Source organism: Callithrix jacchus, chromosome 6 (genome assembly GCF_049354715.1).
Source record: "Callithrix jacchus isolate 240 chromosome 6, calJac240_pri, whole genome shotgun sequence".
Classification (NCBI taxonomy): Eukaryota; Metazoa; Chordata; class Mammalia; order Primates; family Cebidae; genus Callithrix; species Callithrix jacchus.
In genome coordinates, this window is record NC_133507.1 from 35,387,073 (window position 1) to 35,531,251 (window position 144,179).

Sequence of the window (144,179 nt, forward strand, 5' to 3'; positions counted from 1 at the left end):
AACTGCTGCACCGGCCACAAGAGTCACGCTGGCGACCCGTGGGGCTCCTCCACTAGAAATCTGCTGGTCCGTGAGTAACAAAAATTCATCTGAAAGTGTGGCGTCCTCTCGTACTCTGAGCTTTCACTGGGAGCTACAATCCTGAGCTGTTAGAGATCAGCCATCTTGGATCTCTTCCAGGTGGGTGGCTTTGCCAGCTCAGGCTGAGGTAACAAAATGCCACAGTCTGGTAGTTTAAACAACATTTATTATCTCCCACTTCTGAAGGCTGTAAGTCTGCAATCAAGGTACTGGCCTGCTCATCCGTGCTCTGTTGGGGGCCCTCTTTCTGGCTTGCAGATGGCTGACTCCTCATTGCACCCTCACATGAAAGAGAAAAAGTGAGAGAGAGACAGAGAAAGGGAGAGTGAAAGAAGGTGAGAAAGAACTCTCTGGAGCCTCCCCTTAGAAGAGCACTGATCCATCACAAAGGCCCTAGCCTCATGACCTGATATAACCCTAATACCTACCAAAGGCCCATCTCCAGCTAGTGTCACCTTGGGGCTGAGAGCTTCAACATAAGAATTTTGTGAGGAGTGCAAACACTTAGTCCATAACATTTCACTGTGGTCCTCCAAACCCATGTTCTTCTCACAGGTAAACACATTCATACCATCCCAGCAGCCCCAAAGCTTTAAACTCATGCCAGCATGAGCTCTGAAGCCTAGTCCCAGAGCCTCATCCACACAACTCCAAAGTCAAGGGTGCATATGGTTCAAGGCACAATTCATCCTCAGGCAAAATTCCTGGCCAGCTGTGAACCTGCGAAGCCAAAAAAGTTATGTGCTTCCAAAATCTAAAGGTGGGGCAGGCACAGGACAGACATTTCCATTCCAAGGGAGGAGTGGGAAAGAAGAAAAGGCCAACAGATCTTAGGGCTCTGCGATAGTCCGATGTAACTCTGGTCCTGTCCCCCAGCCCTCCAGGCTAAAAACAAAAGTGAAATGACTGAAGTTAAAAAATACAAATAGAAGAGACCCCTTTTGAGAAAGTTAGTGATTGAGGGTGTGGAGCATTAGGTTGTTTGTCCTTCTCTATCGACGTTGTTCCTGTCCTAGCCAACATCTGCACATTAAAAGTCACCAATGACATCAATTTATACACCAGAAAAAGGAAACTAGGCCTATCCACAGAGGTGTGCAAGCGCCGCAGAGGGGGTCACGGACTGCTTCCTGGAGCATCGCTGTATAAATGCAGACCCACTCAGGAAGCCGCAGGGCATTTGGTGAGGCAGGGAGAAGAAAGGTGTAGGAAGACGTTCTCAACCCCATGTTCACAGAAGGCTCTGTGCCATTTCTGTTAGAACTGTGCTTCTCTGTATTATTCATTGCCATGACTAACCACACGTGGGGCTCACTGAAGACTGGGACTGTGTGTTAGTCACCCCCAGAACCACATAGCTCTGAGTTAGGAGATGCCATTAGCATACTCTGTAAGGAAAAGAAGACCAGCAAAGTTAAGACGTAGTTCAAGGTCACACAGATAATATAAGAGGCTCAGTCACATTTTTCTTAGTCCAAAGCCAGAGACTTCTAACATATACCTCCTAGTATATCTGCATCCTGTGAAAATGGGTGTATTGTCACTGGATTTGGGAAATGTGGTTTCCCTTAGGGCTTTAAGAGGGTTGGCACAAAAAAGACTCAAACAAGTCTGACAGGGGGTAGGGAGGCTAGGGGAGGGATGGCAGGGGGTGGGGGGATTGGGGAGGGGTAACATTAGAAGAAATACCTAATGCAGGTGACAGGGGGATGGATGCAGCAAACCACCATGGCATCTGTGTACCTCTGTAACAATCCTGCAAGAGCTGCACATGTACCCCAGAACTTAAAGAAGAAGAAGAATAACTAAAAAGAAACTGAAAAAAAAGAAGCCTTTACCTTTGTTTAATCCAGAACTGCTCAACCCGAAGTGACCGAGACTTTTAACACATCAAATATCCTTGAAAGACCCTGAAGCAAGCAAGATCCTGCTGCCTCCCCTCCCCCAGCCTCCCCAGTACGAGGCTGTTTCTCTGGCCCTCCCCCACCTCCCCAGTACAAGGCTGTTTCTCTGGCCAGGAGTCTGAGAAAAGCAACCTAAGCACCACTGAGTCACAGTCAAGCAGCCCAGAGCAGGTCCCAGGCTTTAAAGCAGTGGCTCAGGACACCACCAGCCACCACATGCAGGTGTTCACATCTAAACTAAAATCAATTAAAATTAAATTAAATTAAAACTCCTTTATCGCCCCAGACACATTGCAAGTTTACAAAAGCCAAATGCAGCCCATAGTTCCTGACAAAGGTTCTCTCCTGGATGAAACTCTACTCCAGCTCCCTGAGCTCTTTTTCAGCGGGGCCTGACTTTCAGATCCCCGCATCCATCCCGGCATTGTCCAATTTTAGCAGGAATCCTGCTAGGTCCATCTAGCTAGAATCCCCCCCTCCAACTGCTAATCATCTGAGCGCCCTCTCTGTCTAATCTGGCACCTCATCCCCTCTCTCCATCTTCTGGCTGATGCCTGATCGCCAGCCTATCTTCACCAAGAGTCTTACTAGGTTGGTTTGACCAGAATCCTCCTTATTCCTGATGTTTGCAACTAGTCATTTTCCACCCACAGGCCCTCCCCTGCTGTCTCTGGCTATACATTATGTTCCCTTTCCGTTTTCAGAGCTGAGCCCAGTCTCTCCTCGCCCTCACTGAGAAGCCCCATCACCAAAGTCCCTGCACCTAGATAGACAATGACTTCCCCTGAATAAAGTTGGCCTGACTGCTTTAACAAGCAGACCTGAGTGATTTTTTCCTTAACAATACTGGAGCGGACAGCTGAGATGTAGGACATTCCCATGATGGCTTAGCTTCCTATTGGACAAGCCAGTAAAGAAAGCAAAGACCTCTTGGCAGAATCAGCCCCACTGACCTGAAGCTATTAGGATTCTTGGCTCTGTCCTCTTTGGCCGTCTGTAGCCATGGGAGGGGCTTAAACACTGGCTTATTTTCCCAGCAGAAAATGGGATTATTGTTTGCATCCTCTCACCTCTTGCCCATAATGGGAATAAGATATGGTAACCTATGCAGAAGAAATTTAGAGCCATATAATCTCTTTCTGACCAAAACTCAAGATTATGATTATGTTCCTCCAGACACTATGCTTCCTCCATATTTAGAAACATAAATATTCAGATATCTATACAATCCCTTTTGAATGAAGGCCTACATTTATTTATATGTAATGACTTTAAAAATCCTACTTTGTTTACTGGCTCCATTATCACAATGATGCTGTTACAGCTATCTGGCCTACCATGGCCAAGAAAACATTCCTAAGGCATCAGTTTTCCCATTCCCACCCCTGTTCAACAGCCACCAGTGGCTCCCTACTGCATATAATTCCCACTCCTCCTCGCTCGGCCCATCCACAGCGAGGCCCCTCCCACGCCTCTACTCCACTCCCCACTCTCACCTCACACTGCTCCCATCCACCAGCCTCTTCAGAAGCTAGCCCTGTGGGGCACAGAGTTGTAGCTGTCTGTCAGCTGTAGCTGTCTACACCAGCGAGCAAGAACCAGGACCTCAGCCAGGGACGGGAAACTAAGGCCGCATTCCCACCCCTGTGCCTTTGCTCACAGCCCTTCTGCTGTCGACTCACATCTCATCCACGTGACACCATCCAAATGCCTAAGGCTGCACAGACAGTGAATCTGGGAGCTGGAATGTCTGAAGGCAGGAAGACTGTGTTGTCTTGGACTCTTTCTGCAGAGTGTCTTATATAATGCATAATGTGCCTGGGCACCAGCCTTTCCCTCTGCCAGGGATATACATGTCCTCCTAAATCTGCGCTTCATGTCACCCTCAGATCACTACCCGAAGGCTCCCTTTGATCATGATCTCTTCTTGAATGTCCTGTGTCAGTGAATTCTCCTGTCCTCCTGGATAAGCCCCAGATCCCGGGCCCAGCATTCAAGGGTCTTTGCGATGTCTCCTCAGGACCACCTCCTCCACTTCTACAGCAAGGCGAGGGACTGACTCATGGTCCTCTGATGGTCTACCTGCAGCTTCTAGGTCTGCATTGGCTTTCTTCTCTACCCAGAGTGAAAACCAAACTCCTTGTTCCTAAAGCCCATGTGGCTGGGTCAGGCTGGGCTGCTCACCAGCCCTTAGCTATGAGGCTACAGCCATACAGACCCCTTTGTCCTGACTGCACTAAGCTGGGTTCGACCTCAGAGCTTTGGCACTTCCTGCCCAGTTCCTCCGTTTACAGAACTCAGCCATGCTGCACTGACACCAGGCATCACGGCTCGACATCATTTATTTACAGTTCTATTTGTTCATTGAGTGTACGTCAGTGCCAAGTAAGACTTACAAGAGAGCTGGGCCGGGCCATAGTGATGTTTGTGTATCTCCAGGATGTGGACAGAGGTAGACACCAGTGGGTGTGTAATAAAGACGTGTGCAATAAGCACGTAGGGCTGCCTAAAAAGAAGCACTGCTCATTGTTGATTTCATGCATTCCTGGGTGCATGGTGCCCAAGCCTCCTGTGCTTACACCAGCTATGGCTATCATCACACCACTTTTTTACTTGTGGCCCTCAGACCATGCCCCTATTAAGGGTTAGGGAATGCCATGCCTTGGTCACACTTGTTCCCGTCAACTGCACAGTGCCTGATACAGAAGAGGCACACAATCATCGGAAAGCATGTGCACGAACAGTGAAAACACCAACAGCACAATCGAGTGATGAAAAAGAGACATACTTCTGGCATGGATGAGGAGGGGAAAAAGAGATTAATACATCTAAACAATAAAAGTATAAAACATAATGTAATTATATATTGTGACTATTTAAAAAAATGGAAGTATTAGCGAACAAAGCAAATTCTATAAACGATGCACACTGCATGACTCCCTTTACCTCAAGTTCAGAAATAGGCAAAATTGATCGATAATTAGTCAGGATGTCCATGAACTTGGAAAGTGCTTCCCCTCCAGAGGGCGTTGCACAGGAACTTCTGTGATGCTGAGCGTGTTAGACTTCTCCGTCTGGGTCCTGGCCATCGAGGATTAACCCTGTGAAAATTCATCAATTTCTATATTTATTATATCTCAATAAAAATAAAATAAAATTAAGGTAAGGTAAAAAAGTTTTCAGATTAACAAAATTGAAAGACTATATTCCCAACATGCCTACACGAAGGTGCTCTACAGGCAGAAGAATAATGTCCCAAGGTGGAAGCTGTGTATTGATGACCTTTTCTGCATAGCAAAGGTAACATCTCAGTGACTTGCAACTGCAAATATTTATTACACATCAGCAGTGATGGAATTTGATGACATAGCCCTTAGCACAACATACTGTCTTCCAGAAGGGGTAAAAAGTAAAACAAGGGATTGGCTTATAAGTTTGTGGGGACTGCTTGGCCTGGGAAAAACCCACAGGGAAGGAAATCACAAAGCAAGCACGTGGCATGTCTGAGGCTCTCATCCACAGCTGATGTGTCTTCCTTCTCCTGGGGAAACCTCAGTCCTGCTTTTAAAGCCTTCCAACAGATTTCATCCAAGCTGCCCGGATTATTCAGCACAGCCTCTCTTACTTACTGTCAACTGATCAGGGCTTTAACTGCATTTGCAAAATTATTTCACAGCAACCATTAGATTAGTGTTTGTCTGAATAACTGGGCAACCTAGACAAGGTGGCACGTGACTAAAGCCTACAAAAGGACCAAATAAATAAAGAACTATTCATGGATTGAAAGATACAAACAGCAATTTTCCTCAAATATAGATCCAATAAAATTTTCATCAATCTACTTGCAAGATTTTTGGAGAACCATAAGTTGATTCTGAAATGTATGTGGAACTTAAAAGGCCAAGAATAGCTAAGACAATCTTGAAAAAGAACAAATGGGAGGGCCTCTAGATAGCCAGACTAGCAGTAAAGCTATAAGAAATAATACAGTAAAGTATCCATAGATTAACAGACTGATTAAACAGAACAGAATCAAGGATAGACTGACACACGATAACCCGTGTATGACAAAGGTGTCAAGTTTGTTGATGTATAATAAAGAATCCCGGGAAAATGATAAAATGTCAATAAATTGTGATAGATCAATTAGATATTTATGCTCCTACTTTACATGATACACAGATATGTCTAAATGTACAACACAAATAATAACACCACTCTCAAATATAACTAAAGAAAATAGTTTCATGACTTTTGGGTATGCAAAGAATTTTTAAATATATTTCAAAAGTATTAATCATAATGAAAAAGACTGAGAAAAATTGATTTCACTAAGACTACGAAATTTGAGTAATCAAAAGAAACCAGTAAGAGTAAAAACTCAAGTCACAAAACAGAAGATATTTTCAACACATATAACAAAATGACCTATACACAGGATATGCAAAGAATTCTTACACTTTTGAAAAGACAGGTAAACCCACCCAAATGGGCAATAAACTTAAGTAAACAATTCTCTAAAAAGAATGAGATAAAAGCTATAAAGAACATGAAAAGTGCTCAATATCATTTATTCTCAAATAAAACCATCCTGAAATAGCAATGCACACCTACGAGACAGGCTACAATTAGCATAATCTACTAATATCAGAATGAATGGGTTCGCTCTTGTTGCCATGTCTTTTTTTTTTTTTTTTTTTTTTTTGAGCATAATCTCTGCTCACTACAACCTCTGCCTCCTGGGTTCAAGTGATTCTCTTGCTTCAGCCTCCCACGTAGCTGGGATTACAGGCGCACAACACTTCGCCAGTCTAACTTTTATATTTTTGGTAGAGATAGGGATTCACCATGTTGGCCAGGCTGGTCTCGAACTCCTGACCTCAGGTGGTCCACCTGCCTTGGCCTCCCAAAGTGCTGAGATTACAGGTGTGAGCCACCACACCTGGCCTTGTTGCTGGTGTCTTTTTTGGAATCTTTATAGAATAGAGTAGAAACTGGTCAGGAAGGCAAAGTTGGCCTTCAACACTGCTTAGGTCTGTCTTGTTCTTCCCTAAAACTGCAGGACCATGGTCACAGTTAGTGGCAAACTGCTAAATTTGAGAATACCCCACACTCTGACATATGTTTTTCTGTAAGTTGTGATGAAATCTCCTCTTCAGTTTAGGCTTCCACTGTAGAAGAAGAAGAAGACACCCTCAGGCCATGCAGCTTCGGGGGAGGTTGGACTGGCTGGCCGCAGCTCCTGCCTCTTGCTTTTGGACCCACTTGTTTTGCTTTTGGGCTGTATTTGGAAAGACAAATGCACATATTTAAAAATTAAACAGTTAAATAAAATTGTAAAATAGAGTCTGTCAATCAAGAGTTCAGAAAGAAGCTGTAGTTCAATTTTTGAAATATCTCCACAGCAGACACACACATACACCCAATTTAGATACTGTGTGTATTGTGAACATGCTTACTGAAACTGTTATAAGAATTTTCAGTTGTCATAAAATGCTTTCAGTAGAATCTGTGCCAAATCGATCCTCACAGAGAAAGATCTGAGCTAAAGGCTTGCATTTGAAATTGGTGGACCCAGCTTCAAAACCTGGCCTGCCACTTGATAATCTCGTGCTCCTGCCTCAGTTTCCTCTGTTATAAAAGAGAACAATAAACACAGGTGTCAACTTCATGAAGTATGTGAGGATAGAATTAGCTGATGCAGGTGCAATCTTCATGATCATTCAGCCCATTGCTGTGGTGTCCATTGCCCCAATGCACAAGTTTCTAATGTCATTGTCCTGTTCCCTTGGACACACTTACCTCATTTTCTGAGGAGGACAGAGAGAGCATGATGGTACAAGTTCCGAAGACCAGGCTGCTCTCTCCTCTAGCATTAGTGAAAGTGCTTCTACGTCACTGTACAAGTGGAGTGGGGACTCTCAGGGTGTCCTGATGCATACACAGCGATGCTAGGAGTCATCTAGCATGAACGGAGAAGGAGAAAATAGAAGTGAGACATTTCCAAACATATTTTTTTCCAGTGGAAGCAATTATAAAGCCTGGCTGACAGCCATTGACTAGAGGCGGCAGATCTTCTCTGCTCAATTCTATTATAAATGTTGTAAATCTAACCCAAATGGAGATGTACCAGTGATTGTCTAGCAGGAAAATTGTCCATTCACTTTCTGTGACTCCTTTTGTCACCGGGGTGGTGAGGAGTGGTCTGTTGCCTGCAGAGGGTCCCATGTGGCACAGCAGGTGAAGGAAGGAACCGCTGCGAGTCCTGTGGGTGGTGCAATCACTCCACAGGTGTGGAATGTCCTGGCAGTCATTCGGTGAAGCAGTTTGTGTGGCTCCGTGGTGTGCTGTGGGGAAACTGGTAGCTGCCTCTGGGAGCTTGGACAATGAATCATGATTTTCCATGGGCCTGCTTTACTGTCCTTTAGGGCCCTGCTCTCCACTGTGCACTGTCGTGTTGTAGGAGTCCTTTACAGTTCATTAGATAGCTCTGACAGCAAGTCCTATATGGTGCTGCCTATGGCCCAGGTGCCTTCTCTCTTGGGGATGCAACAGAGAGCAGAGATAAACGAACCTGAGGAAGGCTCTGCAACTGGCCACATGGAGGCCCTGGTGGCAGGCGGGAGGAGGGATGGTAGCAATATGAGGCCCAAATTCCACTGGGCAAGGCTTTGAATAAAGCCAAATAAGTCTGCGAATGAAATATGCTGAGTGCACGCAATGGACCCTCCAAGACCCCTGAGAACAGCCCTTCCCTTTCCCCACAGCCATTTTCCCTTCCCTTGAGGCATCTCATTCTGCCACCCTGGCAGTCCATCAGTGGATCTACTGTGTGCCCAGCCAGGGTCTGGGAACTTCGAGGTCCTTCCCAGGTCATTTAGTAGTGGTGAAATATAATGTTTTGGCAAGGTTGTCAGGATGGAGATAACTACTATTACATCTGATTTCCCACCCTATACACCATGTATGACTACAGATATTTCGTTGCAAGTGTGACCCAATGACATGGTCACGGAGGCCCTGGGGGTGCCCTGGTAAATGACTTAAGGAGAGGATTTTATGCTATATAGGGGACAGATCTGGTAAATGAAAGGCACTGGGGAGGGTAGGGCATGAAAAGCCTGGAGAATCATTCAAATGGAAGACAGAGCTATGGCTGGTGTTGAATTTTACTCACCTGAATACTCTTGAGGAGGTGATGGTAAGGAGAGTTTGTATTTGCTTTTGTTTAAATATTGAGTCTCTTGAATGTTTTCTGTGCAAAAGGACACTGCAGCTGCTGAGAGAAGCAACTCCCTTGGTTGCATCCAGGGAGGGAGCGTTTAGGGTCATCTCTGAGGTCACAGGACCAGCCTGGGCTGGAGATCACCTCTTGCTGGGAGTTGAGGAGCTTCTGGAATGAGCAGGTACCTAAAATGGCAGGGGTGTCGGGGAAAAGGTAGGAAAGAAACCGCAGAGCTGAGAGGGGCTGTGTTCCCATGGGCAGAACCCCCTGGTAAGGGCCCCCCGGGAGCAGCAGGTACCTCATGCAACAACAGCAAAGAGGAAGGAGCCCTGCCTGAGGTGCAGAGAGGATCCTGCAGGCCCCGAAAGAAGGTCACATGCTTCCACACCGAGAGACCCAATGTCGGGATGGTGGCAGGATGGTGGATACAGTAGAATCCACACCTTGCCATGCACTGAGCATGGGAAGGACAGTCAGGACCACTGGCCTCTGTTCTTCCTCCCTCTGTGAGATGGTGGGGAGCCCATTCCCCACCCTCAGCCTAGCCACTCAAGGCCAGAGCCAGGCATTCAGCCTGCACTCAGTGGAGGGGAAGGAAGATTTCAGAACACTGGGCTCTAAGAGGAACATGATTGAAGTTTTAAAGAACTAACTAATTGAGATTCTTATCAATAGACCAGGACCAGGAAGTCCCAGAAGCTTGATATACCATTAGGGGCTTACTTCCAATGAGAAAAGGGGATTTTAATATGCAATCCTGAAAAACAGTAATACCACTCTCTATGTACGAGCCAGAGATGGCACTCTTGACTGCACCAGTGACATCTCTTCCCAAGTTTTCTCCCCAGCTGGATTTTAATCTTTCTGAAGGCAAGGATAATGTCTGTTTCATCTCTCAGCCACTTGCAGAAGTGTTCACAGAACATGGTTCTGCAGAGATCACAGGCCCTGCTTTATCTCACTTCGTGTGTCCTCCACGTGACCGTGGATTCGTCAAAAGCAGAGGCTGTTTTTGCCTGCTCTATGTCCCCAGCTTCGCAGATGGGATCTAGAACAGAGTAGGCATTCTATTAGTTCTAGCTGTAGAAATTACAAAATGCCAGCTTGGGAGGCTGAACAATGGTCTCCCAAATCCCTAATCTATGGAACCTGGGACTACGTTAATTTACGTGGCGAAGGGATTTTGTAGATGTGAGACTCTTGTGTTAAGAGCCTTGAGGCAGGCTGGGCATGGTGGCTCAAGCCTGTAATCCCAGCACTTTGGGAGGCTGAGGCGCGCAGATCACAAGGGGAAGATATCAAGACCATCCTAGCCAACAAGGTGAAACTCCATCTCTACTAAAAATACAAAAATTAGCTGAGTGTAGTGGCGCACTCCTGTAGTTCCAGCTACCCAGGAGGTTGAGGCAGGAGAATTGCTGAGGCGGAGGTTGCAGTGAGCCGAGATTGTGCCACGACACTTCAGCCTGACACCTGACGACAGAGTAAGACTCTGTCTCAAAAAGAAAAAAAAAAAAAACCTTGAGGCAGAGAGTTTTCCTGGATTATCTAAGTGTGCCCAACATGATCACAAAGGTCTCATAAGGGAAAAAAAGAGTCAAAATTTAGAAAAAGGAGAGATGAGTGCAGAAGAGAGGTTGGATGATGTACCTTGAAGATGGAAGAAGGGGCCACAAGCCAGGGAATGCCTGTAGCTCTGGTAGCTGAAAAATGCAAGAAAACAAATTCTCTCCTGGAGTCTCCAGAAGAAATGGGGTCCTGCCAACGCCATGATTTTAGACTTCTGGCCTCCAGAACTGTAAGACAATAAATCTGTGTCATTTTCAGCCACTAAGTTTGTGGCAAATTGTTACAACAGTAATAGAAAGCTAATACCCCAACAGACCACCACAGACATTGCATACTAAAGGCTCCGAATAGGAATTTCTTGGCACATCCTGGACTTTCTCTGTTGTGCAGCCCCTTAAATGGCAAATAAGAAATAAGAACCCACCCAGTTCCAAGCTCTGTCATTACCACACTTATATTCCATGAAGACTCTAGCATATGAACTCTCTGGATGTCTATTTTCTCACTTAAATGTCTATGATATTCTCTTTATAGCTTTGTCACACTGTTGTCTTTCCTCACGTCTCTGAGGATAGCATTGACAGTTTCTTTTTCCTTCTCTCTGTGTTTATTTCCTCTCAATGTGTTTCCTGTCTGCTTTGATCTCTGTCACATTACAGGCTCCATCGGATGTCTGACCACCCTTGGTTTTCTGCTAATGTTTAAGAAAAGTGCACTGAAAACTGCCAGAAGCTCTGGGCACTGCAGGGTTCTCAACCGTGATGCTGCTCATGCTTTGGAAGCCAGACAGCAGGGGAGAATTTTCAAGCATTGATTTTGCTGCATCCTATAGGGTTTTGTATGTTGTGATTTCATTTTTGTTGATCTCCAAATGTTTTCTAATTTCCATTGTGAATTCTTCTTTGACTCATTGGTCGTTTCAGGGTAGATTGCCTAATTTCTACATATTTGTGAATTTCTTCTCATTTTCTTCCAGTGGTGATTTCTAATCGAATTCCATGGTATTAGAAAACACACCCTGTATACTTTACATATCTGTATTTTTTTTTCAGTTTTTTTAATTGCATTTTAGGTTTTGGGGTACATGTGAGGAACATGCAAGACAGTTGCATAGGTACACACGTGGCAGTGTGATTTGCTGCCTTCCCCCCCTTCACCTGTATCTGGCATTTCTCCCCATGCTATCTCTCCCCAACTCCCCACCCCCCACTGTCCCTCCTCTATTCCCCCCAACAGACCCTAGTGTGTGCTGCTCCCCTCCCTGTGTTCATGTGATCTCATTGTTCAACACCCACCTATGAGTGAGAACCTGGAGAACATCATTCTCAGCAAACTGATACATATCTGTATTTTTTTTAATGGAGGCTTGTTTATGGCCTAGCATATAGTGTATCCCGGATCATGTTCCGTGTGCACTGGAGAGGGTATACTTTGCTCTTGTTGGACAACGCCCTGTAGATGTCTGCTGGTTCTCAGCCATTCCAGCCACTGTTGCCTGATCGGTCTTCTTCCTAGTCATACGACCTATTATCAAAAATGTCAAGCTGTCTAAACATTTCTTCAATTCTGTGAGTTTTCACTTCATGTATTTTGAGCTCTGAAGTTACATGCATATATGCTTATAAGTGTTACATCTTTCTTATAGATTGATCTTTAGTCATCAGGAAATGTTCTTTATAACTAGTAACTTTTAAAATTATCTTTCTTTCTCATGTTGGGATACACACTGCAACTTTCTTGTGGTTGCTATTTACGTGGTATATATTTTTGTATATAAAGTATGTCTCCTGTAGAATAAAGCTGAACCTTGTTTTATTATACACCCTGAAAACCTGTGTCTCTCACTTTCATTGTTTATTCACACTTTATTATTATTGACATGGATTTACATTAGCCATGGTTTCAACATGTCTCATGTTATTTTTTTCTCTCCTCCTCCTTTACTGCTTTATTTTGATGAAGTCATTATTTTCTAGTGTGACATTTTAATAATCACATATTTTAGTTATTATTTTAGCAATCACTATAAGGCTTAATATTTATATTGTATCTTACTTTATCAAAATCCGTATTATATTTCCACTAAATACTAGTGTAATATAGCAATTTTACCTCTATATAGCTCCATTCCCTTGCCCTCCTGTTTTGTACTATTATTATTATACATTCCACATCTGTATATGTTGCAAACTCACCTGTACATTGTTGTAATAATTGCTTTATGTAACCCTATGTCTTTTAAAGACTTTGAGAAAGGAGAGTGAGCATATATTTATAGAGTTTGTTACATTATGCATCTTACTTAACATTTCTGATTCTTTTAGTTTCTTCCTGTGGATTCAAGTTACCATCTGGTGTCCTTTCCTTACTCCAACAGAGCTCTGTCCCCACCCACCTCCTTTGGACTGTTATTTTTAATTATATGACATTTACATAAGCCATACACCCAATAATAAACTGATTATAATGATTATTATCACGTTATACTATCATAAAATAGTATTACTTTTGCAATTACCTTTTAATTCAATTAGAAGGAAACAAATTTGCAACTATACTTTTTAAATAATTATATAATTACCTTTATCAGTACTCTTTGTTTCCTTGTTATATGTGGTTTCAAAATACTATCTGGTCCCCCTTGTTTTCAGACTGAGGAACTCCTTCAGTATCTCTTCTAAGGCACATCTGCTCACAATGTATTCCATCAGCTTTTACCAGGAAATGCAGGAATTAGGCCTTCATTAGATTTTTGTATTTTCATTGTATAGAAATCTGGCTGACATTTTAATCTTATTTTCAGCACTTTGGGTATGTTATCCCATTGCCTTCTGGCCTCCATAGTTCTGATGAAAAGTCAGCCTATAGTGTAACTGGGGTTCTCTTGCTTGTTCACGAGGAGTCATTTTTCTCTTACTGCTTTAAAAATGTTCTCATTATCTTTGGTTTTCTACATGATGACTATAATGTATCTCTGTACAGATCTCTTTGTACCTATTGTACCAGGAGTTTGCTGAATTTTTGGATGTGTGGGTTAAAATATTTCACCAAAGTAGGGACGTTATCAACCAGTATTTCTTCAAATACTGTCTCTGCCTCTTTATTGCTGTTTTCTCCTCTGGCACTCCCATTACATCTTAAAGCTCCCCTACATTTCTGAAGCCTATTCGTTTTTCTTAATTTTTTTTCTCTCTGTTTTTTAGATTGCATCATCTCTGTCTTCAAGTTCATTGATTCTTTTTTTTTTTTTTTTTTTTTTTTTGAGACGGACTTTCGCTCTTGTTACCCAGGCTGGAGTGCAATGGCGTGATCTCGGCTCACCGCAACCTTCACCTCCTGGGTTCAGCCAATTCTCCTGCCTCAGCCTCCTGAGTAGCTGGGATTACAGGCACGTGCCACCATGCCCAGCTAATTTTTTGTATTTTTAGTAGAGACGGGGTTTCACCATGTTGACCGGGATGGTCTCGATCTCTTGACTTCGTGATCCACCCGCCTCGGCTTCCCAAAGTGCTGGGATTACAGGCGTGAGCCACTGCGCCCGGCCCAAGTTCATTAATTCTTTATTTGCCAGTGCAAATCTACTACTAAGCCCCTCTAGTGATGTTTTCATGTTACATATTGCACTTTTCAACCACAGAATTTTTGTTTGGTTCTTTTCAAAATATAATTTCTACTTTCTTATTGTATTTTTTTATGAGACATTGTCATTAAAATTTCCTTAAATTGTTTAGATATGATTGGTTTAATTCTTTTAACATATTTATATCGGCTACATTGAACTCTTCGTTTGCTAAATCCAACATCTGGAGCCCTTCAAAAGCAGTTTCTATTCTCTGCATTTTTTTCCTGCTGACATATGGGTCATACTTGCTCTTTCTTTGAATGTCTATAGGTTTGTGATGAAAACTGGACATTTTAGACATTATAGTAACTCTGGACACTGATCACTCACTTTTCTAAGGTAGATGTTGATATATGTTTGGTCATTAATTTTTCATGTCGCGACACTGATGAACTAACAATGTAGTATCTATTTCTCCTGCAGTGTGCAACTTCTGATGTCTCTGCTCAGATTTTTTTTTTTAATTATTGTCTGTTAGTCTGGCAACCTAGGGTTGTTCTTGGTCAGAGGTTGTACTTAAGTCCCTTCAGAAAGATACATTTTTACCCTTCACCATTGGATGTGTGTATATAGCCTGTAGGCTAATATCGCAGTTCCAGAAGTTTACATATTTGTTCGTTTTTGTACAGCATTTATCCAGAAACTAATTAACTAGATTATTTTTTCCCTAACCATGCCTGAGAGGGTGACTCTTTGGGCATGCATATGGTCTTCCAAGCTGAGGGATGACTGCAACACAGGCGTACATGATGATAATGTGGGTTAAATTCCAGACCTCTGCAATAAAGCATATTATAATAAAGTGAGTCATATGAATTTTTGATTTCCCAGTGCATGTAAAACTTATGTGCATACTAGGACCTATTACATGTGCATTGCATTCTGCCTAAAAATGTACATATCTTAATTTTAAAAATACTTTATTGCTAAAATAAAAGTGCTAATGATCATCTGAGCCTTCTGTGAGTCATAACCTTTTTATTGGTGAAGGATCTTGCCTCGATGTTGATGGCTGCTAACTGATCAGGGTGTTGGTTGCTGAAGATTGGGGTGGCTGGGCAATTTCTTAAAATAAGATAATAATAAAGTTTGTTAAAATAAGAACATAATAAGTCAATAATGAACTGACTCTTTCTTTCATGAAATACTTCTCTGCAGCACGAGATCCTGTTTTCTAGCATCTTACCCACAATAGAACTATTTTCAAAATAGAAGTCAATCTTCCCAAACCCTGCCACTGCTTTACCAGCTAAGTTTATGTAATATCCTAAATCCTTTGTTTTCATTCAACAATGTTCACAACATTTTTGCCAGGAGTGGATTCTTTCTCAAAAAACCACTTTCTTTGCTCATTCATAAGAAGCAACTCCTCATGGGTTCAAGTTTTATAATGAAATTGCAGGAATTCAGTCACATCTTCAGGCTCTACTTTAATCTGGTCCTCTTGCTATTTCCAGCACATCTGTAGTTACATTCTCCACTGAAGTTTTAAACCCCTCAAATTCATCCATGAGACTTGGAGTCAATTTCTTCTAGAGTCTTGTTAATGTTGCTATTTTTTGCCTCTGCCCATGAGCCATGGATAGCCTTAATGACATCTACAATGTGAATTATTTCAAGAAGGTTTTCAACTTACTTTGCACAGATCCAAGATAAATCATGCTCTACAGTGGTTATAGCATTGTAAAGTTGATTTTTTGAGTAATAAGACTTAAATGTCAAAATTACTCCTTGATCTGCAGGCTGCAGAATGAATGTTGTGTTAGCAGATATGAAAATGACGCTAGTTTCCTTTTACATCAGAGCTCTTGGTGACTAGGTGCATTGTCAACGAGCAGGGAAAAAGTTGAAAGTAATATTTTTTCTGAGCAGTAGATCTCAATGGCAGGCTTAAAATATTCAGTAAACCATGCTGTAAACAGATATGCTGTCATTCAGGCTTTATTTTTTCTTTTATAGATCACAGGCACAGCAAATTTAACATAATTCTTAAGAGTCCTTCAGACTTTCAGACTGCAAAATGATGATTGGCTTCAACTTAAAATTGCCAGCTGAATTAGTCTCTTACAAGAGCATGAACCTGTCCTTCAATTGCTCACTCTTCTCCTTACTGCCACCTTGTGAAGAAGGTGCCCACTTCCCCTTTATCTTCCACCATGATTATAAGTTTCCTGAGGCCTCCCCAGCCATGCTGAACTGAGAGTCATTTAAACCACTTTCCTTTATAAATTACCAGCCTTGGACAGTTCTTGATAGCAGTATGAAAGTGGACTAATACAGTAAATCCCTGGTTTTAGTGAGTCAGGGAGATGGATTTGAGACTGAGCTTCCTTGACACAGAGCTCCCTCTCCTTGGCTGCAGCACCTGATTAAAGCCTTCTTTCTTGGCAGTACTCGACATCTCAGTGATTGGCTTTTAGTGTGGCGAGCAGCAGGACCTAGACTGAACCTCTGGTGTTTCGATAACAAGAACAAACACTGGGAGTGTGAGCCCCTGGTCTTCTTGTCTTGCTGCTCCCAGCATGGAACCTCTGCCTCATGAGGGGTGACGTGGGGCAGGGGATCAGGGTCCTCATGTTCTCAGCCTGCCACACCTGGGATAGAACTCCCACCCTATGAATAGAAGCTTGGCAGGGAGGGAGCCAGTGTCTGCCCAGAAGAGATCTTCTGCAACAGAGGGCAGAGGCAAAGAGAAGCACTGGCAGCCTGCTCTTCCTGCAGTAATGACACAGTCCCAGCTGGAGATGGACAGAGAAGAAGCCCCGACTATTCATTGCATCCAGCGAACTGTAGTCCCCAGGGCAGCTTTCATGAGAGCTGAGAGGGCTGTAGGGAGAGGGGCTGATGGCTTGAATTCCACACATTCTGGTCACCGTTACCAATATAGTAAATATTGTTTAATGAATATTTCTTCATTTGCTCTATGTCCTTAGAACGGTTTCCACAGACTTTTTTTAAAAAATCATTTTCTCCAGTGAAATCACTGCTTTACTGTTGAGAGTTCGACTGCACTCTTCACTCTTCCCATCTGGAACCCCATTACAACAGATGAATGGATAAAGAAAACATGGTGTGTGGACCCAGTGGAATACCATGCAGCATGCAGCCTCAGAGAAGAAGGAAAGCCTGTCACTCACTACGATATGGATGGATCAGGAGGACATCATGCAAGTAAAATCAGCCAGTTACAGGGCAGCAAATATTGCATGCTTTCACTCACACATGGAATCTAAAAAAAAAGATACTATAGAAGCAGAGAGTAAAATAGTGGTTACCAGACAGAAGAAAGGGGAGGAGAAGGGGAGGATGAGGAGAGCTTAATCAGCTCAGCTCTGGCTCCAGGAATCCCCGCTGCAGTGCCCGAGGGGGCCAAGGGGCGATTGCCTGTGGGTGTTTGTGTGTGGCAGCTAGGGGTCTGCTCATGGGGCATGTGCAGGTCCTTTGTGAGGAATACAGGGGCTGGGTGGCTGGGTGACCTAAACCTAGCCATGTTTAGGTCATTCCTTACCTAAGTCCATGTTTGGCCAAGACTGGGGAGGACGGAGGAAGCTTGTGTTGCTGGTGTCTTACCTCAGACAATGTTCATCAAGGCCACCCTGCAAGTTCTTGTTTCCCAAATGTCTTCAACTGTAAGGACTGCCATAGCAAACCCCATGGACAGGGAGGCTTCTTCTTAAACAACACAAACCCTGCCTCACAGTTCTGGAGGCTGGAAGTCCAGAATCAAGGTGTCGGCAGAGCTGCACCCCCTGAGACCTCCCTCCTGATTTACAGTGGCTGTCTTCTCTCATGTCTTGACGTGGTCTTCCCTCTGTGCCTGTCCACGCCGTCACCTCCTCTCTTATAATGACACCAGCAAGCACCTCTTGAAAGACCCTATCTCCAAACAGTCGCATTCTGAGCTCCTGGGTGTTGGTGCTTTAACATATGGATGTTGGGAGAACAAAACTCAGCCCATAACGCTAACTTTGCAGATAACCCGAAGCCCTGAGAAGTTGCCACTTGTGAGCCTCCCACTAGTGAGTGGGGCCTGCCCGTCTTGCAACTGCCTCACCTGCCTCCATCCCAATCCTTACCTGGGGGCTCCATGGAAACAGCTGCACCGTTCAGCCCTGATGTAGCCCCAAATCTCTCACTGCACAGAGCATTTTCATGTCCAGGCAGGGCCTCCTTCTTCTGATCCCAGGTCAGTACTGCAGCCTACCTGTCCTGTCCTCTCCTGTACTGTCCTGTCCTGTCCTGTCCTGTCCTGTCCTCTCCTCTCATCTCCTCTCCTCTCCTCTCCTCTCCTCTCCTCTCCTCTCCTCTCCTCTCCTCTCCTCTCCTCTCTCTCTTTCTCTCTTCTCTCTCTCTCCCCTAACCTGTCAACCCTTCTTTTCCTCTGTCTCATTTCTTTTCTGTCTTACTTGGTAACGATGAATGTCCTTCCAGCTCCCAGAACAGTCACCTAGCATGACACAGACCTTCCCACAATGTCCTTAAGAGGTTGACACCGAAGCACTGAGACAGCCTCACAGACAGGTGCATCTGCCTGCACCAGCCCTACAGCAAGACCAGCAACTGGAGGCCTTTGGGCTGATTGCAACTCTGCATTAGCCACCCCACAAAGAACAGACCTCAAGAATATTTACAAAAGGAGTTCCAAATTTAAGCTAGGCACATCCAGACCTAATGAGAGTGCATGGCAAGAATGCTCATTACGTTAAGACATACAGCTATGCGTGCACTACCGTTATCATTACCACCAAGGTGTGTGCATGACAGGCTGCAGCAGCCAGGTGTGCTGTGGTTCACACAGGCATCAGTGTTGCTTTTCTGTCTTTTTCTTCAAAAACGAGTATCGGGAAGGAAGAGCAGAAAATGAATTATCTTCTAACACATATAACGTTTTTGCAAGTTGATGGTTTACATCCCCAGACATGCCCTTCCTAGCACGCAAGGTGAGGCTGGATGCCTGCCTGGGATTGCCGCCTAAAACCTGCTTCTCAGAGCCTGAGATAAAGACAGAAGCTCTTTTTGAACAGGCCGCTCCATGGGGAATAGGCGGTCCAGTTGGTATTGTGAAGACTTAATGAGTATATTCTGAGCGACTCTCTTGCAATTATTTCCCAGTGATGTATGACAAGTTGCTGTTTGCACAGGCATTTCATTAATTTGCCCTTCATTAGCTATGTAATTTTCTAATGATCCCATCCTTGTGGCATCCTGCCCCAGCGACACTGGCTCCCTGATGAATCCTTAGGGACGGCAGGGCATCCAGCCCTTCTTAGGGGACAGCTATTCACGGCCAGGCCCAGTGTCCCCTCCCACAGCTTTTTACTTCTGCTTCAAAGTGCAGCAATCTCATATTGATACAGGAATAATAACTGCATATAAAGTGGCACATCTATCAGAAGGGCAGGAATGTGAAATGAGTAAAGCTATTCATTGTGTACAATTGTCCCGGAGTAATAAGGCTGCTTATCACTGTCTTTCTTTCCTCCACGCTGGTGCAGACACATCACTGTTGGCATGTCCACTGGGCGGGTCCTGTCCCTGACAATAACTAGAGTGAGAGCATGGTGGGTGGGGCTGGGGCCGCAGGGGACCAGAGTCAGGGTGGGGTCAAGGGAGCTGCAGAGGGAGCAGAGGGCTGGCTGGGAATCCCTCCACCCTGGGGAGTATGTATTTCTGGCCCTGTTGCTTGCTGTGTCACTTCGCATGGGTCACTCTGCATCAAAGTGCTCATCTTTGAAATGGAGATGATGGTGACACACTTCACAAGACACTCAGGAGATTCAATGATGTGATTCTGGAAGGTGCTTGAGGCAGAGCAGAGACTCCCAGGAATGAGTGGTCTCCCAATCATGAAGCAGAAAAAAAACTTAATTCAGCCCCTGAAAGCAAGGAGCTGATGGGGTGGTAACTGCAGCAAGCCTCTTAGAAGCTGAAAAATCAATAAAAGCCTTAAGAACAACAACACCTGGCCAGGCACAGTGGCTCACGCTACCATCTCAGCACTTTGGGGGGCCAAGGCAGGTGGATCACCTGGGGTCAGGAGTTTGAAACCAGCCCGACCAACACGGCAAAACCCCATCTCTACTAAAAATACAAAACTTAGCCAGGTGTGGTGGTGGACACCCGTAATCCTAGCTGCTTGGGAGGCTGAGGCAGGAGAATTACTTGAACCCAGGAGGCAGAGATTGCAGTGAGCTGAGATCACACCACTGTGCAGCCTGGGTAACAAGAGTGAAACTCTGTCTAAAAAAAAAGAATAACAACTAAAAAAATGAGGAAATTCCTCAAAAGAGAGGAAACCACTTCAGCGCTGGCTGCGGCACCTTCCCACCTTCACCTGTGCGTGTGTGACTATGACTGTAAGAGCCCCCTGGAGCAGCAGGCCTAAGGATGGGGAATCTGTGGTGGCTTCGGCAGTTGTGGACTCCTGCCTTCACCAAGGTCCAACAGTGACTGGCCATGGTCTGGGAATGACCCAATAGCATGCATGAGGCTCACTCAACTGAGCTCAGGACTCACTTCCTGCATCCCCCACTGCCTTCTAGACTGACTTGTGGGAAGAGGCAGGACTCAGATCAGAGCCCAGGTCTCAGTATGGTCCCCACCTAGCTGCAGGACAGATGTGTGCGGGCAGTTGCAAACTGCTGTGGTGACTGGGACAGCAAGCGTAGGAACGAGGTGGTGTAAAAACACTTGGCCAGAAGGGTCAGTGTCTCACTTTGTTCTTGCATTGCTATATGGGTAGAAAGTAAATTAGTTCAACCATTGTGGAAGACAGTGTGGCAATTCCTCAAAAACCTGGAACCAGAAATACCATTTGACACAGCAATCCATTACTGGATATACACCCAATGGAATATAAATCATTCTATTATCAAGATACATGCATGCTTATATTCACTGCAGCACTATTCACAACAGCAAAAACATGGAATCAATCCAAATCAATGATAGACTGGATAAAGAAAATGTGATACATGTACACAATGGAATACTATGCAGCCACAAAAAGGAGCAAGGTCACGTCTTTGCAGAACATGGATGGATCTGGAAGCCATTAACCTCAGCTAACTAACACAGGAACAGAAAAACATCAAATGTCTCACTTATAAGTGGGAGCTGCCCAATGAGAACCACATGGACACAGGGAGGGGAGCAACACACACCAGAGCCTGTCAGGTGTTATGTTGATGTTAATGTATTAGCTATCATTAATGCTAGTGTATTTTATAATACACTAGCAATTATAATACACCAAGGCAATTCTTCCAATGCAGCCCCGAGAGGCCAAATGATTGGACACCCCTGTGCTAAGCCATTCATGAAGGATCCACCCCTGTGATTCATCACCTCCCACCAGGCCCCCTCCAACAGTGAGGATAACAATTGAACATGAGATTTGAACACAAATCCAAACCATATCAGTCAGCTTCCCAGAGGTCACTCAGAGGCCCCAGTGGGAGCTGGGGACAGAGGGTACAAGAGGCGGTTGCATGTGGATGCACAGAAGACCCCGCTCTGAGAGCACAGGCATGGTTTGAGCCAGGACGGGGAGGAAGATGGGGCAGGAGAGGACAGGAGGCCAAATCAGAGACCCAGAATACCAGGAGCAGTAGGGATTCTTCCTGAAGCAGCAAACTTCCTCTCCTTTCTTCTTCCATAGTTTTGTTTAGGAAATATTTCAAACAAGCAAAAAGCAGAGTACCTAATATGCCAAGCAAGTGTTGATATGCTTGTCACATGTACTCGTGTTTTGTTTTACAAATAAAACATTTCCAATTTTGTGGTAACATCTTTTGCATCCCATCGGGTTCCATATGTGCCCTCCTCCCTCTTCCCTGGGGTAATCAGCCTTCTGGAGTCAGTGTTTTGATAGTTGTACCTCATGTATATGAATTCATAGGCAGCATACAGTATTTTTCTGAGTGCTTATAAAATTCACAAAAAGAAGGCTTACTATAATTTTCTGCACCAAGCTTCTTTCCCTCAGCTTCATTTTACAAGATTAGTCATGTGAATCTAGATCATACATTTAAATCTGTACAACACTTAATTGTATGAACATATCAACGTATTTGTTTCTCACTGATGAGCATTTAAGATTCATTTTGTTTTTTGTTTCTTAATTGCAAGCATACTTGCAATGAGCCTCTTGGACATGCCTCCTTCTGTACACCAGCAAAAGCACCTGGGGGACACTTTATCCCAGGTACCATGGCCGGCGAGTGGCAGTGCTCAGACCTGACTCCATCCATCGAACTCAGAAGGCATGCAGAACACGACCGCACACCAGGACGCTGATGTTCTGGCTCCAGCTACTGTGAGCAGTTCACACATTTATCAATGCTACAGGGTGGTGGGAATGATGGTTATAGAACAGAATCAGAACATTATGAACAGGGACACACATAGAAATCATAACAGACTAACATCAGGAGCTGCAAGGATGGAAGCTGAGTAGAATGAGTGAGGGGCTCTGTCCTCTTTCATGGCAGGAGCCAGATCGAAACTGTCTCAGCTCAAAACAGATAAAAGCATGACTCACAACCACTTAACATTCCCACAGCCTCTTTTCTTATTGTTAGATATGTTATATAATAATAATATTTCTTGTACTGAAGAAAAATGTATTTGAATACCTATTCATTTTAACTCCACTTTTCTGTTAAATTCAAGTGAAACTAAATATACTAGTTATTATCTTTATATAAAAAATGCATTTAGAGTGTAGTTCCCTACTTTTTAAAGAGTCTCCATTAGTTATCTTTACATCCATCTCACCTTCCATCTGTATTTCTCATAAAAAGAAATCCGATGTGATATTTGCCTACATTAAGGGTAGTTATTTCTACGTTGTGGGCTTTGAGGTAAATTATTTTACCAATTTTTGTGCTTTTGTGCATTAGTCAGTTTCTTCGTAATAAGTATAATGGTGTTGAGGGAAACAGGAAAATAATGTTTATTTAAAGGGAGTGAGTAAAAACGCTAACAGTCAACAGTGGTTGGTGAGGATGTACGGAAGATGTGCAAATGTTTCTTTTTTGTATTTTTTTGTACTGGTAATAGTTACAGCCCTCTTTGCACACGCCCCCCCTTTATTCCACACGTGCAGGTGAGCAGGTACCACAAGGCATGTGCAGGAGCACATGTGCTGTCCTTCGCTGACATGTCTCTCTAAAGTCCTTGCTCTTCTACAGCCACATCCAGTTCACCTGGGTCACCACCTCCAGCCTTCACAGCTCAGCCACCCCCTCAGCCTCCGGATCTGGTGTGGCATACAGAGAAACAGCAAAGGCTACTTTCTCAGAGCTCATAATAACAAGGGAGGTGGCCATGGTCACTTGTGCTTGGCAGAGACTCCAAGGCAGGAAGAAGAGTGGGACGCTTCATAATATGGAAAAAGCAAGGCTTGCTGTGTGCTTGACAGAGGCTTGCAGCCTGGCACCCTATGGGATCAGTCAGGGTATACCTCTAACTCTCTCTCTGGTTGACCCTAATTTGGAAAACGAGCAAAGTTAGGGCAGTTGTCAGTTATTAATTAAATCCTGACCAACCTGAGTCAATGTGGTTTGGCATCCTGGACAGGCTGCTGTGAGCTGTGGGTCGAAGCTCTAGGATTGCCTGACTTGGCTGTGGTTGCTTTATGCATTCAGCCTCTCCCTGAGATGAGTGACCAGCTTTCTGTACATTCCCTGGGTTTGCCTCCATGCTAAGGCAGTACCAGAGGAGCCAAGGTTAACCCAGATGTTCACTGACAGAAAGTTCCCCCAAGGATCATATGCCCAGGCACATTTCCACAGTCCAGGGGCTCTGTGTGTGCAGGTGCAGAGGAAAAGCTGATAGCACATCTGCCCAGGAGAGAGTCACAGAGGTAAACAGTAAGGACAATCCACTATGAGACAGGCTTCAGGAATATGTTTAAATATTGAACAGGGCCAGGTGTGGAGGTAGGGCCAGGCAGCTTAACAGAGCATTAGGAAACAGGTGGAGGCTTCTCAGGAGTGGCACCATAGGCCACGTGTTGAAGGAGAAGGAGCATGCTAGGTGGGCCTCTGGGCTCCTGGAGCAGGCCAGGAACCAGGAATGGCTTGGAGGAGGGAAGGAACATGGTGAGGCTGGCATTCAGGTGAGGGCACACGCTGCAGTGCAGAGAGTGAGTGGAGGGACCTTCTGGAGGTGGAGGTCAGTTGGAGGGAGGGATGGGTGAGAAGAAGAACTGGCGAAAATCAGGAGGCTGAGGCAGTGAGAGGCAGACAGCAGTGAGGTTTGAAAGTAGAACCAGGACGACTTGGGGACAGGTCACACAGTATGTATCGTGGGATCGCCAAGGACCTAGGATGTCCCAGGTGGGCCCACACCAGGAGCAATTGCCCAAGTCCAGGGCTCATGTCCCATAAGCAGGTAAAGTCACTTGTCTCAGGTTCAGTGGCCAGCAAGTGGCAATGCTCAGACCTGATCCCGCCCACCTGACTCAGCAACATGCAGACATCAATCGCACACGAGGACCTTGAGGACGCTCTGGTCCAGGCTAAGGTGAGCACACTGAGACTGACTCTGGAGTTCCAGCCAAATCCCTTTTCAGAATAACAGGCAGTCCACACGGCTGGCCCAAATAGCACATGGAACCACTTTCTCTCCATTCAGCCGGTGTCGTTCTCTCAGTCTACTCGGCATGCCTGGGTAAGGTGCCCCAGAACTGAGCACAGAGGTCAGCAAATGGGCATTGCCCTCTCTGGGGCTAAGTTAGCAACAGATGCTCCCCGGCCCACAGGGGAAGGAATGGGACTCTTCATGTTGCTTTTTCACAGGCTGCTGGTCCCTGTTTTGCCAATTTGGCTGCACAGCTTTGCAAGGTTCATGCTTCATAAAAGATCACTATATGTTGGTGCAAGTTCTGAAGGTTTTGCATAATCTAACTAATTTAAATCTCCTGACAACCCAGCTGTGGTAGGATGTGCTCTGCAGAGATGACCACTACATTGCTGTCCACTCTATAGATCTTCTTAGCATGAGACTTTAATATTCCCTAATCAAAGGGTGACCGCATGGTCAATAGAATATGGTGAAAGTTACACTATGGTACTCCTGAGTGTGGTCCATAAAAGATGACACAACTTCCACTTTGCTGGAAGCATCCTTCTTGAAGCCTGTAGCTACCACATAAGCAGCCCAGCAGCCCTGAGGCTTCCATGCTGTGAGGAAGCCCAACTACCCCCACTGGAGAGAAAATAGAAGGAAGCCTGAGTTTGCTTGGGAAGAGAGATGCCCAGCCCCACTGTGCTGCTCCACCTACCCACCCTCAGTTTCCACCACTGTCACATTTCAGCCACTGTCACGTTTCAGTCATTGTCTGGCCATAGCACCAGGAGAGACTCTGAGCTAGAGCTGTCCAGAGGAGCCCTTCCTGAACTGATGACCCACAGAAACAGTGAGAGAGAATAACATGACACAGCTGTTTTTAACCACTAAATTTGGTGATTTATTAGGCAACAATAAACAACCAAATGCAGGTACATTTATCATACCCTGTTTAATCAATGAAGAGACTGAGGTACAGAAAAATTAAATAACTCCCCAAAGGTAACACAGCTAGTTAGTGGTAGGCCTGGAATTTTAATGTCTGCTTGCAGAATTCCTGCTCCTAACCAACTTCCTGTACTGCTGATTGCAAAGACCAGACAGGAGGCAAGAAGTCCTGCAAGCCAGATGGGCTTGTGTTGGTACCTGACTCACACTCAGCCACCTCCCCTTCATTACCAAACCCCGAGCTTCAGAGACCTCTGTGCTGTGAAGCATGTAGGGTCAGCATTGGGGTCTTTCTATTGTCCTACACACTTATTTTGCTTATTGAATGTTTTCCTTTCCTTAAGCTGAAGTGGCTGTTTCCTGAAGGATAAAAGAAGACCAAAATCTGTTCAGTAAAATGCATGATCACGTTGCATTTCCTAAACAGAGTCAATAAAAATCAACACCACATTAAACTAGGATAATCACAGAGGGAGGAGGTCCTTTTTGTCATCAGGGTCATTCATTCCCCAGGGAAAGATAAGGGTAGAGCTGAGGGAAAACCAAAAGTTTCAGCCTAAATTCATATACAAAATGGAAGCATCACCTTCTGGCTGGTTCCAGCTAAAGGGAAGGGACTTGTCTTGTCACAGGCCCAGCAGCATGGCTCACACCCAGCCTCAGGGATGTGTGTGAGCAGCAGAATGCGCAGTGATGGCAGCACCTGTCTTACTTCCCCTTTCTACCACCAATGATCAACCACTGTGGAAGTCCCCACGCTCTACTGCGAAGTTGTCTTAGAATTTTTTTAAAAAGCGTTGCTTACAAAATTAATTTTTTTTCTTGGATATGTACAATGAAAAGGAAAAATGTTTATGATCAGCTCTGTGTCTTGAAAAAATGAATCTCAAAGAAGATCCATTGTGTGCACATCGGTGAGTGTGGGGAAGGGATACAGGGGAAAGATCAGGAAAGGCGGGAGGGGCTGGGGCAGCTCTGTCTGGCAGGACAGAGTATAAGGAGAATCTCAGAGACACAGCTGACCTGGGACTTGTGGGTTGCAAGAATGTAATTTATTTTTTCTTTGCACACTGCAAGATTTCTCTTCCTCTAGCTTCTTTAGAAAGAATATTACTGCTGCTGGAGTTGGAGTCAGTTTTATGTGGCTGCATTGTTTTGTCAAGGTCAGTGATAGATACAATAAAGAGCTGGCTCAGACCGCATGGTGGGTTTGGGGAAAGAGAGGCTGCCCACGGAATCAGTCATCTCTGCTCACAGTGATACACCAATGAATCATTTGTATTGATGGCAACACATCTCACCTCAGTGACTTGTTTATCTAGATCATCCCTCATCTTCATTTGGAAATGTTATGAATATGTCACTGCTTAACACTTAATGGTAAAATCATTTTTCATGCTGAAATAATTTTGTATGTAACACAATGCTATTAAAGTTTGTGATAATACTATAGAAAGTAGCAACGGTCATAGTGACTAAGAATGTCCTCACTTGGAAACTGTTGCTTTTTGAGAGGTATAGTGTCCCCCAGAAGAACTGTGCTGAATTTTTTTTTAACTTTTTTTAATTGTATTTTAGATTCTGGGATACATGTGCTGCTCATGCAGGATTGTTGCGTAGGTACATACATGGCAATGTGGTTTGCTGCCTCCATCCCCCGTCACCTATATCTTGTTCTTCTCCCCATGTTATCCCTCCCCGACTCCCCACCCCCCTGCTGTCCCTCCCCTAGATACCCCCCACAGACCTCAGTGTGTGATGCTCCCCTCCCTGTGTCCATGTGTTCTCATTGTTCAACACCCACCTATGAGTGAGAATATGTGGTGTTTGATTTTTTGTTCTTGTGTCACTTTGCTGAGAATGATGGTTTCCAGATTCATTCATGTCCCTACAAAGAACACAAACTCCTCGTTTTTTATGGCTGCATAGAATTCTGTGCTGAATATTTTAATTTAATTTCTATGTAAGGAAAATGCTTCCATTGCAGAAATGCTGTAACAACTGGTAGAAGCCAACAGAAAATATTTTAGGTCATCACCAAGTAGGTAAATAGCACACACAAATTCAAGGATAAGAGCCAGCACTTAGTGGAAGACCAGCAGATGAAAACGAAGAAGCTGGGGATGGTCCAGTGGGGCAGCACGACAGCCCTCCTGCTTGAGTTGCATCAGGATCTCCCAGAGGGGCGTCAAGACAAGGCTGCAGTCTCTACCTTGGAGTGGCCCACTGAGTCTTTCTGGGTTGGGATCCAGCTACTTGTGTTTCCATCAGGCTTTACTGTTGGGCCGGGGACCTCCCCTAGAAACCACTGAGCAATGTGATAGAAAGCACACTCTGAGTCTGCTGCTGGTCAGTCCTGGGTTCAAATTCTTTCACTACAGTTTACTTGCAGGTCACCTCCATGGGATTTAAATTATCTGATTATCCTCTTTTCTTCCTTATTGAATCAAAAACAGTAGCAAGATAACTGTGGGGATTAAACAAGGTTATATAAATGACAGGTGAGGAGCATCAGTGTAGGAATTTAATAAATAGTAATGAATTTGCTCAATCCTCTCTGGAAATCTTGTCCTAAGTATTAAACATTACCTTTTTAGGGGGCTGTGAAAGAAAATACAAGTCTCTTGACATTAGATACTTTATTTTTTTAAAGAATCATTTGCATGCTTATTGCATACCAGACTTTGGACTAGTTGCTAAGATTTGTCTTGTTATATAATCACTCTACTAACTAAGCAATAAGATTACATTTTGAACAGCTCTTGCTTGGAATAAGGCTAAATGAGCTAAGCATTAGCATGGAGAATCTCCACGAGCAGGAAGGGAGCCAGCAGTGCACAGGCACCTGCCTCTGCAGCTGCCAGGTCCCGCCTCCTGGGCTGTAAAATGGGGTGATTGGAGCTGTTTGCTGATCAGTGCTCTTGAAACACAAGTACAGGACAGGTCCAATGTAGATCTGCATGCACTTGCCAGATTCTGTCATAGGAGAAGTTCAGATTTCTCCACTTATAAATCATCTGAACTCGGAGATAAACACTTCCTCCAGTGTGTTAAAAAAACGATTGTTTCTAGGCAGACATTGGACAAACTGTTTTGCTCAAAGAGTACAATTTTGCTGATGAAAACACATTGAGATAAAGGTGATAGTGAGGTGGCTCACGCCTGTAATCCCAGCACTTCGGAAGGCCGAGGCGGGAGGATCACTTGAGATTAGGAGTTTGAGACCGTCCTGGCCAACACGGTGAAACCCCATCTCTACTAAAAATACAAAACTTAGCTGGGCATGGTGGTGGGCACCCGTAATCCCATCTACTCTGGAGGCTGAGGCAGGAGAATTGCTCGAACCCAGGAGGTGGAGGTTGCAGTGGGCCAAGATATTGCCACTGTACTCTAGCCTGGGCAACAGAGTGAGACTCTGTCTCAAAAAAAAAAATGGTCATAGTGCAGATGCAGTTAGTACTTGAGTCTAGCCCCATCACTGTCTCTGGAGTGACTTTGGGAAAGAGGCTTGCCTTGTCTTCTCAAAAAAAGAAAAGTGGAAATCATATTCAATTTGCAAGACAATGGTAAGTACAAGAAAAATTTGTATTCAAGGATTTTCATGCATTCAGTAATTTTTGACAGCTATTTCTGAGATGGTTGTGGCTGCGGTATTTAAGAAATATGTGTACTCCTTAATTTCAATGGTGTGTGTGTGTGTGTGTGTGTGCACATGCATAAAGCTCAGACTTCATTCTTTTATGTTATTCTTAATTCCAGGGTCTCCATCCACTTTTTTTCCCAACTCTGCTTAACAATGAGTAGTCTAAAAAACTAAAAATAAAATTATTCTATCAGATGACTTTTATTGGACAAGGCAAGAGACATACAGTCCCCCTATATAACCAGATCGGATATTTAACAATAAGTAGATTTTAGTGGTAAAGTGAATCTGAAGAACTGACTGTCCTTTTTCCCCTCCTTCCATTTCCACCTCCTGGTTAGCCCCCTCACTTATGTCTCACTTGCACATCAAGTCAGCTTGAACACTTGCCCAGCATTACAGAGAGTACATGGTGTATACAGACTATGTGGGGTCAGGGGGTGTGTTGTATAGATGCATGTGGTGGTACAGGGTGTGTGTTGTGCTTGTCAGATGCCATCTCACAAAGTAGCACAGGAATTAAACCAGAGCTTCAACACTTATACATTTTCCCATTGCTTTTGAACAGTCTTTTGAGGTAATGATCACCCTTTTCACTATACTCTGTTACACGGTGTAAATTGCCAAAGGTTGCATAGCATGGCAGGGCTGTTCTCCAGAAGCAGGCACTGAGAGTTAGGAGTGTGAGATTGGGGTAGAAGACATTAACACCTGGGAATGAAACAAAGGTGAGCAATCAGGATCAGGCAGGAGAGCCTTACCTGTCCATGACGTCTGACATCCTCAGCCAATCCAGTGGGAGCTCCAGAGCAAAGCCTGCCCGGTAGAAGGGTCCTGTATTTGCTGGAAATGGCCACACTCAGGTGCCTAAGCCAGCCTTGGTCATTGCTGGAGCTGCCCAGGAGGAGCAGCCTCAGCTCTGAAGCTGAGATGGGGCCCTAAAGTTTCTAACAGCTGGGGGCTGTCACCTCTTAGCAGCTGAACAGAGTCCTTTCTGGCAGTTGTACTGCCATACCACTAGGGGTTATGGTGCAGGCGCCTGGACCCTGGTCTGTTTGACTCAAAACCAGTGCTCATTTCATCACCTCACCCAAGCTATTTGCTGTCCAAGACAGCTGCAGAGATGGGCGTGGCTATACACCATGGACACCTGGGATCTCAGAATGTAGGAGGAAGACCATAAACACCCTTCAGGGTGTTCAGCATCATCACTTAGTGCTGTCTGTCACCTGATACTTCACCTTTCCCCGTGTTTGGAGGACGTGCAGCTTGGCTGAAACCACCTTCTCCAGCCCAACCTTCACCAGAGCTTGGATTGCTGGTGACAAAAATTTTCCCAGGTATTTCTAAAAACAAATAGTTTAATGGCACTGTTATATCACCCTTGACTAGAAACCTAGTGGTAAGGAAGGAAAGGGTGTGATTTGGGAACCAAAACATCAGTAGAAAACTCTTAAATTTGCAGTATCCTTTTCATTTGTTTTTAAATGACAATTTCTAAGATTACTTTTTCTGATATTGGTATTACTTTTGGTCGATCAACCTTTTTTTTCTCCCCCCCCTTTATTTTGCCACTTCTTTGGATGGATTAGAATAAAAGCATGCAGGTTCATGCATGGCGAATAAAGCAGCAAATAACTGTAGACACATGCAGGCACTCCAGAGGAATCCCTCTCAAGAGAAGGGCAGACGCCAAACTCAAAGTATGGTCACAGATCTCTTACACGAATTCCTGTTTCTGCTCTGTTAGGCAAATAGGCTGGGTCACTCCCATCCTTACTATCAGAAAAACCAGGATTCACTGAAAATCAGCAACTTTCTTAGCTCTATCAGAGAACTAAAGTTGCAGGGCAAACAGTCATCCCCAAATCTGGAGAGTCAGGCACCCCCAGTGAGGCAGAGCTGGGGTCTGCTTGCCTGGGTGTGGCAGAACTGCTGTAGCCACACCTGGTGGAAGCACTCAAATGATAATTTTGACAAGCTACTGGAGGCCAAGTGCCAGCTAGCCTGAGACTGAGAAACCTAAGGGTGGCAATCTTAGGGAATCCCAGACTTTTGTGGACTTCACTTAGAGGAAATGCCCCAGATTATTATTATTATTATTATTATTCTTGAGACAGAGTCTCACTCTGTCACCCAGGCTGGAGTACAATGGCACCAACTTGGCTCACTACAATCCCTACTTTTGGAATTCAAGCAATTCTCCTGCCTCAGCCTCCTGAGTAGCTGGGATTGCAGGTGCCCACCACCACACCTGATTAATATTTTATATTTTTAGTAAAGATGTGGTTTCACCATGTTTGCCAGGCTGGTCTCAAACTCCTGACCTCAGGTGATCCACCTACCTTGGCCTCCCAAAGTGCTAGGGTTACAGGGCCTGGCCTGGAAAAGCCCCAGATTCTTAGGGTGAAGATCTAGAAAAATTCCCCAAAGGCTAAAGCAGAGGGGAATAATGAGCAAGCATTGTGAACTAAGATCAAAACTAATTTCTCCATAGCAAAGATTACCTTCCAGGGGTGAGGATTTGCCAGAGATTAATCCCAGGTGGGGAAGGGATTTGTTTTCACTCCAGCCCCACATTTCAGTAATAAGGTCAGGGCTTCAAGGAAAAAGAGAAAAGCTGAGATGAATGAGGAGATTGTAGAACGCCATGCCTAACCCACACCTTACTACTACATCAAGAAGGCTCCAATATAACATAATAGTAGTCAATTAAAATGAAAAGACTGGGTTCAAGCTATTCTCATGCCTCAGCATGAGATTGGGATAAGGGGGATTAAATCACAATAAAGATTGGGATAAATCTCTGGCAAATACCTGCCCCTGGAGGGTCAACCTTTGCTATGGAGAAGTTTCTGAGCTTAATTCACAATGTGTGCTCATCTCATGCCCTCTGCCACAGTCTTAGGGGAAATCTTTCTAGATCTTCACCATAAGAATCGGGCATTTCCTAGAAGTGAAGTTCATAAAATTCTAGGCTACCCTAAGATCGCGGCCCTTAGGCATTTCTCAGTCTCAGAGGGGCTGAGGGTGCAGTGGAGATTGTGCCACTGCACTCCAGCCTGTCTCATTAAATCAATCAATCAATCAATAAAATGAGAAGACTTACAAGACATGCAGTCTCTGAAAAAAAAGAACATTGAGAAGCCCCAATTCAAGTGAAGACAAAACAAGAACATAAAAGGAATTTGAAGCTCCTGGTATGTATAGACACAGCAAACACTGAGCACAGCCCAACTACTGAAGAGACTACACAGACCAACTACTAAGCCACCCCAAAGGTTGGTGGTTGGTCATTTCTTACCACAGAATTCGAAATGGTTGGGTTTTAACAAAAAATTGCTAGGCATGCCAAAAGCCAAGAGAAAACATAGCTTTGAGAGACAAAACAACATTAGACTCAAACTTAGGTATGACAGACATCATGTAGGAATTATTAGACATGAAATTTAAAAGAAAATTTGTTAAGGCCTCTATGTGAAAAAGTAGATAACACACAAAACAGAATAATAAAAGCAAAAATAGTAACTATAATAAAAATAAAATATAACAAGTCATTCAGGAAATGTGGGACAATATCAAAAGGAGTAACATATGAAGAATTAGTTCATGAGAAAAAGAAGAATGAAAGAATAGAGCAAAATAACATAATGGTTGAGAACCATCCAAAATCATAAACACCAAATCATAGGTCCAAGAAGATGAGAGAACACCAAGCTGGATAAATATGGCCTTCCCATTGAACACATGTAGACATACCATATCAAAACTACAGAAACCCAACACAAAGAGAGAAGAAGTCCAGTGGAGAAAGGTACACATAGAGGAAAGAAGTAAGAATGAATTACAGTGGGTGTCTCATTAGAAACTACCACAAGCAAGAAGAGAGTGGAGTGAAATATATAAAGTATAGAAAGAAAAAGATCAATCTAGAATTTCACATTGTTTCAAATATGAAAGAGAAATAAAGATGTTCTCAGACAGCTGGTTGCGGTGGCTTAAGCCTGTAATCCCAGCACTTTGGGAGGCCGAGGCGGGTGGATCACCAGGTCAAGAGATCAAGACCATCCTGGTCAACATGGTGAAACCCCGTCTCTACTAAAAATACAAAAAATTAGCTGGGCACGGTGGTGCACTCCTGTAATCCCAGCTACTCAGGAGGCTGAGGCAGGAGAATTGCCTGAACCCAGGAGGTGGAGGTTGCAGTGAGCTGAGATTGCGCCATTGCACTCCATCCTGGGATACAAGAGCAAAACTCCGTCTCAAAAAAAAAAAAAAAAAAAAAAAAAAAAGATGTTCTCAAACAAGCAAAACCTGAGGGAATTCATCACTAGAAAACCAGTTCTACAAGAAGTATTGAAACAAATTATTCAGACAGAAGATAACCATATATTTAAGACACTTGGTTCTAATAAAGAAAAGAAGTGCATCAGAGCATAAATAAATGAATCTAAAATATTTTATTTTCTAATATTTTTGGTATGGGATCTCACTCTGTCACACAGGCTGGAGTACAGTGATCCTATCATGACTCACTGCAGCTCTGACTTCCTGAGCTCAAGCAATCCTCCTGTTTCAGCCTCCTGAGTATCTGGAAACACAGGCATGTGTCATCATCGTGCTTGGCTAATCTTTTTTACTTTATGTAGAAATGGGGCCTCATGTTTTTCAGGTTAGTCTCAAACTTCTTGGCTCCAGTAATCCTCTCACCTCCCAAAGTGCTGAGATTACAAATGTGAGCCGCCATGCCTAGCCTCTAATTCTTAGAGACTTCTAATTGATATGAAAGGTAACTGTCTAGATCAATAATAGTAACAATATAATGTGTAATTATAGCATATGGGCAAGTGAAGTGAATGACAGCAATATCTCAAAGAGTGAGAGGATGGAATTAGTAATGCTCCTTTACAAGGTGTCTGGATTACATATGAAGTGAGTGAGTATTATCTGAAAGATGCAGAAAAAGCAATCGGCAAAACTCAGCATCCTTACATGAAAAAAACTGTAAACAAATTAGGTATAGAAAAAATGTTCCTCAACACAATAAAGGCCATCTATGATAAGCTTGCAGCTAACATCATACTGGATGGTAAAAATTGACAACTTTTCCTCTAAGCTTGGAAACAAGACGAGGGTACCCACATTCACCTGTTTTACTTAACATAGTACTGAAAGTCTCAGCCAGAGAAATTAAGTAAGAAAAAGAAATAAACGTCATCCAAATAGGAAAGAAAAAAGTAAAATTGTCTCTATTTGCTGACAACATGATATTACATGTAGAAAAATCCTAAATACTCCACCAAAAAACTGCTAGAACTGACAAACCTTTTAGTGAGACTGCAGAAAACAAAATCACATACAAAAATCAGTACTTTTTGTATACACTAACAACAAACTATCTGAAAAATTTAAGAAAATAATCCTACTTACAATAGCATTTAAAAAAAAAAAACAAATAAAATGTTTAGGTATAAATTTAACCAAAGAGGAGGTGTAAGATACATATACTGAAAACTGTAAAGCATTGATGAAATAAATTGAAGATGACACAACTAATAAAACAATGCACCACGCTCATGGCTTGGAAGAATTGATATTGTTAAAATTACCATACAACCCAAAGCTATCTACAGATTCAATACAATTCCTTTCAAAATTCCAATGACATTTTTTCCAGAAATAGAAGAAGCAATCCTAAAATTTACATGGAGCCACAGCAGACCTCAGATAGCCAGAGGAATCTTAAACAAAAAGAACAAAGCTATAAGGGTAACACTATTTGTCTTCAAAATGTATTATAAAACTATACTAATCAAAACAGCATTGTATTGTCATGAAACCAGAGACATCAACCAATAAAACAAGAAAGCCCAGAAATAAACCCAGGTATTTATGAACAACTGAATTTGGACAAAGCTGCTCCAAACTGTCTAATAAATGAAAACTGAGTATTCACTTGCAGAAGAATGAAATCAGATTATCTCTCACCATATACAAAAATTAACTCAAACTGGACTAAAGACTTATATGTAAAACCTGAAACTGTGAAACTACTAGTAGCAAATGGGGAAAGCATCGGTATGAGTAATTATTTTTTTAGATATTAACCTTAAAAACACAGGCAACAGAAGCAAACATAGACAAATGGTATTGCGTCAAACTAAAAATCTTCTGCACAGCAAAGGAAGTGGTTAACAGAGTGAAGTGAGAACCAACAGATTGGGAGAAAATATCTGTAAATCATGCATCTGATAATGATCTGATATCCAAAATACATAAAGAACTGAAACAATTCAATAGCAAAAAAAAAAAAAAATCTAAAATTTGACCTTTCTCGAAAAGACATACAAATGGCCAACATATATTTTTTAAATGTTCAATATTACTAATCATCAGGGAAATGCAAGTTAAAACTACAGATATATCACCTCCCAATGTTAGAATGGCTGTTATTGAAAAGATTAAAGAGATGTGTTGGTGAAAATGTATGCTGTTGATGGTAATGTAAATTAGTACAGCCATTTTTTCAAAGTAGTATGGAGTCCCTCAAAAAACTAAAAATAAAGTTACCAAAAGTGATCCAGCAATCCAACTGTTGCATATACATCAACGGGAATTGAATCAGTGTATTAAGGAGATATCTGCGCTGCCATATTTATTGCAGCACTCCTCACAACAGACAAGATACAGAAACATCTTGGAAGGATCGAAGATGGCTGATCGCTAACAGCTCAGGATTGTAGCTCCCAGTAAAAGCACAGAGAATGAGAGGACGCCACACTTTCAGACAAATTTTTGTCGCTCACGGACCAGAAGATTCCCAGTGGAGGAGCCCCACAGGTCGCCAGCACGACTCTTGCAGCTGGTGCAGCGGTTTTGTCAGCACCTCAGTGAGGCAGCTCTGCATGCAGAGTAAACGAGACTGGTTCCCCTTCCGAATGATGTTTCGAGTTCCAGGAAGGCAGAGCCGCCTATTACGGACTCAAGAAGGAAGCCAGACCAGAGATTCCTGGGCAGAAGAGCACCATCAGTCTTATCACTGCTGTTTTGGCTAGCGCAGTGGGTTGCTCGGATTCCAGCACTGGGAATCAATAAATTGGACGTCCACTCAGAAACCTAATTAGAAAGGCAGTAATTGTAAAGATGACAGATGGATAAATTTATAACAAAGGGAAGAAACCAGCCTAAAAAGGCTGAGAATACCCCAAATCAGAACCCCTCTTCCTCTACAGGGGATTACAGTTCCTCATCAGCAACAGAACAAGTGCTGATGGAGAAGGACTGTGTTCCATTAACAGAAGTAGGCTTCAGAAGGTGGATGATAAGAAACTTCTGGGAGTTAAAAGAACTTGTTCTAACCCAATGTAAAGAAACTAAGAACTTTGAAAAAAGGTGTGATGAAATGCTAACAAAAATAGACAATATAGAGAGGAATATAAATGAACTAACGGAGTTGAAAAACACAAGAACTTAGCAAAATATGCACAAGTTTGAATAGCCGAATTGATGAAGCAGAAGAAAGGATATCAGAGGTCAAAGACCAACTTAATGAAATAAAACGAGAAGACAAGACTAGAGAAAAAAGGATAAAAAGGAATGAGCAAAGTCTCCAAGAAATATGGGACTATGTAAAAAGACCTAATTTACGTTTGATAGGTGTACCTGAATGTGACGGAGACAATGAATCCAAGCTGGAAAATACCCTTCAGGATATTATTCAGGAAAGCTTTCCCAATCTAGCAAAACAGGACAATATTCAACCCCTGGTAATACAGAGAACACCACAAAGATATTCCTCCAGAAGAGCAACCCCAAGGCACATAATCGTTAGATTCACCAGGGTTGAAACAAAGGAGAAAATACTAAGGGCAGTCAGAGAGAAAAGTCAGGTTACCCACAAAAGGAAGCCTTTTAGACTTACAGCAGATCTCTCAGCAGAAACCCTACAAGCCAGAAGAGAGTGGGGGCCAATATTCAACATCCTTAAAGAACAGAACTTTCAGCCCAGAATTTCATATCCTGCCAAACTAAGCTTCACAATTGAAGGAAAAATAAAATCTTTTATGAACAAGCAAGTACTCAGAGATTTTATTACCACCAGGCCTGCTTTACAAGAGCTTCTGAAAGAAGCATTACACATAGAAAGGAACAACGAGTATTAGCCTTTCTAAAAATATAGCAAAAAGTACAGAGCATCAACATAAAGAAGAATGTACATCAATGAATGGATAAAATAGCCAGTTGACATCAAATGGCAGTAACCCCAAATTTAAGTTGACTAAATCCCCCAATCAAAAGATACAGCCAAAACCCAATGGTATGCTACATCCAGACCCATTTCATATCCAGAGATACACAAAGACTCAAAAAAGGGATGGAGAAAGATTTACCAACCAAATGGAGAGCAGAAATAAATAAATAAATAAATAAATAAATAAATAAATAAATAAATAAATAAATAAAAGTAGGAGTTGCAATTCTCGCATCTGATAAAATAGATTTCAAAGCAACAAAGATATAGTGGTAAAAGGATCAATGCAACAATAAGAGCTAACGATTCTAACACCCAGATACATAAGACCCATAAAGAGATTTAGACTCAAGGAGACAGAAAATTAATAAGGACATCCAGGACTTGAACTCAGATCTGGAACAAGTAAACTTAATAAATATTTATAGAGCTCTCCACTTTAAATACACAAAATATACATTCTCCACTTTAAATACACAAAATATTGATCAGCCATTATTAATACCCATTTTTAGAATAAAACAATATTCCCGTTCTCTCTCCCTCTAAAAAAAAAAGAAGATACAGAAACAATTTACATGCCCATCAATGGATGAATTGATAAAGAAAATGTGTTATATGTACACAATGGAATACAATTCAGTCTTTACAAAGAAGAAAATTCTGTGATTTCTAACAATATGGATGAACCTGGAAGACATGATATTGAGTGCAATAAGCCAGGCACAGAAAGACAAATATTCCATGATTTTACTTACATGTGGAATCTAAAAAGCCAAGTTCATAGGAGTAGCAGTAGAAGGGTAGTTTCCAGAGGCTGGGGTAGGATGGAGGGCAGTGGACAAAGAAAGAGAAATGTTAGTCAAAAGGTACAAGGGTTCACAAGCAATAAGTTCTAGTAATCTACTGCACAGCATGGTGACTCTAGTTAATAATAACATATTGGAGCTTTCAAAATTGCCAAAATATAGATTTTAAATGTTCTCTCCATGAAGAAATGGTAAGTGTGTGAGGAGATGGTATGTTAACTAGCTTGATTTAATCATTCCACAATGTATACATATATCATAACATGACAATGTACTCCATAAATGTATACAATGATTTTCCAATTAAAAATAAAATAATTTTAAAAGTGAACTTTGCTTAGTTAAAAATGTGTATTGTGAACTCTGCAACAACCACTGATTTTTCAACTGATGCTTGACAAGGTAAGAGAAGAAATAAAACAGACTTATAAAAATGATTACTCAAAATCATAATACAGCACAACAATAATGTAATAATTTTAAATATATATTACCTAAAATATAAAACGCATCAAAATACATGAGGTAAAACCAATAGAACAAAAGGGGACACAGATAATTTGATTCCAACAATGAGAGAGTTTAACACCTTTCTTTCAGTAATTGATAAATGATACTGACAGAAAATCAGTAATGATATAGTTGAACTGCACAGCACCATCAATCAACTGGATCTAATTGACATTTATAGTATACTTCACCCAACAATGGCAGAACACACCTTTTTGTCAAGATAAAATGGAATATTCACCAGGATCTGGGCCATAAAGCACACCTTAACAAATTTAAAAGAACTAAAATAATGCAAAAGATGTTCTCTGATCACAGTGGAATTAAGCCAGAAATTGATAATAGAAAGATAACTGGAAAATCCCCAAATATTTGAAAATTAGGCACATTTCTAAGTAACACATAGTAAAAGTTCTCAAAAAACGTAAATGCATTTGGAAGTAAAACAAAAAAACAACTCATTCAAAATTTAATGGGTGGAGTGGAAGAAGTATTTGTAAGGAAATTTGTAGAAATAAATACATGTATTTGAAATGAAGCATAACCTGAAGTTAATAACCTAAGCTTCTGCCTTAGGAAATTAGAGAAACAGGTATAATTTAAAACTAATGTAGACAGAAAAAAGAAATAAACATTAGAACAGAAGTCAATTAAGTTGAAAATGGGATAAGTGCAGAAAAAATTTTTAATTGATTCTTTAAATATATCAATAAAAGTGATAAGCCTCCTCTCAGGCAAACCACAAAAGAAAAAAGAAGTGCAATTGACAATCTTAGAAATGAAAATATATTGTCACTACTGATCACATGAACAGTAAAAAAAAAAAAGAGAGAGAAGAATGGGAAATCTATTGGTAACCCTGTTCTCTCAAATTTTGTAATTTACATAAAAAATTATCTGGGCAGAGCCCAATGGCTTATGCCTGTAATCCCAATACTTTCAGAGGCTGAGGCAGGTGGATCACAAAATGAGGAGATCAAGACTATCCTGGCCAACATGGCGAAACCCTGTCTCTACTAAGAATACAAAATTATCCAGGCATGGCAATGCATGCCTCTAGTCCCAGCTACTCAAGAGGCTGAGTCAGGAGAATTGCTTGAACCCAGGAGGTGGAGGCTGCAGTGAGCCAATATCACACCACTGCCCTCTAGCCTGGGGGACAGAGCAAGACTCCATCTCAAAACAAAACAAAACAAAAACAATTATTTGAAAGACAGAGGCTGGGAGTGGTGGCTCATGCCTATAATCCCAGCATTTTGGAAGGCCGAGGCAGGCAGATCACGAGGTCATGAGATCGAGACCAGCCTGGCCAACATGGTGTAACCCCGTCTCTACTGAAAAAAAAAAAAAAAAAAGACGCAGACAACCAAAACTCACATAAGAAAACACAAATCATCCCTATATCTATGAGAGAATTAAATTAATAATCATTGTCTGAAAAGATGGTTTCACTGGTGAATTCTTCCAGACATTTAAGAAAGAGATAATATCAACTCTCCACAGTCACTTTTAATGAATAGAAAAGAGAAGATTTCCTATTTATTCTATGAGGAAGGTGTTACTCTAAAAATTAATATCACATTGTATACAAGAAAAGAAAACCACAGACCAATTTCACGTGGACATAGGTATAAAAACCCTCAACAAAATATGAGCAAATTAAAAACAACAGTGTAAAAAAGAAGTATACTCCACAGCTAAGTGGGACTTGTTACAGGAATGCAAGCCTAATTCAACACTCAAAAGTAAATCAATGCAATCTAACATATCAATAAGCTTAAAGAAGAAAAATCCTACAATTAGATTAATTGACAAAAAACTGACAAAACTCAACACCCAATTTTGCTAAAACTTTTAGCAAAGCAGACATATAGTTGAGCTTATTCAAATTAAAAAAAACTCACAAAAAACTTCTATAGCTAATATTGTGGTTAATTATGAAAACATACATTTTCTCCTAAGGAAAGAACAATGTAAGTGTCATCTGTCACCACTACTATTCACCATGATACTGAAAATCCTGTCTAGCAGAGTAAGAGGAGAAAAAGAAAAGATACACAAGATAGATACCTTGAAAGAAAACATAGACAAGAAAGATACACAAATTGAGAAGAAAAAGTCTAACTGTCATTATTTGTGGATGATATGATTGTTTTACATGGGAAACCACCAGAAGTCTATAAAAACAAAACAGAAGAAATCAACAATAAAAAAGCCCTTTTGGTACTAATAAATGAGTATAGTAAGATCAAAGAATACAAGGCCATCATAAAAAGAGTCAATTGCTATTCTATTAACTCCATATTTGTGGTTTTCACATCCACAGATTCAACCATCTGTGGATCTAAAATATTTGAGAAAAAATTAAAACGCAAATATCAACAAAGACTAATAAAACAAAATACAATATCACAACTATGCAATTATATTAGGTATTATAATTTCCCCAATAATTTGAAATATAGAGGACAATATGTAGATTATATGCAAACACTATGCCATTTTACACAACAGATTTGAGCATCAACAGATTTTAATATCTGTGAGAGTCCTGGAATCCCTGCTGATAATGAAGGATAACAATTGGAATTTGAAATTAAAAAAATATATATTAGCACTTTTAAAAATGAAGTACGGAGAGAGGACTCAAGATGGCGCTGTGAGAACAACCCAGGATTGGAGCTCTCCTTGAATCCGCAGAGAGGTGAGTCAGAGCTGCATTTCCAGACTGATCTTAGTTGCCCACAGAATGGGGAAACTCCCAAGTATAAAGGAGACGCGGGACGCCAGGCAGTACCTCTGCCTGGTGAAGCCAGCACCCGAGGTGGCGGCAGCCGGCCCCACCCAGCACTCCCCACAGGGTGCACTTGTCCTGGTGCCCTGTTGAACCAGCAACCTGAGACTTGAAAGGGCTGGACTCGAGACTGAAAGAGACTTGGACAGTGGGCCAGCCCAGGGGATTGCAGGGACAGAGTGTTTGGGGTACCCAGTGGGATGAACAAAACCAAGATTTCAAACTATCCCCTTGCAGATGGTCTGAGACACTCTGTGGGGAAGGGGCGTCCACCATTACCGAGGCAACCCGCCACAACTGAGATACACGCCCACTGCTAACGCAGCCTGCCATTGCCAAGGCAACCTGCTACAATGAAGAGACTCTGCCGAAGGGTGTGGTGGAGACCACAGCAGAACAGCAGAGCCTGCAGGAACAGGGTGAACCACACAACAGAAGGGCGGAGCCTCGACAGGCAAACAGTGGCTACTCTGCCTCCTAGCTGGGCAGGACACCTCAACGGACATCAAAAAATAAAGCCCGAACCCTCCAACACAGAGCATTTGAGAAAAATAGGGTTTTTTTAATGATCTCTGTTGCAGCAGAATCAAACATAGCAGCCTAACAGCCCTGAATGAACAACAGAGATCAAAGCTCAGCAATTGAGCTCCTATAAAGTAAAGACTGTCTCCTCAAGCAGCTCCCTGACCCCTCTATATCCAAAAGATTGACATTTGGCAGGCATCATCCTGGGACAAAGATAGCAGAAAAAGAAACTGGTAGCATCCCTCTCTGTGCCACAGCTGCTAGAGGTGCACCCCAGACAAGCAGGGCCTGGAGTGGACCTCAGTACTTGTACAGCGAAGGGGCTAGACTGGTAGAAGGAAAACCAAGTAACAGAAATACTTCATCATCAACAATCTGGGTGTCCACTCAGAGACCCAATCGAAAAGTCAGCAACTATGCAGACGACAAGCGGATAAATCCACAAAGATGGGAAGAAAGCAGCGAAAAAAGGAGGAAAACACCCAAAACCAGAACACCTCGCCTCCTAGAAAGGACCAAAACTCCTCACCAGCAAGGGAGCAAAGCTGGACGGAGAATGACTGTGATGAAATGATGGAATTAGACTTCAGAAGGTGGATAATGAGAAACTTTGTGAGCTAAAAGAACATGTATTAAATCAATGAAAAGAAACTAAGGAACTTGAAAAAAGATATGAGGAAATAATAACAAGAATGGATAACTTAGAGAGGAATATGAATGAATTAAAGGAGCTGAAAAACACAATATGAGAACTTCGCAAAGCATGCACAAGTTTCAATAGCCGAATTGACCAAGCAGAAGAAAGAATATCTGAAGTCGAAGACCAACTCAATGAAATAAAACGAGAAACCAAGATTAGAGAAAAAAGCGCAAAAAGGAATGAACAAAGTCTCCAAGAAATGTGGGACTATGTGAAAAGACCTAACCTACGTTTGATAGGTGTACCAGAAGGGGATGAAGAGAATGAATCCAAGCTGGAAAATACTCTTCAGGACATCATCCAGGAAAACTTCCCCCACCTAGCAAGACAAGCCAACACTCAAATGCAGGAAATACAGAGAACACCACAAAGATATTCTGCAAGAAGAGCAACCCCAAGGCACATAATCGTCAGATTCAACAAGATTGAAATAAAGGAGAAAATACTAAGGGCAGCCAGAGAGAAAGGTTGAGTTACCCACAAAGGGAAGCCCATCAGACTCACAGCAGATCTCTCGGCAGAAACACTACAAGCCAGAAGAGAGTGGGGGCCAATATTCAACATTCTTAAAGAAAAGAACTTTCAACCCAGAATTTCATATCCAGCCAAACTGAGCTTCAGAAGTGAAGGAAAAATAAAATCCTTTGCGAACAAGCAAGCACTCAGAGATTTTGTCACCACCAGGCCTGCTGTACAAGAGCTCCTAAAAGAGGCACTACACATAGAAAGGAACAACCAGTACCAGCCATTCCAAAATCACACTAAATGCTAGAGAGCATCAACATAATGAAGAATCTACAACAACTAACAGGCAAAACAGCCACTTAGCATCAAAATGGCAGTATCAAATTCACACATAACAATAATAACCCTAAATGTAAATGGACTAAATGCACCAATCAAAAGACACAGACTGGCAAATTGGATAAAAAGCCAAAACCCATCAGTGTGCTGTATCCAGGAAACCCATCTCACATGCAAGGATACACAAAGGCTCAAAATAAAGGGATGGAGGAAGATTTACCAAGCAAATGGAGAGCAAAAAAAAGCAGGAGTTGCAATTCTCATCTCTGATAAAATAGACTTTAAAGCAACAAAGATCAAAAGAGACAAAGAAGGACATTACATAATGGTAAAAGGATCGATACAACAAGAAGAGCTAACGAACCTGAACATATATGGACCCAATGCAGGAGCACCCAGATCCATAAGGCAAGTTCTTAATGACTTATAGAGACTTACACTCCCACACAATTATAGTGGGAGACTTTAACACTCCACTGTCAATATTAGACAGATCAACCAGACAGAAAATCAACAAGGATATCCAGGGCTTGAACTCAGACCTGGAGCAAGCAAACCTGATAGACATTTACAGAATTCTCCACCCCAAATCCACAAAATACACATTCTTCTCAGCACCACATCACACCTACTCAAAAATTGACCACATAATTGGAAGTAAAGCACTGCTCAACAAATGCAAAACAACTGAAATCATAACAAACAGCCTCTCAGACCATAGTGCAATCAAGTTAGAACTCAGAATACAGAAACCAACCCAGAACCGCACAGCTTCATGGAAACTGAACAACTGGCTCTTGAATGATGACTGGGTAAACAATGAAATGAAGACAGAAATAAAGAAGTTCTTCAAAACCAATGAGAACGAAGACACAACATGCCAGAACCTCTGGGACACATTTAAAGCAGTCTCTAGAGGAAAGTATATAGCAATAAGTGCCCATATGAGGAGAATGGAGAGATCCAAAATTGACACCCTATCGTCAAAATTGAAAGAGCTAGAGGAGCAAGATCAAAAAAACTCAAAACCCAGCAGAAGACAAGAAATTACTAAGATCAGAGCTGAATGAAAGAGATTGAGACACGAAAAACCCTTCAAAAAATCAATAAATACAAGAGCTGGTTTTTTAAAAAGATCAACCAAATAGACAGACCACTAGCTAGATTGATTAAAAAGAAAAGAGAGAACAACCAAATAGATGCAATATAAAATGATAAAGGGGAAATCACCACAGATTCCACAGAAATTCAAACCATCATCAGAGAATATTAGAAACAACTCTATGCACATAAACTAGTAAAACTGGAAGAAATGGATAAATTCCTGGACTCCTGTGTCCTCCCAAGCCTAAACCAGGAGGAAGCTGAAACTATGAATAGACCAATAACAAGGGCAGAAGTTGAGGCAGCAATTAAGAGCCTACCGCACAAAAAAAAGCTCAGGTCCAGACGGATTCACAGCCGAATTCTACCAGACACACAAAGAGGAGCTGGTACCATTCCTTCTGAAACTATTTCAAATAATCCAAAAAGAGGGAATCCTTCCCAAATCATTTTACGAGACCAACATCATTCTGATACCAAAACCCGGCAGAGACCCAACAAGAAAAGAAAACTTCAGGCCAATATCCATGATGAACATAGATGCAAAAATCTTCAATAAAATGCTGGCAAGCCGATTGCAACAGCAAATCAAAAAGCTTATTCATCATGATCAAGTAGGATTCATCCCGGGGATGCAAGGCTGGTTCAACATACGCAAGTCTATCAACGTAATTCACCACATAAACAGAACCAAAAACAAAAACCACATGATTATCTCAATTGACGCAGAGAAGGCATTTGATAAAATTCAACAGCCCTTTATGCTAAAAACCCTCAATAAACTCGGTATCGATGGAACGTATCTCAAAGTGATAAAAGCTATTTATGACAAACCAACATCCAATATCATACTGAATGGGCAAAAACTGGAAGCAGTCCCTTTGAAATCCGGCACTAGACAAGGATGCCCTCTTTCACAATTCTTATTCAATATAGTACTGGAAGTTCTAGCCATAGCAATCAGGCAAGAAAAAGAAATAAAGGGTATTCAATTAGGACAGGTGGAAGCCAAATTGTCTCTATTTGCAGACGACATGATAGTATTCCTAGAACACCCCATCGCCTCTGCCCAAAAACTCCTGAAACTGATAAGCAACTTCAGCAAAGTCTCAGGATATAAAATCAATGTGCAAAAATCACAAGCATTCGTCTACACCAATAACACACTTAAAGAAAGCCAAATCAAGAACGAACTGCCATTCACAATTGCTACAAAAAGAATAAAATACCTTGGAATACAACTCACAAGGAACATAAGGGACCTCTTCAAGGAGAACTACAAACCACTCCTCAACGAAATCAGAAAGGACACAAACAGATGGAGAAACATTCCATGTTCATGGTTAGGAAGAATTAATATCATGAAAATGGCTATACTGCCCAAAGTAATTTACAGAATCAATGCTATCCCCATCAAGCTACCATTGACTTTCTTCACAGAACTGGAAAAAACCACCATGAACTTCATATGGAACCAAAAGAGAGCCCGCATAGCCAAGTCAATTCTAAGCAAAAAGAACACAGCGGGGGGCATCACACTACCGGATTTCAAACTATACTACAAGGCTACAGTAATCAAAACAGCATGGTACTGGTACCAAAACAGTGATATAGACCAATGGAACAAAACAGAGGCACCGGAGGCAACACAACATATCTACAACTATACAATCTTTGATTAAACCTGACAAAAACAAGCAATGGGGAAAGGATTCCCTGTTTAACAAATGGTGTTGGGAAAACTGGCTAGCCATGTGCAGAAAGCAGAAACTGGACCCCTTCCTGACAGCTCACACTAAAATTAACTCCAGATGGATTAAAGACTTAAACATAAGACCTGGCACGATAGAAACCCTAGAAGGAAATCTAGGCAAAACTATCCAGGACATAGGAGTAGGCAAGGACTTTATGAACAAAACACCAAATGCATTGGCAACAAAAGCCAAAATAGACAAATGGGACCCAATAAAACTTTACAGCTTCTGCACGGCAAAAGAAACAGTCACTAGAGTGGATTGGCAACCAACATAATGGGAAAAAATTTTTGCAGTTTACCCATCTGACAAAGGGCTGATATCCAGAATTTACAAAGAACTCAAACAGATTTACTGGAAAAAAACAAACAAGTCCATTCAAAAGTGGGCAAAGGATATGAACAGACACTTTACAAAAGCAGACATATATGAGGCCAACAATCATATGAAAAAATGCTCATCGTCACTGGTCATCAGAGAGATGCAAATCAAAACCACATTGAGATACCATCTCACGCCAGTTAGAATGGCGATCATTAAAAAATCTGGAGACAACAGATGCTGGAGAGGATGTGGAGAAAAAGGAACACTTTTACACTGCTAGTGGGAGTGTAAATTAGTTCAATCATTGTGGAAGACAGTGTGGCGATTCCTCAAGGCCTTAGAAATAGAAATTCCATTTGACTCAGCAATCCCATTACTGGGTATATATCCAAAAGACTATAAATCGTTCTACTATAAGGACACATGTACACGAATGTTCATTGCAGCACTGTATACAATAGCAAAGACCTGGAATCAACCAAAATGCCCATTGATAATAGACTGGATTGGAAAAATGTGGCACATATACACCATGGAATATTATGCAGCAATCAGAAATGATGAGTTTGTGTCGTTTGTAGGGACATGGATGAATCTGGAGAACGTCATCCTCAGCAAACTGACACAAGAACAGAAAATGAAACACCGCATATTCTCACTCATAGGCGGGTGATGAAAAATGAGAACACATGGACACAGAAAGGGGATTACTAAACACTGGGGTCTATTGGGGGGAAAAGGGGAGGGCCAGTGGAAGGGGGAGGTGGGGAGGGATAGCCTGGGGAGAAATGCCAAATGTGGGTGAAGGGGAGAAGGAAAGAAAAGCACACTGCCATGTGTGTTCCTACGCAACTGTCTTGCATGCTCTGCTCATGTACCCCAAAACCTAAAATCCAATAAAAAATTAAAAAAAAAAAAAAGAAAATGCAGGCTAAAACAGTAAGCAATTATCACTACATACTTAATAGAATGTCTAAAATTTTTTGAAACACTGACAGTACCAATTGCCGAATGTGATAAGGAAGAACAGAAACTGTCATTCATTGCTGATTGGAATGCAAAATAGTAGCTACACTGGAAAAATGAATAATTCTAGATGTAAATCTTATATGAAATTAACATAAAAAACGTTATAAAACATTGTAAAATGCAAAACTGTGAAGCTCTGACAGATTCTCACAATGCTAAACATACTTTCATTATTAGTTTACTATGGTTTGTAAAACAAATGATTACATATTTAATAACTTAAAAACATAAATTTATCATTTTATAGTTCTGAAGGACAGAAGTACAAAGTGTATTTCTGTGGGCTAAAGTCAACATGTTGGGACGGCTACACTTTCTCTGGAATCTAGGGGAAAATCAATTTCCTTGTCTTTTCAAGTTTCCAAAGCAACGTTCCTGCATTCCTTGGCTCTTACCTCTTTCCCTTCCTTCATCTTGACTCCTTCATCTCCAAAGCCAGCAGGGTGCATGTTCAAACCTCTCAATGCTTTGGTCACATCATCTACACTACAGTCAATTCTGCCTCTATCTTCCCTTTGTAAGGACACTTGTGATTACATTGAAAGACCACCCAGATAATTCAAGATAATCTCTCCATTTCAAGATTCATAACTTTATCACATCTTAAAAATTCATTTTTTCACATATGGTAACATTTACCACTACCAAGGATTAGGACCCAAATATCTCTCTGGGCCTATTCAGCCTACCACAGTATACAATTCAGTAATTGTGCACCTACATGCTTACCCAATTGATTTGAAAACTAAGTCCACATAACATCCTGCAGGTGAATATTTCCAGCAGCTATATTCATAATCTCCAAACCTGGAAAAAGCGAATATTCAATAAGAGAGTAGATAAACAAATGGTGGTATGTTCATAAAACATAATACTTTTCATTAATAAAAGGAATGAGCTATCAAGTCATAAAAATGGATAAATCTAAATTCATATTTATACATAACAGAAGTCAGCTTAAAAAGGCTGCATATGGCCAGCCGCAGTGGCTCAAGCCTGTAATCCCAGCACTTTGGGAGGCCAAGGCAGGTGGATCGTGAGGTCAAGAGATCGAGACCATTCTGGTCAACATGGTGAAACCCCATCTCTACTAAAAATACAAAAAATTAGCTAGGTATCGTGGTGCGTGCCTGTAATCCCAGCTACTCAGGAAGCTGAGGCAGGAGAATTGCCTGAACCCAGGAGGCAGAGGTTGCGGTGAGCCAAGATTACACCACTGCACTCCAGCCTGGGTAACAACAGTGAAACTCCGTCTCAAAAAAAAAAAAAAAAAAAAAAAAAAAAAGCTGCATACTACATGATTCCATTTATTGGCATAATGGAAAATACAAAACTACAGAGAAGTTAAAGTGATCTGTCATTGTCACAGTTTCAGAAGGAACAGTATTCAATAGGAGATTACCAGGATATTTTTATTAGGGTAATAAAACTATTTTGTGTAACACTGTAATGATAGATATACAATACTAAACAGTTTTAAAACTCTGTATCATTTTGCAACTGAAAGTATGAACAATTGTGTATGCAAATTTTTTAATATCAGGTGGTTGGCACACTTCAGAAAGGAATACAGAAGGTGACAACATAATTCTATTACAGTAATAGAAATAAATGCCTATTACTGAAGGGAATGTGAGAAAAGTAATCTAAGTAACTTTGGAAATATGTAGAATCTTTAAAGACAAATAGAACTGTATAAGAGTAATACAATTGATAATGTAGCTTTATATGGGGTATGATTAAGCAATTCTGCAACTACTATACATGTATACTAAAATTGAAAAATTAAGTTAATGTAATGCAGATGGTGGGAGCCAAGTTTCTCACTGTTGGAATGGGAGATTACAGATAAGCAGATGGAGAAGTCTAGAGTAATCGATGTGGTAATGAATTGGAGTGGAGCTGGATACATCAGTGTGAAAAAATGTTCATTTTTATATAGACACAGATGTAAAAAAGATGTTTATTGATATATATATGTATATGAGTCGGACACACATGCATATATTACCTTGCTCTATCAGCTGAGAAAGCCTAGAAGCAATGACACAACAGGAACAATGAGCACACTGAGTGCTCAAATTTTGGTTTCTAATACCACTGTTCAATTAAAAAAATAAAATGAATCCTTGGATAAATGACTGATTCTAGGACTGGGTCAGGAAATATATATTTGAGTCTGTACTTTTCAGAAAGTAAGGAAGTACTCTAACAAATCACAAAGGTAGGAGTATGTCAAAGGGTCATAGAAGCCAACAGAAAGCACTTCCAATGGCCAAAGCTAAAACAAGTTGAGAAAAAAATAAACAAGGTAGTATTAGAGTATAACTGATAGCATAGCATAAATGTACATGAGTTCATACTGACATACATAAATAATTGAATTAATAAATAAAAAGGAGTGTGGACAAATCTCCCAAGCATAATTTCAAAGGACTTATGGAAGTACTATGCCTTCAGGTAGTGGGGAATAGCTTCCCACTCCTCATGTGCAGACTGTGCATAGTGACTTCTTTCCAATGAGTATGGTATTGAAAAGGGGAAAAAAGAATAACATCACAACCTTTCCTTAGTCGGGTGATCAAGATGAACTTCAGCAGTGATAAGTCACACTGACATTGTTTACCCTTGATATGATGTGATAAAAATTGAACTTTATATCTGTGATCTTCCTCCTAAAGACTCATAATTCCAACTTATTTATGAGAAAAACATGAGACAAATGCCAGTTGACCAGTCCATAACCTATACTCTAAAAGTTCTCACTGTCATCAAAAACAAGGAAAGTCTGAGGACCTAAAATCCAAGATGTGCCAAGGTGACTTGGTGACTACATGAAATGTGTTATCCTGCAGAAGATCCTGTGATAGTAAAGCAAAAACAAAGAATTTTGAATAAATGTGGACTTTAGTTATAAAAATTTAGCATACAAATATTAATAAGAGGGAAAATGGTCTAGGATACATGGGAACTCTAATTTACCTTATAATTTTATGGAAATAAAAATCCATTATGAAGTAGTTTATATAGTAAGTTTTTTTAAGTAGCCCAATTTTTAATTTTCTGAGCATCACAGGTAACTCTGGGCTATTCCTGTTAAATTTGGGATAATTACTTTTCCTGAAAATAGCATGTTGGAATCCATCTTTCTACAATTTCCCAGTTGGATCTCCCAGCTGCTGTGAACTTTATCTCTGCAATGAATAACTGCATTCAGCAATCTTTCCTCTCTATGGAAGATCAAACCAGCCCCAGAATCTAATTAAAAGTCTCCATACAAGGGACTCAGCAGAAATTGAGGCCAGGAGTATTTCATCATTCTCTGTCCAGGGTGACCATACAGGGAATAACATATTATCCTTGAAAATAAAAGCTTACTTCTGCAGTTGGCTTTTAAAATACAGGCTGCTGTACAACATGTATGTATCAAGAGGTTTTATTAAAGGTTGTGGTTTTGTTTTCTGGTAAATACTATAAAAACATTAAGCATACATTCTTTTTAAATAAAACCAAGTGAAAATATTCATATACTCTTTAATCATAATTATACATTGAAGAAGAAAGAAAGGAAAATATGTTTGCCCAATTATCCATATGCAGTTTTACAATTAAAGAATTAAACTGTGCTAAAAAATTCAAGTTTGCAATGACAGAATTCAGAAATACTACATTAAATAAAGGAAATAAAGTGAATGGGATTATGCTTTGGTTCAGGTACTTGCAGAAACTACTGGTTCTACTCCATTAGCTTCAGAACATGGTAATATATTTGTGTGGAAACTAACGCCCACAATTGTTCCCAAAATTATAACAATAATTGATTTGGCTTTGGGTATTAGCATAATAGAACAATAAATATCCTGAAAATTTAATTCTACATACATTTAGAAATGTTAGAGAACTATTTAATAAATGTTACATTAAATGCAGAATTTAGCTTGCACAAAACAATGTGAATCCTCAGAGTCTAGGAGAAAGAAGATGAAACAGACCAACAAACGCCAGAGCTAATGCAGCAAATACCCTAGAGAAGGGATAAACTAGTGAGATCACCAGTCTTTGCAACCCAAGAACTGAGATTTAGAACCTTCTTGAAGGTAGTAGACTTCATATTGGAGGAGCATTAGATAGGGAATTGAAACTGAGACAATTATCTAAATATATCTGTATCTTTAGTAAATTATCAAATTTATAATAATTAGCTAACAGCATAAGGCAATTACAAAAACAAACAAACAAAACCAAACTCACAAACTTAGCTCATTTCACCTGATCTCGGGGTAGGTAATAAGAGAAATGCCCCCTAAAATACATAATATAAGCTAGTTTACACTTGAAATTACATTTGGATTTACTACTGGATGGTACTGTGATGGTTAATTTTACGTGTCAACTTCACTGGGTGCAGGGTGCCGAGATATTCGGTCAAACATTACTCTATGTGTTTCTGTGAGGGTAATTTTGGGTGAGATTAACATTTATATCAGAAGACTGAGTGAAAAAGGTTGCCTTTCATAGTGTTGGTGGGCCTTACTCAATCAGTTTAAGACCTGAATAGAACAAAAGGCTGACCTTTTTCTAAGTAAGACAGAATTCTCCTGCATGTTCACCTTTGTTTGACACATTGGCTCTTCCTGCCTGACGGCCTTCAAACTGGGTCATGATCATCTCCCAATTCTACAGCAGCTTCCAGCCTTTGGACTCAAGCTGGAACATCAATTTTGCAGATTTTGGACTTGCCAGTTTCTATGTGACCTGATATGGTTTGGGTCTGTGTCCCCACCCAAATCTCATGTTGAACTGTAATTCTCAATGGTGGGTGAAGGATCTAGTGGGAAGTGATTGGATCATGGGGGCATATTTCTGTTCTGCCCCCTTGCTGTTCTTATGATGGTGAGTGAGTTCTCACAAGATCTGGTTGCTTAAAAATGTGTAGCACTACCCTGTTTCCTCGCTCTCTCTCCTACTTTGCCATATGAAGACTGTGCTTGCTTCTCCTTCACCTTCCACCATGACTGTAAGTTTCCTGAGGCTTTCTAGCCATGCCTCTATACAGCCTGTGGAACTGTGATTCAATGAAACTTCTTTTCTCCATAAACTATCCAGTCTCAGGTGTGTCTTTATAGCAGTGTAAGAATGGACTAGTACATGACCCAACATTCAACTCCTTATAATAAATTATATGCGTATATATACACACACAGAAATAGACATATATATGTATATATATGTTTATATATAACCAGTAGGATATATATATGTGTGTGTGTGTGTGTGTGTGTGTGTGTATTTGTGTGCATGTGTGTATGAGAGAGTTTACTACTCACAAATTCTAGTCAAAACAACCTAAATTATGGAATTTAATAAGATGAAAATTTATTTTGAAAAAAAATAGTATAATAAAAAGTCAGTAAAGAAACTGATAAATAGCTGAGTAAATCTAAATAATAATTGACTTTATAAAATTACAGTGACAACCACAGTGATGCTTAATTTGAGAGATTTTAAATGAGGAGAAAATAATATACTACACATGTATGATAAGAGGGGGTAATAATTAAGCACTTTAAATCCTTGCATTATTTGAGAGAAATAATATAATCCAAGACAGCATGAATATTTTCCTCAACATTCAGAGAAAAGATAATGGCCAATCTAGTTTTATACACACCTAAGTTATTATTATTATAAGAAACCATCTTTGCAGGCTGGAACTGCAATTGAAAAAAATAAAACAGTTGCTATTACCAATACAACATGTCCAACTTTGAATGATATTATCAAACATGGTAAACTGCAAGTGTGTTGGAGTTTCTAGATGCTGCTCTTAGTCTCAGTGATTTACCAGAAGGGCTACAGGACTCAGAAAAGCTATTATAGTTGTGGTTATAGTTTAACACTTAGAGAGAATACAGATGAACATCAACCAAAAAAAAAAAAAAAAAAAGACACATGGTGTGCAATGATGTGTGGCAACACAGGCAATGTTTTGTCAGCCAGGAAAGCTCGTCCAAACATGGATGTTCAGGGTTCTTATTGGGAGTCAAGCATGCACGTATGCAGTTTCTACATGACTTACTGAGGATACCCAGACTCCAATCTCCCAGAGCAAAAACATGTATTCACCATAAAATGCACATTACCATAAACTATCTGATCAAACTGGAGCCACATAGTCCTATACTTCCAGCATTCAACATTCTTATGAGCCAGAATATTCCCAGGGCTCAAAGCACATTTCCCAGGAGCCAGTCAAGTGCCAATACTGAATCTAGCCTTTTCTGGGAATGTGTAAGATTTGAAACAACATAACCTGATAAATTAATCCTTTCCTGTACAGCAAGAAAAAAAAGTAGAACAAAGCTAAAGAAACAAAACAAGCCCCAGAACCATAACTCACATATGAAACAATTGTTGGAATTACCAGGTAGTGAATTTAAAATAACTGGAATGAACACATTAAAAGCCCTAATTTAAATAAGAGACATGGTGCAAAAACAGATGGTTTATTCAAGAAGAGAGATAAAAAATTTAAGAATCAAATGGAAATGCTAGAAATCAAAAGCACTGTGGCATAAGAAAAGAATGTTTTTGATAATGTCATCAAGCAATTAGACAAGACAGAGAAAATAATCAGCAAGCATGAAGAAGAGTCAATTAAAACTTACAAAATCAACAGGCAAATAACAATGAGAAAAGAAAAAAGAAAGAGAAGAAAAGGAGGAAGGATAACAGAAATAGGGAGAGAGGAAGAAACATTCAGAACTGTTGGATAATTTTGAAAGTTGTAATCTACAAATAATTGGAAGACTGGAAGAAAAAGAAATAGAAACCAGAAAAGAAACACTAAAGTAATAATGGGTGAGACGTTTACAAAATTAATAAAAGATTCCCAACCAGATTCAGGGTGATCCAAAAACATGAAATAGAATAACTGCGAAAATTACACTAAGACTTATTTCAAACTTCAGAAAAACAAGACCAAGAAAAAATTCTGAAAGAAGCTCAAGGTGGCAAGAAGCCTTATATATATAAGAACAAGAAAAGGAATTGCAGTGGGATTTGCTTCAAACATCACGCAAGAAAGCATAGAATGAAGTAAAATATTTACAAATTTTCTTATTGCATTTTAGGTTTGGGAATACATGTGAAGAACATGCAAGATAGTTGCATAGGTACACAAGTGGTAGCGTGAGTTGCTGCCTTCCTCCCCTTCACCTGTATCTGGCATTTCTCCCCATGCTATCTCTCCCCAACTCCCCCCCGCACTGTCCCTCCCCTATTTCCCCCAATAGACCCCAGTGTGTAGTGCTCCCCTCCCTGTGTCCATGTGTCCTCATTGTTCATCACCCGCCTATGAGTGAGAACATGTGGTATTTCATTTTCTGTTCTTGTGTCAGCTTGCTGAGAATGATGTTCTCCAAGTTCATCCATGTCCCTACAAAGGACCTGAACTTATCGTTTTTGATTGCTACATAACATTCCATGGTGTATATGTGCCACATTTTCCCAGTCCATTCTATCATCGATGGGCATTTGGGTTGGTTCCAGGTCTTTGCTATTGTAAACTGTACTGCAATGAATATTCATGTGCATGTGTCCTTATAGTAGAACGATTTATAGTCCTTTGGATATATACCCAGTAATGGGATTGCTGGGTCAAATGGAATTTCTATTTCTAGGTCCTTGAGGAATCGCCACACTGTCTTCCACAATGGTTGAACTAATTTACACTCCCACCAACAGTGTAAAAGTGTTCCTATTTCTCCACATCCTTTCCAGCATCCGCTGCCTCCAGATTTTTTAATGATCACCATTGTAACTGGCGTGAGATGGTATCTCAATGTAGTTGTGATTTGCATTTCTCTAATGACCAATGATGATGAGCATTTTTTCATATGTTTGTTGGCCTCATGTATGTCTGCTTTTGTAAAGTGTCTGTTCATATTCTTTGCCCATTTTTAAATGGGCTTGCTTGTTTTTTTCTTGTAAATCTGTTTTAGTTCTTTGTAAATTCTGGATATCAGCCCTTCGTCAGATGTGTAAACTGCAAAGATTTTTTTTCTTATTCTGTTGGTTGCCAATTCACTCCAATGACTGTTTCTTTTGCCATGCAGAAGCTGTGGAGTTTGATTAGGTCCCATTTGTCTATTTTGGCTTTTGTTGCCAATGCTTTTGGTGTTTTGGTCATGAAGTCCTTGCCTACTCCTATGTCCTGAATGGTTTTGCCTAGATTTTCTTCTAGGGTTTTTATGGTGCCAGGTCTTATGTTTAAGTCTTTAATCCATCTGGAGTTAATTTTAGTTTAAGGTGTTAGGAAGGGGTCTAGTTTCCTCTTTCTGCACATGGCTAGCCAGTTTTCCCAACACCATTTGTTAAACAGGGAATCCTTTCCCTATTGCTTGTTTTTGTCAGGTTTATCAAAGATTGTATGGTTGTAGATATGTTGTGTTGCCTCTGATGCCTCTGTTCTGTTCCATTGGTCTATATCTCTGTTTTGGTACCAGTACCATGCTGTTTTGATTACTGTAGCCTTGTAGTATAGTTTGAAGTTTGGTTGTGTGATGCCTCCCACTGTGTTCTTTTTACTTAGAATTGACTTGGCTATGCGGGCTCTCTTTTGGTTCCATATGAATTTTAAGGTGGTTTTTTTCCCGTTCTGTGAAGAAGGTCATTGGTAGCTTGATGGGGATAGCGTTGATTCTGTAAATTACTTTGGGCAGTATGGCCATTTATTGATTCTTTCTAACCATGAACATGGAATGTTTCTCCATCTGTTTGTGTCCTCTCTGATTTCGTTGAGCAGTGGTTTGTAGTTTTCCTTGAAGAGGTCCCTTACGTTCCTTGTGAGTTGTATTCCAAGGTATTTTATTCTTTTTGTAGCAATTGTGAATGGCAGTTCGTTCTTGATTTGGCTCTCTTTCAGTCTGTTATTGGTGTATAGGAATGCTTGTGATTTTTGCATATTGATTTTGTATCCTGAGACTTTGCTGAAGTTGCTTATCAGTTTCAGGAGTTTTTGGGCTGAGACTATGGAGTCTTCTAGATATACTATCATGTCGTCTCCAAATAGAGTCAATTTGGCTTCCTCCTTTCCTATTTGAATACCCTTTATTTCTTGTTCTTGCCTGATTGCTCTGTGGTCTGAGAGACTATTTGCTATAATTTTCATTCTTTTGCATTTGCTGAGGAGTGCTTTACTTCCAATTATGTGGTCAGTTTTAGAGTAGGTGTGATGTGGTGCTGAGAAGAATGCATATTCTGTGGATTTGGGGTAGAGAGTTTGGTAAAAGTCTGTCAGGTTTGCTTGTTCCAGGTCTGAGTTCAGGTCCTGGATATCCTTGTTGATTTTCTGTCTGGTTGATCTGTCTAATATTGACAGTGGAGTGTTAAAGTCTCCCACTATTATTGTTTGGGAGTCTGAGTCTCTTTGTAAGTCATTAAGAACTTGCCTTATGTATCTGGGTGCTCCTGCATTCTGTCTGTATATATTTAGGATTATTAGTTCTTCTTCTTGTATCGATCCTTTTACCCTTATGTAATGTCCTTCTTTGTCTCTTTTGATCTTTGTTGCTTTAATGTCTATTTTATCAGAGATGAGAATTGCAACTCCTGCTTTCTTTTGCTCTCCATTTGCTTGGTAAATCTTCCTCCATCCCTTTATTTTGAGCCTTTGTGTATCCTTGCATGTGAGATGGGTTTTCTGGATACAGCACACTGATGGGTTTTGGATTTTTATCCAATTTGCCAGTCTGTGTCTTCTGACTGGTGCATTTAGTCCATTTACATTTAGGGTTAGTATTGTTATGTGTGAATTTGATACTGCCATTTTGATGCTAGCTGGCTGTTTTGCCCATTAGTTGATGTAGATTCTTCATTATGTTGATGCTCTTAGCAATTAGTGTGATTTTGGAATGGCTGGTACTGGTTGTTCCTTTCTATGTGTAGTGCCTCTTTTAGGAGCTCTTGTAAAGCAGGCCTGGTGGTAACAAAAATCTCTGAGTGCTTGCTTGTTCACAAAGAATTTTATTTTTCCTTCACTTCTGAAGCTCAGTTTGGCTGGATATGAAATTCTGGGTTGAAAGTTCTTTTCTTTAAGAATGTTGAATATTGGCCTTACTCTCTTCTGGCTTGTAGTGTTTCTGCCAAGAGATCTGCTGTGAGTCTGATGGGCTTCCCTTTGTGGGTAACCCGACCTTTCTTTCTGGCTGCCCTTGTCAGTTTCTCCTTCATTTCAACCCTGGTGAATCTGACGATTATGTGCCTTGGGGTTGCTCTTCTTGAGGAATATCTTTGTGGTGTTCTCTGTATTTCCTGGACTTGAATATTGGCCGGCCTCACTAGGTTAGGGACATATTTTTTAAAAACAAGCAAATCTAAGATTTTTCATATAGAAAAAAAATCCTTCAAATGTAAATAAGAGAGGAACATCAGAAAAAAATGACAAAGTGTGAAATCATGGATTACCATTCCTCCTCAGAAACACCATATATCTGGCAAAAAAAAAAAATACATATCAACCTTATCAGAACTGTGGATGAAATTTAAAAATATACAGCATCCAGGTGAATGCTTAATAAGGAGAAACTCCACTCTAAACTGGTAAAAGAGCTGTGAGGTCTTTTAACTTACCCTTGTTCTACACCCACACTGATATGATGTTGGTCCTGCCTTCCTGGTGTTAGTGCCTGTTTCCAGCAGAAGTTCCAGAAGAAGCAAAATTACAGCTATTCCCAAGAAGTTGCATTAGTCTGTTTTGACCTGCCTGGAAGTTCCCTGAAGAATTTAGACAAGGGTCTTGCCTTTTATTTCCTTTTTTCTTTTTTTCCTAGTTCAAAAGCTTCTGAAAGTAGAGAAGTGGCTATGAAGAGGGCATTACTTAAAAACAATAAAATGTAAATATTCAAGTCCCTGCTAAATGAGAGAAGAAAATAAAATAAAAACCACTTGGGGCAAACAATAGGCCCACACTGAATGCCTGAATGAAAAGCTGGAGTAAAATAAATTAGAAAAAAAAGGGTTTTGAGTTCCCACATATTTCAAAGACTGTAAACCAGGACAAAACACACATGCTGGAAAGAGCATGAGATATTATCTTTGGCTACTCCTAGGCTCAATGGAGACAAAAATAAAACATAGGGCAGAGGTATTAATAAGCATTGAAAGAGTGCCCTGGCACAGAGACAGTCTCTTGTTGTTGGCTTCAGATGTTTAGTAAAATCTGACAAAACACTAACTGAACACTAAGCTAAAGGAACAAAGACTACACATGACACAGTCTTCACAAAAGTGGTTTAGAAAATCTACTAAGTAAATAGTGGTAGCCCATGGTAAGCATGGGAATTCACTGTAAGTGGGACCATCTTATTTTCAGAGTTACCATGTCAAAATATTCAAAAAGTTCAATTGTGGAAAAAAATTATGAAGCATGCAAAAAAGTAATAAAGTATGGCATTTTAACTGAATTAAAAAGGAATAAAAACTGCCTCAAAAAGCATATTGGTTAAATGTAGTATACAAATATTTTAAATCAACTGTCTTAAATACACTAAAATAGTTAAAGAAAACCATAGCCAAAGAGCTAAAGAAAATCAGGAGAGCAATGTGTGAACAAACAGAGATAAAGGGACAAGAATAAAAATATAGAGACTATAAAAAGGGAATGGAACAAAATAGAATCTTTGGTGCTAAAAAGTATGAAAAGCTCACTGGAGTGTTTACCATCAGATTTAAGCAGGCAGAAGAAAAAAAAATCAGTAAACTTAAAGATAAACCAAGTAATATCATCCAGCCTGAGGAGCAGAAATTTTTTAAAAGAAAAAAAAGCCCACACACAAAACATAACCTAAGACTTGTGGGACACCATTGAGTACCAACATACACATAATGAAAGTGTTCAGAAAAAAAGAGGAGAAAGCGGGCATGAAGAAATAGTGGCCAAAAACTTTCCAAAACTTTATATAAGACATAAAACTACACATTCAAGAAACTTATCTAACTCCAAGTAGGATAAGCCCAAAGACATCAACACTAAGGCACATTTTAATCAAGCTTTCAAAAGCCAAAGACAAGAATTTTGAAAGCAGCAAAAGTAAATGACTCATCACAGTAAGTGATCTTCAAGTAGATTAACAGCTAAATTGTCATCAACTCCGAAGTAAAGAAACATTGTAATAATATATTTAAACTACTAAAAGAAAAAAAAAACCTGTCAGCCAAGAATTCTAGATATAGAAAAACTATCTTTCAGAATGGAGAAATTTTCTACTCATGTATGCCAGAACTTAAAATAAAATGTGTAAAAATAGAGAAATTAAAACATTCCCAGATAAACAAAGCTGGAGGAATTTATTGCTAATAGACTGCCATAAGAAATGCTAAAGGAAATCCTTCAGACCAAAATGTAAAAAGATTAGACTAAAACAGAACTATGACGACATCAAGAGCACTGGCAAAAGTAACTACATAGTAAATTAGAGCCAGCATCATTGCATCTTTGGTTTGTAATTCCTTTTTTCCTCTTTGATTGAAAGGGCAAATACAAAAGCAATAAATCTGTAACATATAAAAGTGTAGTTTGTGAAAATAAAAACAAAAAGAGAGATTGAAGATGATGTATAGAGCCATGTATCTGTATACTAAGAAAGCCAAGTTGGTATTTCTTTGAACTAGCTTGTGTGAATTTAAGATATTAATTGTAATCTTGAAGATAGCCATTAAGAAAATAACGTTCAAAGTTTACAGAAAAGAAATTAGAAAGCAATGATGACAGGGCACTAAAAAAAATCATAAGTATCAAAGAAAGCAATACTTGAGAAATAAATAAGATATAAAACTATAGAATATAAATGGCAAAATATCAGAAATAATTTCTTTCTTATCAGTAATTTCTTTAAATATAAGTGAAATAAACTGCCAATTAATGATCAGAGATTGACAGTATGTCTAAAATAACATGATATACCTATATGTTGCCTATAAGAATCTCACTTTCAAAGATGCAACTAGGCTAAATGTAAAATGAAAGAAATTTCGTGAAAATAGTAACCCAAAAAAAGTGGGAATTACAGTATCAGAAAAAAATTGACTTTGATTAAAAAATTATTACAAAAGTTAAATGGCTTTAGACAATAAAGGAGATATAACAATTATAAACATATACACAGCTAACAACAGACTCTCAATATATCTCAACAAAATATTGACAAAAAGAGAGAAATAGTGTTCAATCAGAGTTGGAGACTCCAATGCCCCACTTTAAAAAGAGGTAGAACTAGACAAAAGATGAGTAAGGAATAGAGGATTTTAATGACACTACAAGCCAATTAGACCAACAAACATACAGAACATTCCACCTAACAATAAAATTACACATTATTCTCATGTGAACATGAAGTATTCTACAGGATAGAACATATTTTAGGTCACAAAACAAGTTTCAATTAATTTAAAAGGCCTGAAATCATACAAACTACCTTTCAAACCCATATAGAATTGAACTAGAAATCAATAACAGAATAATAAATAAAAAGTCACAAATGTGTAGAAATTAAAGAATACACTCTCAAATAACCGAGAGGTTAAAAAGAAATCAAAATGACAATTAGAAAATACATTGAGACAAAATGAAAATGAAAACACAACACTCATAGGAAGCAGTGAAAGCAGTGCTCATAGGAAATGTATTGCTGTAAATGCCTACATTTAAAGAAAAGAAAGTTACATTCTAATGCAGTAGAAGAAGAACAAGAAGCTAACATTAAAGCTAGCAGAAGAAACAAAATAATAAAGATGACAAAATAGGAAATAGAAAATCAATAGAGAAAACAAAAAAATCAGTTTTTTAAAACATTAACAAAATTGACAAATCTTAACCTAGGCTAGTCTGATTTAAAAAAAAAGAAACAAAGACTCAAATTACTAAGATAAAAATAAAAATGTGCTTATTACCATGGATCCTATAGAAGTAAAATGCGTTTTAAAGAATATTATTAAAAATTATATGCCACCAAATTAGATAACCTAGATATAATGAACAAATTTCTTGAAACAAAAAACTACTACAAATTGACTAAAGATTAAAAAGGATATTCGAAAAGACATAAGACGAGATTAGGCCAGTAATAAAAACTTTACAACCAACAAGGCCCAGAACCAGATAACTGCACTGATTAATTCTACCAGTAAATGAAAATGACCTAATAACAACGTTTTTCAAACTCTTGCAAAAAATAGAAGAGTAGAGAATACTTCCTAACTCATTCTATGTGACCAGAATTACCATGATATCAAAGACAAATAAATACATAACAAGTAAAATGAAAACAAAAACTAAACAAAGCAAAAAGCTAGAGATTATTATTCCTATGAATATATAGGTCAAAGCCTCAACAAAATACTGGCAAAACAAATACAACACTATGTGAAAGGGATTTCATACCATAACCAAGTGAATTATTCTGGAAATGAAAGGTTTAATGTATGATGATCTATCAATGTAACACGTAGTATTACCAGAATAAAGGGATAAAGCCACATCATAACCTTCATGTGAGAAATACAACACCCTATTATAATAAAAACACTCAAAAACTAATGAAAGATTAAAAAAAGAAAACACTTAACTAAACCTTATTCCCAAAGGTGAAAGGCTAAATCCTTTTCCTTAAGGTCAGGAGCATGATATGAACACCTCCTTTTGCTACCTCTATTCCACATTGCTTTAGATATTCTAGGCAGAGTAATCAGGTAAGAAAAGGAAATAACAGGCCTTTAAATGGAAAGAAAAGGAGTAAAACTAACACTGTGTGTAGATAATACGATCTTATATGTAGAAAATCCTAACAAATACACCCCAAAACTTATTAATATTAACAAGTGAATTCAGCAAAGTTGTGAGATCAACACACGAAACTGAGCTTTATTTCTGTATACTAGCAATAAACAACATGAAAAGGAAATTTAAAAAGTAATTTTATTTATAATGTTATTTAAAGGGATAGAACACTTAAGAATTGCTTTAGCCCTCCTTAGAAGAACAGTACACTTTAAATCACTGAAACAAATAAATAGAGACATCTTATAATAATAAATGGTAAGAATCAACATTTCTAAGATGTCAGTACTCCCCGAAACAATATAATGATTCAGTGCAGTCCTATTCCAAATATGAGTGGCCTTCACGAAGAGTGAAAGAGCTAATACTAAAAATATGTATGGAATTTCAACAGACCACAAGTATCCAAAACAATATTTTTTAAAAAGTTGGAGTATTCTTAGTTCCCAATTTTAAATTTACAACAAAGCTAGAGTTGTCAATTAAATATGATACTAGGACAATTATATACATATAGGTCAATGGAATAGAATTAAGAGTTCATAAGTAAACCCATTTATGAGTAAATACATTTATGAGTAAATACATTTATGAGTAAATACATTTATAAGTAAATACATTTAAGGCCAATATTTATAATTTACCACAACACACACACAAAGACAGCATGTAGAAATGATGAAGATACATTTAAGGACAAATAAAGAAACAAAAGAAAAGGAAAAGTCAAGGTAACAGTTGTAAGAAGTACAGAAAATTAAGGAGACAGTTACATATGAAATAATGAGTCTTCCCTGTGATAACAGAGGAGACTTTCTTAAGTTGAAAAATGGGGAAAGTGCCCATAAACATTCCAACAATATGGTTCTTCTGTTAATAAGTCACTCGGGATGAGCCAAATCATTCAATAACTAATACAAAAACAGAAATGCTTACTACTCATGAAGATAGAATAAAAAACTCAGAGCTTATTAGAACCAGAATAAAGCTAGAAAATGCGGTTACAAATCAGAGTAAACAGAAAAAAATCAGAACAAACAACATATCTTTAAATGAGTAAATGCAGTCAAGAAAAAAATATTTTAAAAATTTTAAGAAATCTTAGAGAATAAATGATTAGAAAACAGGAAAATGTTCATTGGAAATTTGCATAATTTAGAAAATACATTTTTAAAAGACAAAATTATTTCAGAAATTGAAACTGAATACACTAAAATCAAAATACAATTGACACCACCAAATTAACATAAAAGCATATAAATGAAATACAAAAATGCTTACAGAATTCAAAAGAAATAATGAAAAGAATTCTATCAGAAGTGTTAAATATAGAAGACAAGCAAACAATGTCAAACATATGTGTCCTTGCAGGCCCAGACATCAAAACAAAGTAAGATAAAAGATCAAATACTAAAAAACTATGAATCAAAAACCTACCTTAAAAGTGTGGGAAAGGGTACTAATCTAAGTAACTTTGGAAATGAATATAGTATGTAAGACTAAAAGTAAAAGTAACTGCACATATGCAATGTGGGCTATACATTCGGACTTATATCAAAGACTATAGTACAGCAAGGAGGTAATTTAACTTTACAGTGAATAAATCTAACAAGCACTGCCTCAACTCAGACATTAAGACATATGGGAGAACTTTCTCAACTTCATAAAAAACAACAACAAAATTCTACAGCTGATGTTATGCTTAATCGTGAGAAAATAATGCTTTTCTACTAAGATCAGGAATAAGGCACGGGTATTTTATTTATTTATTTTTGTTTATTTTTGTTTATTTATTATTATACTTTAAGTTCTGCGATACATGTGCAGAACATGCAGGTTTGTTACATAGGTACGCACATGCCATGGTGGTTTGTTGCACCCATCAACCCATCATCTACAATAAGTATTTCTCTTAATACTATCCCTCCCTTGGCCACCCCACCCACAGAAAGGCCCTTGTGTGTGATGTTCCCTTCCCTGTGTCCATGTGTTCTCATTGTTCAACTCCCACTTATGAGTGAGAACATGCAGTGTTTGGTTTTCTGTTCTTGTGCTGGTTTGCTGAGAATGATGGTTTCCAGATTCACCCATATCCCTGCAAAGAACACAAACTCACCCTTTTTATGGCTGCATAGTATTCCATGGTGTATATGTGTCATATTTTCTTTATCTTTATCCAGTCTATCATTGATGGGCATTTGAGTTGGTTCCAAGTCTTTGCTAATTGTGAACAGTGACACAATAAACATACGTGTACGTGTGTCTTTATAGTAGAATGATTTATAATCCATTGGGTATATACCCGGTAATGGAATTGCTGAGTCAAATGGTATTTCCAGTTCTAGCTCCTTGAGGAATTGTGACACTGTCTTCACAATAGCTGAGCTAATATACACCCCACCAACAGTGTAAAGGCTTTTCTATTTCTATCATTGATGAGCATTTGGGTTGGTTCCAAATCTTTGTTATTGTGAACAGTGCCACAATAAACATACATGTGCATGTTTCTTTATAGTAGAACGACGTATAATCTTTTGTGTATTATGCCCAGTAATGGGATTGCTGGATCAAACAGTATTTCTAGTTCTAGATCCTCGAGGAATCACCATACTGTCTTCCACAATGCTTGAACTAATTTACACTCCCACCAACAGTGTAAAAGCATTCCAATTTCTCCACATCCTGTCCAGCATCTGTTGTTTCCTGACTTTTTAATAATTGCCATTGTAACTGGCATGAGATTGTGTCTCAATGTGGTTTTGATTTGCATTTCTCTAATGACCACTGATGATGAATTTTTTTTCACGTTTGTTGGCCACATACATGTCTTCTTTTGAGAAGTGTCTGTTCACATCCTTCACCCACTTTTTGATGGTTGTTTGTTTGTTTTGTTGTAAATTTGTTTTAATTTCCTTGTAGATTCTGGATATTAGCCCTTTTTCAGATGGATAGATTGCAAAAATTTTCTCCCATTCTGTAGGTTGCCCGTTCAACTCTGATGATAGTTTCTTTTGCTGTGTGGGAGTTCTTAAGTTTAATGAGATTCCATTTGTCAATTTTGACTTTTGTTGCCATTGCTTTTGGTGTTTTGGTTATGAAGTCTTTGCCTATGCCTATGTCCTGAATGGTATTGCCTAGGTTTTCTTCTAGGGTTTTTATGATTTTAGGCCTTATGTTCAGGTCTTTAATCCATCTTGAGTTAATTTTTGAATAAGGTATAAAGAAGGGATACAGTTTCAGCTTTCTGTATATGGCTAGCCAGTTTTACCAACACCATTTATTACATTGGAAATCCTTTTCCCATTGCTTATTTTTGTTAGGATTGTCAATGATCAGATGGTTGTAGAAGTGTGGCATTATTTCTGAGGCCTGTGTTCTGTTCCTTTGGACTATATATCTGTTTTGATACCAGTACCATGCTGTTCTTGTTAGTGTAGATTTGTAGTATACTGTGAAGTCAAGTAGTGTGATGCCTCCAGCTTTGTTCTTTTTGCTTAGGATTGTCTTGGCTATGCAGGTTCTTTTTTGGTTCCATATGAAATTTAAAGTAGTTTTTTACAAGTCTGTGAAGAAAGTCAATGGTAGCGTGATGGGGATAGCATTGACTCTATAATTACTTTGGGCAGTATGGCTATTTTCACAATATTGAGTCTTTCTAACCATGAGCATGGAATGTTTTTCCATTTGTTTGTGTCCTCTCTTGTTTCCTTGAGCAGTGGTTTGTAGTTCTCTTTGAGGAGGTTCTTCACATCCCTTGTAAGTTGTATTCCTAGGTATTTTATTCTCTTTGTAGCAATTATGAACAGGAGTTCACTCATGATTTGGCTCTATGTTTGTCTGTTATTGGTGTATAGGAATGCTTGTGGTTTTTGCACACTGGTTTTGTATTTTGAGACTGCTGAAGTTGCTTATCAGCTTAAGGAGACTTTGGACTAAGACTATGGGGTTTTCTAAATATACAATCATGTCATCTGCAAAGTGAGACAATTTGACTTTCTTGTTTCCTAATTGAATATCCTTTATTTCTTTCTCTTGCCTAATTGACCTGGCCAGAACTTCCAGTACTATGTTGAATAGGAGTGGTGAGAGAGGACATCCCTGTCTTGTGCCAGGTTTCAAAGGAAATGTTTTTGCCCATTCAGTATGATATTGGCTATGGACTTGTCATAAATAACTATTATTATTTTGAGAATACATTCCATCTATACCTAGTTTATTGAGTTTTTAGCATAAAGGGCTGTTGAATTTTTTTCAAAGGGCTTTTCTCTGTCTATTGAGATAATCGTGTGGTTTTTGTCATTGGTTCTGTTAATGTGATAGATTACATTTATTGGTTTGTGTATGTTGAACCGGCATTGCATCCCAGGAATGAAGGTGACTTGATCATTGTGGATAAGCTTTTTGATGTGCTGCTGGATTCGGTTTGCCACTATTTTACATCAGGGGTATTGCCCTGAAATTTGCTTTTTTGTTGTTGTTGTGTCTCTGCTGGGTTTCGGCATCAGGATGATATTGGCCTCATAAAATGAGTTAGAGAGGAGTTCCTCTATTTTTATTATTTGGAACAGTTTCAGAATGAATGGTACCAGCTCCTCTTTGTACCTCTGGTAGAATTTGATTGTAAATCCATCTGGTCCTGGAGTTTTCTTTTTTTCCTATTCAGGGATTCAACTTCTTCCTCTTTCAGTCTTGGGATGGTGTATGTTTCCAGGAATTCATCCATTTCTTCTAGATTTTCTAGTTTATTTGCGTAGAAGTGTTCATAGTATTCTCTGGTGGCAGTTTGTATTTCTGTGGGCTGTGGTGATATCCCCTTTATCATTTTTTATTGCATCTATTTGATTCTTCTCTCTTTTGTTCTTTATTAGTCTGGTAAGTGGTCTATCTATTTTGTTGATCTTTTCAAAAAACTGCCTCCTGATTTCACTGATTTTTTTGAAGGGTTTTTTGTGTCTCTATCTCCTTCAGTTCTGCTCTGATTTATTTCCTGTCTTCTACTAGCTTTTGAATTTCTTTGCTATTGCTTCTCTAGTTCTTATAATTGTGGTGTTAGGGTGTCAATTTTAGATATTTTCTGTTTTTTGATGTGGGCATTTAGTGCTAAAAATTTTCTTATACACATTGCTTTAAATGTGTCCCAGATATTCTGGTATGTTGTGTCTTCATTCTCATTGGTTTCAAAGAAGTTATTTATTTTTGCCTTAATTTTGTTATTTACCCAGTAGTCATTAAGGAGCAGGTTGCTCAGTTTCCATGCAGTTGTGTGGTTTTGAGTGAGCTTCTTAATCCTGAGTTCTAATTTGATTGCACTGTGGTCTGAGAGACTGCTTGTTATGATGCAGTTTCTTCAGACTGTGGATGGTTTTTACAATTTGATATGTTTTTGCAGTGGCTGGTATTAATTTTTCTTTTCATATCTAGTGCTTCCTTCAGGAGCTCTTATAGGCAGGCCTGGTAGTGACAAAATCTCTCAGCATTTGCTTGTCTGTAAAGGATTTTATTTCTCCTTCACTTATGAAGCTTAGTTTGCATGGATATGGAATTCTGGGGTGAAAATTCTTCTTTTTTTAAGAATGTTGAACTTTGGCCCCCACGCTCTTCTGGCTTGTAGGGTTTCTGCCAAGAGCTTAGTTGTGAGTCTGATGGGCTCTTTTTTTGTGGGAACCCGACCTTTCTCTCTGGCTGCCCTTGCCATCTTTTCCTTCATTTCAACCTTGATGAATCTGACAATTATGTGTCTTGATCTTCCTGAAAAGCATCTTTGTGGTGTTCTCTGTATTTCCTGAATTTGAATGTGGGCCTGTCTTGCTAGATTGGGGAAGTTCTCCTGGATAACCTCCTAAAGAGTATTTTACAACTTGCTTCCATTCTCTGCGTCACTGTCAGGTACACCAATCAAAGGTATGCTTGGTCTTTCCACATAGTCCCACATTTCTTGGAGGCTTTGTTTATTACTTTTCATTCTTTTTTCTATAACCTTGTCTTCACACTTTATTTCACTGAGTTGATCTTCAATCTCTGATATCCTTTCTTCTGCTTGATCATTTGACTACTAATACTTGTGTATGCTTCACAAAGTTCTCATGATGTGTCTTTCGGCTCCATCAGGTCATTTATGTTTTTCTCCAAATGGTTATTCTAGTTAGCAATTCCTCTATTCTTTTTTCAAGGTTCTTAGCTTCCTTACATTAGGTTAGAAGATGCTCCTTTAGCTTGGAGGAGTTTGTTATTACCCATCTTCTGAGGCCTACTTCTGTCAATTTGTGAAACTCATTCTCCATCCAGTTTTGTTCCCTTACTGGTGAGGAGTTGTGATCCTCTGAAGGAAAAGAGGCATTCTGGTCTTCTGAAATATTCAGCCTCTTTGTTCCACTTTTTTCTCTTCTTCATGGATTAATGTACCTTTTGTTTTTGACAGGTGACCTTCAGATGGGGTTTTTGTGTGACCATTCTTTTTGTTGATGTTGATGCTATTCCTTTCTGTTTGTTAGTTTTCCTCCTAACAGTCAGGTCCCTCTGCTGCAGTTCCACTGGAACTTGCTGGAAGTCCACTCCAGACCCTGTTTGTTTGGGTATCACCAGTGGAGTCTGCAGAACAGTAAAGATTGTTGCCTGTTCCTTCCTCTGGAAGCTTCCTCCCAGAGGGGCACCTGCCAGATGACAGACAGAGCTCTCCTGTACAAGGCTTCTCTCAACCCCTGCTGGGAGATGTCTCCAAATCAGGAGGCATGAGGGTCAGGTACCCATTTGAGGAGGCAGTCCATCCCGTAGCAGAGCTCAAGCACTGTGCTTGGAAATCTGCTGCTCTCTTCAGAGCTGGCAGGCAGGAGTGTTTAAGTCTGCTGAAGCTGTGCCCACAGCCACCCCTTCCCCCAAGTGCTCTGTCCCAGGGAGAGGGGAGTTTTATCTATAAACCCCTGACTAGAGCTGCTGCCTTCTTTTCAGAGATGCTCCACCCAGACAGGAGGAATCTAGAGAGGCAGTGTGGCTACAGTGGCTTTGTCAAGCTATGGTGGGATCCACCCAGTTCAAACTTTCCAGCTGCTCTGCTTACACTGTGAGGGGGAAAGTACCTACTCAAGCCTCAGTAATGGCAGATACTCCTCCCCCCACCAAGCTCAAGTATCCCAGGTCGACTTCTGGCTACTGTGCTGGCAGTGAGAATTTCAAGCCAGTAGATCTTAACTTGCTGGGCTCTGTGGGGTTAGGATCTGCTGAGAAAGACCACTTGGCTCCCTGACTTCAGCCTCATTTCCAGGGGAGTGAACAGTTCTGTCTCACTGGCATTTCAGGGGCCACTGGGGTATATTTATAAAAAAGAAAAAGAAAAAACTCCTGCAGCTAGCTCAGTGTCTGCCCAAGTGACCCCCAGTTTTGTGCTTGAAACCCATGGCCCTGGTGGTATAGGCACCCGAGGCAATTTTCTGGTCTACAGGTTGTGAAAACTATGGGAAAAGCATAGTATCTGGGCCAGAATGCACCACTCTTCATGGCACAGTCCCTCATGGCTTGCCTTGGCTAGGGGAGGGAGTTCCTTGACCCCTTCTGCTTCCTGTGTGAGGTGATGCCCCGCCCTGCTTCTGCTCACCCTTCATAGGCTGCACCCACTGAATAACCAGTCCCAGTGAGATGAGCTGGATACCTTAGTTGGAAGTGCAGAAATCATCCACTTTCTTCTTTGATCTCACTGGCCTTGTTGCCGTCCACCCAGGTATTCTTTCTTAACACTGCAATAACATACTGAAAGCTCTAGCTATTCAAAAAAATGAAATAAAAATCTACACATTGGAAATATATAAATAAAATTTATTTATTCTCAAATGACCTGATTGTCTATGTAGAAGTTTCTGAAGAATCAACAAAAAATCTTTAAACTGTAAGTACCATTCTGCAGCAAAGCTGCAGAATACAAGCTAAATATTTTAAAAATTGCTTTTGTTTACACCAGCAATGAAAGAAATTGAAAAAAAATCATTTACACTTGCAACAAAATAATTTAAATGCTTATTAAAAGTCAAACAAAATATGTGCAGGGTCTATAGGCAGAACATGAAAAAGCATTAATGAAAGAAATAAAGAAGGTCTACATGAATAAATACATGGAGAAATATTCTATGCTTTTAAATCTCAATATTGTTAATACAACACTTCTTTCCAAATCGATCTATATATTCAATACAATCCCAGTCAAAATTCCTTTAAGTTTTCTTTTGTTTTAAATTGAAATAAATTCATGCAACATAAAATTAACCATTTTAGAGTGTACAACTCAGTGCCACTTAGTATATTCGCAATATTGGGCAACCATCACCACATTCTATCTCCAAAACATTTTTCATCTTCCCACATCGAAACTCCAGAACATTTTCATCATCCCCAAAGAAGATCCTTACTTCTTAAGCAGTTAATTCCCATTTTTTCCCCATTCCCCCCAGCCACTGGTAACCACTAATGTTTTCTGTATCTATGGATTTACCTTTCTAGATATTGTGAATAAATTGATCACATAATATGTGACCTTTTGTGTCTGATATTTTTCAATTGCTTTAAAGTGCTTGAGATTCTTTCACATTGTAATATGTATTAGTCTTTAATTTTTTATTATGGATTAATAATATTTTATTGTATTGATCAACCAAATTTTGTTCATCTACTCATCCACTGATGCACATTTTGGTTATCTCCATCTTTTGATTGTTGTGAAAAGTGCTGCTATAAACATTTGTGTACAAGAATTTGTTTGAATATCCATTTACAGTTCTTTCTGGTCTATTTCTATGAGTGAAATTCCTGGATCATACAGTATTTCTGTTGAATTATTTTTAAGGAACTGCCAAATTGTTTTCCATGTCAGGTAAACCACTGTTTGCTCTTTCTAGCATTCTATAAGAATTTCAATTATTCCACATCCTTGCCAATTGTTGTTTTTTAGAATTATTATTATAGTTACCCTAGTAATAATATAATAATATATTAATGTGAACTGACATCTCATTTTGCTTTTGATTTACATTTTCTTAAAGACTAATAACATTCAGCATCTTTTCAAATTTTTTTTGTCTATTTGTGTATTTTTGAAGAAATGTCTATTCAAGTTTTTGTCCAGATTTCTTTTCTGGGAGGGGTGGATATTTGCGTTATTGTTTTTGAGTTCTATGAGTTCTTTGTATATACTGGATAGTGAATCATCATGTTGTAGATTTTCTTTTCTGTTTCTTGATAGTGTCATTTTATAGCTACAGTTTTTTATTTTAATTAAATTCAGTTTATCTATTTTTGCTTCTATTGCTCTTGCTTTTGGTGTCATATTTAGAAATCCTTTACCAAATCTAAGGTCAAGAATAATTAATTTTATGTTTTCTTCCAGGAGTTTTATAACTTAGCCCTTATGTTTGTTCTACTTTGAATTAATTTATATATGGTATGAAATAGTAGTCCAATTCATTTTACTGAATGTGGATATAAAGTTGTCCCACCATAGTTTGTTCAAGATGCTATTCTTTCACCATTAAATGATCTTGGCACACTTATTGAAAATCAATTGGCCATTAATATAAGGGTTTCTTTTGGGGCTCTCAGTTCTATTTCACTGGTCTATATGTCTAGTTGTGTTACAGTATTAAACCTTTTAGGTTGCTTTAGCTTTATACTATGTTTTGAAATCATGAATTATTACTCCTCCAACTTTGTTCTTTTTTTTCTTTTTGCAAAGATTGTTTTGGCTAGTGGGATTCCTTGCAATTCTATATGCAAGCAACCTTTTTTGTAAATATCGGCAATCAAATTTTAAAGTACATGGGAAGGCAAAAGACCTAGAGCAATTAACACAATCCTGAAGAATAATAATGCTGGAGGACTCAACTATTTGATATTGAGACTACAGGAATCAAGACAGTGTGATATTGATAAAAGAAGGTGCATATAGATTAAGAGAACAAATGCAAAAGAAAATGATGAAACCATATGCAGACCTTAGAATGTCTGTAAACATTAGCTTAAACTGCATCATAGACCTAAATGTAAAACTCAAAAACTAGAAAACTTCTAGAAGAAAACAGGAGAAATCTGAGTTCCCTTGGGTTGGATGGAGGGTCTTTACATGCAACAATAAAACAACGATGCTTGAAAGAAAAAAGAGTGATAAGTATAATTTTATTAAAGTTAAAAGCTTCACTCTGTGAAAACAATACTAAGATGATAAAATAGCAAGTTACAGACTGGGGAAAAATGTGACACACACATATTGGATAAAGTACTTGTATTCAAAACACACAAAACTCTCGAAGCTCAACAATTAAAAAAAAACAGAAGCGGGGAGGACTCAAGATGGCGCTGTGAGAACAACCCAGGATTGGAGCTCTCTTTGAGTCTGCGGAGAGGTGAGTTGGAGCTGCATTTCCAGACTGATCTTTTTTGCCCACAGAACGGGGAGATTCCCAAGTATAGGGGAGACGTTGGATGCCTGGAAGTGCCTCTGCCTTGTGAAGCCGGCAGTCGGGGTGGTGGTGGCCGGCCCTGCTCATCGCTCCCCACAGGGCATGCTTGTCCGGGTGCCCTGTTGAGCTGGCAACCTGAGACTTGAAAGGGCTGGACTTGAGACTGAGTGAGACTTGGACAGTGGGCCCGCCCAGGGGATTGCAGGGACAGAGTGTTTGGGCTAGCCCAGTGGGATGAACAAGACCGCGATTTCAAGCGATCCCCGTGCAGTCAGTCTAAGACGCTCTGTGGGGGAGGGGCGTCCACCATTACCGAGGCAACCCGCCCCAACTGAGATACACGCCCACTATTGAGGAAGCCAGCCGTTGCCGAGGCAACCCGTCCCTACTGAGATACACGCCCACTGCTGAAGCAGCCTGCCGTTGCCGAGGCAATCTGCTACAACAGAGAGACTCTGCTGCAGGGCGTGGCGTAGACCACAGCAGAACAGCAAAACCTGCCTCAACAGGGCGACCCTCACAAGAGCAGGGCGGAGCCTCGGCAGGCAAACAGTGGCTAGTCTGCCTCCTAGCTGGGCAGGACACCTCAATGAACATCCAAAAATAAAGCCCGAACCCCCCAACACAGAGCATTTGAGAAAAAAAGGGTTTTTTAATGAGCTCTGTTGCAGCAGAATCAAACATAGCAGCCTAACAGCCCTGAATGAACAACAAAGATCGCAGCTCAGCAACTGAGCTCCAAAAAAGTACAGACTGTCTCCTCAAGCAGCTCCCTGACCCCTCTATATCCAAAACACTGACATTTGGCAGGCATCATCCTGGGACAAAGATAGCAGAAAAAGAAACTGGTAGCATCCCTCACTGTGCCACAGCTGTTAGAGGTGCACCCCAGACAAGCAGGGCCTGGAGTGGACCTCAGCAGTCGTACAGCAAAGGGGCTAGACTGGTAGAAGAAAAACCAAGTAACAGAAATACATCATCATCAACAATCTGGGTGTCCACTCAGAGACCCAATCGAAAACTCAGCAACTACGCAGACGACCAGCGGATAAATCCACAAAGATGGGAAGAAACCAGCGAAAAAAGGAGGAAAACACCCAAAACCAGAACACCTCGCCTCCTAGAAAGGACCAAAACTCCTCACCAGCAAGGGAACAAAGCTGGACGGAGAATGACTGTGACAAAATGACAGAATTAGACTTCAGAAGGTTGATAGTGAGAAACTTTTGTGAGCTAAAAGAACATGTATTAAATCAATGCAAAGAAACTAAGGAACTTGAAAAAAGATATGAGGAAATGATAACAAGAATGGATAACTTAGAGAGGAATATGAATGAATTAAAGGAGCTGAAAAACACAATAAGAGAACTTCGCAAAGCATGCACAAGTTTCAATAGCCCAATTGACCAAGCAGAAGAAAGAATATCTGAAGTCGAAGACCAACTCAATGAAATAAAACGAGAAACCAAGATTAGAGAAAAAAGCGCGAAAAGGAATGAACAAAGTATCCAAGAAATGTGGGACTATGTGAAAAGACCTAACCTATGTTTGATAGGTGTACCAGAATGTGACGAAGAGAATGAATCCAAGCTGGAAAATACTCTTCAGGACATCATCCAGGAAAATTTCCCCCACCTAGCAAGACAGGCCAACACTCAAATGCAGGAAATACAGAGAACACCACAAAGATATTCTGCAAGAAGAGCAACCCCAAGGAACATAATCGTTAGATTCAACAAGGTTGAAATAAAGGAGAAAACACTAAGGGCAGCCAGAAAGAAAGGTCGAGTTACCCACAAAGGGAAGCCCATCAGACTCACAGCAGATCTCTCGGCAGAAACACTATAAGCCAGAAGACAGTGGGGGCCAATATTCAACATTCTTAAAGAAAAAAACTTTCAACCCAGAATTTCATATCCAGCCAAACTGAGCTTCAGAAATGAAGGAAAAATAAAATCCTTTGCGAACAAGCAAGTACTCAGAGATTTTGTCACCACCAGGCCTGCTGTACAAGAGCTCCTAAAAGAGGCACTACACATAGAAAGAAACAACCAGTACCAGCCATTCCAAAATCACACTAAATGCTAAAGAGCATCAACATAATGAAGAATCTACAACAACTAAAGGGCAAAACAGCCAGCTAGCATCAAAATGGCAGTATCAAATTCACACATAACAATATTAACCCTAAATGTAAATGGAATAAATGCACCAATCAAAAGACACAGACTGGCAAATTGGATAAAAATCCAAAACCCGTCAGTGTGCTGTATCCAGAAAACCCATCTCACATGCAAGGATACACAAAGGCTCAAAATAAAGGGATGGAGGAAGACTTACCAAGCAAATGGAGAGCAAAAGAAAGCAGGAGTTGCAATTCTCATCTCTGATAAAATAGACTTTAAAGCAACAAAGATCAAAAGAGACAAAGAAGGCCATTACATAATGGTAAAAGGATCGATACAACAAGAAGAGCTAACGATCCTGAACATATATGGACCCAATGCAGGAGCACCCAGATACATAAGGCAAGTTCTTAAAGACTTACAAAGAGACTTAGACTCCCACACAATAATAGTGGGAGACTTTAACACTCCACGGTCAATATTAGACAGATCAACCAGACAGAAAATCAACAAGGATATCCAGGGCTTGAACTCAGACCTGGAGCAAGCAAATCTGATAGACATTTACAGAACTCTCCACCCCAAATCCACAGAATACACATTCTTGTCAGCACCACATCACACCTACTCTAAAATTGACCACATAATTGGAAGTAAAGCACTGCTCAACAAATGCAAAACAACTGAAATCATAACAAACAGCCTCTCAGACCATAGTGCAATCAAGTTAGAACTCAGAATACAGAAACCAACCCAGAACCGCACAGCTTCATGGAAACTGAACAACTTGCTCTTGAATGTTGACTGGGTAAACAATAAAATGAAGACAGAAATAAAGAAGTTCTTCGAAACCAATGAGAACAAAGACACAACATGCCAGAACCTCTGGGACACATTTAAAGCAGTCTCTAGAGGAAAGTATATAGCAATAAGTGCCCATATGAGAAGAACGGAGAGATCCAAAATTGACACCCTATCGTCAAAATTGAAAGAGCTAGAGGAGCAAGATCAAAAAAACTCAAAACCCAGCAGAAGACAAGAAATAACTAAGAACAGAGCTGAACTGAAGGAGATTCAAAAAATCAATAAACGCTTCAAAAAATCAATAAATCCAAGAGCTGGTTTTTGAAAAGATCAACAAAATAGACAGACCACTAGCCAGATTGATTAAAAATAAAAGAGAGAACAACCAAATAGATGCAATAAACAATGATAAAGGGGAAATCACCACAGACTACACAGAAATTCAAACCATCATCAGAGAATATTACAAACAACTCTATGCACATAAACTAGTAAACCTGGAAGAAATGGATAAATTCCTGGACTCCTGTGTCCTCCCAAGCCTAAACCAGGAAGAAGCTGAAACTATGAATAGACCAATAACAAGGTCAGAAGTCGAGGCAGCAATTAAGAGCCTACCACACAAAAAAAGCCCAGGTCCAGACGGATTCACAGCCGAATTCTACCAGACACACAAAGAGGAGCTGGTACCATTCCTTCTGAAACTATTTCAAACAATCCAAAAAGAGAGAAGCCATCCCAAATCATTTTACGAGACCAACATCATTCTGATACCAAAACCCGGCAGAGACCCAACAAAAAAAGAAATCTTCAGGCCAATATCCATGATGAACATAGATGCAAAAATCTTCAATAAGATATTGGCAAGCCGATTGCAACAGCAAATCAAAAAACTTATTCATCATGATCAAGTAGGATTTATCCCGGGGATGCAAGGCTGGTTCAACATACACAAGTCTATAAACGTAATTCACCACATAAACAGAACCAAAAACAAAAACCACATGATTATCTCAATTGATGCAGAGAAGGCATTTGACAAAATTCAACAGCCCTTTGTGCTAAAAACCCTCAGTAAACTCGGTATCGATGGAACGTATCTCAAAGTAATAAAAGCTATTTATGACAAACCAACCGCCAATATCATACTGAATGGGCAAAAACTGGAAGCATTCCCTTTGAAATCTGGCACTAGACAAGGATGCCCTCTTTCACCACTCCTATTCAATATAGTACTGGAAGTTCTAGCCAGAGCAATCAGGCAAGAAAAAGAAATAAAGGGTATTCAAATAGGAAAGGTGGAAGCCAAATTGTCTCTATTTGCAGACGACATGATAGTATACCTAGAAGACCCCATCACCTCAGCCCAAAACTCCTGAAACTGATAAGCAGCTTCAGCAAAGTCTCAGGATATAAAATCAATGTGCAAAAATCACAAGCATTCGTCTACACCCATAACAGACTTAAAGAAAGCCAAATCAAGAACGAACTGCCATTCACAATTGCCACAAAAAGAATAAAATACCTTGGAATACAACTCACAAGGAACGTAAGGGACCTCTTCAAGGAGAACTACAAACTACTGCTCAACGAAATCAGAGATGACACAAACAGATGGAGAAACATTCCATGTTCATGGTTAGGAAGAATTAATATCGTGAAAATGGCTATACTGCCCAAAGTAATTTACAGAATCAACGCTATCCCCATCAAGCTACCATTGACTTTCTTCACAGAACTGGAAAAAACCACCATGAACTTCATATGGAACCAAAAGAGAGCCCGCATAGCCAAGTCAATTCTAAGCAAAAAGAACACAGCGGGGGGCATCACACTACCGGATTTCAAACTATACTACAAGGCTACAGTAATCAAAACAGCATGATACTGGTACCAAAACAGAGATATAGACCAATGGAATAACACAGAGACACCGGAGGCAACACAACGTATCTACAACTATACAATCTTTGATAAACCTGACAAAAACCAGCAATGGGGAAAGGATTCCCTGTTTAACAAATGGTGTTAGGAAAACTGGCTAGCCATGTGCAGAAAGCAGAAACTGGACCCCTTCCTGACACCTTACACTAAAATTAACTCCAGATGGATTAAAGACTTAAACATAAGACCTGGCACCATAAAAACTCTAGAAGGAAATCTAGGCAAAACTATCCAGGACATAGGAGTAGGCAAGGACTTCATGAACAAAACACCAAAAGCATTGGCAACAAAAGCTAAAATAGACAAATGGGACCTAATGAAACTCCACAGCTTCTGCACGGCAAAAGAGACAGTCACTAGAGTGAATCGGCAACCAACAGAATGGGAAAAAATTTTTGCAGTTTACCCATCTGACAAAGGGCTGATATCCAGAATTTACAAAGAACTCAAACAGATTTACAGGAAAAAAACAAACAAGCCCATTCAAAAGTGGGCAAAGGATATGAACAGACACTTTACGAAAGAAGACATATATGAGGCCAACAATCATATGAAAAAATGCTCGTCGTCACTGGTCATCAGAGAGATGCAAATCAAAACCACCCTGAGATACCATCTCACGCCAGTTAGAATGGCGATCATTAAAAAATCTGGAGACAACAGATGCTGGAGAGGATGTGGAGAAAAAGGAACACTTTTACACTGTTGGTGGGAGTTTAAATTAGTTCAACCATTGTGGAAGACAGTGTGGTGATTCCTCAAGGCCTTAGAAATAGAAATTCCATTTGACCCAGCAATCCCATTACTGGGTATATATCCAAAAGACTATAAATCGTTCTACTATAAGGACACATGTACACTAATGTTCATTGCAGCACTGTTTGCAATAGCAAAGACCTGGAATCAACCAAAATGCCCATCGATAATAGACTGGATTGGAAAAATGTGGCACATATACACCATGGAATATTATACAGCAATCAGAAATGATGAGTTTGTGTCGTTTGTAGGGACATGGATGAATCTGGAGAACATCATCCTCAGCAAACTGACACAAGAACAGAAAATGAAACACCACATATTCTCACTCATAGGCGGGTGATGAAAAATGAGAACACATGGACACAGAAAGGGGAGTACTAAACACTGGGGTCTATTGGGGGGAAAAGGGGAGGGCCAGTGGGAGGGGGAGGTGGGGAGGGATAGCCTGGGGAGAAATGCCAAATGTGGGTGAAGGGGAGAAGCAAAGCAAAGCACACTGCCATGTGCGTACCTACGCAATGGTCTTGCATGCTCTGCTCATGTACCCCAAAACCTAAAATTCAATAAAAAATTTAAAAAAAAAACAGTAAAACAAATTTTAAAAATGAACAAAATATCTGAACAGACACCTCACCAAAGTAGCTACACAATAGATGGTCAATAAGTATATAAAAAGATGTTCAACATTATTTGGCATTAGAGAATTTTACACTTAAACAACAAGAAGATATTCTCATACACCTATTAAAGTGGTTAGAATCTAAAAATCTTGACAATACCAAATATTAACAAGGTTTTGGAGTAAAAAAAGAAAACTCTCATAAAAACACTAAGAATGAAAAATTATTGTACATCTATTCATACTATGGAAGACAGTTTTGTAGCATTTACAAAGTTATACCTAATTTTACCATAAAATCCATCAATCTTGTTCCTAGGTATTTAACCAATTTATTTGAAAACATATCTGTATACCAGACTGCATGCAAATGTTTACAGCAGTTTTATGCATAATCATCAAAACCTAGAAGCAAGGAAGATATTCTTCAGTGAGTGAATGGATAAACTGGTACATTCATCAGATGGATAAAAAGAATCAGTAATAAAAAGAAATGAGCTATCAAGCCACAAAAAGATATAGATGAATCTTAAATATATATTGTTAAGTGAAAGAAGGCAGTCTGAAAAGACCACATACAGTGTAATTCCATTATATATCATTTCAGAAAAGGCAAAATTATTTAGACCGTAAAACGTCAGTGGTTGCCAAGGGTTTGAATTGGAGAAAAAGTGGAATGGGTGAGACAAAAAGAATTCTTTTAAGGCAGTGTAATTCTTCTGTATGAAACTGTACTGGTAGACATTATGGGCTGAATTGTGCTTGGAGAGAGGATATTTTGAAAGGTGTTTAAGTTCAGCCGGGCATGATGGCTCACGCTTGTAATCCTAGTACTTTAGAAGGCTGAGGTGGCTGGATCACCTGAGGTCAGGAGTTCGAGAACAGCCTGGCCAACATGGCGAAACCCTGTCTCTACTAAAAATACAAAAATTAGCTGGGCATGGTGGCAGGTACCTGTAATCCCAGTTACTTGGGAGACTGAGGCAGAAGAATTGTTTGAACCTGGCAGGTGGAGGTTGCAGAATGCCAAGATCATGCCACTTCACTCCAGCTTAGGTGAAAGAGCAAAACTCCATCTCAAAAAAATAAGATGACTAAGTTAAAATGAGGCCTTTGGGTGGACCCTAATTCAATATAACTGGTGTCCTTATAAGAAGAGAAAATTAAGACACAAACAATACAAAGGGACTGCAACGTGAGGACACCGGAGCAAGCCAAGGAGAGAGGCCTCAAGAGACACAGACCATGCTAACAGCTTGATCTCAGATTTCCAGCCTCCAGATCTGTGAGAATATAAATCTCTGTTGTCTGTGCCTCCAGTCTGTTGTATTTTGTTATGGCAGCCTGAGAAAACTAATATAGTAGATCCATGGCCTTATTTGTTTTTCAAAACCCATAGAACTTAACCATACAGAGAATAAACCTTAATGCATGCAAAATTCAGAAAAACAAAATCCCAGGATGGAACAGAGAATGTGACGAAACAATTTAACTCTGTTACAAATATGTGAAACGACCTCACTGAAGGAGGCTTGGGGGAGTCACTGACCTAAGTGATTTTTGAAATGTGTGGCATCTTGTAATGGCAAAAGAACTTGTGCATAAGTACTGCACTCTTACAGTAAAAATGTTTCTCACTGGGGTACCCAAGGCAGCCTTAATGTTGCACTCAGGTTGGCTAAAGTTTAGAGGGGCTTCTTTCTGCCTCTTAGTCTATGACCTTCCTTTCCTTAGAAGATTCACTTTACAAAGTTCCTAATTGTAAAAGTTTCCTCTGCCTCTTTTGAAGTGTATGTGAATCTTCTTTCAGTTTCTTACCAGTTTTATAACTCAAAAAATGCCTTTTTCAGAACCTGGGAACCCCTGTCTTCTACTCTCTGGAAGAGTAGGAGTCTAACTTTGATTAGTGCCAATTAGCAAACCTTAATCACAGAGAAACATATCTGATATTGAGACTACAGGAACAACTCAGTGTTCTTGACACATCCTATTGAGCAACCATCCTACTAAGATTGTCCGGTATGTTTCCACTAGCTCACTCAACATTCAACAACCCTGCCATCTTTTGCCTCAGTGGAGTTGACTTTGGTGCTTTTCCTCTACTGTGATAGTCTTGAATAAAGTATTCCCTTCTTGTTAACTGTGTGCAGTGCATTTTTCACTTTGGCAGGGATAAGGTTAACACTTCTGATACCACTACACATGTATACTAGACTTGAGCAATTAAGCAAATGGATGGCTGTTGGTCGGAGCCAGGTTCCACATGATCCATGTGGTAACTGATAGTTAGAGACATCACTGTGAACTCATGCATAGCTGAATAACCCATTCAGATAGTTACATATAGAAATATTTATAGATAAGCACATATACATGGTTTAGTAAAGACACATGCATTTCCTTGCTCAGTTACCTCAGAGGAATTAATACCAACAAAACCCTCACACCAATGAGCAACCTAGACCCAGATCTCAGCTTTTAACATGCTTCTACAAGAGAAGGAAGCAGGGCTCCTTGGAGAAATGACTGATCCTAGAACAGAAACAGGAAATATATGAGATGAACATAAAGCATGTTTAGTGTCAGAAAGTAAGGAAGTGCTAAGAAAACATTTTATACAGAACACTGCAGTGATGATGAATATTTCAGAGGGACACAGGAGCCAAGAGAAAGAGATCTCAAATGCCAAAACAGTGACAAATTGAGTGACTTTTTTCCAAAGTATTCAGTATGAAAAGGAAAAAAAAAGTAACTTTACAGTGGAGAAGGCTGACAACCACTATGTCAGCCAGATAGTCAAGGTTAACATCAACATAAGTCATCTGATTGGATGTACATTTGATATGATGCAGTGAAAATAATATTTTGTCTCTGAGGTTTTTCCCAAAAACATGTTAGCCCAGTCAAATCATATGAAAAATATCAAACGAATAATAATTGAGAGTATATGGTCATTCTCTACATAGATGTTCCTCAATTTATGATAAACCCATTCTAAGCTGAAAATATCATAAATCAAAAATGCATTTAATACCCCTAACCTACCAAACACAGCTGGGCACAGCTTAGCCCAGCCTACTCAAATGTGCTCAGAATACTTGCAATCGCCTACAGTTGGGCAATATCATCTAACACAAAGCCTGTTTTATAATAAAGTGTTGAATATCTCATAGAGTTTATTGAATATTGTACTGAAAGTGAAAAGCAGAATGGCTGTATGGGTACTTGAAGTAGGGTTTCTGCTGAATGTGTATTGCTTTTGTCTCATCGGAAAGTTGAAAATCGTAAGTAGAATCATCAAGTCAGGGACCATTTGTAGTATCTTTACAATATTTCTGTAAATCTAAAAGTGTTCTAAAATAAAAAGCTTTTTATAAATTTTTTAAAGTTATTTAAAATCACAATAAGATGCCATTACTCACCTATTAAAGTAGTTAAAATGTAAAATACATATAGAACAACTCCCAGTGCCGGAAGGGTGTAGAGCATTTAGAACTCTCATACATTGCTGGAGAGAATGCAAAATGGTAAAGACGCTGTGGATAATAGCACGTTGTTTCCTGTATTTCAAATATACACTTACCATGTGACTCTGCAACCCCACTAAAGTTTTTATCCAAGAGAAACGAAAAATTATGTTCACACAAAAGCCTGTATGTGAATATTTATAGCAGCATTACTTTTTATTGTAATGCATTGAAAACAATTCAAATGTCCTTCAATGGTTGAATAAACAAGCTGTGTTATATCCATACAAGACAATATTACTAAACATTCAAAGTAATAAATGATTGATATACTCAACAATGGATAAATCTCAAAAGCATTATTGTAACTTTAAAAACCTAGACTCAGAAGGCTATATGGTATTGTTTTCATTTATATGGCATTCTGGAAAAGGCACAAGGAGAGAGAATATATTCGTAGTTATCAAAGATTGGAGGTAGAAAGAGGATTTGCTTACAAGGCCACAATATGAAGAAATAATTTAGAATGAGGGACTTTCCCATGTTCTGATGGCAGTGGTGGTTTCAAGACTCAATATATTTGTAAAAAATCACAAAACCATCCTCCCCAAAACAGTAAATGTTACTGTAAATAATTTTTTAATTTAAATAGCAAAAACAAAATCTTAACAATAGTCTACTACGGTAGTAGCATTTGGGTTTTTATTTTCTTTCATTCTGTTCTCTGTAGTTTAAATTTTCTAACCCATGCATGTATAACATTTACAGTTTGAAAAAAATGTGATCATCAAAGATGTGGCTGTAAGAATTTAAAGAATAAAAGGTATCAAGATTGGAGGAAGTGATCAAACCAACCTTATTTTGAGATTATGACAGTCTACCTAGAAAGATGCTGTTAACAAAATTACAACTCAAGATAAACATTCTGCCCAGACATAAGATCAACATTCAAAAGTAAATAGTGGTTCTACACATCAATAATTATTAATACCTATTAAAATATCTAACGAAAAAATTCCATTTTTAAAATAGTTACAAAAGTTGTAACATCCGTAGAAAAAAATACATGAAAACAACCATAAGGAAAATTAAAATCATGGACGCATTCAAAGGAGGCATACAGGGGACATGGAGAGATAAAATTTGGTCAGAGATTTGAAGCTTCAATAATCATGAAAATGTCAATTATTTATGCTGTATAAATTTCATGTAACTGTAAAAAATATATATTATTTTTTATAAAATTTGAACTGACCTGCCGGGCATGGTGGTTCACACCTGTAATCCCAGCATTTTGGGAGGCCAAGGCAGGTGGATCATGAGATCAAGAGATTGAGACCATCCTGGACAACATGATGAAACCCCATCTCTACTAAAAATACAAAAATTAACTGGGTGTGGTGGCACATGCCTATAGTACCAGCTACTCAGGAGGCTGAGGCAGGAGAATCGCCTGAACCTGAGAGGCAGAGGTTGCAGTGAGCTGAGATCATGCCACTGCACTCCAGCTTGGCAACAGAGCCTGGCAACAAAGCGTCTCAAAAAATAAAAAACGAACAAAAGAATACAATTGAACTTATCCTAAATTTTTTGTAGATGAGCCAAAGGAACAGAAAGAACCAAGGAAGTTTTGGAGAATATAGGTGTCTGGACCTATCAGGGCATGTCACAGTGACAGCAGGGCAGTGTGGTGCTCACGCAGGGCTACAGGCGCAGACCCTGGGGAAGGACAGAAAACCCACGCACAAAATCATGTCCACATAGTACACAGCAAATCAGGGGGAAAGGATGCACTATTTAGTAGATGGAACAGAGTTAACTAGTTCTTTAAATGTTTTAATAGGGTCTGGATGCAGTGTCTCACATCAGTAATATCAGCACTTTGGGAGGCCAAGGCAGGGAACATCCCTTCAGGCCAGGAGTTCAAGATCAGCATGGGCAACATGCTGAGGTCCCTTTCTACAAACAAACTAACTAAAATGTTTCCACAGAAACACTGGGAACTGTTTTTCTGACCTCCAGATGGGAAAGGTTCCTTAGAAAAGTTTCAAAAAGAACAATCCATAAAGGAAAAGACTGATTATTTTTGACATGTTAAAATTAAAACTTACACAAAATACATAATAAATAAAGTGAAAAGACAAGACAGGGAGATTAATCATACATGTAACAGAAGAAGGATTAGTTTCAAATACATACACCGAAAAATCATTAAAAAGCAAATAATTCAATAAGCAAAGGGAAAAAAGTTGCTAATTAGCCACATAAATGGGCCATAAACATGCCAAATGCTCAGCCTGCACCACCAATCCAGGAAAGAAAAATTAAAATCACTATGAGACACAATTTCTTACCCATTAGATTGGTCAGAAAATAGGAGAGGGGAGTATAAAAATTGCCACAACCACTTTGGAGATGAATCTAGAGATATCTAGCACATTGGAAGATGAGTCTACCATGTGAAAGCAACTTTCTTTTGGGACTACGACTAGAACTATGGCTTCTAAATGCTTCTCACTGGATCCAATGAAAATCCATTTTACATCATTAACTAATAAACAGAAGATACATATGTGTTGATATATATGTATCTGCGTGTATTTCCATAAAAAATGCTTACCCTTATCACATGTGACACACTGGTTTTTAAAATTCTGTTGTACTACATCTCTTCATAATGCTGGCCTTACCCACTTCTAGATCTAATGTTCCACTCATAGGTCAAGACTCGCTGTTTAAAAGACACTTTGCTCCTAAGGCCCTTAACACTTGCACTAGGAGACATGCACAAGAATGTTATAAACAAAAATTTGGAAACATATTAAATGACTTCAACAGAGTAAGTAGGTTAGGGTATTACTATCTATGGATAGATAGTAATATATATGTTGTATATATCATGCACATGTGTGTGTGGTAAAAGTTTATAACTTACGAATATACATACATGTGTAGTAAAAGTTCACAACATCCAGTAAAAGCTTTTATTTGTTTGCTTTTGAGACAGTGTCTCGCTCTTGTTGTTCAGGTTGGAGTGCACTGGTGCAATTTCCACTCACTGCAACCTCCACCTTCTCAGGTCAAAGCCATTCTCCTGCCTCAGCCTCCCGAGTAGCTGGAATTACAGGTATGGACCACCATGCCCGGCTAATTTTTTTTCCTGTTTTTAGTAGACACAAGGTTTCACCACGTTGGCTAGGCTGGTCTCAAACTCCTGACCTCATGAACCGCCCACCGCAGCCTCCCAAAGTGCTGGGATTATAGGCGTGTGCCAATACACCCAGCTGTAAAAGCTTTAAAACATTCATAAGACTGAAATGGCCAAGTTAGAGAACAGGTACTCCCGGTGAGCAGGAAGAACCACAGGAGAGCTTCAAATATCCATCTACAAAGTAATGCTTTAAATAATTGCTTGAAAAAGTGGCAAAATGCTGGCCGTTGGCAGTCTACCTTTCTGCACACATTATATATTTTGTAACTTCCAAGAAGCATGAAACAGATGAGCTTGACTGGGAACCAGAGGAGGCAGCAGCAGTTTGAATGGGAGAAGCATCAGGGGACCGGGACTGCCTTTGCTCTGTCCTGTCTGGCTCCCGTCTGGAAGGCCTGAGCTAGGGCCTCCCCATACAGCAGTCACTTCCCCTTTCTTCTGTCTTCTTTAATTTTCAGGAAAGTTTCCAGTGATGGGGATTACCGCACCCCTGTCACAGCTGAGTAAAGTGAGGCACAATCACTTGTGCTTGCAGCTGAGATGCAGGGAAGTGTTCCCAACAGTGAGGCTGGCCTTCCCAGCACAGGGCATGGCCACTGGCTGCCAGGGAGGAAACAGGCACCAAGCGCAGCCCACGCAGGGGTGACCAGGTGTGCAGGAGCACACTCCCACTCTTTTTTTTGCCTTTTAAGTTCTGGGGTACGTTGCAGATCTTGCAGGATTGTGGCATGGGTACACATATGCCATGGTGGTTTGCTGTCTCCATCCCCCTTCACCTACATCAGGCATTTCTCCCACTGTTATCCCTTCCCAACCTACCCACCCCATGCTGTCCCTCCCCTGACCCCTGACCCCAAATACCCCTGCGTGTGATGTTCTCCTCCCTGTGTCCATGTGTTCTCATTGTTCAACACCTGCCCAGGTCTTTGCTATTGTGAACAGTGCCACAATGAACATAGGTGTGCATGTGTCTTTATAATAGAACGATATGTAGTCCTTTGGATATATGCCCAGCAATAGAATTGCTGGGTCAAATGGAATTTCTATTTCCAGGTCCTTAAGGAATCGCCACACTGTCTTCCATGATGGTTGCAGTAATTTACACTCCCACCAACAGTGTAAAAGTGTTCCTATTCCTCCACATCCTCTCCAGCATCTGTTGTCTCCAGATTTTTTAATGATCACCATTTTAATTGTCATGGGATGGAATCTCAATGTGGTTTTGATTTGCACCACTCTTAAAAGACACCAAAGCATGTGGAAGAGAGTGTGGCGATTCCTTAAGGACCTAGAAATAGAAATTCCATTTGACCCAGCAATCCCATTACTGGGTATATATCCAAAGGATTATAAATCGTTCCACTATAAGGACACATGCACACAAATGTTCATTGCAGCACTGTTTTAATAGCAAAGACCTGGAACCAACTCAAATGCCCATTGATGATAGACTGGACAGGAAAAATGTGGCACATATACCATGGAATATTATGCAGCCATCAAAAACGATGAGTTTATGTCCTTTGTAGGGACATGGATGAACCTGGAAACCATCATTCTCAGCAAACTGACACAGGAACAGAAAATCAAACACGGCATGTTCTCACTCAGGTGGGTGTTGAACAACGAGAACACATGGACACAGGGAGGGGAGCATCACACACTGGGGTCTGTCAGGGGGAAATAAGGGAGGGGCAGCAGGGGGTGGGGAGTTGGGGATAGTTAGCATGGGGAGAAATGCCAAATATAGGTGAAGGGGAGGAAGGCAGCAAATCACACTGCCACGTGTGTACCTATGCAACAATCTTGCATGTTCTTCACATGTACCCCAAAACCTAAAATGCGATTTAAAAAAAACACCAAAGCAGAGGCCACTTCCTCTGCAGCTCACTTTCCTGTGACCTCAGCAGCCATGCAGGAAAGCCGCCTGGCATCATCGGGTACCGGGAAACCCTGAGCGGCACAGTCTGGGGCCTGGGCGAGCTAGGTGAGGAGCCCCACTGGCTGGGCACAGAAACAACCTGAGTGAGCCTCAAATCCAGCAACCTGGAGGTGCCTGCGGCCAGGAGCGGCCGGTTCGGGTCTGCAGCTGGAGGACCTGACCCGCCAGCCCCAGGCTCCTTTGCCCGGCCAGGGTGGGGGTGGCGCTGCTCTCTGTGTCCCAAGAGAGGAGGGAGGCTTTCGTGAGTCTTGGGTGCAGACGCGCTCTGTGAGCTGTCATATGCAATGCGTTTGTCACACTATCCTCTCTCACTGTCCTCTGCAACATTGCACAACGGAAAAACCATGACCAACGGCCGGGGTGGTGCCCCGAGCTCCCCGGGCTCCGACCCTGCTGGCACCAGTGGGCACCACGCACCACGCTACTCCAGTGGGTGCCACCTATAGCTCCTGCATGCCTGTCTCTCCTGGTTCTGCTCCTGGGTCCCTTAAGGGTCACATCCCCACTGGGCCCTCAGCAGGGCCATCGCACAGAACAGCCCAGGCTTCTTCCTTCAGACCGACTTAGCTGCTGAGGGACAATAGGCTGTCTAACTCCGGGCCCCACTTCCCCTTCCAGGACTGCAGTGGCAGATGATGAAACAAATGCTTACAGGAAATGAGGTAAAACATCATTAAAGTGCAGCCCCTGGTGGCTGGGCCCAGGCTCACAGGGACAAGAGCAGGATGAGCTTTGGGGCCACCTGAAGGATGCCTGCAGGGCTGGTTTCTTTCACCCACCCAGCTGGAGCTTCCCACTGTCTCTGGGAGCCCAAACCACTTTCACTAAATACCAGACATTCTTTAGATCCTGAAACATAGGCATGTTCCCTAAAAATGCCACCCTCTCTTCACTGCACAGCCATTGGATGCCCTGTGTTGCCGTAGGGGTCAGTCAGCGGGGCTGCCTAACAAACACCAGAGGCAGGTTCCCCAAGGCTGCTGGAGTCTGAAGTCCATGGTCAAGGTGCCAGCAGGGTTGTTTCTCTGAGGACTCTCTTCTTGGCCTGGCAACAATGTCCTCCCTATATCCTCACAGGGCCCTCACTCTGCATGTGTCTGTGTCCCCATCTCTTATTATAAGGACATCAGTCACCCCAGATTAGGGCCCAGCCCTGTTACCTCATTTTACCCTAATTACCTCTTTAAAGGTCCATCTCCAAATACAGACACATTCGGAAGTGCTCAGGGTTATGACTCCAGTGTATGAATTTTGGGGGAAGACACAATTCATTCTGTAACACCTTATGACCGTCCATGTGCTCTGACTTTCCCCAAGGGGCCAGGTACACCTTTGCTATTCCCCCAGGGCTCCCTCTGCCTACCTGTAAAGAGGCACTTGGAATGTGCTGTACATGCTACCATGTTGTGCCTAGGCCTCCAGTGGTACCCCCACCACCAGAACCCTAACCCCTGGTCACGTCCCAGAGGGGCCCTCGTAATAGTAATGTCTAACTGTAGGAAAACGCCCGGTCACCAGTGGGCACCACGGGATACTGTAATTATGTGTGGAAATGTCACTTTCGCAAGATTCTGCAAGCTTCTCAAGGGCAGCAACCCCCTGATCCCTCCAGCCTTCCCAGGCAGCAGGCATCACATGCTATCATTGAAGCATACAAGCAAACTTGATTATTGTAGTCTCATTCCTACAATCAAACACCACATTCTCTTGAAAAAAAAGAGCTGAGAAAAACATAAGACATGCACTTCTCAATGCATCTGCCTTCTCATCACGCTAGGCTCCCTGCCACTTGCCTCCTGCATTGCTCCACCTTCTCTTGGCTCCTCATACTGGAACTGACATCTAGGTAGGCTCAGCTCAAACACAACTTTCCTGGATCTTTACCCCAGGTCAGGAGTTCCCGGGAGAGAATACTGTAATTATGTGTGGAAATGTCGCTCTCCCAAGATTCTGCAAGCTTCTCAAAGGCAGCAAACCCCTGATCCCTCCAGTCTTCCCAGAATGTACGCAAGGCTCTACTGGAGACACTCGGTGTATGTTCAGGAGTGGATAAATGAGTGAACAAAAGCTGAAGCCCAATCAGCCTTTCATTTTTGAAGTAAACTTTATACCTTCCCATTGTTAGGACTTTGTTTTCTCTATTCTCTCTCCCCCAGAATTCATGCTTTCAGAAATGGCTAAGAACATTTTGAGCCTTATTCAAATGTTTTCCCAGAACATAACCAGTGCCTGGTACATTTGGCCCTCCGTGCACATGTTTTAGGAGTTGAAATGTTTCCTTAAATCACACCAGACTCCTCGTCTTTCCTCCCTCTCAATCACAATAAGGCACTGGCAAATCCGCCCATACATTTATTCCACACAGTGCATTGATCAAACCCTGGGGAACAGCAATGAAGATGTCTTTTTTCCTCCAGCTATTTCCAGGGCTACGGGGAGAGTGTTGCACAAACAAACTAAAATACACCTAAGTTAATATCCAGGCACTGTGGGAGGAGTCTCAAGAATTCAATGAGATGCCAGGAAGAGCATGGTAGATGCTACCCAAGGCTTCAAGGACAGTAGACACTGTGCCAGGCCCTGGCGGGCCCTTAGCCAAGCCTCGGAGACAACCTGAGTGGGGTCAGGGATGCCTGCAGAGGCAGCAGATATGTGCGCTGGGCTTGCCCAGAGGGCTTAGGAATGCATCCAGGATGGTTGCAACTGGGGTCATGGAAGGGTCAGCCTAATGCAGCTACATGTTCAGCCATGGCCAAACCCTGGGGGTGCCTGTGTGTCCTGCTGAGAAGCCTGGGATTCCTCTCTTCAGCTCTCAGCTTCATTCGCCTGCTTTGGATTTACACACAGCACCTACAAAAACAGGTCATGGGAAGCACTGAGGAGCTTCATGGAGTGGAGCCCCAGAAAAGAAACTGCAGGAGACGTGAGAGCTGGTGGAAGGTGAGCTGGAAAATCATTCAATAGCTCACCTTTTGGCCCATTTGAACCATTTGGTTCAATTTGTAAAGAGGCACTTACTGATGACTTAGGGAAAGAATAAGAAAGGGTAGGGGACTGGGCATGAATTCCCTCTGCCACCCACAAGCTGTGCACAACATGCTGAATCTCTCTGGGCCTCATTTTGGTCTGAAAGATAGAGATCCTCAGTCCAGCTGTGGCAATGTTGTACCCATGCCACACTAGCACACTCTGGAGACCAGTAAACATGTGCTGAATGCATGCGTACATGGGTCAACAAATAAATGGTACAAATTTGGCACAGAATGTACTCAGGGAATGGTGTCAAATGTCAGCTCTCATTTTCACTGATATGCTTTCAATGTATGCACATTCCCTGTAAAGTGGGTAGTAAGGGAGTAACATCAGGTAGCCCCCTTCAGAATAGTCCCACACCGTTACCCTGAGTGGTAGACACAATCTTAAAATTGGAGATGGTCCCCCAAGTTCCCAGGGACCATCTCCCAGTTATTCAATCACATCCTAATGTAGGTGCTACTAGTAAGAGATTTTGCATATGTGATTAAGGTCCCATACCAGCTGACTTTAAGAGAGGGATCTTACACTTAGTGGGCCTGTTCTAACCAGGTGAGGCTTTACAAAAGACAAGGCTCTTCGTGAGAGAGGTTTGAAGTGTGAGAGGGATTCAGTGTGAAGGCAATTCTAGGCTGCTGGCTTTGAAGACGTGCTGAGGGCAGCAAACTGCTGACAGCAGCAAGAAAACAGCCTCAGCCCCACAGCCACAAGGATGGAACTTTGCCACAGCCGCTAAGCTTGCAAGAGGACCCCAAACTCCAGATAAGATACAGCTCTGCCAACACCTCGATTGCAGCCTCACTAGGCTGTTAGCAGAGAACCGTATGCTGTGGCCAGACTTCTCACCTACAGAGCTGTGAGATGTGATCTAAGCTTATGGTCATTTTTTAGGCAGCAATAGAAAACTAATTCATCCTAGCCCTTCTTTTGCCAATTTTTTATTCCTATGCTTTAAAAGCACAGGAATGCTTTCAGGCTGCCATAAAATGATGATCCTGGAAGAAGACGTATTTTAAAACGACGATTCTTTAACACCTTACAAGGGATGGCACTATAAGATGCAAGGTAACCCCCCCCCCACAAATGAGCCGTGGCCTCTCATGATGCTGTGATTATCAGTGTATTATCGTACCTTTCTTTTTTCTTTTTTTTTAAATTATACTTTAAGTTCTGGGATACATGTGCAGAATGTGCAGGTTTGTTACATATGTATACAGGTGCCAGGGTGGTTTGCTGCACCCACCAACCTGTCATCTACATTAGATATCTTACCTTACTTTTATAATAGTGTCCAGGTTGTTTTTTGTCTTGAGAATGAAACTAATACATGCCTATAAAAAATTTAAAGTCTCAGAAAAGCAGCAATAAAAAAACAAATCATTAGTAATCCCTCACTCAGAAGCAATCCCTGTTAATATATTGACAGGAATATATTTCTTTTAAATTTGCTATACATTTATTTTAACAAAATTAAGAACATAATACACATTCTAATGCTTTTCAGATTTCCTTGACTATAGCCCAATAACATATAGATTTTGTATTACTCAGAAAAAAATTCTCAAAACAATACTGTTTTAGTCCATTTCGTGTTGCTATAAAGGAATACCTGAGACTGAGTAATTTATTTGAAACAAAAGGTTTATTTGGCTCATGATTCTACTGGCTGGAAGGTTCAAGACTGGACACCTGGAGAGGGCCTCAGCCTGCTTCCACTCATGGTGGAAGGCGAAGGGGAGCTGGTGTGCAGAGATCACATGGAAAGAGAGGAAGCAAGACAGGGCAGGTGCCAGGCTCTTTAACAAACAGCTTTCATTGAGCAAGAACTCACTCATTCCCCACCCCAGAGATAGCATTATTAATCACCTCATGGGGATCCACCCTCATGACAAAACCCCTCCTGTCAGGCCTCACCTCCAACATTGGGGACCAAGTTTCAACGTGAGGTTTGTTGAACAAACAACCCACATCCAAACATTTGAATTATGCCAAATACCCCATTACTTGCAATAAATTCTGATCGTTTCTATTTTGTTTCATTTTTTAAAAAAATAGTTTTTGGGACTTACTAAACTGATTGCAAGACCCACTAACGTGTTATTACCTGTAGTTTAAATAACATCACTATTTACTCAAGATACGATTTTCTATTTTGAATTTCCTGCCTTGCATCATTTCATGAAAACTCCCATGTTTTAATGTAATTTTAAACATGCTTGTAATGGCTTTATGATATTAAATTTTATTGAGGGATCATATTTATTTTATTTGCCCATGTTCCTATATTTGAATACTAGTTTGCTTCATATTTTTAATTAACATTTTTCTTGCCCATTAACATCTGTGTTGACACCGAGAAGTGAATCACTAAAGTAAGTGTTTGTATAAATATCTATCTCCCTTCTGAACAATGTTTATTCACACAAGGAGCCTGAGTCAAGACTTTTCATGCCTTCCTGCCCTGGTGCCCCCTGCACTCTCCTAATTAGCCAGAGAAAATAGAGCCTGGAGAGCACTGCTCTTCTCTGTACCTTGTTGGCCTGAAGGTTAGAAATCTTGGAGGAAACACAAGTCTGCGGTCTCAACCAGGCAAGACAGGAGGGTCCTTCAGCTACAGGTGTCTGAGAAGCACAATAGTTAGCTCCACAGCTGCAGAAATGTTTTCATGGCTTATGACTTGCTGGTATTGTGAGTTCTAACGAACTGTGATTTTCATTGCCGCTGAAGCAGCCTGGCATCTCTCTTCCCCACACAGACTGCCTTCCCAAGCAGCCAGTATTTAACATAAGTGCCCCGCAGGGGGATGCTGATTCCAGCGCTGGCTCTCACCTGCTGCTCCCAGCCTGCCCTCCCTTCACACCGTCAGAGACAGCCTAAGGACCTCACTTTCCACCTCTCCACTCTCACTTAAATGCCCCCCTTTTAATGCCCCAAACCATTTAATGCAATACTTATAGCAGAAAATTCACTTCTCTCAGCATTATGTAAGTATGACTACATTTCTCCTGAAATAAGCAGATGTTAGGATGTTTTCACAGGAGCCCCTGCCCGTGTTTGCCGGGTGCTAACACAAGCTTGGAAGGACGGGGTCATCTTACATGGCAAAGGCTTCTACAGAAGCTAGACATATGTTCTACGGTGGTCTAGGGTGCAGGATGGGTGAAGGTGAGGGCTGGGTGCTTTCCATAGGTGTTTACACACATCTGTCCTTCCAGAGAAAACTTAAGAGAATGCATTATTTCACGTCTCCGTGCTTTCGGCTGTGCACCATTCTTACCTTTCTACTCATGTCCAATTTCTACTTATGCTGCAAGACTCAACCCAGTCTTCTCCAGGAAGTTTTTTCTTTGACTTCCCTGGTCTGAGCCGAAAGAGCACCCTGAAGTGCCTCTTGCACTGAAGTATAATTATTTCTTTACTTTTCTTGGAAATGCGTCCAATAAATGTTTGAAGAATATGGTCCTTCTCTGGGAGTCGGAAACCCTAGACATTAGATTTCTGGTCTTGGCATTTGTTTGCTGGGTAGCACCAAAGCCACCTCCAGCCTCTAAGATTTTGTCTTATAATTTAAGTCAAATAAGAAACGGCATGATTGGCCGGGCGCGGTGGCTCAAGCCTGTAATCCCAGCACTTTGGGAGGCCGAGGCGGGTGGATCATGAGGTCAACAGATCGAGACCATCCTGGTCAACATAGTGAAACCCCGTCTCTACTAAAAATACAAAAAATTAGCCGGGCATGGTGGCGCTTGCCTGTAATCCCAGCTACTCAGGAGGCTGAGGCAGGAGAATTGCGTGAACCCAGGAGGCGGAGGTTGCGGTGAGCCGAGATTGCGCCATTGCACTCCAGCCTGGGTAACAAGAGCGAAATTCCGTCTCAAAAAAAAAAAAAAAAAGAAATGGCATGATTGCAGTAGGATGCAATGGCAACTGAAGCAGCCATGCCGCCAGGAAGAAGCATTGTTGCCCACAGCATTCATCAGTGTGTGGGTCATGTTTGCTAAACAGACTGATTTTCTTCCACCAAATCAAGTGAGAATTCTTATTTTTCATTATAATTCTCAAAAAGCAACATTTCTATCTCTTCCACTGAGATACGTTCTCAGTTGCAGGCACAGGCGGCACATCTAATTTAATTACAGTTTGCCTGCTTCCCAGATACTATTTTTTGTTTGTTTGTTTTGTTTTGTTTACAAATTGTAGATTTGTGGCAACCCTGTACCAAGCAAGTCTGCTGGTGCCACTTTCTCAACAGCTTGTGCCCCCTTCATGTTTCTGTGTTACATATTTCAAACTCATAGTGGGAGGGTAGGTACTAGACTGGTAAAATAGGAAAAAGTATTGGGATTCTAGAGTTCCCAGAGCCTCTAGAAGGTGGACCTGCAACACACATAGTCCATATCTCACTCTCAAAAATTTAAGCAGACTTAACTAAATTTAATTAAACGTGTAATCCTTTCATGAACTAGCATAATTTCTGATTAGACCAGAGTGACCAGTCCTTTATTCTAGCTATCTCACAGAAGAAAGTGTGATTCCTTCTAGGGGAAAAACCATATTTTTTCTCATCTCTAGAATTTTTTAAAACATAATGCCTCATCAAAAATTATAAAAGATGCAAATAATTAAAAATTACTGTAAGTATAAACAAAAAAAGTAAGATTCATAATCAAGAGAAAGAATACTCAATAATTAGCTGACCCACAGATGACCCAGATATTAGAATTCGCAGGCAGGGACTTTAGATGCTATTATAATAATAAGAAAATTAGAAGAAAAGATGAATAGGCAATTTCAGTATGGAAATGGAAGTCGAAAAAAAATAGATGTTTCAGATCAGAAATGATGGGAAATTAATAAATTAAATAAATAATAATTAATTAAATTACTAAATAAAATGAGTTTAGCAAAACTAAAGACATAGAAAAAAAGATTAGTTAATGAGAAGACAATATTAAATAAATTTTCCAAACTGTGGCCAAAAAGAAGAAAAATAAATAAAATAACAGAGCATGAGAGGCATATAGGAGAAATAAAAGGGAGATGTATTTAAAGAGATAACAGCTGAGAATTTCCAAAACTGTTAAAAGCACATCAACTAACTTATTATTATTCAAGCAGGATAATAAGGAAAACACACATAGGCTCTCTATAATCAAGCTGCTGAACACCAAAAATAAAAATAAAAGCTGGAAAGCAGCACTCCCCCTAATCCCCTCGGAAAGATATGGGAATAGCAATGAGAATTAACAAGTGTCTTGACAAACAGAAATGATGGAAGCCAAATAATAAAAAGACATCTTTAAAGTGTTAAAAATAAAACTGTCTAAACTAGAATTCTATATCGAGTAGAAAATTATTTAAACTTGTAATTGAAATAAAGACATCTTTAGTCAAACAAAACCTAAGATCATTTGTTTGTAAGCAAAGCTTATTCTCAAATAAATAATAAAAGCTCAAGTTGAGCAAAAATAATACCAGCCCGAGGCACAGTTCTACAGGAAGAAATGAGCATCAGCAAGTAAACACACACACATGTTAATATGAAGAAATGTTTTATGTTAAAGATTGTTGATGGTTAAGAACAACAACAAAAAGTACTCTGCAATTGATAACATACAGAAGTAAAATATATGAAAACAGCACAGATGACGTGAGAGAATAAATAAAATTAATTGCTCTAAGGTTCTGAAAAAAACTAATTCAAAGTAGTATATAATAAATTAAAGATGCATATTGTAATAACCACTAAAAAAAGTTTAAAGGACATTATTAAATAGCCCATGTAGAACACAAATGATATAATAAAAATTACTAAGCTTTAAATTGAAATAAAAGAGAAATAAGGAAACAAGGAAATGAAGGGCAAATAGGACACAAACTGTAAGGCAATGTACTTATTCATGTCATAAGCATATTAAATGAAAATGAGCCAAACAATCTAATTTAAAGACAGATATTTTCAGATGGGATAGAAGGCAACAAATACGCTGCTTATAAAACACACAGCTTAAGTGAAAGGACAAAAGTAGTGTGGAAGTAAATGGCTGGGAAGATGTGATATGCAAATATTAGTCACAAGAAAGCTAATGTAGCCACATAAGTATCAGACGAGTAAACTTCAAGACAAGCAAAAATTGGGAGATAAATGAAAGTATCTCATAATTAAATGGGTCAATTTATTTGAAGGATGTGACATTTCTAAATCTCTATGTTCCTTTTCTTTTTCTTTTTCTTTTTTTACATTCTTAACAATTTTTTAAATTATACTTTAAATTCTAGGATACAAGTGCAGAACATGCAGGTTTATTACATAGTTATACATGTGCCATGGGGGTTTGGCACCCATCAACCCATCATCTACATTAGCGTTTCTAATAATATAGCAGCAAATAACATAAAGCAAAAATTAGTGTAAATATAGAATAAAAATATACAAATCCACAAAGACACATATTTTTACCCACGTAGCTCAGGAATTGATAGAATAAGCAGATGAAAAAAATCAGTAAATATAGAGAAAAGTTTTAAAGTGCTATTAGACAATTTAACCTCATTGATGACTACAGAACTACATCTAACTATTGCAGAATAAACATTTGTCTTAAGAACATGTGGAATATTCAGCAAAATAGACCAAATGCTTAGCTGTAACAGAAGTCTCAATATGTTTCAAAGAACTGTAATCAGAGTACGCTTTCAGGAAAAAATAGAATTAAATTTAAAGTCCATAAAAAAGACAACTAGAAAGTCTTCAGATATTTGAGAATTGAACAACACATTGTTAAATAATTTATAAATCTAAGAAAGAATCAAACAGAAATTAGAATATATTTGGAAATTTGGAACTGAGTAGCAATGAAAGTATACATATGAAAATTTGTGAGATTTAGAGCAGGGATTAAAGAGAACTCTACAGTTTTAAATAACCATATTAGAAAAAAAGAGAAATTTTTAATATTAATTATCTAAGTTTCCATCTCAAGAAACTAGAAAATAGAAAAGGAAATTAAACAAAGGCAAATTAAACAAAAAAATTTCTATGATAAATGAATCAATGAATTTTTAAAAAGAGGTAAAATGGAAAAAAAATAAATGAATCATTTGGTTATTAATAAAGCTTAGTAAAACCAGCCAAATTTGGTCAAGACTGATAAAAATAAATAAAACACAGATTATTAATAGATAAAAAAATTTTTAAAAAGAGACATTACTACAAAACCTACCCAAATTAACAGGATAAGAGAAGAGATGGGAACTTTCAGAATATTAGAGAAGTGGGGAGGATTCTCTTCCCAACAAAACAACCGTTCAACTGGGGAAAATTATTTGTGTTTAAAATAAAACCTATTTGAAGTTTGTGGAGACTCAAATGAATTAATGGAGTAATATTTACTCAAGAAAATCTACAAATACATACCAAATGTCAGTAAGAACAGCAAGAGTCAGTAGTATTGGAAGCAGAACATGCTCCCTCCCCCAGTGTCAGGTTCAGTATTATGGAAACCACTCCAGTGTTCTAATCCGGGAGAGAGTAGTCAAGAAGAAAGGTGACTATTTTTCTCTCATCTCCCAGCCTAGAGCTATTTGTCATAATGGGAAGAGCAGGCCATTGGGGTGTCTCATCTCCTTCAGCTCTGTGATGTATAAGCTGTTTGGACAGGCTCAGAGGAGAAGACCAGTATTTTCCTCCACAACCAGGCCCACTCATAGGTCAGAAACTTGATTCCAGGCACAGTAGGCCAAGATTCCTCGGCCATGATCACAGTCACCACCTCCTAAGTTCCCTTATCATGGGGTGACTGTTTCACGTCAGCAAGGAGAAGCTGAGATGACGAGGGCCCTCCTCACCCACCTGCTAGTGCCCCACTGTAGGGAACTGTGTCAGGGAGGAGGACAGCTATCTTCTGCAGAGGCTCTCCCCAGGAGGAGTGGCCAGTTCTGACAAAGAACGGTAGAACTCTGCCTGAGGAAGTTCATTTACAGCATCTAGAATGCTCACAGTGTTGTCAAAGAGAAAAATGGAAGCCTGGAGGAAGCGCAATTAAAGAGCAGAGTGCTCACCGTTCCCTAATGCTAGTAGCAGCAAGCAAAATGGCAGAGCGGCCAGGACGTTAACAGTGAGAACCAGGAGACAAGAAGGCCAAGAATAACACTTCTGGAATCACAGTCTACCCTGCTGCTGGGGAACTCCTATGGACATGTAAGCCGGTGCAGGACTGGAAAGCATGCCTCAAGCTGCACTCAGAGGCATCACCAGTAGTGTGATTCTTACTGGCCCTGGGGCCTTCAGCACAGTCTCTGACCAAACACTGGGTAAGCAATAAGCTACCCATGGGCAAGGCCTAAGGTGTCAGGCAGTGAAGTCATAAATATGTCTGCCAGTCTGAAAGGCTGTGAGCATATGCAAGGTTGGGCCCCATCAGGAGTAATCAGAGAGACAAAATCTAAGCTTTTGATGTCTTACTGAATATAGAGCAACAGCATAAACTCCAGGACCTGTGATTTCGGTCCCTAAGTCACACACATGTCTAATGTTAAAGGGTCAATATCTAGCTTGCCAAGACGGCTTAACCACAACTATTGACAAAAAGTGACTTAGGCTGGCCCAGGGGTGGCCCCAGATAACCAGGTATATTAGTCAGAGTTCTCTAGAGGGACAGAACTAATAGGATAATTTAAAGGGGAGTGTATTAAGTAATATTAAATCACAAGCTCACAAGGTCCCACAATAGGCCTCCTGCAAGCAGAGGAGCAAGGAAGCTAGTCCAAGTCCCAAAGCTGAAGAACTTGGAGTCCAGTGTTTGAGGGCAGGAAGCATCCAGCATTGGAGAAAGATTAGGCTGGGAGGCTAAGCCAGTCTAGCCTTTTCACATTTTTCCGTCTGCTTTTTATTAGCTGGCAGCTGATCAGATGGTACCCACTCAGATTAGATGGTACTCAAGGGTGAGTATGCCTTCCCCACCCCTCTGACTCAACTGTTAGTACCCTTTGGCAACATGCTCACAGAGACACCAGAATCAATACTTTGCATCCTTTAGTCCAATCAAATTAACACTCAGCATTAACCATCATAACAGGTTAAAAGACAATAAAAATTTAAAAAGTAAATAAATTTGAGCAGGAATTCAGCGACTGCATTGTCCAGGAGAGACCATATGGTAAGCTGCAAAGCAAGCTTCAATAAATTTAAGAGGATTGAAACCATTCAAAGTATGATTGGCAGCAATGGCATAAAACTATAAAACAAAAGAAAATTTGTGAAATCCACTAATACTGGAAATTTAGCAACACTTCAAAATAACTGGTGAGTCAAAGAGAATTCACATGGGAAATTAGAAAATGTCTTGAGATGAATAAAAATGACAACATGACACTTAAAGGCTGTAGCTAATGCAGTGGTTAGGTGGAAACATATGGCTATAAATGCCTGTATTTTCCAAAAAAGAAAGGTCTCTAATCAATGGCATAAATATGTACAGTATATTAAATTAGAAGAGTATCATAAATTGAAAGAAAAAAGAAAATGATAAAGATTACAATAAAAAATAAAATGCAGAATAGAAAAGCAATAGAAAAAAATTCAAAACCAAAAGCTGTTTAAAAAAAAATTAGCAAAATTGACAAATACTTGGCTACATGACCCAGAAAAGGTATAGAAAACTAAACCTACCAAAATTAGGAATTAATGAGGATGTATGTGATTACTGACTTTACAGAAGTAAAAAGTATAACAAGAGAATACTATGAACAGCCATTCGCTAACTTGTTTTATTCAAATTACTGATAATTGAAATTGACAAACCTCTAGAAAGGTACAAACTACCAAAAATACTTCAAGAAGAAATGGAAAATCTGAGTAGATCTATAATGAGCAAGAGATTTAAGTAACAATTTTTATATTTCCCACAAACTTAAATATACCCCATTTGGTTTCAATGGTAGTTTCTACTGACCATTTTTTTAAAAAATGAATTAATACCAATTTCTCATAATGTCTTCAGAAAAAAAAACAATGAAGATGAGAAGATACTTCTCCACTCATTCTATGTGGTCACTATCACCCTGATACCAAAACCAGACAAAGATGTTACATGTACAGGAAACTACAAACCAGCCTCCCTTAAGACTACAGACACAAAAATCCTGTAGAAAATACTAGCAAATGGAATTCAGGAAGTTATATAAGGGGTTATACACTATACCCAACTGAGATTAATACCAGGAATGCAAGGTTGTTTTACCATAAGAAAATCTATCAATTAAACGTATAAATTATCAAAAATTATAGGTTCATCTCAATAGACATAGAAGAACATTTGACAAAATCCAGTAGCCTTTCATAATTTAAAGACTTTCAAAATTAAACAACTAGGAATAGAAACTTTCTCAACCTGATAAAGGGCATCTACTAAAAACTCATAGCTAATATCATACTTAGGTAGAAGTCTAAGAAGGAGTACTCTTGCCACTGGAATTCAACATTGTGCTGAATAATCTAGTCATGCAATTAGTTAAAATAATAAATAAATGCCTTCTGCATAATTCTGTTTATGGAAAATGCTAAGGAATCTATTAAAAACTAGTTAAGCTGTAATCCTAGCACGTTGGGAGGCAGAGGTGGGCAGATCACAAGGTCAGGAGTTCAAGTCCAGCCTGGCCAATATGGTGAAACCCCATCTCTACTAAAAAAAAAAAAAATACAGAAATTAGCTGGGTGTGGTAGCAGGTGCCTGTAGTCCCAGCTACTCAGGAGGCTGAGGCAGGAGAATCGCTTGAACTCAGGAGGTGGAGGTTGCAGTGAGCCAAGATGACACCACCGCACTCCAGCCTGGGTGACAGAGACTCAGTCTCAAAAAAACAAAAAAAGTCTGTTAGACCACAGCACACTCACATTAGAACTCAGGATTAAGAAACACACTCAAATTCACACAACCACTTGGAAACTGAACAACTTGCTTCTGAGTGTCGACTGGATAAACAATGAAATGAAGGCAGAAATAAAGATGTTCTTTGAAATCAATCAGAATGAAGACACAACTTACCAGAATCTCTGGGACACCTTTAAAGCAGTGTTGAGAGGGATATTTATAGCAATAAATGCCCACCAGAGAAGAGAGGAAAGATCTAAAATTGACACCCTTTCGTCAAAATTGAAAGAGCTAGAGAAGAAAGATCAAAAAAACTCAAAAGCTAGCAGAAGACAAGAAATAACTAAGATCAGAGCTGAACTGAAGGAAATAGAGACACAAAAATCCCTTCCAAAAAAATCAATAAATCCAGGAGGTGTTTATTTAAGAAGATCAACAAAATAGGCAGACCACTAGCCAGACTAATAAAAAAGAAAAGAAAGAATCAAATAGATGTAATAAAAAATGATAAAGGGGATATCACCACTGACTCCACAGAAATAAAAGCTACCATCAGAGATGACTACAAACAGCTCTATGCACATAAACCAGTAAACCAGGAAGAAATGAATAAATTCCTGGACACCTGTACTCTACCAAGACTAAACCAGGAGGAAGCTGAAACCCTGAACAGACCAATAACAAGGGCTGAAGTTGAGGCAGCACTCAATAGTCTACCAAGCAAAAAAACCCCAGGCCCAGATGGGTTCACAGCCGAATTCTACCAGACATACAATGAGGAGCTTGTTCCATTCCTTCTGAAACTATGTCAAACAATACAAAAAGAGGGAATCTTCCCTTACTCATTTTATGAGACCAACATCATCCTGATACCAAAATCAGGCAGAGACACAACTAAAAAAGAAAATTTCAGCCCAATATCCATGATGAACATTGACCCTCTGCCCTCGTTCGTGGAGGGCGACTGCCTCACGCAAGAAGGTAGAGGGCCCATTGAACTGTTAAGGTGTCAGCAGATGACAAAAGCTAAAAGTGCTCACTGTTACACTTCTTCTGAGGCTTTGGGGGTCATGGGCACCACCATCTACACTGCTGTGGGGCCTGCGCAGAGCTTTGCTCCTGCCAGCTCTCAAAAACAGTCATCCCAGCTCCTGCACCTGCTCACCTGCATGCTCCCTCCTGGGAGGGGTGGAACCCAACAGGACTGAGCCAGTGGAGTTCACTCTTGCAGGCACTGAAGCAGCTGGCTAGTTCCAAAGCCTGTGCACTACAGTTCCCACCTGCACAGGGGTCAGGGAAACCCTGCTTCACCAGGTGGGCCTGCTGGATCATGCTCTGACCTCCACTCACCAGAATCTGGCAGCGAATCACCCAGCCCTCCTCCACTTCAGGAAGGCAATCTGGGGACAGAGAGACCCATCAGGAAAAGGTCCCCCACAGAGGCATTCCAGATGGCCCTTTCAGCAGCTCTGGAAGGAGGGAGGAATGGAGGGAGAATGCAAATTTTAGCAGTGAGGAGACCATTGAAACAATGAGAAGAGTTTCCTGGCTTCTGTGCAATGTGTTCAGGTTTTGTTCTGTTTACAGCCAGCTGGCGTACACAGCATTTATCCAATACTTAGTATGTGCTGGGGACTCAGCACACCTTATCTCACTTGGTCTTTTAATACCCCGGAAGTAAGTACTTTTTTGAGAGAGAGAGAGAGAGAGAGAGAGAGAGAGAGAGAGAGAGAGAGAGAGATTTTATTGTTTATTTGTTTGATTTTGAGGAGGCGTCCTTTTATTTTTATTTTAAAAATAAGTCTAAGAAGTGATTGCTGCCTCTAGTTTGTAGGTGTGTAACTCAAAGCCAACCAGTCTGCAAATATTGGCTCAAGCTTCTTTCCCTAAAGGGGCTATAAGTGAAACAGGACGTGGGAAATCCAGGACATGGATGGGGTAGATGCCCAGAAGCCCAGGTAAGTGAACAAGCTGGGTAGGTGTTATGGTTCCTACATTTCCAAATGATTCTCTCTAACATCCATGACTTCATTTGCTTGTGGATTTGTACTTTCCAAACCCCTCTTGCTATATGAATCACTCTAGTAACAACTGTTACTGCTTAGGCCTTCTGCAATTTCTCTGAGCCAAGATCAGCTATTATTAGCTTCATTTTTCCAGGGGAGGAACATCAAGCTGGAGAAGTAAGTTTGTTTTCATGCATAATCTCCTGGGTGGAGCAGCATTGCCAAGGCAGGAACACAGGTCTCCTGACTCCTGGTCCCACACCTGCCTCTGGGGCCACATCTGCTGCTTCACGTCCTTTGGTTTACAACCTTCAGCACGGGGAAGCAAGTATGAGAACAATTCCAGGCCCCTGTTAGTCCCCCTAATGTTCAAAATGAATGTTTTTCAAGTTTTCGACGTTTTGTCTTTCATTCTCAGATGAATGGACATGTCTCGAGACCTTCTGGAAGACGTCATTTTCCTCCAACTGCCTGTTCTGAGAGTGGGCAGCTATCCTGACTGAGCTCAGGTCACCAAGAATGTCATTTTCAGGTAAGACACCAAGAGATATGTCCAGCTTTAAAGGATTTCCAATTTAACTATCAACACCTGCTAGTCTTCCTAACTTCTTTGTTTCAAAAATAACATAAGCTGGCAAAGGTTTGTGTTAAAATTTGGCTTAATATTTCCATTATGAGTCACTGGAAATGAGATAGACTGACAAGGACTTTCTACTGAGCCGTTGTCCATTAAAATTGTTGGTGGCATCAGTGTCTTATCATTATGAACACAGTCACTAGGATGGGCCCTCTCAATGTAATGGCACAGCACCCTTTCTGTCTCCCTTGTAGCAAAGACAAACAGCAAACTATTACGTGATCTACAGTTACTGACAGCTCTATTAGGCATGTTAATGTCTTGTTAGAAATTATCACACACACACACAGAGTGTGCCATCAACCAGCGGTCCCTGAGGTCTCTGTGCTGACTACCCATGTTATTTATTCTGGAATTCAGGTTTCTGGATGACAGCTAATGCAAACTGATGCATTTATAAGATGCATTCTCTTTATTGTCTGATAAATCGAGATTGTTTATTAGAGAGAGATTAACAGAGAGAAAAGGAAGAAATAGATTCATTTGCTAACTGAAATGAGAGCTGCATAAAATATAAGTTATGGGTTTGCCTGTCCTCAAGCCTCTGGTCTGCACAGTGTCTCATGTTTTTCCTTGAAGATGTGTTCCGGTGATGCATGGTAGGGCTTTGAATTCAGTCAAGTATCAATACTGGGAAGCAAATTGGCTTTTGTCAAAAGGCAGCAAATTATCTATATATGGCTTAATATAAACCAGTGAGTATCTTAGTCGTAGCGAAAGAATGTCTTTTTTTATGTAAGCCAGAGACAGTTCTGTGACAGGTAATTTTTGAGAGTCTTTACGTTTTTGCCTTTTTAATCGGGATGAGGAAGAAACCGCTCAAGCAATGGCACAGTGCAGTGGGAGCCCTTGTGGAAAATCACACCTCTGATGAATGCGCCAGGCTAGCAGGCCATCTGTGAAGTCAGGCTGACATGCACATGGAATGGTTTCCTGGCACTCTGTACAAATGTGATTGTGGTTTTCTGCTTGGGGCCAACTATCTTACTGTTTCTTGCTTTTCTTTGGAGTAGCTAATGTGTATAATTGCAAACTCCTTAAACACAAGGCCATTTTTAAAATCACAAATGTTAAGTCTGTTTATATCCTATATTAAAGAAAACCATGTGCCCAGTTCCCCATCTTAATGAAGGTGCTAATGATGTCGACAGATCATGTAAACTGTCAGTAAGTGTGACTACTCACCTTATAATTAAGTGGCTAATGTCTCTTCCTCTGCTGCAGCCAAGGCGATGGTATGGCCAGATGGGATCCCTTGGGCAATGGAGAAATAATTCCTTTTTCTGGAGCATCTGAGTCCTGCAGAGAGGCAAAGAGCATGGGTGACTGAGATCACATAGAAACTCGTCCTTTTATTAACCAAATAAATGAGTAAGAAAGGCCACTGGTAAGCAGAAGGCTTCCCACCCTGAGTGAAGAGTGCCTGCTCTTCCCCTGACCCTCTCCCACAGGCTGGGTTGTCTGCACTCATGGCTGCCATCTGAGAGGCTGTTGCTGCTGTGATGCTGGCGTGCTGGCATGCTGTTTCTCCAGCCCTCTTCTTTGGGTTATAGGCCCCTCCCCATGGTCATACAGTGGCTATTGACCCAGGTATAGACACCACATTCTCCTGCACACAGTGATAGCTCCAGGATAGATATGTAATGCAGGCAGGACCAATCATAGAAATATTTTTAATGGATTGGAAAGACTGGGGAAAACAAATCTGGGAAAGCAGGCAGCCGTCCCCCTGCCCCACAATGGCTGGAAGAGACAATCTGTACAATGAGAAAAAAAAGCAGCTCAGAGCCAAGAGACAGGGAAATGCAGAGTGAGAAAAGCGAGAGGCCAGAGGGCATTATCTTGGCCTGAAGTGAAGTCTTGCTGTGGACTTCTCAGTAACAAGTCAATGTCTTCTTCCTTTGCGCATCCAACTTGGGTTTCCTTCACTTACAACTGAAAGGAGTCCTGACTAATCCGTTTCTAGTCTAAATGTGGCAAGTTTGGAGAACCCCTGGATGCCTCTGCTTTAAACAACAGGAACTGCAGCCTGTTGACAGCATGTATGACATGCAACCCCCTAACTGACCCACACAAATACAGAGCTCCCTTCTCCTGTGCCCACCTAAGTCTCCTCCACAACATGGAAAGAGGAATGCAAGTTAAGAAGGCAGGGAGCAAAACAGACCCAGACACAAGCAGCAGAACTGGATGACAAGCCCATCCCCCACAGGCTCACTCACACAGCAAGAGCAAAGCAATTATTCCCACTCTGGCATCGTCATTTTACAAAGGGGCATAGTTCCCTAGAGGAGGCCAGCTTCTGACCAAGGGCTGGAGAAGAGTAGGAAGGGGAGGCAAGACGCTGAAGCCAGGAGTGTGTGCAAGATCACAAGTCAAGTCCAGGACCAAGGATGTCTATGTAAGTCTCCAAAACCCAAAGCTTTAGAGGCAAAATCAAAGCCAGAAACTCAGAGATAGGGGCTGAGCAATGAAGAGCACCACAGGAATGAATGTGGTCAGCCTTGGTAACTGACAAAGCTACAGTGTCTGTCCTCTGCAGCTGGTGTTGGGAGCACTGGGAGAATGGTGCCTGGGAGGCTGAGTGTACAGGAGCAGGAATGGATGGAGATGCTATAGGCTATTGGGACCTTTTAACAATCAAAACATTAAGCAATGCTCTTGATAGACTCAAATGGAACACAGAAGCCCCTCAAGAGCACAGATGTTAGCATCTGGAAGTGGTCTTGGGTGATTTAAGAAAGAACACGATGTGGGTAAATTACTGGTCCACATTCCGGTTTCCTTTGTACTAACTGAACCAGAAAGCAACAATCAGTTCTTGTGAGGGCAGACAGGCTGTTTGGATGGCCACCAACACTGTGGCACTAAAGGAGTTTTCATGGTACAATTGTGATTATACTAAGCATAAAGCTAACCACGCCACAATGAAGCTCTGGCCCAGAAGAGACGGTCTCAGCCAGTCAGATCCCTGTTCATCTGCAATCAACATGCAGAGAACCACAGGAAGCTCGGGGACTCCAGAAAGCAGAATCTCTCTACCCTCAGCATCTCTGATGGCAGGGAAGGGCACTCCTGCATTCCACCTGGAACGCAGTGTGGCCATTCAATGTGCATCTGCTCCTGCCTTCGTCCCTTACACAGGGGTTTTTGTCAGGAAACCTCACCAGAGGGACCAGCATCCCAGCAGAGCAGGCACATGGCTGTCCTGTACTACAAGAGAAGGAAGGATTGGAAATCAGTGCCTATGGGCAAGCCACGTGCCCACACTCAGCCTCACCCACAGCTGAGTGAGGCGCTAAGGGTGAGCTCCACACCAGAGAAGGAAGGTGCCACAAGGGACGGTCAGCATTCTCTGGGTAGCTTTCACAACTGTGGAGAAACCTCCAGCAAGTGCAAACTTGCACACTGTGGAGAAAGCAAAGAACGTCACGGGTCGGGGAGCTGGAATGGGAGAGCTGAGCACGTAAAGGAAACATGTGGGCAGCCCTGGGCTCAATCCCCAATCCTGCCAAAACAGCCAAGTACAGCCAGAGAGGCTGAATGACCAAAATTATAACTCAGACAAGGACCGGCTGGCTGTGGAACCGGACTCCCTGGGCTCCCAGAGCGGAGTCTTCCCCAACACCAGCTATTTTGTTGATGGGAAACAGGCCCCTGGGATGGAGACCAAGAGAGACTCCCAGGTGAGAGGATGTGTGTAGATTTTACACTGACACCAGCAGTAGACGGTTTCCATTTCTCCACATCCTCATCATCCCTGTTAATTCTCTGTTCGTTTGATTACTGCTGTCCTAGTGGCTGGAAGTGGCATCTCACTGTGCTTTTGATTTGCATCTCACTAATGATATGGAGCATCTTTTTATGTGCTTCTAGACCATTTACATCCCTTCTTTGTAGAGCTATCCGTTCAGACCATTTCTCCTTCTTTAAAAATTAGGTTATTTGTCTTTAATTATTCAATTATAATAGTTCTTTTTTACATATGTTGGATACAAGTCCCATATTAGACATATAACTTGAAATATTTTCTATCATTCTGTGAGTCGTCTTCTCTCTTTCTTGATGGTGTTCCCTGAGACAATACTGTTGTTTGTTTTGATGATATCTAGTTTACCTGTTTTTCTTTTGTTGCTTGTGCCTTTTTTGTTATATCTAAGAAACTACCTAACCCAAGATTCTGAAGATTTTTGCCTGTGTTTTCTTTCAAGGGTCTTACATGCAGGTCTGTGATCACTATGTGTTAAGGTTTGTGTATGGTCTGCAGTGGAGATCCAACTTTACTCTTCTATGGAATGAAATTCTTTGCATTTAGCCTGTTTGGATTCCATAGAGATTCTTGAATTTATAAGTTTATGTTTTTCACCAAATCTAGAAAGTTCTCAGCCATTATATAATATTTTTAGCACTGCATTATATATCTTAGAGATTCTAATGACACAAATTTTTGACCTCTTCATAATGTTCTAAAGGTCTCTGGAGCTCTGTTTATTTTATTTGTGATTTCTTTACTCTCTGTTCTTCTGATTGGATCATTTCTGTTCCTCTGTTTTCAGCATCACTGATTTTTCCTTCTGTCATCTCCATCCAGCTGAGTCAACTCGGTAATTTTTTTTAATTTCAGTTATCACATATTGCAATCTTAAAACTTACAATGGCTTCTGTCTTTGTAATTTCTCTTTTTTCCCCCCAAAAGTCCTATATTTCCACCTGTTTCCAAAATATTCACCCTTTCCTCATGGATCGCTGTTGTAACAGTGCCATTAAAGTCTCTCTAACAGTCCCAACATCTGGATCATGTTGGAATGGGACTCTATTGATTATATTTTCCCTTGAGTATTACTCTCTTTAACCCCCTGTGTTCTACATCACTGCAGAGAGAGAGAGAGAAATCAATGAGGGTACCCCACACACGCTTTGTAAAACCCTCCTTTCCTGGTCCCACTTTCCTCTCAGGCACTTGGGTGCTTGACTCTATGGTAGCACAAGATGTAACTCGGACCAGCCTTGGGGCAGGGGCAGGAGAGAAAAAAAAAGGAAAAACGTCTTGAGGTTTCTTTCCACACTCCTTGTGTCACATGGGTGAGGAGCTTTTCCCTGTCCTCCAACCTGAGACTGATTCTCTTTGAGGTTTTGCTGACCGTGCCTGCTCTGTGGTCTACAGTTTCCTATTTTGACCTGCCCTTGGTCCAAAACTGAGTGTTAAAAAAAAAAGAAAAAGAAGAAAAGAAAAGAACAAAAGAAAGAAGTCTGGGCCCCCATACTGGTCATTCTGCATGCTGGCATTTTAACCCTGCTCCCAGTCTGTGTGTTATTCACCATTTTTCAGAGTCCTTGACTTTTTATATTTTGTCCAGCATGTTTTTTGTGATCACTGTAAAAATAAGCTGCAGTAGGCTTACTTCATTTTGGCCAGAAACAGACGACTCTGAGGCATTTTTAATAATATGTAATCTTCTTAATTCCTTGTTCGCTTACTGACTAGCCCCTGTTCTTACTGGTAGGAGCACTTCCCTACATACGAGGCTTTTGTTCTTAATTCACTGCTGAATTCCTAGCATTCAGGAAAATACCTGCCACATAGTAAGCCCTCAACAAATATTTGTTGAATAAATGAATCTTCATGCACAGAACTTTCTTCTGCACTTTTAGATTTTACTTAGGATACTTTTCCTAGAAGTTAAGTTATTGACCAAAAGGTATAATTATCTTTTAGGTGGTATTCATGTTGTCAAATTCTTTTCTAACAAGGGAGCATACCTGTCTCATCACAATAGAATGGAGGAGTTGGTTTTTTTACAACATTTTCTAATTTATAGGTGAGGATGTTATCTCATTGCTATTTTTATCTGTACCTAATACTTTTAACTCAAACATCCCTGGATCTCCTAAGGAAATTTGTATTGCAAAGACTAAGCTATTCTTCCTAGATGTTCTGGCCCCTGCCTTTGAAACACCCCCTAAAGGGGGATCTCCTTCCTGCAGATCCTCTCGTTGGAGAAAGGAGGAGGCTGTAAAGCTGAATTGCATAACCCTTTGCAAAAATTGCCCCTAGATCCACTGCCTTCCTTCTCAATTCCTCCCATCCAAAAAGTTGCTGTCGAATTTCTTTTGAAATAATTAGAGTGATATTTTTCAAGCAGAAAAATCTCATGTGCTTCCAGCTTCCAGTAATGAAGCCAGGTTATTTAAAACAACTTTCTTGCACACACACAAAAAAATTCAAGATGCTGGGTCAATATGGGGGAGAAAAATCACATGAAAAAGCATTTCAAAGTTGAAAATGGGAAAACTCCCAGATCATTTTTCTAAATTAGCACTTTTAACCAAGGAAGTAAGCCAACCGCTGGAGTTGGAGAAAAGCCTGGGCCCCATACTGGTCGTACTGCATGCTGGCGTTTTGACCCTGCTCCAGTCTGTCTGAGTCCAAATTCCCATGGGAATTTGCCATTACCAAGGGCTTGGGCTCAGTTCACCCTCAGGACATCCCCCATTCCAAAGTGGAAAATCTTAGAGATGATATTTCAAGTTTGTAGGCTTTATCTCATGGTGATTGCATAATACATTTTCCCCCACACCCCACTCCCTGAAACCCAGGGAAGTGTTGAGAAACTGTCTTGGGAAGAGCAAAGCAGAAAAAGTAAAAGAACGTGAAAGAAGAAGTCCTGAGAATTTCTGGCCTCACACATTTTCACTCTGGAAAAGTGTGGCCTGAGGCTGCTGAGGAACCACAGCTGCACCTTTGATCGAAGTGATCCCCACTGTGGTGGCCACAAGATTTGAAAGCAGCAAAGAAAATTTTTCTCTGAAGAAAGATACCTCCATCGTTGTCTTTAGGAAACCGCTGAAAACTTTTCATGACAGGCAAGCATCAGGCAGTGAGAGGATCTCTTCTCATTGAATGAGAGACACCTGCAGTAGTCCTGACTGCACCCTCCGCCCCCTCTGACCTGCGGGGGCTCCACATCGGGGCAGCCCAACCAGAAGTCCAACAAGAGGAGTCTGGTTAGTCCATTTAGGTAAGCCTTTCAGAAAAAGAAGATGCTCAGCACATGCAGAATGTGAAAGAAACTCAGAAAACCCACCCAAGGAATTGCTGTGTTCTGGTCTAAGTTACAACACAGGCTACGAGCACATTTTAGAGGATTCCAGGAATTCCATCAGCAAAACCATTGGTCTATAAATGTGTGGGGGGAATCCAGCAGAGTAACCAAGCATTGCCAATACACGTTCATTTCCTTCCTGCTGTCATGTTTTAAAATGCATCTGTCATTGGGATAAACAGCACATTAAGTCACTAGCGACATGCAGAGGGAAGGAAAGCCATGACTCTTCTCCTTCCCTTCTCCTTACTCTTCTTCAAAATGAAGGAAATGCTAGTCTAGCAGCATCACGTTCCTTTGGGACCATGTTTACCAGTAAATATAATCACTGTTTTCAAAGGCATGCTGTGGCTGAGCAGGGTGGCTCATACCTGTAACCACTTTGGGAAGCAAAGGTGGGAGAATCACTTAAGGGCATTGTAGTAGAACCCTATCTCTACAAAAAAAAATTTTTTTAACATAATAAATAAATAAATAAATAAAAGCATGCTCTGTTGTGGCCTTTTCCAGCATCCCTGTCACCCATGACATCAGACTGAACAGGAACTGAAGGTGCCCCATTGGCAGGTACAAGTAACTCACTCTCACTTTACTTCATTCTCAAGCATTAAGGCTGATATAAGGCTTTTTTATTGCTTCTGGCTCCAGGGTTAACTGGTTGGTAAAGTGGACATTGTGGCTGGTAGAATCTAAACTAAGCTATGTGCTTCAGCATAGTGATCATGCATAATGAGGATTTACAGACAGTAGGTTAGGAAATCACTATCATGTCCTACATATATCCCTAAAATTTGACCAAGGGAAAGGGTATTATTAGAAGTTGGACCATCCAGGGACCATTGGTCAAATACTATTAACAGTTACCTAATTACATCCCCATGCACATAAGAATTTACTCTGACATTTAAAGTTTGTTTCAATGACTTTGCTATGTTCTGACATCTATCAGGAATAACCTCTACTTAGTTGCTCTTTCATTGTATTGCAAAGGCTGTCTTTGCCTCTGGATAGATGTCAAGATCAAGAACATTGTCTTATTCTCTGTATCCCCAAACTTGTCAATATCTGATAAGGAACAGACTCCCATCTTTCATTAACACCCTCATTCAGCAAAATTGTATTGAGCACCTACTTGTGGACACTGTACCAGCAATAAACAAAGTGTAAAAAAATCACTGTCCCCATGAACATTTATATCACAGTGGGAAGACATCTAACATACACGGTAAATAAATGACATATACAGTATGTCAAGAATTGAAACGAAGGGGAAAAACAGAACAGGCCAGGATTATAAACAGAGTATGCCAGAGCCAGCTCACACTGGCTTGGAAAAGCCAATTGTTTTATTTTCAGGAATTCTTCAAGGCAATTGTGCCATCCCCTTGGCACCTTAAAATTGGCTACAGTGAAAGCATTTACATCATGGGAATCAGTAAGCCCCAAAAATTCGTGCACCTATCCCCTAACCACAAACCAGATACTGAATAGTCACCAAAACATCTGTATGCCAAGGGCTACACTGAGTCTGTTGAAGAGAGAGCTCCTGTTGCAGATAGGGTGACCAAACAAGCCAGTCCTGAAGCAGATAATTCATGTTGCATTTTGGGTCTGAAAGCAGAGCAGCCTCACTCTTTTTGGGGGAAAGTCAGCCTTTATTCCCTTAAGACCGTTACCTGATTGCATGAGGCCCACCTGTATTATGGAGGGTGATCTGTTTTACCCTAAGTCTATTGATTTAAGCGTTGATCACGTCTAAAATATACCTTCACAGAAACATCTAGAACAATGTTTCACCAAATATCTGGGTACCATGGCCCTGCCAAGTTAACACATCAAATTAAGCCCCATGGGGAGCATTTGAACAATGGCTGAAGTAGAGCAAGCCAAGGGAGCTGGACCACATGGCTACCAGAAGGAAGGGAATTCCAGGCAGGGGACCCAGCAAGAGTAAATGCCATGGGGCTGCGTGGAGTGTGCAAAGGACAGCAGTGGGAAGTGAAGTCCGAGAAGTCACCAGGGCCAGATGGCATTGCCTTGCAGGGCACCACACAGACTGACTTCTCTTTTGAAGTGAGACACCATCGTCAGAGGGCTGAGCAAGGGGGGTCATGATTTGATTTACACTTCAACAGGCTCAATCTGGCAGGTGTGTTAAGAATAGACCTAAGTGGACGGGGATGGAAGATGTGGGCCCAGGAGGACATTACTGCAGTAACCCAGGGCCCAGGAGAAGGTAGCAGTGGGTGGAGCAGTGTGGTCTAATTAGAAGTGGTGAGTAGGTGGTCCTTCCATTTGCTTTTATGATAGAACCTACAGGATTGGCTGAGAAATCAGATAACTGCAGGTTTCCTTAAGCAACTAAAAGGACTGAATTGAAATTGTAGTGAAGGGTAGATCAGCAAGACATGTGACATTCCACAGGTCTGCTAGCTGCCCTGTTAGCACATGTCTTCCGTCTGAGACTTACCTTGGCCACCCACACAAACAGTCCTCCCTCTCAAGTTCTCCAGGAGACTCCTACCTGAAACAGCAGCCTACAAACTCTGAACGCCTCTTTGTTTGCAGCAACAGAGTGACAAGACTCCTTTGTCACGGCTCCTGGGCAGTCCTGGTTAGCTTCTCATTTCTGTCTCTGAAGCTTTTGCTCTGCCTGGAGTGGCCCAGCCCTCTGAGACTTGGAAGCATAGTTTGTTGTGCTGACTTTGTGAAAACCATGCTTCAGCTGCCAAGTTTTAATTTGGTCTGGGGCCTGGGAAAGTATGCAAGGATGAACCCATGGGCATGGAGTTCTAAGCAAGGATTTGCAGTGACTCTCAAGTCCTGGAATGACTGCCAAGAGTTGGGTGACAACTCGCCTAGGGGTCTCCCTTAAAGAGCAGAAGTCAAAAAAATCCCAAATGAAAAAGAGGAGTGGGGGACAGAAGGTTCTTGTCCACGTTGAGAAAATATGAGAAGACAACCAAACATCTTGTGGAGAAGCAAGCTGTGAGGCTGCATTTGCACATGTGGCTGTGTGTCCTCAGCAGCTATTTCTCTCTTACACTGGCTTCTAACCTTGGAAGGAAAGGGAGAGATTGACATGCAGCTGGAGTCTGGATTTTATACCTTCATGCCGTGTCTCAATTAATCAAAGATTTTCCATAAAACTTAACTGGCAGTGCTCCACACCACGTCATGTCATAAAATATGAGCTGATTAATCCCTTTCTAATTTGCATGATAATTAAAATTCTAACTTCTAATCCTGTTCATTGTCCTCCCACAAGGAGTCTGCTCCGGCTTTCCCAATGCACCCCAAGACAGTCCTTTTCCCACGGGGTGGTTTTGTTGCCTTTACAGTACCACGTTCCACTGTCATTCATCAACGCCCAGAGATAAATGTGTGCTTATCGCTCCAGCTCCTCCTGACACAAGCCTGCAAGGAGCCGAGCCTGTGCTCATAAATCAAACCCTGAAAGTCACTCGGTATTTTATCAGGATGTCGGGCCAGCTCTGTGAATGTCCCTTCCTCTTAATGAACAATTAACTTGCTAAATGCAATGAGGCCCAAATACATCTGAGCCACTCAGGCCATGGTTGAACATGTCCTAGAGGAACCAGGAAGTGGCTTCCACACCTGCAAGCAACAAGGAAGGTCCAGTGTAATCTGCTGCGTTCATGATGAGCTTCTAAAGGACAAAGAAGTCTGTCCAGACCTACCTCAGAGCACAGAAAGAGACAGAGGAAAGGAATTAACAGGAGCCAGCCTCTCTGCAAAACACTATAGTGCAGGGCTGATTTTTTACTGCAGAATTGCTTAGTAAATTCACAAATTATATATTCTATGAGAGGGATTATACCTCTTTTGTATTTGAGGAAACTGAGGCAGAGTGAGATTAAACGAAACACTGAGTTCACAAGGATCATACTTGACAAGATTTGAAATCAATTCTACATGACATCAAAGGTCTTAAATCAGTGCACTTTCCATCTATGTATAAAACAATTAATTAATAGAGCAACTAGTGTGAGCCAGGTACAATTGAGGAGCTACACACACACACACACACACGCACACACACAGTATTTCTTATATGTATATATAAGAAATATGTCTACTATATATAAATATATATATTAATATATATTATCATGATCATTTTGTAGATTAAATAAATATATATTTCTTATATATATAGTATATAAAGTGTGTGTGTGTGTGTATATATATATATATATATATATATATATAGTATTCAGGAGCCTTATATATACTATTTATATATTATTTATATATATATAGCATTTCTAATCTTTACCATAATCATCAGACCTTGCCCCTCCATAACCAAGCCATCATCAAATCCTCAAACTTTGGTTTCTAAATAGGCTTTATTTTAAGTCTAGATCATTAAGAATGGTCAATTCTACAGAATGTTAAAATTAAATCAAGTTAAGAAGTTTTCCTACTACAGATTTGTTAGAACCTTTACTCTGCCATGGACACTATAAAGCCTCATTGTGAAACATCACACAATTTATCAACGTCTGTGGCATCAGAACCCTTTATCGGGCTCACTAGACACTAGTGTTCCAGAGGACGCATGCTGGGAGGTGTCTCTCCAACTTACTCCATCAACTCTCTACCAATGTCCCCTCTACAGCTAAGATCATGCCTTCCTTTCCCTAGGCCAGTGTAGCCAGCTGAGTAGCCTCCCTTCCTCTGGGAAGCCACACCCATTATTCCCTGGAGAGACACTACAGCATTCCTGGGTTCGATGATGCTTATTCTCACCCAAGCTCTGACATTCAACAACTGGGAGACTTTTAGCAAGTTACTTAACCTCACTGTGCTTGATTTCCTCATACTGAGGGTTTTCTGTACATCAAGTAATGAGCTAAGTGCTCTGTTTTTATCTTACTTAATTTTCTCAACAATTTGTGGAAATTATTATTTGTCATAAACACCATTTTGTAGATTTAAAATCCCAGAGGTAAAATAATGTGCACAGCACCGTACAGACGGTGGGCGTTGGAGCCAGCTAATGCCTGCCTTGGAGAGCTATCATGGAGCTGAATAACTTGCTAATATGAATCTCTAAGCTTACTTATTTATACACAGAAAATACATAACACATTCATGTTAACTAAGAATGATATTAGGGATACCATGTATGACCTTCACTTCTGCTGAAGGAGTAGAAGGGATCTGATTTATATTTCCACTTCCCACCTGCAACAAGAAACAGACAAAACATAGTAAACGTTGGTTTTCAAACCACTGAGTATCAAACAATGAAGGACACCCATCTCTCAGAGATCGAAACAAATGAGGTGAGCCCTGTGAATCCCCAACTGACAGCTTGAGAGAATCTTCAGTTGAGGACTGACCCAGGCAGACCTTGCTGATCTCCCTACGTTGACAAGATCGAACTGAGAGTCCCCGGAGATAAAAGCAGTTGGTTTGTAATGCAGTATACAAAAGAGTGGAGCATCCACAAGCAGAAGCTTAGAGATCTGCAGAGGCTCCTCTTCACGATTCACTCATCAGAGTAATACTGAGCACTTCATGTATAGAAACTACCTCAGGGTGTGGGGAAACATCTGAAAGTATGATAGAAGAGAATCTAGGTCTCATGTGTCTGTTAATAGTATCTATTCCTACTGGCTCCAGTAAGTGGAAAAACTCATAATTTGTGGCTCATTGGGTAGACTACTCAAGAAAGGCTTGCCTTCGTAGTAAGAAATAATAAGCAACAGATGGTGTATAGCCCCTGACATACCTAACAAGTTGTAGAATTAAGTCCTGAAACAGGCAAACCATTTCTAAGAAATTGCTTTCCAATAATATTTTTTTTAATAATCACATCAGGCACCCAACAAGACAAAAATGTACAATGTCTGTCATCTAAACAAAGATTTCCAGGCATACAAAGAAGCAAGAAAACATCACCCATAATGAAGACAATAATTGATCAAACAAACTGCACCAGAACTGGCACAAATAGAACTTCCAGGCAAGGACACTTATATAGCTATCATTATTTAAAATAGTAAGTAGGAATATGCAAAATACAAAAAAATAACCAAATCAAAATTTAGAAATGAAAACAAAAATGTGTGGGATAATAAATATATTAAATGGGATTAAGGGATGATTAGGTAGTGTAGAAAAATATTACTAAACTTTAAAACACAGCTATAGAAATGATCCAAAATGAAACACAGAGAGAACGAACATTTAAAGGAACACTTGCAAAATGTGAGACTACTTCAAGCAAACCAGCATGCATTTGAATGGAGTCCCTGATGAGGGAGTGGCAGAGAAAAAAATATTTAAAATAATAGTTGTTCCTAAATTTCCAAATGTATTTAAAAATATAAATATACAAATCTAAAAAATTCAATAAACTCCAAACATAAGAAACATGAAAAAAATGCATTAAGGCTCACCATACTCAAATTGTGCAAATCCAGTATTAAACAAAGATCTTAAAGCAGACAGAGCAGAAAAAATCCACATTATAAATAAAGGAGCAAATTTAAGGATAACAGCTGATTTTTCACTGGGAGCAATATAAGCAAAAAGAGCATAAAACAACATGTTTAAAGTACTGAAAAAACTCTGTTGACCTACAATTCTACACCCAGAAAAAATGTTAAAAATGAAGTGAAAATTAAGACTAATGCAAATAATTTATCATATTACAAGAAATGTTGAAGGAATTCCTCTAGGCAAAAGGAGGATGATACCATATGGAGATGGAGAAGGAGATGGAGAGGGGGATGTAAATCTAAAAGAAAAAAAAATGATATACAAGAGAAATGGTAACTACATGGGTAAAAACATAAAATAATTTTCTTCTTCAAAATTAATTGGTTATATGAATTAACATAATAACAATTCACTTGGGGTTTATAACATATGCATAAGGACAATATGAGTAATATCATAAAGGTAGAGGTAAGAGAAATGGAACTATATTACTGTAATTTATTTCATCATACATGAAGTGTATAACATTTAAGTCAAAAGTTATAAGATACAGATGTATATTATTATTTATTTATTGCATTTACTGTTATCATACCATTAAAGAACTATTATGCTATTATATCCCACTTTATTATATACTATTATTATACGGTATGATTATTTTTATTTATCATACCATTATAACATGTAAGACAAAGGTGGGTATGTGAAGTTATGTTCTGTTCAGTTAAAAATATATAAAATAAATAAAACAATCAATTCAATAATAAAATGAAGAGTTATAGTTAATAAACCAGCAAATAAAATAAAATCAAAAATAATGCTCAATTAATTTTTAAAGTAGGCAAAAAAGAAGAAACATGAAGAAAGGAAAAGATAGGAAAAATAAAAACCAAATAGAAAGATGAGGGACAAATTTAACCATATCACTAATTGTATAAAATGTAAATTGTTCAAATAACCCAAGTTAGAAATAGAAACTGTCAGACTGGATTGCAAAGCTGAGTAGCTGATTACAAAAAACACACTTTAAATATAAATACGCAAATAGGTTAAAGGTAAAAGCAAAACCCAAATCAAAACTTGAGTAGCTCTTTTAGTATTATATAGAGTAGATTCCAAGGCAAAGTGTAGCTGAAGATAATTTCATAGTGATAAAATAGCCAATCAAAGTGTATCATAAATCTAAATAGTTATGTACCTAAAACTATTAATTCAAAATACATAAAGTAAAACTGTATAAAATTAAAAAGGAAATAGAAACATCCTTAATTATAGTTGAAAGTTTTAGGCTTGGCACAGTGACTCATGCCTGTAATCCAAGCAGGTGTGGGAGGCTCAGGAGGGCAGATCACAAAATCAAGAGATCAAGACCATCCTGACCAATATGGTGAAATGCCCTGTCTCTACTAAAAATACAAAAATTAGCTGGGCGTGGTGGCACATGCCTGTAGTCCCAGCTACTTGGGAGGCTGAGGCAGGAGAATTGCTTGAATCCGGGAGGCAGAGGTTGCAGTGAACCGAGATCACACCACTGCACTCCAGCCTGGTGACAGAACGAGACTCCATCTCAAAAAAAAAAAAGAGAAAGAAAGAAAGTTTTAATACCCTTCTTTCAGAGATGAATAGAAAAATAGATAATGACTATACAGTACACATGAATAACATTATAAAGCAACTTGATCTAATTAGAACATGCCAGCTAACCAGACCAGAATACACATTCTTTACAAGGGGGAAACTTGTGAAGAAACAATACCCTGGTCATAAAAAACTTTTAGTAAACTTAAAAGGATTTAAGTCATATAAAATATGTTTTCTGACCATAGTGGAATTGAATTTGACATCAATTACAGCAAGATATCTGGATTATCCCCCAAATATTTGCAAACTTAACAGCAAATTTCTCAGTAACTCATTGCTTAAAAAAGAAATTTAAAAATTAGAAAAGTATTTTGACATAAACATAAATAAATATACAACATAGAATTGTCACTAAGGCAAATTTATAGTGCTAAATGTCTATATTAGAAATGATAAAAGGTCTCAAATTAATGATTTCAGTGTTCAGTTTTGAAACTAGCAAAAAAAAAAGAAAAAATACACAAACTAAGCAGAAAAAATAAAATACTAAATATCAGAGAAAATCAATTAAATAAAGAAGCAAGAAGCAATGGGAAAAAAAATCAAAACCAAAAGCTGATTAAGATCAATGAAGTTGACAAACCTATCTCTATCTTCTGACCAGGAACATCAGAAATGAAAGAAGTGTCAAAACTGTAGATTCTGCAGATAATATAAGGATAATAAGGGGATATTATAAAACACAATGTTTGTAGTTTTAACAACATACATGAGATATAGTTTAAAAATATAATATATTCAGGAATAAATATGACAGAAAAACTAAAGGAAGTAAAAGCATAAATGCCAAATACTACAAAATATTTCTGGACGATATTAAAGAAGACCAAAAGTATAGACAGACACACCATAGTCATGGGTTGGATGGCTCGGTGTTGCTAAGACACCAATTCTCTTCAATTTGTTCTGTAAATTCAATGCAATCCAAGTCGTAATCCCAGTAGACCTGTTTTGTATAAACAAACAAACTGATTCTAAATTCATTTGGAATTGCAACATATGTAGAATAGGCAAGAAAACCGTGGGAGTTTTGTTGTTGTTGTTGTTGCCAATTAAAATGGCAGGCTATTGGCATTTTTTTTTTTTTTTTTTTTTTTTTTGAGACGGAGTTTCGCTCTTGTTACCCAGGCTGGAGTGCAATGGCGCAATCTCGGCTCACCGCAACCTCCGCCCCCTGGGTTCAGGCAATTCTCCTGCCTCAGCCTCCTGAGTAGCTGGGATTACAGGCACTCGCCACCATGCCCAGCTAATTTTTTGTAATTTTTAGTAGAGACGGGGTTTCACCATGTTGACCAGGATGGTCTCGATCTCTTGACCTCGTGATCCACCCGCCTCGGCCTCCCAAAGTGCTGGCATTTTAATGGGAGTTTTTTGTTGTTGTTTGTTGTTTGTTTCCTGAGACAGGATCTCCCACTATTGCCCAGGCTGGAGTGCAGTGGCACTAACTCAGCTCATTGCAACCTCAAACTTCTAGACTCAAGCTATCCTCTAGCCTCAACCTCCCAAGTAACTGGGATCACAGACACATGCTACCATGCCCAGCTAGGATTCACCTATTTTTTGTAACAGCAAGGTCTCACTGTGTTGCCCAAGCTGGTCTTGAACTCCTGGGATCAAGTGATCCTCTCATCCCAGCCTCCCAAAGTTCTGGGATAACAAGCATGAGCCACCAGCTAAGAAAACTCTGAAGAAGAAACACATTGTAGAAATGACACGATCAATATAAAGATTTATTACTGAGCTACAGTAATTGTAATTAAAATGGCAGGCTATTGGCATTTGGGTACTACAAAGACGGGGAATACCAAACTCTAATATCAAAAACATATAAGGAACACAAACAACTTAATAGAAAAATGACAAAAAATCCAATTTAAAAATGGGCAAGGGACTTGAATAGACATTTCTCAAAGGAAGACATACAAACAAGCAACAGATATATGAAAAAAAGTTGAGCATCACTAATTATCAGAAAAATGCAAACTAAAACCTCAATGAAATATCATATCTGTTACAATGGCTATTATCAAAAAAAGAAAGATAATAAGTGTCAGGGAGGATATGGAGAAAAGTGTACCCTTGTACACCATCTGTGGTGTACAGCTGACCCTTGAAAAACATGGGTATGAACTCTATGAGTCCACTAATAGTGGATTTTTCTCAACCCATCGTGAATTGAAAGTGAAGTATTTGTGGTATAGGAAATTCGTATATTTAGAGGGTCAACTCTTCAAACTGATGATCAACTGTATAGCTATTATGAAAAACTGTATGGAAGCTCCTCCATACATACAATCCAGCGATGCCACCTCTAGATATGTATCTTAAAGCCTTGAAATCAATATATCAAAATGATCTCTGTGCTCTCATGCTCATTGTGATATAATTTACGATGGCTAAGTTATTTAATCAACTATCAATCGATTAGTGGATTTTTTTAAATGTGATGTATGTATACAATGGAATACCATTTGGCCTTTTTTTCCCAGAGACGGGGTCTCGCTCTGTCACCCAGTCTGGACAGTGCAATGGCAGAATCATAGCTCACAGCAGCCTTGACCTCCTGAACTCAAGTGGTCCTCCGGCCTCAGCCTCCTAAGTAGCTAGAACTATAGGCACATGCGACCACCCCAGTTAATTTTTTAAAACATTTTTTTATAAAGACAAAGCCTTGCTATGTTGCCCAGGGTGGTCTCAAACTCCTGATCTCAAGCGACTCTCTCACCTTGGCCTCCAAAGGTGCTGGGCTTGCAGGCATAAGCCACTGCACCTGGCCTATTAGGCCTTAAAAAATAAGAAAATTTTGTCATTTGCTACATGGATAACCCTGGAGGACATTATACTAAGTGAAATAAGTCAGGCAAAAAAGACAAATACCACATGTTCTAACTTATGTGTGAAATCTGAAACAGTCTAATTCATAGAAGCAGAGGGTAGTTACCAGAGGCTTGGGGAAGAGGGAAATGTGGAGATGTTGTAAAAAAGTGCAAAGTTGCAGTTAGAGAGAAATAGTAAATATTTAAGGTGATAGACATGTTAATTAGCTTAATTCCATTACTCTACCCTGTATACATATATCATAACATTACTGTGTACTCCATAATTATAATCTGTCAGCTTTTTAATTTACAAAGAAAAAAAGAAAAAGAAACTGCTTTTCCTACTCTCATACATCTATTGACACCAGATGTGTAGATTTTTCCCTACACACAAAGTTCTTCAGTGGACACCAGCTGAGTGTCCTCACATTCAATTTAATCTGGAAGCTTCCTACCTGGAGATAGAGTTAGATCCCACAGGTTGAGGGTTCAGTCCCACAAGACTGCTCCTCATTTCAGATGCCAACCGAAAGCTCCAGTTGTGACTGTGCTTCTGGTCAACTAGCTATCAATTGGGAAATTGACCTTTATAATAAATAGGGAAATGTAAGGATGAGGATTGCAGCCAGATGCAAGAGATGCATAGGTGAGGTGTGAGAGAAGGGATGTAGAACTTCCATGCTGCTTCTAGGCATGCCACCCCACAGCAGCTATTGGGAAGCTCTTTATGACCCAGGCATGATTGGTTAAATCATTGTCCGTTGGTGATCAACTCAAATGTCAGCCCATCTCATTTCCCTAGAGGTCAGCCAGTAAGACTAAAAGTTTCAACCCTCTGATTACATGGTTGGTTTCTCGGGCAACTAGCCTTCATCCTGAGCCCACCAATGATACAGGTAGGCTTGTTAGTTTCCTATTTTGATGTGATTTAAAGAAATAGAACAAAAGCGCCTTACTCAAGCTGTAGCTTACCTAACTTCCAGCCAATCAGCAACAAAAGATCCAAGAAGCTGTTAGCCACAGGTTCCTGCTTTAGGGGGCTAGGGACTTTCCTGAGGCCCCACATATGCAGTTACACTTAAACTTCAACTTACAGTTACTCATTCCTCATTTTAATGCTAAAAATCACATCCAGGTGTGGAGATAGAAAATGCTAGTGCTACATGCAATGTATAAAGAAGCATATTGAGCCACTGAGCAAGCACTAAAAACAAAACAAAACAAATAAAAAAACCTTACACATGCCCTAATGAAACCCTCCCCTATAGGAAAACCCTACAAAACTAACACACATACTATACTTCCTTCATGGAGCAGCCCACCCTTCTCCTTTTGTGATGATGGCTCCCTTGTGCACAAGCCAAATAAAAGTTTCTCTTTGCAGCTACCTCTGGTAATTGCTCTTGATTTCTAACCTGGGAGATTACAAAAACCCAGAGTGTAGGTAACACCAAGAGTGATCTCATTACAACAAAAGATGCTCCTATTACCCAGGAAATCCTAAGGGATTTAAAAGCAGTGTGTCAGATGCTACTTTCACTCAGGAAATCACAAAGTTTTTGAGTCTGTGTAAGAAACCGGAGTTAAAGGTCAAATGTGAAAGCGAAAAGTTTTTTTAGCACCCCAACTACCAGGATTTGGGGAGCTCTGTGCCAGGAACTGGGCGGCTAAGACAAAGTATATGTTTGTATTATATAACAATATCATAGATACACTAGTAGATCAATGGAAAAGAATAGAATCCAGAAATAGATCCACATATATGTGAGCAACTTATTTTTGATATGGAAATTTAGTAGAGAAAATGATAGACTTTTCAACAAATGATGGTGGAACAACTAGGCATTCATATGCAAAAAAAAGTTTATCCATACCATTCACTGTATACAAGAAAAAAAACTCAGAATGAGTTATAAACCTAAATTTAAAACCTACAATTATAAAATATCCAGGAGAAACATAGACGAAACTTTTTGAAAAATTTTAAGCTAGGCAAATGTTTCTCAGATATATCAAAATATATTCCATAAAATAACATTCATTAATATATGCTATCAAAATAGGAAATTCTTGCTCTTTAAAATGCAGTTATGAAATAAAAAGGCAATCAAAGACTGGGGCAAATATTTTCAAAGTATATTGTTCAGAATATACAAAGAACTCTCAATACTCACCAATAAAGAAACAAACAACTCAATTTTTTAAAGGGACAAAAAATTTAACAGACAATTCGCCAAAGAAGGTATAAAACTGGTTAATAAGCACATGAAAACATGTTCACCTAAGAGGTCATCAGGAAAACACAAATGAAAACTACAGTGTGATACCACTATACATCTATTACAATGACTAAAATAAAAAGGATATGGAACATATTAAAAAGATTTTATGCTATTGCCAAGTGGGATTTATTCTTGGAATGCAAAGACAGTTCAACATATGAAAATAAGTCAGTGTGATACAACACATTAACAGAATGAAGGGGAAGAAACACATGGTCATCTCAATTGACGCAGAAAAAGCATTTGACAATATTCAACACCCTGTCATGATAAAAAAAAACAATTAAATAACTTAAATACCAGGCAACTTATATATACAACATAATAAAGCCATATATTAAAAACCCACAGCTAACATCATACTCAGTGGTGAAAGACTGAAAGCTTTTCCCAAAAAACTCAGAAGTTAAACAAAGACGTTCAACCTTTGTCACTTCTATTTAACATGGTATTTGTCGTTAAAACAGACCAACTGGAGAAGGAAAAGCGATGAAAGGCCTTCAAATTGGAAAGGAATAAATAAATAATCTCTGTTCTTAAATGGCATTATCTTACGTGGAGAAAACCCTATATATTCCACTAAAAAATAAGCTATTAGAAATAATAAATTCAGCAAAGCTATAGGATACAAAATCAACACTAAAATTTCTTGTATTTCTATGTACTAACAATGAATAATCTGAAAAGAAAATTAAGAAAATAATTTCTATAATGGCATCAAAAATAATAAGATAGTACTACAAAAATCTACAAAGAAATTAAAGACAGAACTAAAGGGAAAAAATCTGTGTTTATGGATTAGAAGACATAATATTATTATTGTGTCAATGCTAGCCAACGTGATCTACAGATTCAGTGTAATCTCTATCAAAATTCCAGTGACATTTCCTTACAGAAACAGAAAAATCCACCTTAAAATGTATATAAAATCTCAAGGGAACCCAAGTAACTAAAATAACCTTGAAAAAGAAGAATGAAGTTGGGAGTTCCACACTTTTTGATTTCAAAACTGACTGCAAAACTATGGTAATCAAAATAGTGTGATACTAGCATAAAGACAGACAAATAGAATAGAGATCCCAGAAATAAACCCTTGCATGTGTTCAATATTTCAAATAATTTTCTACCAAGACCATTCATTTCACGGGGGAAAGTACAGTCTTTTCAACAAATGGTGCTGAGAAAACTGAATAATCCACATGGACAAAAATGAAGGTGGACACTTACTTTATACTACATATGAAATTTAACTAAAATTAGAAGAACCAAATGTAATAGTTAAACAGGGAAAGTCTGATTTGGCAATGATTTCGTAGGTACATGTTGTTGCACAGGCAACAAAACCAATAAATAGATAAATTGGATCTCATCAAAATTTAAAATATTTGTGTGTAAAAGGACACTATCTACAAAATGAAAAATCAACCCACAGATGGAAGAAAATATTTGCAGATCGTATATCTGATAGGGGATGAATATTCAAAAAAAGAATTCCTAAAATTTAATGACAACACAAAAATAATTCATAAATGAGCAATGACTTGAATAAACATTTCTCCAAAGAAGATATACAAATGGCCAATAAGCACAGGAACAGATGCTCCTCCTCACTGGCCATTTAAGAAATGCAAATCAGAACCACAAGGAGATACCACTTTGCACCGTTAGGATGCCCATGATGATTAAAAGAAAAGAAACTGAAAATAACAAGCATTAGTGAGGATGCGGAGAAATGGGAAGTCTTGTGTATTGCTGGTGAAAATGTAAAATGGTGCAGCCACTGTGGAAAGCAGTTTGGAAGTTCCTCAAAAAGTGAAACATAGAATTACCGTGTGATCCAGCAATTCCATTTCTCGGCATAAGCCCAAAAGAATTTAAAATAAGGCCAGACGCGGTGGCTCAAGCCTGTAATCTCAGCACTTTGGGAAGCCGAGGAGGGTGGATCACGAGGTCAAGAGATTGAGACCATCCTGGTCAACATGGTGAAACCCCGTCTCTACTAAAAATACAAAAAATTAGCTGGGCGTGGTGGCGCGTGCCTGTAATCCCAGCTACTCAGGAGGCCGAGGCAGGAGAATTGCCTCAACCCAGGAGGCAGATGTTGCGGTGAGCCGAGATCGCGCCATTGCACTCCGGCCTGGGTAACAAGAGTGAAACTCCGTCTCAAAAAAAAAAAATTAAATAGGACCTCAAACAGATACTTGGCCACCAGTGTTCACATTAGCATTATTTATAGTAGCCAAAAGATGATAACAACCCAAATATCTATAGACAGACGAATGGACAAATAAAATGTGGTGTATACAGACAATAGAATATCATTTACCTTTTAGAAAGGAAGGAAATTCTGACGTGACAGCCTGGATGAATCCTGGATTCATAAACAGACAAATAGAATGTCTTTATGCCAGTATCACACTTGTGAAAACTTGGATGAAGACATAATGCCATGTGAAATAAGCCAGTGGCAAAAAGATAAATACTGTATGATTCTACCTGTATGAAGTTCCTATATGAAGTAGCGAAAGTCTTAGAAACAGAAAGTAGAAGTGTAGTTGCCAGGGGCCAGGAAGAGGGAGAAATGGGGAGTTACTATTTAATACTTAGAGAATTTCAATTTGGGAAGATGAAAAAGTTCTGGGTAACAATATAATAATAGGATTTTTAAAAATTGTAAAACATGGAGCAACTCCCTTCACACTTTTATAAAAGGCTACAACCACTTCCAGAAAAAGTTTGTCAGTTTCTTAAATAGCCATATGCCTACTATATGATCCAACTATTCCATCCATAGGTCCTTACCAAGAAAAGAAGAATATATCTTTATGCACATATTGTCATGGATGTTTTATTTGTAATAGCCAAAACTTGGAAACAACTCAAGTGCTTATGAATAGGTGATTGGATAAAGAAACTGACATGTATTCATATAGTGAAATATCACTTGGCAATAAAAAGGAATGAATAACGATACATGCAACAACTTGGATGAATCTCAAAGTAATTATTCTGAGTTAAAGAAGCCAGATGAAAAGAGAGTGCATGTTATGATATTGGTGTTACATAAAAGTGTAAAAGAATGCAAACTAATCGATAGTGACAGAAAAAAGATCAGTGGTTGCCTAGAGAGAGGGATGCATGGAGAGATGGAAGGGATTACTGAGAATCACAGGGGTTCTTGTGGTGGGGTGGGTATTAGATGTTTGTATTCTCTTGAGTGCAATGAAGGTTTCACTGGTGCATACATAGGTCAAAACAAATCAAATTGTACACGTTACATATGTTCAGTTTATTGCATGTCAATTACATTCCCAATAGACCTGTACCTCAAAAGCATAAGCAACAAAAACAAAAATAGACAAATGGAACTTATTAAACTAAAAATCTTCTGCAAGCAAAAAAAATAAATCGAAAAAGTAAACATACAATCAGCAGAATGGGAGAAAGTATTTGCAAACTATGCATCATCCAGCAGGGGACTGATATCCAGAATTTATAAGGAATTCAAACAACTCTATAGAAAATAAAATAGCCCCATCAAAAAATGGGCAAAGGACATGAATAGACATTTTTCAAACGAAGATATCCAGGCAGCCAACAAGCACGTGGAAAGTGCTCAGCATCACTAATGATCAAAGCTATGCAAATTAAAGCCACAATGAGATATCATCTTACACCAGTCAAAATGACTATTATTAAAAAGACAAAAAAGCATAGATGTTGTCAAGGATGCAGAGAAAAGGAAACAATTTTACATTGTTGGTGGAAATGTAAATAAGTACAGGCTCTTTGGAAAACAGTATGAGGATTTCTCAAAAAACTAAAACTAAAACTACCATTTGACCCAGCAATCCCATTACTGGGTATCCACCTAAAAGAAAATAAATCACTATATCAAAAAGACACGTGTACTAATATGTTTATTGCAGCTCTATTAATAACAAAGACATGCAATCAATCTAAGTGTCCATCAATGGATGATTAGATAAAGACAATGTGACATGTGGACACCATGGGATACTATTCAGCCATAAAAAAATGAAATCATGTCTTGCAGCAACCCGAATGGAGCTAGAGGCCATTATCTTAAGTGAAATAACTTGGAAACAGAAAAACAAACATCACTTGTAAGTGAGAGCTAGACCATACACGTGGCTTACGCCTATAATTCCAGCACTTTGGGAGGCTGAGGAGGGTGGATCACCTGAGGTCAGGAGTTCACGACCAGCCTAACATGATGAAACACTGTCTCTACTAAATACAAAAAAATTAGCCAGGTCACATGCCTGTAATCCGAGCTACCTGGGAGACTGAGACAGGAGAATCACTTGTACCTGGGATGTGGAGGTTGCAGTGAGCCAAAATCGCACCATTGCATTCCAGCCTGGGCTACAAGAGAGAAACTCCATCTCAAAATAATAGTAATAATAATAAGTGGGAGTTAAATAATGTGTACACTATTTGGACTTAGAGTATGGAATAGTAAACACTGGAGGCTGGAAAGGTGAGGGAGAAGAGTGATTACTGAGTGGGTACCTGTTCAGGTGATAATTACTCTGAGAGCCCAGACTTCACCATAACATAATGCATCCATGTAACAAAACTGCATTTGCACCCCTTAAACTTATGCAAATAAAATAGCAATGCTATGAGACCCAAGCTCTTCTTTTCCTCACACTGGCTCCTGGGCTGCTCCTCCGCCCGCCAGGCATGGTTTCGCTTAAGCTCTTTGCCGCTATCCGTCTGACGTTTTTGCTTCATCAGATATTTACTCAAATTGCTCTCAGTGAGCCCTCCTGTGAGTTTTCCATTCCTATCGTAAGAAATTCTCACACATTTGGTGGCTTAAAACCACAAATTTATTCTCTTGCAGTTCTGGATGTTAGAAGTTGAAGGGTCTTCTCTTAAATTTCGTCAGTTGCATTCCTTTATTTCAGCAACAAACAATCTGAAAAGAATTTTTTAAAGCCCATTTACAATAGCATCAAAAAGAATAAAATATTTAGGAATTAAGGAGGTGAAAGACTTGTACATAGCAACTACAAATGCATTGATGAAAGAAATTAAGAAGACATAAATACAGCTGGCCTTTGAACAACACAGATTTGAACTGTGTGGGTTCACTTTTTTATTGTAGTTTAGGTTCTGGGGTACGTGTGCTGATCATGCAGGATTGTTGCATAGATACATACTTGGCAAGGTGGTTTGCTTCCTCCATCCCTCTGTCACTTGTAACTGGGATTTCTCCCCTTGTTATCCCTCCCAGCTTCCCATCCCCCACTGTCCCTCCCTTAGACTCCCCCTCACTGACCCCAGTGTGTAATGCTCCCCTCCCTGTGTCCATGTGTTCTCATTATTCAACACCTGCCTATGAGTGAGAACATAGGCTGTTTGGTTTTCTGTTCTTGTGTCAGTTTGCTGAGAATGATGGTTTCCAGATTCATCTATGTTCCTATAAAGAACATGAACGCATTCATTTTTACGGCTGTATAGTATTTCATGGTGTATATGTGCCACATTTCTTTGTCCAGTCTATCATTGATGGGCATTTGGGTTGGTTCCAGGTCTTTGCTATTGTAAACAGTGACGTAAGGAACATATGTATGCATGTATTTATATTAGAATAATTTATAATCCTTTGAGTATATACTCAGTAATGGTATTTCTATTTCTAGATCCTTGAGGTATCACCACACTGTCTTAAAGGAATAAAGGCAAGGTGTTGGCTGAGCTGTTTCTGCAGGCTGTTCCAGCAGCATCTGTGGGCTGCCAGCATTCTTTGCCTGCAGCCACCTCTGTCCAGCCTCTGCTTCCATCATTATATCACTGTCTTTGCCCCCATTAACCCTCTTTCCTCACTTATGCAAAAGGACTCTACTGATGGCTTTTGGTTCCTATCTTGATAATCCTGGATGATCCCCCATCCCAAAATCTGCAGAGCCCTTTTTGCCACATGAAGTGACACACCGACACTTCCAGGGATTAAGACATGGCCATCTTTGGGGACCATTACCTAGCCTATCACACTTCTCTGTCTACCCGTATAGAATTGCATGACACCTGCAAACACTTCTTATCCCTCCTCCACTCTGCTTTTGCTCTTTGGTATTTTTAGATATTGAAAATGGCATGTATTTTACTTACTTATGTGGCTTCCCCAGTAAATTCTAAACTCCATGAAAACAATAATTTGTTTTGTCCTTGTCCACTGCTGTATGCCCGGGTATCGACCCTAGACCAGTGCCTGGAAAACAGTAGGTGCTCAATAAATGATTAAAGGAGAATGAATTATGTCTCCATGAGCCTCACACATACCTTGTTTCCTGTATTTTTTCCATCCACTCAGAATCTCAGGGGTGGGGATGGTTGCTGCTTGGAATCTGTGTGGAAACTCTAGTGGTTGGCCCAGAGACCTGGGGTTTAGAAAATGAAGCGATTGGCTTACATCCCCAAACCATGATCTGCTGGTGTATGACTAGCCATCCACTGCAGCAGCTGCTGGAATTAAATCCAACTCACCTTAGAAGTCCCTTTCACTAGTTCTTGATAGAAACTCCCAGGAGGCCAGGCACAGTGGCTCACGCCTATAATCCCAGCACTTTGGGAGGCCGAGGCAGGCAGATCGTGAGGTCAAAAGATCGAGACCATCCTGGCCAACATGGTGAAACCCCGTCTCTACTAAAAATACAAAAATTAATTGGGCATGGTGGTGCATGCCTGTAGTCCCAGCTATTTGGGAGGCTGAGGCAGGAGAATTGCTTGAACCCAGAAGGCGGAGGTTGTGGTGAGCCGAGATCACGCCATTGCACTCCAGTCTGGGTTACAAGAGTGAAACTCCATCTCAAAAAAAAAAAAAAATGAAACTCCCAGATAACAAGGTCTTTTTCTTTTTAACTTTCCTTGAACCACTCTTCTCCCAATAGGAGTTCATTAAATAGAGTAAATTGAATCAAGTTGAATTGACTGAATTCCCCTGCTCATTCATCATTATAAAGAATGGGTTTTGTCTTAAATGTTTAATGTTGTCTTTTAAAGTAGATCTCACATCTTATTAGAATTCTAGAGCTTTACAGACAAAAGACCCCTCATGTTTCAAATGATGTTTTAGATTTTTCCACGATAGATTGGACCACAGTATTGAGATAGAAGATATTTTTTCTACCCAGTTACTAGCTTTGACCAAGGGTTCCAGATAAGATATTTTCCTACTTTCCACAAGGTACAGTGCAAACTTAACCCTCAAAGGCTTACTGGGGAAGGGTTCTGAAGCACAGACCAGAGCAGATCTCCAGAATGATAAAATGGTGTCTGAAGTTTAGTATTTATTGAGCACTTGATGGGCCAATCTCATGAAAATGACTGTGACACATGACTTCCTTTTATCATTGAAGGAGGTGGGGCTCAGAGGATGACAGAAGGGGCCCATTAGACCCCTAGCCTCGCTCTTTCTACCAACTCAGTGACGCCAAAGATGAGCCCTTGGGAAATGGCAGAGGGCTAGGAAGCCATGGTGATGATGATGATAATGAAGAAGATAATGTCTGAGAAGACAGTACCCATTTCCAGTGAGTCATGCTGCCAAACCAATCTCTCCTCTGAATTTCCACCTCCTTCAGTCATTTATTCATTCATTGACTTATTCCACAGATAATTATTTACCCACAGAGTAACATGGATGATACAAAATGTGAATTTAGGTGTCATCCCTCAAAACCTACCCATAAAAAAGTATTTCAATAGTAAGAACCTTGAGCTGATATTCTAATGAGTGTTTCCATCACTTTTCCCATGTCATTTTTTTTTTTTTTTTTTGAGACGGAGTTTCACTCTTGTTACCCAGGCTGGAGTGCAATGGCACAATCTTGGCTCACCGCAATCTCCGCCTCCTGGGTTCAGGCAATTTTCCCACCTCAGCCTCCTGAGTAGCTGGGATTACAGGCACGCACCACCATGCCCAGCTAATTTTTTGTATTTTTAGTAGAGAGGGGGTTTCACCATGTTGACCTGGATGGTCTCGATCTCTTGACCTCGTGATCCACCCGCCTCAGCCTCCCAAAGTTTCCATGTCATTTTTACTTTTTCCATGTGCAAGTATCGATTCTCCTCCTCCTCCTCCTCCTCTTCTTCCTCCTCCTTCTTTTCTTCTTCTTCTCCTTCTTCTCATCCTCCTCCTCCTCCTTCTTCTTCTTCTACTTCTTCTTGTTTGGGTTTTTGTTTTTTAGTAGAGGTAGGGATTTTGCTCCATCACCCAGGCTGGAATGCATGATCATAGCTCACTGCAGCCTTGACCTCCTGAGTTCAAGCAATCCTCCTGCCTCAGCCTCCTGAATAACTGGGACTACAGGTGTGCACCACAACACTACTAATTTTTAAAACTTTTTGTAGAGGCAGGGTCTTGGTAGGTTGCCCAAGCTTGTCTCAAACTCCTGGCCTCAAACAATCCTCCTGACTTGGCTTCCTGAAGTGCTGGGATTATAGGCATGAGCCACCACACCCAGGTCCAGATGTTGCCTCTTGCTGGAATTCCAGAAGTCATATGCAAGTGTACTGGTGTCTGTAAAGCACTTATAAACAAGAAGGCTGACCCTGTACTTCCTGCCTCATCCCTATATCATTACCAGTGATGGGGAGTGTCAAGCTCCATGACAGGCTGATTCAAACACTGGAAGCTCTGGGATCACCTGGGCTCCACCTATCTCCATCTCCAGCCCTGATTCTTTTCTTTTCTACACACCATGTTCATGGACTCAGAAATACATGAAGCTCTGCCCCTACTGCCTCCTTGCCTGCTCTTTCCAAAGACATCCAGAAGCATAATCAGGAATCGATCAGCCCTGCCCCAGAGGTCCCAGGAACAGGAGTGTGATGCAGGTAGTTGGGAGAAGGTAGGCTTGAGAGGTCAGGCATGGAAATTATCAAGGCCAGGGACATTGTTCAGGTTGAAGAAGAGGTTGAAAGTTCCAAAAAGCCAGGTAGGGAAGGAGGGGCAGAGCCTGGCAGCCAGATTGCAAGTGAAAGGACAAGCAGGAGGGCCTCAGGATCTCTGATTGAAGGGGAAGGTCCTGCATTCTGCACCCCTATCTTCCCTACTCCCTGGTGATCATAAACAAGCTTCATGCCAGGCACCAAATGCAACAGAGTGAGCAGGCTGGGGACACACAGGCAAGCCCTGCTCCTGGCTAGGGAGGAGACAAGGGTTCCCTGCCTGAAGAATACACTTAACAAAGGAAATGAAGGACCTCTTCAATGAGAACTACAAGCCACTGCTCAAGGAAATAAGAGAGGACACAAACAGATGGAAAAACATTCCATGTTCATGGTTAGGAAGAATCAATATCATGAAAATGGCCATACTGCCCAAAGTAATTTACAGATTCAATGTTATCCCCATCAAGCTACCATTGACCTTCTTCACAGAACTGGAAAAAAACACATTAAATTTTATATAGAACCAGAAAAGAGCTCACATAGCCAAGACAATCCTAAGCAAAAAAGAACAAAGCTGGAGACATCATGCTACCTGACTTCAAACCATACTACAGGGCTACAGTAAACAAAACAGCATGGTATATAGATTGAATGTCTTTGTCTCCCCAAAAGTCATATGGGGAAGCCCTAGCTACCAGTGTAGCCATTTGGAAATGGAAACCATAAGAGAGCAATTAGGTGTTCTCCTTAGAATAGAAACCAGGTACAATGTAGATTTTAATCAAACACAAACACACACACAGCAAGAATATCCCTAATGAAGTCACATGTTTTACTTATTACCATAAAGCATCTGCTAGCTTTCAATTAGGAAGGACAAATATGGTAGCGAATTATGCCCCTTGGTTAGGAGAAACATGTATATAAATGTTTACAGTGAAAACTGCACAGGGTCGGGATTTAGAATGAGTGTTCTAGTCTAGAAATGTTAGTGAAGTTTTTGTATATTCCTGTGTAAGCCCAAGCACAAGTTCTAACCAATTCATAAACTGTCAGGCATTCATTTTGTGGTCCTCTGTTCTGTACTAAAAGGCCAGGGCCAAACACAGTGGGCTACTTTGCAAAAATGACCAACCATGTCAACAACAAAATAGCCACACAGGCTGTTCTGGTCAAAAGGAGGTTTCTTGGAGTTAGTGAGTCCCACATGATGAGTTGGACTTTACTGTGAGTAATGGAGGAGACGAGCACTGAAGCTGGTGTAGGCGTTCTATCCCAGCACAGGAAGACACATGGCTCCTGGCCCCCAAGAGGAGCTGAAAGCAGCTGTGGGAAGAACTGCAGAGAGGCCAGCCCCAGGGGTCAATGGCTCCAGAGCCCATGTTTCTCAGCCCCTGCCGCCATTGGAATCCTGGGGAGCACCAGACCACATGGCAGGGCCATGACATCAGGATGTCTGGGGTATGACCTGGGCATCGGTGTTTATAAACATGCCCAGGAGACGGTGACTGAAGGTCATAGTTGCCTCAATCACCCTCAGTCACCAACATTGGGAAAAGCCTGGGTCCTGCGTGCCACTGCCCATGATAGCACACAGGCTGAGCTGCATGGCGTGGACCCTGCACTCAGCTTCACCACCTCCTCCGACAGCATTGCATGGTCCTGTAGATATTGTCACATCACCATTGCCTGACGCGGCCCATCACCCAGCACAGAGGAATGTTCAAGGGTCTATGCTGGGCTCCTAGCAGACGCTTCTCTTACACATGTCCAGCTCCTTCCACCTGTAGTGGTAGAGGTAGTCCTGCAAGCATCCTAACAAGCCTGGTTAAGCTCAATGGTACCCCACAGTTACATTAAAATCCTACCTGGGAGTTTCCCTATGTGATCTCAAGGTCTGCACTCATTTGAAGAAAAATCAATGGTCAGAGCAGGGCCAGCCAATGCTCCTGATGAGCAGCTCCTCTTCCATCCTTGATGCTGACAGAAAGCTAGACTTTCTCCTCTTTCTGGCTTTTGGGGATCTTTGCTCTGTGGCCTTGCCCATCTGCAGGCTGCCTAGGAACTTATAAAGATCCCATGTTTTAGGACTTGTTGGCTCAGGAAGTTGGCCGCCATCATATAAAGAAGGAAGGTACCTGGAGCAGCTTCCCTCAGACCTGTCCTTCCTGGAGCCAGCTGCACCTGGACATCACCTGTCTCTGTAAATGGGCATGGCCACTTCTCCATAGGGGAAAACCTGGTCAAGCATGTGACTGAGACACAGCCCAGACCAAGGCACTGCTGACCCAGCCAGCGAGAACACAAGGGCCACTTTAGGTTCAGGTAGTTACCATTGACAGAGATGGCATAGGGAAGAGTGGCCAAGGGTACCAGCTCCCCCAGTCTTTGTCTCTCAGGCCAAAAAGGACGGCCAGGAAGCAGAAGGGGCAGGGAAACTGAGCAGAGAAGGAGATACCCCATTCCTGAGAAGCCTATTCCAGACTGCAGCTGAGTGACTTCATCAGCTGCAGCTCTGCCTGAGGAATACAGGGCTGAAAGCTCCACAGCTCACCAGAATCTGGAAGGTGATACAAAACTGCCCCATGACAACCTCCAGGGGGTAAAGGCTCAGAGCAGCTCTTCACAGGCCTACACCATCTGGTGCTCCGGGAGGACCACGGGGCATCCTGCCAAGCCTGAGATCAGCTGTGGTGCAAGCCTTTGGCTGCGTGGCCTCTCTGGGTACATGTGAGGCCACTGGGCAGCAGGGCAGAGTCATCTCCACAAGGCCCACTCTATCAAAGGCACTTAGCCGGTCGCCCAGGCCCAGAGCTCACGTCCTGCCAGACAGATGTCCTGGACTTCCTGCCCCATAGGGACAGAATCAGGCAGCAGCAGGAGAGGGGCTCTGAAGATCTAGACATCCAGGATGCTGCTCCTGGCTCTAGCATGAAGAAGGGGATGGAAGAGGGGAGCACAGCTATAAGATGTGTCCCACTAGTCCAGAGAGATGAAGGTCGCCAACACTGGGGGTGTAGGGGATGGACGGAGACAGCCACAGCTGCTGGAGCTGTCAGCGTGGATGAAGGTGTGCTTCTTTGTCCTGAGGGTCTGTGGAGGGACTTGGAAGATAAGGAGTCAGGAGAATGGATGCAGGGGTTCAGCTGGGGTGGCTTCATTCACTGAGAGAGAGAAAACCAGAGGTGGGCACAGGAGAGAGGACTGTGGTGAGCTCTAACCTACACCAGCTGCACACAAGGTCATGGGTCCCAGCAGCAGTGGGCAGGCAGGTGCACATGAGTCAGCACATCAGGGGGGCATCATGACTCAGCTCGCCAATGGCTAGGGGCCCTGGGGACAGGATCCTGCACATTTCATCCAGATGCCCCAGACACTCAAAGGGCAGGCAGGTGAGGGTGCCCGAGGGGAGCAGATAGAGAAGGAATAGTGATTAAAATAGACAGTCAAGGGGCCTGTGGGAGCAGACACAAGGGGCACCTGAGCTGGGAGGAGGTACCACCTACAAGCTGTGTTTTGAAGGAGAAATAAGATGTATTTTATAAACAGTACCTGCTTTCTGTTTATCTGAGCATATCTGAGAGACAGGGAGCAGCCTCCCTGCCCTGAGAGGCAGGGTAACACCAGGCTGCATTAAGGAACTCAGTAATGATGGCCCGGGCAGAGAAGTCCACACTGAGGGCACACACATAGCTGCTCACAGGACAGTGGACACAAGGCTCAGCGAAGCCACAGCCTCATCCCAGGCACCTCTGCTTCCCAGGCAGCCCAGGCCCATCATCTGAAGAGACACTGCCTGTGTCTTCTCAAAGCAGCACCTGGTATAAACAGAGGGCTGAGCTGTGGGGAGGCTGAGCCTGGAAACGGTCTCCAGGAAGAAAGTGCTTGTGGAAATGACGCACCTAGCTGACCTCTGTGCACCGGGGATCACAGGCTTTGAGACGTTAGTGCTGCGCACTATAGAAAACTATATAAATCCTTGTCATGGATTTGAAAAACAGAGGGAGAGGAAATTAATCTTATGTCAGCCAGGCACTAAGTGCCTTTTTTTGAAATCTATTAAAGTGAATCAGGATTCCTAGGAACATTTTAGCTTAAAACACATCGAAGAAAAAATGATTCTCATCTATTTCAGTGACACTAAAAGTAGTGAATCTAGACAAAGGCTTTCCCTTCCTCTAGTTTAAATCACACCATGACTGTCTTACAGTCTAGTGCTGGGATGTGGGGTAAAGCACTCTCTGGACACTGGATGGCCCAGGTTGGCCACAGCTCTGCAGGCTATGGGCACCTTCTGGCCCTGGGTGGTCTCCCTTCTCCATACAGCCCCTGGACCTAGGAGGAATTTCCACAGTTCTTGGTTCTGGGAGTCTGGTTCCCAACATTTCCTTAGGCAATACACTACCTTGGGTACCCACATTCTCCGTGTTTGCAGTTTGGACCATGAGTGCCCTGCAGCACATCTGCAGGTACCTTCCCTGCTTGCCAAACACATGTGAGGATTTCTCACCTGCACGTGGTCAATGTGTGCCTGTCAACTCACACTGCATTGTTAGAAATCATGTGCCTGCTGACAGAGCTTGCCTCGTCTATACAAGTAACGCCTTTTTATTGTTCTATTATAAAATGAATGCATGTGCATTATTTTTACTTTGGGAAACACAAAGAAGTAAACTTATACACAAATAGGAGGTTAAAGCAAAGCCCACTGACTTTCAACTGCATCATCCAAGCTTGGGCCATGCTTCCTGCATGGACACAGCCCGGAGGTTGCAGTGAGGCACCCACTGCCCTCCAGCCTGGGTGACAGAGTGAGACTCTGTCGAAGGAAAGAAAAAGAAAGAAAGAAAGAAGAAAGAAAGAAAGAAAGGAAGGAAGGAAGGAAGGAAGGAAGTAAGGAAGGAAGGAAGGAAGGAAGGAAGAAAGGAAGGAAGGAAGAAAGGAAGGAAGACATGATCATTGCATGGAACTGGCCACTATACTTTTCCTTTTTTTTTTTTTTTTTTTGTCCATGTCTGGGAGACCTCAGGAAATTTATTTGTCACTAAGCTACAACTTTCATATCATAAATTGAACATAATAATACTCAATTGATAGGCTTCAGTGAGAAACCACACAAAAATAACTTAGCACAGCATGTGTTATCTGCTCTCCTCTGCAGGACAGCCACCACCTGCTCTTCATACCCTTACAGCCAAGCTGCGTGTGTGGTCCACTCTAGCCACTTCTGTGCTCTCCATCAGCCCTGTGGAGTCTACACTGGAGTTCTGTGCATTCCACATATTCAAAAGAATTGAAAACAGCATCTCAAACAGATAAGTGTGCACCAATGTTCATAGCAGCTTTATTCCCAGCTACTGGGAGGTGGAAACAGCATACATGTCCATTGACAGAGCAATGAAGAAACAAAATCCAGTGTATACAGAATGCAATTTCATTAGCCTTGAAAAGGAGAGAAATTCTGACACATGCTATGGCATGAATCAACCTTGAGGACATTATGCTAAGTAAAACTAACCAGGGCTGTGGGGAAGGGGACTGAAGAGTTGTTTAATGAGCACAGGGTTTCAGTTTTGCAAGATAAAAAGAGTTCTGAAGATTGGTTGTTCACCAACGTGAATGCACTATACTTTTCCTTTTTTCTTTTTATTTTTTTGAGACAGAATCTCACTCTGTCTCCCAGACTGAAGTGCAGTGGTGTAATCTCTGCTCACTGCAACCTCTGCCTCCCAGGTTCAAGTGATTCTCATGCTAAAGCCTCCCTGGTAGCTGGGATTACAGGCGTGCACCACCACACCAGCTAATTTTTGTATTTTTAGTAGAAGTGGGGTTTCACCATGTTGGCCAGGCTAAGCAGAAGCTACAGGACTTCAAAGAATGTGTCTTCTGCAGTCTCCAGACCTCCCTTCTACTGTAATCTATGGGTCAGCATCTTCTTCAAAATCCTTCCCTGAGTCCTTGCTTGTCAATATCATGCAGGAGGGCCAGGAGGCCTCTTCTACTGTAATCTATGGCTTGTAAGGTTTCTGCAGAGAGATCCGCTGTGAGTCTGCTGGATTTCTTTTTGTGGTTAACCCTTTCTCTCTGGCTACCCTTAACATTTTTTTCATCATTTCAACCTTGGTGAATCTGACGATTGTGTGTCTTGGGGTTGCTCTTTTCGAGGAGTATCTTTGTGGTGTTCTCTGTATTTCCTGAATTTGAATGTTGGCCTGTCTTTCTAGGTTGGGGAAGTTCTCCTAGATAATATCCTGGAGAGTGTTTTCCAACTTGGTTCCATTCTCCCTGTTACTTTCGGGTACACCAATCAAAGGTAGGTTTGCTCTTTTCACATAGTCCCATATTTCTTGGAGGTTTTGTTTGTTTCTTTACATTCTTTTTCCTCTAATCTTGTCTTCATGCTTTATTTCATTTAGTTGATCTTCAATCTCTGATATCCTTTCTTCCCCTTGATCGATTTGGCTATTGATACTTGTGAATGCTTCACGAAGTTCTCCTGATGTTTTTCAGCTCCATCAGGTCATTCATGTTCTTCTCTAAACTGGTTGTTCAAGTGAGCAATTCCTTTAACGTTTTGTTAAGGTTCTAATTTTCTTGCACTGGGTTAGAACATGCTCCTTTAGCTTGGAGGAGTTTGTTATTATTCACCTTCTGAAGCCTGCTTCTATCAATTCGTCAAACTCATTCTCCATCCAGTTTTGTTCCCTTGCTGGTGAGGAGCTGTGATCCTTTGGAGGAGAAGAGGCATTCTGGTTTTTAGAATATTCAGCCTTTTTGCACTCATTTTTCGTCATCTTCATGGATTTACCTACCTTTGGTCTTTGATGCTGGTGACCTTCAGATAGGGATTTTGTGTGAACATTCTTTTTGTTGATGTTGATGCTATTCTTTTCTGTTAGTTTTCCTTCTAGCAGTCAGGCGTCTCTTCTGCAGGTCTGCTGGAGTTTGCTGGAAGTTCATTCCAGACCCTGTTTGCCTGGGTATCACCAGTGGAGGCTGCGGAACAGAAAAGATTGTTGCCTGTTCCTTCCTCTGGAAGCGTCATCCCAGGGGACACCTGCCAGATGCCAGCTGGAGCTCTCCTGTATGAGGTGTCTGTCGACCCCTGCTGGTAGGTGTCTCCCAGTCAGGAGGTATGGTGGTCAGAGACCCACTTTAAGGAGGCCATCTTTCCCTTAGCAGAGCTTGAGAGCTGTGCTGGGAGATCTGCTGCTGTCTTCAGAACTGGCAAGCAGGAGCATTTAATTCTGCTGAAGCTGTGCCCACAGCCGCCCCTTCCCCCAGGTGCTCTGTTCCAGTGAGATGGGAGTTTTATCTATAAGCACCTCACTGGGCCTGCTGCCTTTCTTTCAGAGATGCCCTTCCAAGATAAAAGGAATCTAGAAAGGTGGCCTGGCTACAATGGCTTTGCTGAGCTGCAGTGGGCTCCACTTGGCTCAAACTTCCCAGTGGCTTTGTTTATACTGAGGGGAAAACCACCTACTCAAGCCTCAGTAATGGCAGACACCCCTCCCCTCACCAAACTCGAGCATCCCAGGTCAACTTCAAACTACTGTGCTGGCAGTGAGAATTTCAAGCGAGTGGATCTTAGCTTGCTGGGCTCCATGAGGGTGGGATTTGCTGAGCAAGACCACTTGACTCCCTGACTTCAGCCCCTTTATGGGGAAGTGAATGTTTCTGTCTTGCTGGCATTCCAGGCACCACTAGGGTATGAAAAAAAAGAGTCAGGTAGCTTGGTGTCTGCCCAAATGGCCACCCAGTGCTGTGTTTGAAACCCAGGGCCCTGGTGGTGTAAGCACCCGAGGGAATCTCCTGGTCTTTGGGTTGTAAAGACCTGGGACAGATTGGACCATTCCTAATGGCACAGTTCCTCATGACTTTCCTTGGCTAGGGGAGGGAGTTCCCTGAGCCCTGTGCTTCCTGGTGAGGTGAAGCCCCACCCTGCTTCTGCTCACCCTCCATATGCTGCACCCACTGTCTAACAAGTCCCAGTGAGATGAGTTGGGTGCAGTTGGAAATGCAGAAATCACCCACCTTCTGTGTTGATCTTGGTAGGAGCTGCACACAGAGCCCTTCCTATTCAGGCATCTTGCTCAGGTCCCCATCTCTTTCCCACTTCTCTTAAGGCAACTCAGGCCCTCATTCCATTTTTTTCCTCCCTGAAATTCACCTTTTAGAAATCCCTCCAGTGAGCATGTACTGGTGTTTACTCCTCCAAATTTTTGTTTATATGAAGATTTTCAAAGGGGAGGGGCCTGGAAATGGGAAGGATGGGAATGGGCCCACCCCATCTCCTTTCCTCTTCTGCCATGGCCGAATCCCCAAAAGCATCACTGTTCAATGTTTGCCTTGGTTAATGTAATCAGTACCATCCTGTAAAGCCTAGGTACCCTTACTACTTTAATAACAAAAACACTAGCTGCCTTTACTTGTCACTTACCAGGTAAGGCTCATTTTTGTTTTTGCTGATCCTCTAAACAACCCTGCAAAGAAATTATTTTTAACTCCCTCATTCAGGTAAGAAATCTGTTATCCATGGCTGTGTGACAAAGGACCCCAAAACTTAAAGGCTTAAAACAACCATTACTTGATTGCAGCTTACGATCTGTGAGTCAGAATTTCAGGCAGGGCCTGGCTCAGTGCTGGTTCCATCCCCAGCAGGAACCATCCACAGAGGTCATGGGGGCTCTCAGCTGGCAGATGGGCTGGGCTGGAGGGCCCAGGGTGGCTTCACACTCATGTCTGTCTGGGATGTGGGTGGGGACAACTGCCAACTGGAGCTGGCTGAGACTGAGGCCCAGGTGCCCACAGGGGTAGCCCCCTCAGCTGATCACCTCCTCATGCAGAGGTTCAGGACTTCCAGAGCATCCTGAGAGCCCTAGGCAGAAACTGCAGGGCTTCAAATGTCTTCTGCAGTCACCAAACCTCCCTTCTACTGTAATCTATGGGCCAGGGAAGTCATTTCAGACCAGTTCAGATTCAGCAGAAGATGCTATCTCTCAATGGGAGGGGCAGCATGGGTTTTGCAGCCATTTTTAACCCAACATCAGGAAATTCAGGCTGACAGAGGCTGATGGCTTCCTTGCGTCTTCACAGCAGGAGAGGGTGGCCCAAGAGGTGAGCTGGGGGCTGCAAGTCATCCACCCACATCTCTTTGGAGAACCAGAAACTTGCTATCTGAAAGTGAATCAATTTGCTTTTTAATCAAAAATATATATATTTAAGATAAAATGACTTCAGTTTTCCCTCATGGAAATTAACACAGAGAAGAGAAATGTTTCAAAGCTGCCAGAAATCATTCATCCATTGGCTGGCCTGGGGCTCTCTGCTGGGCCGACTAGGTGCTCTGGCAGATGCTCCAGCTAGGCCTGGCACCGGGCTGACACTGGAAAGAAAAGATGCATTGTCCCAGTGGACACGTCCCTGGAATCCCCAAACAAGACAAGGAAAGACTGAAATGCCTACACCCTAATTCAGGCAGTGTGTTTCCTTGCCCGCCTTGCACAAATGCCACAGAGTGAGCCTCCAAGTAGGCTTTGCCATGCCATCATGTTGATGAGACTCGAATGTTTCCTCATGAGAATGCCCTCCATGGGCTAATGGGGGACATTTCCAGCCACCAGTTCCCTTCCAGTGACATGCACATAGGTGATTAGCATTCTTCAGAGCACTTTGAAAGTCTGGGTGGAGGTGGAGCAGGAGAGGAGGCAGCTTCAGAATCCTTCCCTGAGTCCTTGCTTTTCAATATCATGCAGGCACCAGAGTCACTCCACTTCAGGGGAGGTTAAGAGTGGGATTTTCTCACTACCCTCTTAGCATACTTACCCTTTTAACACAACACCCTCTTGTAACCTGTCACTTCCCCTCATCCACAGCTATTTCCAAGCATAAACCCAAACTACAAGCAAACTCTAAGAAGCCCCCGATCTGGGCAGAATCCCAGTTCTATTTGGGTACTGGCTCCTGAATGCTGGTGACCCTGCCTAGCAGTCCTGGCTCTGCTGTGTGGGGCAGTCTTTCTGAATCTTGTCTGAAAGGATGGAGGAAGGCCCTCTGGACTAATG

The 144,179-nt window shown here is 40.7% G+C and overlaps 1 protein-coding gene across 1 annotated transcript; it reads right to left on the reverse strand.

Annotated features, from left to right (window-relative positions):
- Positions 1 to 27,717: 27,717 nt before the first annotated feature.
- On the reverse strand, positions 27,718 to 106,247 carry LOC144576786 (uncharacterized). Its single transcript, XM_078329083.1, has 4 exons — positions 106,048 to 106,247; positions 48,901 to 48,978; positions 38,577 to 38,635; positions 27,718 to 30,278 (listed from the first exon to the last, which is right to left on the reverse strand). The coding sequence occupies exons 1-4, from the start codon at positions 106,152 to 106,154 to the stop codon at positions 30,100 to 30,102; spliced, it is 423 nt and encodes a 140-aa protein (XP_078185209.1). The 5' UTR covers positions 106,155 to 106,247; the 3' UTR covers positions 27,718 to 30,099.
- Positions 106,248 to 144,179: the final 37,932 nt, after the last annotated feature.

Bases quoted from the DNA above. Each gene is read 5' to 3' on its own strand.
- LOC144576786 (XM_078329083.1), bottom strand. From the start codon at position 106,154: ATGCTCCAGAAAAAGGAATTATTTCTCCATTGCCCAAGGGATCCCATC. The intron at 38,636-48,900 runs GTAAGCATGTAG...ATCCTACCCCAG, and splicing joins TTAGTTTTCAAATCAATTGG to CCTCTGGAAACTACCCTTCT. The intron at 30,279-38,576 runs GTAAGTAAAATC...TTTCATTCCCAG, and splicing joins TGGCTTTTTAGATTCCACAT to GTGTTAATGTCTTCTACCCC.